This window comes from Homarus americanus, unplaced genomic scaffold (genome assembly GCF_018991925.1).
Source record: "Homarus americanus isolate GMGI-L3 unplaced genomic scaffold, GMGI_Hamer_2.0 scaffold11022, whole genome shotgun sequence".
NCBI classification, from domain to species: Eukaryota; Metazoa; Arthropoda; class Malacostraca; order Decapoda; family Nephropidae; genus Homarus; species Homarus americanus.
This window is the reverse complement of record NW_024737068.1, coordinates 6080738-6204900: the sequence shown is the minus strand read 5'-3', so window position 1 is coordinate 6204900 and position 124163 is coordinate 6080738. Positions and strand designations below refer to the sequence as shown.

Genomic DNA, 124163 nt, shown 5'->3' with positions numbered 1-124163 from the left:
ATCATTACTTCGTTTCAATTACGTATTTTCTGTGGTGTGTGTGTGAGGTGGGGAGGTTGTGTATGAGGCAGGGAGAGGTGTGTGTGGGGCAGGGGAGGGTGTGTGTGAGGGAGGTGTGTATGGGACAGGGAAGGTGTGTGTGGGGGCAGGGAGGTGTGTGTTTGGAAGGGAGGGGTGTGTGTGGGGAGGGAAGGTGTGTGGGGCAGGGAAGGTGTGTGTGAGGCGGGAGGGTGTGTGTGGGGTGGGGAGGGGGTGTGTATGGGGCAGGGAGAGGGGTGTGTGTGGGGCAGGGAGGGTGTGTGTGGGGAAGGTAGGGTGTGTGTGAGGGAGGGAGGTGTGTGTGAGCCAGGATGGTGTGTGTTTGGAAGGAGGTGTGTGTGTAAGGAAGGAAGGTGTGTGTGAGGCAGGGAAGGTGTGTGTGAGGCAGGGAGGGGTGTGTGTGAGGATTGGGGAGGGGGTGTGTATGAGGACAGGGAAGGTGTGTGTGGGGCAGGGGAAGGTGTGTGGGGCGCAGGGGATTGGTGTTGAGAGACAGGGAGAGTGTGTGTGTTTGGCAAGGGAAGGTGTGGGTGTGGCAGGGAGGTGTGTGTGAGGAGGGAGAGTGTGTGTGAGGCAGGGAAGGGATTGTGTGAATGGCAAGGGGAGGTGTATGTGGAGCAGGGAGGTGTGTGAGAGACAGGGAGAGAGTGTGTGTTTGGCAGGGAAGGTGTGGGTGTGAGCAGGGGAGGGTGTGGGTGAGGCAGGGAAGGTGTGTGTGTGGGGCAGGGGGAAGGTGTGTGTGTGGGGCAGGGAAGGTGTGTGAGAAGGGAGAAGGTGTGTGTGGAGGCAGGGAAGGTGTGTGTGGGGCAGGGAAGGTGTGTGTAAGGAAGGGAAGGTGTGTGTGGGGCAGGGAAGGCGTGTGTGGGCAGGGAAGGTATGTGTGAGGCAGGGAGGTGTGTGTTTGGGGAAGGGAGGGTGTGTGTGAGGAAGGGAAGAGGTGTCTGTGAGGCAGGGAGGGTTTGTATGGGGGCGGGGAAGGTTCTGTGTGGGGCAGGGAAGGTGTGTGTGAGGCGGGAGAGGGTGGTTGTGAGGCAGGGAAGGTGTGTGTGAGGCAGGGAAGGTGTGTGTGAGGCAAGCAAGGCGTATGTGAGGCAGGGAGGTGTATGTGAGGGAAGGTGTGTGTGAGAGACCAGGGAAGGGTGTGTGTGGGGCAGGGAGGGTGTGTGTGAGGGAAGGTGGGGTTTGTGTGAGGAAGGGAAGGTGTGTGTGAGCCAAGGAGGGGTGTGTGTGAGGGCAGGGGAGAGGGTGTGTGGGGCAGGGGAGGGTGTGGTGTGAGGTGGGAGGGTGTGTGTATGGGGACAGGGGAGGGTGTGTGTGTGGGGCAGGAGGAGGGTGTGTGTGAGGAAGGGAAGGTGTGTATGGGGCAGGGAAGGTGTGTGTGAGGCAGGGAGGTGTGTGGGGAAGGTAGGGTGTGTGGGGAGGGAGAGGTGTGTGTGAGCCAAGGATGGTGTGTGTTTGGAAGGGAGGTGTGTGTGTAAGGGAGAGGAAGGTGTGTGTGAGGCAGGGAAGGTGTGTGAGGCAGGGAGGTGTGTGTGGGGTAGGGAGGGTTTGTATGTGGGAGGCAGAGGTGTGTGTGGGAGCAGGGAGAGGGGGGTGTGTGTGAGGCAGGGAGGGTGTGTGTGGGGATGGTGGGGTGTGTGGGGAAGGGGAAGGTGTGTGTGAGGGAAGGGAAGGGTGTGTGTGTGAGGGCAGGGAGGGTTTGGTGAGGCAGGGGAAGGTGTGTTAGAGGCAGGGAGGGTGTGTTAGAGGCAGGGAAGGTGTGAAAGGCAGGGATGGCATGTGTGTGGGGCAGGAAGGTGTGTGTGTGGGGAGCCAGAGAAGGTGTGTGTGAGGCAGGAGGGTGTGTATGAGGCAGGGGAGGGGTGTGTGGGGCAGGGAATGGAATGTGTGTGGGGTGGGGCAGGGGGTGTGTGTGTGAGGCAGGGAAGGTGTGTGTAGGCAGGGAGGCTGTGTTGGGAAGGGTAGGCGTGTGTGGGGGCAGGAGTCGTTGTGTGAGACAGGGAGGTGTGTGAGGCAGGGAGGGTGTGTGTGGGGCAGGGAAGGTGTGTGTGTGGGGAGGGTGTGTGTGTGGGGAGGCAGGGAAGGTGTGTGTGAGGCAGGGAGGCATTGTGTTAGGAGGTAGGCGTGTGTGGGCAGGGAGGCGCGTTGTGTGAGGCAGGGAAGGTGTGTGTGAGGCAGGGAAGGTGTGTGTGAGGCAGGGAAGGCGTGTGTGTGAGGCAAGATATTGTTTGTTAGTTCATGACGACACATTTTTCATTATTCAAAAAACATTTTTGTTACCGGTTGCCTAACATTTGTTTATGTACAAGTGAAGCAGATGGTGTGTCGTCAGATACCTCTTTCTTGATCTTGTACCCAACTCATCTGGTGACTTAAATTTTTGGGTTCGTTTTGTATTTTGTTTAATATTTGTAATATTTATCTTCAGTGATATTGTAGTGTAACACTGATTATCAAGTACAGGTATTACCTTTAGTGAATATTATTTACACAAAATATGGTATAAAAATTTTGGTACTAAGTATAAAATGAAAGGACAATAATTGTCAAACTTTATTTTTTACCAAAACCCGCAAGACATACCACTTTAACTCGCCAAGAGTTTTGTACATACAAAATGATTGTCTCTTCACCACCCAAGTGTTACCCACTCTCTTGACACGAACACTTTAGTACAAATTATACAAAAGTATTATATAACATCTCTGAGGACAAAAATTACGTCTACGTCCAGTACAAGACAGTTTTTATATATCAAAACTTGTGTGCTGTTGACATCATACTGAACTCTCCCTCTTGCCCAACAGCGGCGTGCTGGGCGTGTCCTCCTCACACCCAGACTGGCTACACCCGCTACCTAACGATGTTCGCTTCCTTCTAGAGTTCTGGTACTCTACAGGAGGCGGAGGAAGGCTGCCTTCAATTCCTGGAAAAGGGAATTGATGGGGATTGATCGTAGAAGAATGACATTTTTCCTTAGGAGGACGAGATGTGTGCCGTGGTAGAGTTGATGAGCAGTGAACTTGAATGTTTGAATGTAATCGTTCACCGCCGTATTTGTCGGAGTCATAAGGCAGAGTGAAGCTAGAATGGTCCCCTGACTTCAAGGAAGTTGTTGAGGGCGACGTCGTCACACCACCGTAATGCGCACTGGCCTAGAGAGAGACAAAGATGGAAGATCCATAAGTACTGTTCACTGGGTTGATTTCAATTGATATCTGAATTTACCATTAGTAAAAAAAAAGATTATCAGACTGAGATTCAGATACAACACCCGTATTAAAAAAAAATAGAGAGCGAGAGTACTCACTGCTGCAGGGACGAGGGCAGGGACAGGAGCGTACTTATAGCGGTCGGGTGGCAGAAGGATGGCTGCAGCGGGTTCAGGGTCGGGGGGGCGGCACCCCTCCTGCAGGGGGATCACGTCAGGGTCAGCGTCGCTCTCAGACTCCACCTGGTGGGTTGAAGAAGAAGACACACGATCTGAGATTATTTTCAAATAAATACCAGTTTGACTAATGATCAAAAAGCTTAATTCTCTTCATTCAGGACAAACACATATGTAAAATTCATCTACATAGCATATTTACATGCGTACACAAAGTTGGCAAAATTCTAAGCAAATGCCCCTAAGTTTCTGTACAAAAAAAAGCTAGAAGTAAAGCAAACCAATTGATTTCTTCTTGAATCCCGGTGATATAATTATAAAGCATTTTGACACCCCATCGTCTGTAAATACTTTTAACAAGTATTAAACAAGGGGATGGCTACTTTTCCGGGTCTTAGTTCATAATTGCAAGAGGCCCGAGTACGTGAAGCCAGTGTATAAGCTAAATGGCCTTCAAAACACATACTGCAGCCAAATTGGTTGCCTTACACATGAGCAGTGAAAGGCAAATGTACGATATAGAATACAAATCTGGTGATGGAACAAGGCAAAACATTAACATGATTTCACTGACACCTCTTAATGAATCTCCAAAGGCAGGGTCGACCTACCATCAGTGGTGCTACTGACGAAAGTGTTACTGTAGATCATAATTATGTGACAACAGACAGGAACTAACCAGACTTGATTTAACGAAAGGTTGTACTTCAGATTAGAGTAGTTAATTCGGCTCTATTTGTTTCATAATATTGCCCCAGTCTCCATAAATAATGGTGACGAGGTGGCGACCCTTTCTGTTGAAACTGAATAGAAAATTGGGATGGTTGTCGGCCCCGAACCCTTTGCAGCCGTTCAGCCATACCGCATGAACTTGGTTGCCGTGGCATCTGGTTCGTGGGGCGACGATGTTGGTAGGGGCCCGTTGTTGTGTCTGTCCTAGGTGTGCAGGGCCGAAAAAACGGGCGATCCTCTCTGTCCCGCGAGGCACTAGGTTTAACCCTATTGTACCTCTGCCTTGGGATCGGGAGGTTGACCGCGAAGGTGACTCGAAGGACCCCCTGCAGAAGCGAGGGGTCCAGATGGGCAAATACTTCGCGTCGAAGGTTTATGCGTGCCGCGCCTTTTCCGTAGTCTCCCGTACCACCGGTTGAATGGATAGTCACGTGGACTCTCAGTAGGGCTAGGTTGTCTACACAGCCTCTTAGTCCACCGGTGGAGTACCGTCGTGGACAAGTTGTCGCAGCCTGCGAAGCCACTGTGGCAGCTGTGGCATTACTGCCTGAGCAGAGAGTCGTGCGGCGGAAGCCATACTCATCTGCTACGTTCTTCTTACAGGGAAGATTGGGAGGCTTTCAGGTTGAACTTTGGGAGCAGAGAGAAATCCAGCTGGTGTGGCACCGACACTCACTGCAGATCTCTTGCAATAAATGACAAATGCAAACGATTGTGCCATGAATGTGGGTGAATCTTTATGCGTAGTAGCTCGAACCCACCAATTTTCTAGTCCCTCGCACAATCGGTTCCAGGGATAGTATAGATGTCATAGGGGTTCCCACTTCACCTCCTAGGAGTAAGCTTTGAAGATTTCAAAGCACAGGTACAATAGCTCCGCCCAAGTCATTAAAATATACAATTAGATCAAACAAATGATTGTTGACTTCAGCCTGATCGTAATTAAGCTGTTGATCATTGACATTATTCAGCAATTACTTTAGGTGTGTGATCCTTTGGCTACTCACTTACTTAATTCTCCTGGTGACTAATTAACCGGTTTGTGTTTTCCCATGCCTTGCTTTATCTACTTATCATTCGCCTGTTTACAAGTTACTATGATTTCCTATTGTTATTCTGATCATGGAGACAATTCCGCTGTGATATTTCCAATAATTAATTACATCTGCCACGTACCTGTTCTCAGTAATAATATTAACCCCCAACTCCCAGACAACCTTACCTGTATATCTCTCTCGAGGCAACTGGCGTGGTGTGTGATGACGGGAGACTTGTGGTGTTGTGGGGAGTCTTCGGGCTCAGTATCCTGGGTGGGGGTGTCATGCTGGGGGGAGTGGTGACGAGGGTGCCGCGTGCGGAAAGTGATGAGGAGGATGAGGACGATGATGATCAGGATGAGCCCTGCCCCGACCCCCAGGGCTGCAGGGATGAGCGAGGGCATGGCCAGCACGCTTAGGTATTTATTATTGGCGTCACTACCGCTTACGCCGCCGATGACGCTGCCTATGCCTCCCCCGTTCTTGCCGCCGTCACGGACCTCAGCTTCCGAGGGTCCATCTGTCGGTTGGTAATAGTTACGAGGTGACAGGTTTCTGGCAAAGTAAATGAATTGATGATTCACACAAAGTATATGTACAAATAACAAGGACTTATTGCTTAATTTCATGTTATTATACTAAGACTCCATTTTGCGGGCAGTGTAAGATACCCTATTCTCTAAAGAAAGGCCGAGAAGTACATGCAGCCAATGGTTGGCATCTCTTGTGGCATGGAAGAGGCAGCCAGTGGCACCTCTTCTGGCAAGGAAGAGGCAGCCAGTGGCACCTCTTCTGACAAGGAAGAGGCAGCCAGTGGCACCTCTTCTGGCAAGGAAGAGGCAGCCAGTGGCACCTCTTCTGGCAAGAAAGAGGCAGCCAGTGGCACCACTTCTGGCAAGGAAGAGGCAGCCAGTGGCACCTCTTCTGGCAAGGAAGAGGCAGCCAGTGGCATCTCTTCTGGCAAGGAAGAGGCAGCCAGTGGCACCTCTTCTGGCAAGGAAGAGGCAGCCAGTGGCACCTCTTCTGACAAGGAAGAGGCAGCCAGTGGCACCTCTTCTGACAAGGAAGAGGCAGCCAGTGGCACCTCTTCTGGCAAGGAAGAGGCAGCCAGTGGCACCTCTTCTGGCAAGGAAGAGGCAGCCAGTGGCACCTCTTCTGGCAAGGAAGAGGCAGCCAGTGGCACCTCTTCTGGCATGGAAGAGGCAGCCAGTGGCACCTCTTCTGGCATGGAAGAGGCAGCCAGTGGCACCTCTTCTGACAAGGAAGAGGCAGCCAGTGGCACCTCAACTAGCAAGGAAGAGGCAGCCAGTGGCACCTCTTCTGACAAGGAAGAGGCAGCCAGTGGCACCTCATCTAGCAAGGAAGAGGCAGCCAGTGGCACCTCTTCTCGCATGGAAGAGGCAGCCAGTGGCACCTCTTCTAACAAGGAAGAGGCAGCCAGTGGCACCTCATCTAGCATGTAAGAGGCAGCCAGTGGCACCTCTTCTGACAAGGAAGAGGCAGCCAGTGGCACCTCTTCTGGCATGGAAGAGGCAGCCAGTGGCACCTCTTCTGGCATGGAAGAGGCAGCCAGTGGCACCTCTTCTGACAAGGAAAAGGGCAGCCAGTGGCACCTCTTCTGACAAAGGAAGAGGCAGCCAGTGGCACCACTTCCCCGACAGGGAAGAGGCAGCCAGTGGCACCTCTTCTGGCATGGAAGAAGCATGCAGTGGCACCTCTTCTGACAAAGGAAGAAGAGGCAACAAGGAAGAGGCAGCCAGTGGCACCTCTTCTGGCAAGGAAGAGGCAGCCAGTGGCACCTCTTCTGGCATGGAAGAGGCAGCCAGTGGCACCTCTTCTGGCATGGAAGAGGCAGCCAGTGGCACCTCTTCTGGCATGGAAGAAGCAGCCAGTGGCACCTCTTCTGGCAAGGAAGAGGCAGCCAGTGGCACCTCTTCTGGCAAGGAAGAGGCAGCCAGTGGCACCTCATCTAGCAAGGAAGAGGCAGCCAGTGGCACCTCTTCTGGCAAGGAAGAGGCAGCCAGTGGCACCTCTTCTGGCATGGAAGAGGTAGCCAGTGGCACCTCTTCTGGCATGGAAGAGGCAGCCAGTGGCACCTCTTCTGGCATGGGATAGGCAAAGTCTCCTCTACAATCTCTGATAAATTCCTAGTGACATTATGGTCTTGTCTTCATCTCACCCTGTACGCAACCATCACCTTTTCGTGTTTTTTCTTTTCGTCCTTTCCATCTTAGGGCTGGTTAACTCGCCATGAGGGTTGGCCGACTCATGAGTCTGATAGACATTGTATGGGGTCAATTTCTTTTACAGTGCTGGGCGATTTCTTTACTCTCAGGTCAGTAGATTCACGGTCTAACTTAAAGACTCACTGTGAGGGGTTGGCAGACTCACCATGGGGTTGGTATATGGAACCGTTGGCGCCCGTGCTGAAGACAGTCACGTGGGCGGGGGTGCTGAAGCCCTTATCGTTGAAGGAGGATATCACCAAATCATATTTCTGTCCTGTCTGCAGACCCTCCACCTGGGAAGTACAATTTATATTAATAATAGAAATGTTAGGAAAAATTACATTAGGAGGTTCTGTTAATCGAAATAGATAAGTTGAAGAAATACAAAACTTTACCCGTTTGTTCCTTAAATCTATGTAATCCTGAAACATTGGTGGAAAAGGTAAAGAAGGCGTGTCCAGCCCTTTGAGAAACATACAGAGTTAGGTATAAGTACCAAGACAAGCACCAGAATGGCTCACTTGATGAAGAAGAACAGTACTAATTACGTATTATTATCATGCATAAACATATGGAAGTCGAATGGTTCTGTAAAGTGGATTTCCCGATTCCTCAGCGGTCAGGATCGACACCAGATGATAGCTACATGTGGTAAGTTCCTTAACCCGTTCGAAGCCGATCCAGTCAACTTTCTTATCTTTTAGTGACGGTAAAGGAGAACTTAACTATTCAATAGGACTCCTGGTCAAACATGAAATCCTTGTTTAGGAAGTAACCGAGTTATCTTGACCCAAAAATTTCAAAAGTTAACTCTGCCAATAAGCTCGTGGCCGTGATTGTCAGTGATAGAAAATGGATTTTACTGATGCATTACCTGCAGTATAAAACAACGATCAGCGTCGGCTGTATGCAGACTATGTGAAAACTGAGCGACATCATCCGAGAGAAACGACGGGGAATGCCAAGTAGAAGTGTACTACTGCTCCTACACGACAATGTAGTGACCCACAAAACCCGTTTCACAAAGATGTCTATTCACGACTGTGGTTTCGATCAACTCAGCCATCCTCCCTATAACCAGATGAGACCCCCAAGACTGTCTTTCGTTTCAGAACCTGATAAGGGGCTGAAGGAGGCTACTGAGACATGGTTTGAGGAAAAGCAATAAGACTGGCATAGTGAGTTTGAAAGGCATGTGAAGTAAGTGTACTGAAGTCGGGGAAATCTATGTTGAAAAATATAAATCAAGTTGTGGTTTTCCCTTCTAGCTATGTACCAGTGAGAGTCTGTCTGTCTCCCATACAAGTACCAGTGTATCTGAGGAAAATATTGGTGATAAATCAAGGAGCGTGAAAGGCTCACTGGGTGTGGAGATGACGGGGCGTGAGAATCACTGGGTGAAAGGATCGTGGTTTGTGAAAAAGTGACCCGTGAAAGGGTCACGGGTTGTGAAAGGATGTGAACAAGGATCAAGACTACCGGCAGACTCCCGAGTATTGTGTAAACGAATGTTAGTTACACTCAAGTGGCAGGAGACTGACTGGTCTATACAACAGAATTTACGAGAGGTATATTACCCCTATTGAACAGAAGAACGACGAGAGCATTGTTCCTTGTCCCGGATGCATTTCCTTGTTCTCTGTCTTTCGCGAATAACTTTAGAAGAAATTCTTTGTTCTTCTGCCCCTCTTTTACGATACTCTATCTTCTCCTGGAGGATTTCCTTTGTGTGCTTGATTGCTTGCGCTTCCGCCTCTGTAAGAACATCAGGCAGCTCCTTCCAGATGTCCTCACTTTTCCTTTCTTCCCCAACCATATACTCCTTCAGCTGGTCTGACAACAACATCCAAGTTTTTCTCAGTTTCAACTTCTTATATGATAGCATTAACATTAATTTTTCCCTTGCATAGTTGACCTTGTTTTATGGAATGACTTAATTTAACCGACATTTTTATATAGAGACTTAAGGGAGGAAGCCTGGCATACTCACAGGCGTTATTAGGTTATCTATTACTTTGAAACGGTGAAAAGATTTGGGTAAAAATACAAACTCGCTGTGGCAGCCAACAACAATATTTAAAATTACATTGAAATTCTTCCAAAATTGACAGAACAGCAATTTCAAAATGTTCTCCTTCATTTACTCCACCACATCAACATTCCTCGTGGCAACATTGTCTCTGAGCTTACTGTAGTATTAGTAAAAAGGGGTAAGGGGGGTACGGACATCATGCAAGGTCAACGAATCATAATTCCAAATTCCTTTGTCTCGCGGGATGCAGCCAATAATATCCCCCCTCATGAAGTAAACATATACCACAATACCTCATCATTACCTCATATTTTCCCCTTCTCTTTCATTTGTCATTCGCCTCAAACACGGAGTAACAATACCTTAACATATGCTTTTTTCTCTGGTAAGGTGTAAACGTGTTGACATTCCTGACCAATTTAATCTCATCCTACCCAACTATAGCAACGGAATGTGGACTGTTATTTCTGCTGTGGGTTAACGTAAGGTTCTGAAGATGATTATCCCGACACATTCCCCTATTATCTACCCGAGAGTTAAGAGCGGCGGACAAACACACGCTCATTGGTATATTTCTTACGTGTAAACAGACAAAACATACAGACTTCCAAATTAATTCTGGTTTATCTACTAACTTCTTGGTGCTGTGCGTCATGATGAAAGTTTCTCAGTTAATTCTTTCTTGTTCACATATTTATTTATTGTTATTTGCACATTCTCGTTATTTTAGTCTATGTTTAATTACATTTAGATAATTATTGTGTCGTGTGTGTTATCAGGGGAGTTGATATACATAAATCACAAACATGAAAACTTGGATATTTCGTTTTTTTTTATGCCATATTCAATTCTTAGAAGGTTCCACACTGCTCTAAATCACCTCTGGTACAACTGTGAACTCTTTCCTTAGTCTCGGTATTCCCACAGTGAGTGTTGTGACGAGCAGTGCCCCACCACCACCCACCCTTCATCGACCCACGAAGACATCATGGAGGGTCCATGACTTTTCTGTTGAAATTCAATTCTGCTGAACCTTTGTCTACCCAAATTCATTTATATCTCACAATAAAAACTGTGTGGAACTCCTAACTCATGTGTGTTTTGTGCTTCAAATATCACCCATCTCTGGCAAGGGGATGCTTCTGTCTCATCTCTCCCTGCGCCTTTTTAATGTGTTTGAAGAATCAACAATGTTAGTATGTAATAAATCCACCAGCAAGGAAAATGAATAAAAACTTTATGTACAGAGCAACAGGGAGATACCCAGCCTTTAGTTCCAAGTTAACAATAGAACAACTCACTAAGAATGCTGGTGAGGAAGAGGTGAGGTTGAGGACGTGTTGGCCATCTTGGAGTCTCGCCTGCAGGAAAAACTGTTGGGTGAGGCCGCCGCTGCCCCCCGCCACACACTTCACCCTGACGGAGGTGCGGGTCCTGCTTCCTATCGTACAATTACTTGGCGGGTCCGGCTTACCTGAAGAAGATCGGGATCAATTAGGCGAGAAGACTGGGACCAATTAAGCGAGGGGATTAATGGAAACAGGTTATCGGAGGAGTTACACAGGGAAGACCTTCGGTAAAAGTAGCGATTTTTATAGGGATCTTTGTGTATAGGAGAAACCATAGTAGAAGGATCCGAGACTTTCTGGGGAAGTAATTACAGAAAATAACACTTATCTGTTGTCAGAAAAGTTTAAGGAACATGAAATTATTGTGGTCTTGGAAATACAAGTACAGTCGGCGGAATATGTTCGTCGAGACCCAACCTTCTCTTATCACTCCTCGTCTCCCCTTACCTTTACATTATTAACAGGTCGGTTGTCCTTCTCTATACTTGTTGGGTTCTGAGGCTTTATTTGTCCGACTATACAATATTATTATGTAGGATATGATGAAGTATATTTCCAATAATATCGAAGAAACTCTAACGCTTACACTCATATATCAAAGCTTAGAAAACTTCTCCACTTTTCGTCACTGCCCAACAATATGCGGACAAGGAACTAGGAGGAGAAAATGTTGGCTTTGCCCAAGAGAAAATAAATATGAGAGGGTTAGTAATGGCAGCCGAAAACCTTTGAAGTGGAGGACCATAGTCGCCAATCGTGAGACATGAGGTTGGCTCCTTGATTGGCTGAGTGGCATTAATTACATCAACTGGGCGTTTCGTTTATGTGAGGAATGTTTCGGTGCTTACCAACACAGCGCCTCCTCCCATCTTATTGGTCCAGCGGATGCAGTGTTTCTCCCTAACTTTAACTGGATGTCAAAAACACTACAAACATTGTCTGAATGAAATAAAAGATTCCATTTATTGGTAAGACTTTTTGTCGAAGGATTTTATTAGGGAGGCGTTTCTATACTTAACATTACCCAAAAAATAGTATTTTGAATTATTTTCTCTGGTTGTATTGTCAGAAGAGAATAAATGAACAGATATATAGATAACAGAAAGATCTCCCAACCTGACTATCTCCTCGTAACGAATAATCCTTAGGCCGAGACTCATTATATTAGTTATGATTTACATAGTAGGAATACCTTAGAGCTCATCCTTAATGCAGTATAAATATAAACCACATGAAGACAAAACAGTTCAAATTCTGACTATATAGACCAATAAAATGGCATGAAGTATGTTATGATATTTTAAGGTCTCATCTCTCAAAACAAATAAAAGTTTTATCAACAACTTCAAAGGCCTGTGGAGAAGACTAATACATAAATTATCGTGGTATTAATATATCTTACCGCCTTAGCCTCATAGTTGTCCACACGACCACTACCCGGTACAGTATTTGGTTTACAAGGTACAGCTACAACAAAACCTGTATTACTTTAGTGTTCTGTTAGTCTGAGGAGCTTGTGAGTGCCTTACCTGCGGGCACAATGTGGAAGACGCAAGGCTCCCTCTGAGTACCGATCTCGTTGGACGCCCAGCACAGCAGCGTACCATAGTCCAGGGAGGTCATGGGAGTGTACGTAATGACGCTGTGGCTGCTGGAGGAGGTGAAACGCCCTTTTGGGACGTCGATGGTATCCGCTGTGTTATTAAACGTCCATTGGAAGGTTGCCTGCAGTGGGTTGGCCTGCACGGAGCACGTGACCTCGGCGTCTTCGTCGCGACTCACAGCGTAGCTTGTGACCTGCCCAGGTGAGCACACGGGGGCGTCTGGTGCCAGAGAAATACACCTATTTTGTCGAATTTGTTGTGTTTTAGATGAACCATTATGGCTTTGTAATATAGTAATATCTTAGACTTTGTGTTTATTGGAAACCTTGATTAGTAGTACTTGAAATGGACAGTAATTTGTAAACTATTGTGGTTACCAGGGAATTATGGCAAGCATACTTCAAAAATATTAAATAGAAGTTATTAGTAACAGCGTATTATGCCAAATAATAACTCAAATTGATGAAAAGACCACTTGTAGGGCAGCATGTAGGCATTATTGACTACCCGGGGAGTGGCAGAGAGCGTGTATAGCTTCCCTGTACAGTGGGAAAGATGATTAACATACATGTAACAATTATAGAGGATAACTATATTAGACAAATATTTTCAGTATGCCACGGCAGTTATATATTATGATAAATGAGGAAATTATAGCCAAGAACGTGCTAAGGTAATTTAATACTGTGTTCAGAAAATGAGGAAGATGTATACAGTAGATCAAGTAACTGCATTAAAAAATATGAGTGAATCTGTTACTTGATGGGAAAAATGAGGAATTATTCCAAATGTATGTAAGAAATTGTTTAATGCTGTTCAAAATTAATTCAAGGAGATAGACGGATATGTTTGGGTATTTAAAGGAGACTAAGTAATTACAAAGTATTTCGCATAATCAGAACAATTACAAAGTTCATTCGAGTTACTGAGCAACACACTCAGTCTTACCTCGAGATACTCACATTTAACATCGAGCCTGAGTGTGTTAGAGCTGCCATCGCCGACCACATTATGTGCATGACAGGAGTAGCGACCCGCCTGAGCCCTCACCACCCCCTGCAGCACCAAACTCTGGTTACTGATGATCACGCCAGCTGACACGTTAGGGACCAGTATCTCATTCTGCAGTAAGTGGCAACACGAATCAAAAGTTGGAGATATATTCCCTGTAAATGTAAACAATGTAAATACCTATTAGTGTGATATGGATCATGCTCCCAACTAGTGGTGATCTAATAAACTGATGGAGGTGGTTATACTCACCTGCCCAACTCGCGGAAGGGGTAGTGAGCTTTATTTTAACATTTTAGAGTGAGTGTTCTGGTCCTTTCAGGTTTCAATGGAACTTCTGCCACACTAGTAGAATTTACGTCATAATTACAGCTACGAAAACTAAAATGGAGGCACAACAAACCCCTACCACCACAGTAATTACCACCACTACGTTTACACAGCCTCTACTACCACCACCACCACACAACAACCACCACAGCTACACAACCATACAACTACCACAAAAATTACACAACCACCACTACAGTCAAACAGCCGTCACCACCACCAATCACACAGCCACCACCACCACCACAGTCACACAGCCACCACAACCATCACACGACCACCACCACCATAGTCACACAGCCACCACCAGTCACACGACCACCACCACCAGTCACACGACCACCACCACCAGTCACACGGCTACCACCACCACCAGTCACACGGCTACCACCGCCACCAGTCACACAGCCGCCGCCACCACCACAGTCACCACCACAGCTACTACAGGTGACTCACATTGTGCCGCCAGGAGACGTGGGACACCTTCGGATTGGCCTGAATGGAACACTCGAAGTAAACGTCATCACCTTCCTTGATGTTACCAGAGTCCAGCGACGAACCGAAGCTGGCAGTCGCATTAGGCAGGTCTGTGTGAGGGAAAGACGTTCTCAGAAGACGTATTTAGACGTTTAAAAGGCGCCAGGAAGATAATCTAAGTAATAAAGGACATGATTATGGGAGAAGTACGAGAAAAATTGTATTTCTTGCATGATAACACTCGTCTTATATACTGTACATATGGCTATCCTTAAATTAATGTAATTCTTGTAAGATTTATCATATATTGATGGCAAATGTGAGGGTGTTAAGTAATCCTTGATGCCTAAGCTGATAGCATTATCTGTTTGATGCAGAAGAAAGGTGGTAGAGTATGAAGAAATGTTCGTGGTAAGAAACGAAAGAAAAATTAAGCTAACCAATTTTGGAAGCTGCCTCAGCTGTGAGCAAAATGAAAAATGATAAGAGCTGTTAGGTTAATCAGCTTCCAGCAGAATTTCCAACATAAATGGGCTGGTATTAAATATTTGAATACAATATGTGACTTTATATATAAGGAGGAAGACTGTGATTAAAAAAGATATTTCCAGTATTATATATAAAAAAAAAAAATCTTACAGTGCACCCAATTTAGGATAATTAGTTTATCAAGTTATACTGGTAAAATTTTACTCAACATAATTTTATATAGAATAAAAGCTAGAATAGACACTGAGTTATCTGAAGATTAAATTGGATTAGAAAGAAAGGATGAACTAGGGGAGTCATCTTTGTTTGGTGAATTTTAAATGACAAGGCTTTAGAGGGTCAAAGAAACTTGAATATGTATATTGTTGACTTTTAAATAATAGTGTTGATAGGATAAACAAATAGAATCATAGATACAGTGCACAATAAAATTAATTGTATTGTATGTTGAAGACTACAGTGCACAGTGGAATTAGTTAAGTGTGTATTGTGAGGGTACACTGTACTGGATAGCGACATTTACTTATGATGTATTGTGAATGGTATAATTTACAACATAGTTACTTATTGTGCATTGTGGGGGTTTAGAGTGCTAAGTATGTGCTACCAAAGTTAAAAGTGCAAAATAGGGTTACTTGCACTCTATTATGGGAGTTACAGTGTACAATAAAATTATTTACAGTGAAGTTTGAAGGACATAGTGCAGGATAGGATTATTATTACAGTTATTGATGGCGTGTCACTGTATATGAAAACTTATAGTGAGTAGTTAGGGCTTCGGTGCACAGTCATATTACTTACAATGTACAGTACTGTAAGCGTTGCAGTGTACAATTGAATTATTTTCACTGTATTGTGAAGGTTTAGAGCACAGTTTAATTACTTTCAGTATACTTGGAGGTTACAGAGCACAGGTGAACTACTTACAGTATACAGTGAGGTTCCAGAAGTCTTCCATGGTAGCGTTGACGGCCCGGGTCTCCGCCACACACCTCAGGAAGGAACCATGGTCTTCTGGCCTCGGCGTGAAGACTAAAGTACTGGTGGTGACGTTACCATCCGCGGAGGTCTGCAGGAAGGGGTGATTGTGGCGTTAGGTGATGGTGTAGCCGGGTAGTATTACATGGTGTGGAGGGTTATGTGGTGTGGTAGTGTACTATTAGATGGTGTGGAGGGTTATATGGTGTGGTAGTGTACTATTAGATGGTGTGGAGGGTTATGTGGTGTGGTAGTGTACTATTAGATGGTGTGGAGGGTTATATGGTGTGGTAGTGTACTATTAGATGGTGTGGAGGGTTATGTGGTGTGGTAGTGTACTATTAGATGGTGTGGAGGGTTATGTGGTGTGGTAGTGTACTATTAGATGGTGTGGAGGGTTATGTGGTGTGGTAGTGTACTATTAGATGGTGTGGAGGGTTATGTGGTGGTATGTGGTGGTACTATTAGATGGTGTGGAGGGTTATATGGTGTGGTAGTGTACTATTAGATGGTGTGGAGGGTTATGTGGTGTGGTAGTGGTACTATGTGGTGTGGTACTATTAGATGGTGTGGAGGGTTATGTGGTGTGGTAGTGTACTATTAGGTGTGGAGGGTTATATGGTGTGGTAGTACTATTAGATGGTGTGGAGGGTTATATGGTGTGGTAGTGTACTATGGAGATGGTGTGGGAGGGTTATATGGTGTGGGTAGTGTACTAGATGGTGTGGAGGGTTATGTGGTGTGGTAGTGTACTATTAGATGGTGGGAGGGTTATATGGTGTGGTAGTGTACTATTAGATGGTGTGGAGGGTTATGGTGTGGTAGTGTACTATTAGATGGTGTGGAGGGTTATATGGTGTGGTAGTGTACTATTACATGGTGTGGAGGGTTATATGGTGTGGTGTGGAGGGATGTGGTGTGGAGAGGGTTATGTGGTGTGGTAGTGTACTATTAGATGGTGTGGAGGGTTATATGGTGTGGTAGTGTACTATTAGATGGTGTGGAGGGTTATGTGGTGTGTGGTAGTGTACTATTAGATGGTGTGGAGGGTTATGTGGTGTGGTAGTGTACTATTATGGTTAGATGTGTGTTATGTGGTGTGGTAGTGTACTATGGTGTAGATGTGTGTGGGATGGTGTTATGTGGTGTGGTAGTGTACTATTAGATGGTGTGGAGGGTTATGATGGTGTGGAGGGCTATGTGGTGTGGTAGTGTACTATTAGATGGTGTGGAGGGTTATATGGTGTGGTAGTGTACTATTAGATGGTGTGGAGGGTGGTGTGGTAGTGTACTATTAGATGGTGTGGAGGGTTATGTGTGTGGTAGTGTACTATTACATGGTGTGGAGGGTTATGTGTGTGGTAGTGTACTATTAGATGGTGTGGAGGGTTTATGTGGTGGTACTATTACATGGTGTGGAGGGTTATGAGGTAGAGGGTACTATTACATGTGTGTGGAGGGTTATGAGGTAGTGTGGCAGGGTACTATTACATGGTGTGGAGGGTTATGTGGTAGTGTGGCAGGGTACTATTACATGGCGTGGAGGGTTATGAGGTAGTGTGGCAGGGTACTATTACATGGTGTGGAGGGTTATGAGGTAGTGTGGCAGGGTACTATTACATGGTGTGGAGGGTTATGAGGTAGTGTGGCAGGGTACTATTACATGGTGTGGAGGGTTATGAGGTAGTGTGGCAGGGTACTATTACATGGTGTGGAGGGTTATGAGGTAGTGTGGCAGGGTACTATTACATGGTGTGGAGGGTTATGAGGTAGTGTGGCAGGGTACTATTACATGGTGTGGAGGGTTATGAGGTAGTGTGGCTGGATAATATTACATGGGTAATACCTCAGTAGATGGCTAACACCATTAGTTGTTCGATTTCGTTATTTGTTTCCACAGATATACTTGGGATGGTAAGTTATAAAAACGATACAACTTTCTATTTGATTAATTATATGTAGAACAATTAATTTATTTTTATTTTTAGTTTTTCTCTATTACGACCATAAACCACATGTAATAAGCAGGGTGTGAAGGGTTCAGGAAATTATGAGGTAAAACACGGTGAAAAGCTGATCATATGTCACTAAAATGATATCTCTACGTGCTTTGTAGGCGAAGAAATTATTTACCATAAATATTCCTCCACAAAAATCTGTTGTCGGCGGCGCGTGTTGTCGTCTGCTGTTTGTTTACTTTCGGTCCCAGCGTTCCCTCACGACCACAAAAAATGTAAAATAACAATTTGACGCTTCAACAAAGTTACTTTCATTAAAACCAGACATAAAAATAAGTACTTTCTACTAAATATGGCAGGGGGGGGTCCTGGAGGCGGAGCCCCCCTATGAAGTTAGGTAAGGTTAGGTAAGGTTCTTTGGTTGGTTAGGTCAGGTTCTATTAGGTTCTGTGCATTGTTGTATCGTTTTTATTATTTATCATCATCCAAAAAGCATTTGTTAAAAAAATTAATAAAATCAAACAAGCCATCTCCTCTAGGATTACGATACACATAATAACAAAACCGAACAAAATAACCAACATAAAACAGGAACACTGAAATGCCGAAAAGCTGCCCCACAACACTGGCTTGCCAAACTGATAATGAGCTATCCATACTAACAATCAACATTAACAGTAAGAAGGTGAAGTCCACTTGGCTTGGGGAGGTGGAAGACTAGCGATGACATCCATGGAGCCTCGAGGGGTGGATGACGGTAGCGGTGAGGTTCATTTAGCTTGGGAGACGAGGACCACTTGGCCTTCAGGGATAGGTGGAAGCAGCGGTGAAGGCCACTGAATTGGAACGATAGCTGGAGACAACAGTGGGGTAGGGTGTGAACCAGCCAGCACGAGTCACTCATCCAACCTTAGGACGTCTCTCTCTGTCCGGCCCGGCCGAGGTGAACTACTACCAACCAAACGAAACGAAACCCCGAATCCAATTGAACAGTACCGAAATGTACGGAAGATCACACGACTCAAACAAGGCGGGGTGCGCGTGAATACAGTACGCCTAAATCCTTACAGGGGGTTATGTGTAACTGGGAACAAGTTTATGGTGCGGAGGGTTTATGTGTTATGACAGGGTACTATGAATGCGAAGTGGTTCCCAATCGCTAATACCTCTTGTTAAAAATCTTGTGTCAAAACTGGTCAACACTAGTCATAGTCTCACGAATCAATCGAATAAATTTCTATATACCCTAAAGACAGTCTTGTCGACTCGTGTACTGTCCCCATAAACCATGAAGACTAAAAACACAGACAAGAGCTCCACATTGACAGCTGAGTCTTTTCCTGCGTTCAATTATACTTTCTTGTTACAATCGTACCCGAGTTGATCACCGACCTTTGTCAAGACAAGTTGTCCCCCGGTTAGCTATCGGGTTTACGTGAAATTAACTGTGTAGCCATGTCTTCTGTTCTCGGTGTAGAATAGCTCTTTGTCTCCTTGAGGGTGTAACTGAGACAAGCGGAGTGGAATGTGATGCTGGGGAAGAGGCTGGGAGAGTCTAGTATAGTAGTATTTTTCTCCTGAACTGTGGAAACTGATCATAAATGATATAACACTGAACCAGCTAAGTGCACTAACTTTTTTTTTCTTCTGGAGGACAAAAAAAGTAAGATGGACCCAGATTATGGCAAGGTAGCATCATTATTTGGGGATTCATAAGTAAGGTATTTGGGTCGTGTCCTCTGTAACAGTGACGGAGGAAACAGGCTGAGGGTGTGTTTTCCAGGAGCTGGAGTGAGAGACTTGGCAGACAGACTGGCCAATATCATGTCTGGCAAGGGGAACAGAGTCATTATCTGCCTCAGTGCAGGAGGAACTTCATCGACAGCTGGGACAGATTCCATGGCGGAAGCGATCTGTATGCAAGGACTGGGGTCTATATGTCTAGGGCAGGGGTGCATCTGTTTAGGGACGGGGTACATCTGTCTAGGGACGGGGTACATCTGTCTAGGGCAGGGGTACATCTGTCTAGGGCAGGGGTACATCTGTCTAGGGACGGGGCGGCAGCTCACACGAAGGAGTAGTTCCTAGGTTGTCATGATCTTGAAATTGGTAGATGATAAAGGTATGGGAATGTGTAACACAATAACACAGTAACAATGGTGAAAAAATTAGCCAGAGATGTATGTAAAGGTAGGAGTCGTTCTGAGGGAAAACTTAAAAGTGCTGTACCAAAAATCAGAAATAATTTAGTTATAGCTGAACGAAAGTAGAGTAGACTTAATAACACGGGTAGTATATAAACTATTAAATTCTGTTATATAGGAAGGGAAACTTAGTAAGAGATGAAGGAACTGGACCATCAATTGCATTACATTATAGAGAACTTCAAAACTAAATAAGTAGACAACCCTGAATGGGAATTAAGAATCTGAGAATTTCTTGCGATTTGTTCAAGTTTTATCATCAAGGAATTTATTGATGAAAGAATAATTCACTCAATTTAATTTCATTAAATAGAAAAAAAAAGTTTCGTTGATGATATGAGTGAGTTACGAGGGAAAGGTTATAAATAAGTCATACCTGAAATAACTTAGATAAACTTAGAGAAAATTCCATTAGAGTCCCAGATTGTTTTAAAGAACATATTATTAATGTATTAAAGGAGCGTTAAGGGAGATAGTGCGGTCGAGGTTAAGTGAAGATGGTGGCCTCAACTCTCAGCCGCAAAATATCTTGAAAATATTTAGAGAAGGTTGAGGAAGTTAATCCCGAGCATCAATAATCTTCCATGTAAAGATAAATTAAGGAAACCGACTTATTAGCCACTTGAGAGTCATAGAGTGAAGAGATATATGATTTAATTACAGAAACGAAAGATTGGGTTAAATAAAGGTGATATAAATGAGATACTTAAACTATTAAATCAAGAAAACTCATAAAAAATTAAATTAAAGGATTTTGGTTTTAGGAACGTAATGGGGTGCAAATTAGTTCAGAGGTGGAGTTGTGAGATGAACAAGTTACCAAATACATCACTTAGGTAATTACCTTGGGAAGTTTCAATCCAGGCTGGAGGGCAGATTTATGAGTGATAATGATTGGGTGGAGATAGGAGCCGCTCGCCCTCCATCCTCCAATAGGCCTAGCACAGTTTGTTTTATTTTTACGCACTTAAAATACGTTCTTAAAAGGGGATAATTGGAAGTAAATATAGTTTCTGGAGGATGAGGTGCAACGAGTCGTGATGGGAGAATAGTTATATGTTCACTCCAGTCTGTATATTGTCATCAAACAATCTGGAACTCCCACGACGAAGCCAATTTAGCCAAGCCATCTGCCTAGTCCAGTATAGAAGTGGTCTTGAAAGTTCTGTTTTCGTACAAAAGTTTTGGTGAAGCCAAACATCCTGAATTATTGGGAAAAGACGGTAAATTCTGGTCTTGATATATATCGGGTTGAAGGAGTTGGTTATGTATGGCAACGATTCAATTTGATAGTTATGTAGTTATGACGGCAAGTTATTAAGATAGTGGACAGGTAAACACACTATATCAAGGAAAACAGATTTCAAAGTATAAGTCCACTAAAGTAACCTAAAAGACAGTTTTGTTCCCCAAATACTGTTGTCTGTCTTGTAGGGTGGGGGGATAACCGGGTTGACGGTGAAACAGTACAGTAAATCAGGATATGTATATCGGATGTTGGTACGGGAGTCTTGCCGAACTTCCTCTTATGGGATACTAACGAGCATACACCCAATGTTCCCTGCTCGGAGGATATTGCGTGCTTCCCTCTTCTTTGTGGTAGAGCATGAGAGAACCCATAAGGGTGGACTAGGCTGAATTGTTTAATGAGAACAATGACGTAGCTAAATAAAGGCATGTAGAGTGTCGTAAAGATCAGTTTGAAACCCGTACGAAAAAGACTGAGATACACACTCTAACACAGCGCCCACAACTGTCTCTAACACCGAGGGCTGGCTGGCTGCGAGGGTCCTTAAACCACGCTAAGCATCCCGGAGGAAAGATTAAGGACACTTAAGTATTGTTTGTGAACAGGAAAGAAAACTTAGTGCTCTCGTTATTGTTCTCGTTAAGTTAAAACATGTTGTTTGGTTGTTTCTCTTGCAGCTCCAACATTCTGGGGCTTAATTACTAAACCCGATCAATATACGTTGCTATATAATGGAACATATTAGTGGTTCTGTTACCTAGTGATTATGATAGCAATTAAGTTAATACTGCAAACCCCGCACAGGCCAGGAGGGGTGTAAGTTGCCCTGTGCTGCCTCGAGAGGTGATTGTTAATCTTAGTGAAAGTTTAGGTATCGTAGCGGTGCACGTTCTTGTCTTGAGTTTCAAACAGTCCGTGAAGCCAAGGCATTTTCCAACGTCGGTGGTTCCCAGGAGGAGAGAGAGAGAGAGAAAGAGGAAGCTTTCGTTTTCAGCAGAGATCTAGACACTTCCGCTAGCAGTAAGGGTTGGATGCCAGTTCTCGTGCCATGAAGTTAATGAATTTAAAATGATACTTGAAGAATAAAGGCATTTGGTGTGTTGTTTCCTACAGAGGCTGATATAGGGATAATAATAAAAGGAGTTAACTATGGAAATGTATTGACGAAGAACGTGAGCCTTGGCAAGGTATTGTGGTTTCAGAGAGTTATTTCCACGTCTTTTTGGTGGAAAGTATGCTCCAAGGGTTGTGTGGTTCAAGGGTCAATATGGGTGACACACACATTCACAGACAGAAAGAATCGAACACAATACTCTGCCCACAGTTGCAGGTATAATAAGAGTTTCTGTTGGTATCTGTAGATAATAATAGTTTTTGACGTTAAATAAAACTGGTGTAATCACTTTCAGAATATTTGTGAAAAATATGAATGCGATTCTAAATTTCTTTTTATACTGGAAATGCAAGGTTTTAACGTTTATTGAAGGCTTACCAGTTAATACACTCGTGTGGCTGCACCCCAACACTGTAAGGTGTGGTGGAGTGGAGGGTTTGGTGCTCCTAGGGTGGGGTGCCGAGTTGTGGTGTGGTGTGGTGTGGTGTGGTGTGGTGTGGCGTGGTGTGGTGTGGTGTGGTGCTGTGTGGAGAGTTAGGAGGTGGTGTGATAGGGTATCTAAAAATTTACGATGATACATTTCTGGGTGGAGGTACAAAATAACAACAGTGTTTAATATTTGAATAATTTAAGGAATAAGTAGTAACACCGCGATTAAAAGGTTTACTTTTAGAGTAAGTTTCCAATTAATCTAGATGATCACATTCATGCAAATAGAAACAAAACTTACGAAACTTTCAGAAGCATGGAAATTACTCATCAAGTTTATATTTAGATTTTCTGCAGAAAGTGTAAATAAACTAAATGTGGGAAATAAGAGTTGGTACAATTCCTTCGCTTTTCTTGAGTTGGGTGAATGATTTAACCATTATTATTTATTTCTTCAGATAGTGGAAGTGGTATTATTTCAGAATTAAGAGCTCAAAAACAAGCTGCACTAAATCAGCTAACTACAAACCTCTGATGGAATCATCATCTTTACTGAAGGTATTTGAATCTTACTTGCTGGAAATTTTACAATGTTGTCTTATAATTTTCCATCCAGGTTTTATTTGTTTATTTTGATGCTATGATTTACAACAACTGATACGATAACAAGCGTTGTTTTGTAATATACAGTATATAAAACCCAGTGTACCAACCCGTATGTATGTTTCCAGTAAGCAACCAGTATTATTAATTTCATATTATACAGCACCGTTTTCATATCTATTACCTACGTCAGTTACATCATTGTACTTAACATAGTTCCGATATAACTGTTTATTTAATCAGAATATTGTTGCACTATACGCCTACAATATTGTACTAAATGAGAATTTACTGTAGCTGACCCAGACCAGAGCCACAGCTGTAAGAATGTGGCCATTATAGAATCGTGTTTCAGCTTCCAGCGGTCAACACGCACGAGGACCACCTGCTGTTTGGGTGAGTGAAGGTTCTGTAAAGGGAACTCTTTTGTATAGTGATTCCCCTGAATATATTGTTTAATTGAATGAACATCCCATTAATCTTCTAGGAAAAATTATTACAATTTGTTCACATGTTCAATAAATACATAAAATAATGTATCTTTTCTTATCCATAATTCTCAAATCTATAAATATTCCAGTGTACAGTCAGTAGTCTAATTTGCTTTTGTAATGCTAGAAGGAAGAGAAGGGGGCGGATATACTGCTCACACCCTGTCCTAAGGGTCACGGATTTATATCAGGGGTAACCTCAATCTACCCAACTATAAATGTGCACTAGACAACAGTGAGGGGAGTGAAGACGTTAAGTGCTATACCTCCTTGTGTGATAAAGGTTTAGTATACAATTATGTTACATTTATTCTGTCCCTAATCGACCGTCAGTCTTAAAGGACCTTCGTTTCAAGAAGACAGGAGAGAAGTTTCAGTTTCCACCACATCTTCAGACTCTATGAGGTCAATGGATCTTAGGCTGAGAAATAGGGTCAGGAGGATACAGAATCAGGGGCTAGAGTAGGGACCTAGATGTGTCTGGGTTATGAAGGAGTTGGTTTAGTAGGACTTTGTATGATAGAACTGTTCGCAGGAAAATGGCTTAGAAATAAATATATTAACTACAGCTTTTATTTCTACTTGAGGGGAGGACTTTTGTTACAGAGAGTACGGGGTCTTGAACAGCTTCTCATTAGGGATTTAAAGTTGGTGTACGAACAGGGGGTATGAGTCTGGTAGCATGTGTTGCTCTGCTCAATAAATGAAAGTGTGTTGGATTTATGTCCAGAACACCGAAAAAATGTCCTCGTATATTGAGTCAGTGGGGGCCATAGTTCTGTTCTGTAACCAGGCAGTGTGGAGGGAACTGAACATTACTGCTACTACTACTACAACTACTACTACTACTACTACTACTACTACTGCTTAGTTTTCCACGTTACAATCATAAATCAGGCCTTGAAGAGTTTATGCTACAAGCCATTCTGAGAAGAAATTTAAAGGGGTTTCATTATATGCCGAGTGTTGTAGCATGATTTGTGGTTAGCGCTTGTGAAGGGATAAGACTTGGTGAAGCAGTCGCAGGAAGGCTGAAGAACAATAAATAATTCTCTTAAATTATGTTTCTTCTTAATAATTTATTTTCATACCCATAACTATATAAGTAATTTACAAAAGGATATATCTATAAACTTGTTCTAGTGTAATTTCTCATATAATCTACTATTTTCTGTGGCTGCTGATGAGTAATTAAAAAACCTATTGTATTATACAATCTCCCGTATTATTACACTATTAAATTAACACTTTCATAGCGATGGAATTTTTATGTATATGTATACATCATGTAACATGTGTGAAAATGCGATTTAAAATAAATTTGGTGGCAATTTGTGTAAAGTAACTGATATTAGGTAAGCGTTAATGAAGATGAAATATACTGCGTGGAATAAATTTTCTGAGAGTGGTGGAGTATCCCAGAAATTAAAATGTTTTCCCCTTATTATGATTCAGAACCATGACCATATCTTAGGCTATAGATAAAAATGTATATTGTTCTCTTATATTATTTATCATTTCACCACTTATCAGCTTGCTAGCCTTTCGGGTGGTTGATCTGTTCTTGTTATTTCCTTATGAACTTAATTATCCAGTGTTAGTTATCTCACACCACCAAAACAGACCCCATTTTTTTTTTTCAAATTATCGTTGGAAATAGATTCTATAATAAGTTCCACACTACAAACTGTAAGGACCAGGGAGCTGTTACTTACCTGGACAGTAAGTTGTTTCCTTATGGTGACACAGCTGGAGGGTCAGCCCATGATGTGCTCAACACGGTTTAGAGACACATATTGGTAGCCGCTCTCTCTTTTCAGAAAAAATAAGGAAATTTTCGTAGTTATATATAGATATATAACGTTTCCCCTTTCCCAGGCAGACAAACTTTTGTTCACATGAATAATTTTACTGTCACGTTTGTTTTTACACTCACGTATGTCAGAGTTTTTTTTGTGAAACGGTGTCAGTTGCGGCAGTGTAAATTACACACTAATACAACAATATACGCTTTTGTAACATACTGTATATATACACCTACCACACCTACCACGTACTGGGTGTGAAACCTTTGGCTTCAGGATCAATATCTCACTCAGTTTGTATCTTTACAGTCAAACACATCGAGTGCTTCTGGAACCTAGCTACCACCTACCTAAGCACCTACCAGGAGAAACTATCACATACCGTGTCTATGGCCCCGGCGATTCTCTTGTCAGCGTTATACCACGTGATGGTGGGTGGGGGCCGGGATCCACGCACCTCACACACCACCTGGTACTCTCGGCCTGCCGTCAGCGGTAACTTTGGAGTCCGTACCACTACCGATAATGCCGGTACTGTAAGGATGAGATGTCATGGATGAGAATGGTACTGGGTGAGTGGTGGTACTGGCAACAGATATATTAAACGTGAATCATTAAATGGACACTAAAGCAAACCCACAAATTATAATTCCTGTTCTTGTTTAGTGAGGAAACTAGTGTAAACAACTTGGCACTACACCACTGACATACTCAACACCAGCTTGCATGAGGAAGATAGACCCAGGAACACACGATAGAGTCCTACTGGTGATTATAGATATACGAAGACAGATTGCCGTATATATGACACAGTGACAACATAACTTTACTAAATGTTTGTAGGTGTGGCTGAGGTTCTGTACCTGTGGAGGAGGAAAATGACATTATCTGAAGAAGAAAGGTGTGAAGGGAGGGGAGAGGAAATTACATTAAAGAAGTATGAAGAAAGATGGAAAATGGGATGACGAACAAAAAAATAAATCACATTATCTGGGTCATTTTTGTGGTGTTGAGACGCGTGTTGGTGGTGTAGCTGTGTTGGTGATGGTGTTGGTGGTGCAGCTGTGTTGGTGATGGTGTTGGTGGTGCAGCTGTGTTGGTGATGGTATTAGTGGTGCAGCTGTGTTAGTGATGGTGTTGTTGGTGATGGTGTTGCAGCTGTGTTGGTGATGGTGTAGGTAGCGCAGCTGTGTTAATGTTGGAAGTCGTATTTTTTCCCCTAACTTTATTTCCATTCTTAACATATCCAAACAATTCTTTGGGGTTTTGTCATTAAGTTCACAGTTACAAAATATTCACATTTTCTTTGTGTCTTTTTCTAAGTGATGTTGTCTGTATACCTGTCTTCATTACCCTCTGTGGTCTTGTATATCTTGCAGTGTCTCTCCTTTGCTGTTCTCAAATGGCCTGAGTTGAGTAAGCGAAAGGACTAACTATAAGATAATGGTATGACAATAAAGGTAAGTAAGACGTAGAATAACAACAACAGGCGGAAGGAAACGACCGAGTTCTAACATTTAAGAGAAAAATTTTACAGGAAAGACACATGAAACGAGAAAAAAAGAACTCAAATAGAAAAATCAATACAGTGTAGAAATAGATTAACTTTTTTTTTACTCTATTAAATAAGTCAAATATACCGAGAAAAAAATATAAAACTCGTATTTTTACTTGGAAGTTGACCACGAAGACAGAAAGTCGTATACAGAGATGGAGGTGTCAAGAATAGCACATAGAGTCACCCGAGTGGACAGGCTAAAAATGGAACACATTCAGAGAAAATTGAGAGTTGAGTCGATGTGTTGGAATATATACAAGGAAGCCAACCATAATGCTACGGACATCTGGAGAGAATGGGAGATGTATTATGGATGGAGACCGAGGGTAGGAGAACCTATTGGAGGGCCAGGCTGTGATGGAAGGAGACCATTGAGAAGGCCATGGCGGTAAGAGTACCGAGGTATAGGGTGGGCTGAGGGAGATGGGATTTACCAAGACAGGCTAGAGTGAAGGTGTCTTTTTGGGCTGGGGAACTGACAAGCCTTAGAGCCTAATTGGAGGGTGAAAGAGTATGGCCGATTTCACTTATGATGGATGATAAACTCAGTGGTCTATGATGTTGTTGGATGATAAACTCAGTGGTCTATAATTTTGATGGATGATAAACTCCGTGGTCTATAATGTTAATGAATGATAAACCCCGTGGTCTATAATTTTGGTGAATGATAAACCCTGTGGTCTATAATTTGGTGGATGATAAACCCCGTAGTCTATAATTTTGATGGATGATAAACTCAGCTCTGTATAATGTATTTCTTTTATTTCCTCTTCTCATCAGTCTCATCAATTAATACCCTACTTTTGTTTAGCTCAGCCTACATTACACATGACTCTACTCGCTGTATCTAGACGCTCGTAAAAAAACAGTACTGTATTGTCTCTCTCGTGGTGACCTAACTGGAAGACTGTGGCAGGCGGTCTTCACACATGACAAAAACAAATATTATAATCCTCAGCTGAAATACTCTGTCACCGGCTTTCGAGGGATGGCTTTTCACTGCACCACCACTAATATTATGTAATGTTATACACTTTTTACACAACAACATTGACTAAAAACTACTTTTGTAAACTAATTACTACACAAATAAGCTTAATGTTAACATGTGATGAATGGTGTGTGTTGTGATGATTTAATTTTGTGATGGGTGTGGTGGTACAGTATAATGCTGGTAGTATAATGGTGATGGTACAGTATAATGATGATGGTCCTATTATGGTGATGGAGACACTGTAGGAAACTGTAGTTAAAAGGATGGGAAGCGTACGTTGAGGAGGGTGTTGTGATGTGTGTGTGTGTGTGTGTGTATCTGTGTGTGTATATGTGTGTATCTGTGCCTGTGTGTCTGTCTGTATGTCATATGTCTTATATTAGTATGTGAATATTTATATGAACACCAACTTGATCATAATCTTATATTAGTTTTTAGTGACACCACACTACCAGGTTACCATTCTTAACGCCTAACAGTATATATATATATATATATATATGTACTTACGGTTCATATCGACCATCACCACTACAGACGTGGGTAGTGTCAGGTTGTTATTGGAGGCTTCACAAGTCAGCAATAATTTCAAGTCATTTCTGGTAAGAGGTCCTAACGTAAGCGTATTGTAAGGTTCTCTCGTCAAGTGTTGTAAGGACTCCGAACTCCGTGTTGTTGAGGTTTGATTTACTATAGTTTGTATAGTGGGTCCCGAGGAGTTGGTTGTTGTGTTGGATACAGGTGGTGGCGCTGCCGTCGTATTGACTCTATCCTGGGACTCCATGTGGCTGTCAAGAAGGTGAGTGTCCTCGAACCACACCACTGATGGCCTCGGGACACCTGTCACAGAAGACAAATACAGACACACATGAATAGGAGTTCAGCTACCAGGTTCGGACAACGGTTAGTGTGACAAGCAACACATCTGCCAGTTATCATGACTGTCTATATATGAGCTGTGTATCAACAAACATCACAGAAGGCTAACGAGATGCACATGATGAGAAGCTACAGTAACTTCTTGGACATTGAAACACAAAGGCCCAGCGCCCTCATAATTAATGTGCCACCTGAAGGTGTGAATATTGTATTTTTATAGAGTACTTCTATATCTTAATAGTTACACACATACACACATACACACTAAATGGCTAATTTAAGAGAATACTTAACTTAAACTAACCTCTTAACCGCACTTAACCTAACCTTTAAGCCTAACAATCTGCTAGGGGCGTGTGGATACAGTGTGCTGTACAGCCTTCGGTACACAAGGGGGTTGAGTGGCCGGCACGGCAATCGACGACATTCACTTCTCTAAATGTACAGTAGTGTTAAGCGCCCATTGACAGCTGGGTGAAATGGGGGTGCCCAAAGAGATAAGGATTATATATAACGCAATCCGCTCGTCCTATTCACTAAGTATCTCCCCACCATCTAGGGAAATTATGATACGAGTTATACACAAAATAATGTGTGGGTTGTGGACGGGGTGTCATATCTTAACTCATCCCAGCAATGATCACAAGTCTTTCTCGTATATATGTTATAGGTTGGTTATTCATATCTAATATTTATGTTTACGCCAGTGGAAATACATCTTATTGTGTTAGTCCCACGTAGACTAACATGTTAAACCCAACTAAGAAATATCGTAAGATCATTAGATTTGGAAAGGAAGGTAGTTGTGGTTGGTTTATTTGTCTGTCATCATAAGGGTTTATTCATATGCATTGGATGGCCTGGGAGCCTTCTACCGGGTACCCTCACCAGGGCAGTGTGTGGGCTTAAACAAAAGCCTTAATTTCAACTTGTTTTAGATAGAACAGTTTTGTTCCCTCAAAAATAATTATTACCCGTATTACCTCATCGTCATTTACCCTTAACTTATAATTATGTACGGTAAAAGTGTTAAGAAGGTGCACCGCCTTATTGGTGATCGAGTCTTTCATAATACAACGCTGGTATGGTGTCGGAGGAAAGAAGCAACGGGTGTGAATTGGCTTTTGTTTGACCACATCCGGGTCTAAAGCTGAGAGACCAACAGAACGAACGAACAAGACATCCTAATAACCTTAAGACATTCTTGTTAGGTTTGTTTACCCCTCGTAGACTCGACTCATTCGTACATAGATGGAAAGTTGTCGTTTTTATGGTTATTTGATAATTGGATACAACTGTTCCGAGGCTGTATTGTGGCAGTAACAGCATTTACATATAGAATAGAAATTGTTTGTTGCTGCTGGATACGTATAAATAATATCACAATAAAAAAAAATGGATATCTAAATTCTCATTTCGTTAGGGTTGTTGAGTTGACTTATCTTGACGTAACCTAACCTACAAGACAAAAGTCTTGAATTTTTGTATTCCATCAAAAGTTTATGGATGTGGAGACACTGAAAAAGTATTAATTTCTACACAAGTAACATAAGAACTCAAAGGTTAACTGCGGAGTTTCATTTCCTGTCGAGTTAAACTTTTATTTTTCGGTTTCCCTTTTTTTTTATTTACACCAAATTTGTATTTTATATATTCAAGCCTTTATCTTTTATTCTCCATTGGACACATAAACACCATACAACCATTTCATTTGATATACATGCAAACTCATTATTTATTCTCTTTTTTTTCTATTGTAATTTAATCAATTTTTCACTTACTATCAAAATGAGGTGATTATATAAGATACAGGTGTAAGAGTGTTTTAGGAATTGCAAGATACACGACAGATTTTGCCCTTTGCTAAAATGCAGGAAACAGCTGACATAATATAAAACTCGGTTACGTATGACAGCATCTATGTATATTTTTGTATTAAATATATAGATAAATTATCATACATTAAACATAAAAGACGTCCCTCTTCCTTCAGCCCTGCCTCTGTTAGCGTTTCTCACTAGACCCCTGTTTCCGGAGCTGTCAGGTCGCTATGCACTTGAGAGAGTGGATTAAACTGTGCAGAACTTCCAGACAAAAGAGTTTAGGGGAGTTTTTACAAAGTGTGGGATGAGGTTTTCTTGTTCATTTATTCCCATGTGTGAACCCTTAGTCACTGTGTTCCCATGTTTGAACCCCAAGTTACTGTGCTCCCATGTTTGAACCCCAAGTCACTGTGTTCCCATGTTTGAACCCCCGAGTCATTGTGCTCCCATGTTTGAACCCTTAGTCACTGTGCTCCCATGTTTGAACCCCAAGTTACTGTGCTCCCATGTTTGAACCCTTAGTCACTGTGTTCCCATGTTTGAACCTTTAGTCACTGTGCTCCCATGTTTGAACCCCGATGTTTTAACCCCAAGTCACTGTGCTCCCATGTTTGAACCCTTAGTCACTGTGTTCCCATGTTTGAACCCCATGTGGTCCCATGTTTGAACCCTGTCATTGTGCTCCCATATTTGAACCCCAAGCTCCCATGTTTGAACCCCAAGTCACTGTGTTCCCATGTTTGAACCCCAAGTTACTGTGCTCCCATGTTTGAACCCCAGTCATTGTGCTCCCATGTTTGAACCCTTAGTCACTGTGCTCCCATGTTTGAACCCTTAGTCACTGTGCTCCCATGTTTGAACCCCAAGTTACTGTGCTCCCATGTTTGAACCCCAAGTCACTGTGTTCCCATGTTTGAACCCCAAGTCACTGTGTTCCCATGTTTGAACCCCGAGTCATTGTGCTCCCATGTTTGAACCCTTAGTCACTGTGCTCCCATGTTTGAACCCTCAGTCACTGTGCTCCCATGTTTGAGCCCTTAGTCACTGTGTTCCCATGTTTGAACCCCAAGTTACTGTGCTCCCATGTTTTAACCCCAAGTCATTGTGCTCCCATGTTTGAACCCCAAGTTACTGTGCTCCCATGTTTGAACCCCCTAGTCCAGGGGTGTCAAACTCATGGCCCGCGGGCCAAATGTAACCCGTGGGATGGTCAGGTGTGGCCCGCGGGATGATGGTCAAATTTATCATCCCGTGAAATTATGAAAAAAATAGATATAATCATGTTTATTTAGTAAAATGAATTTTACAAACTTAAGATCAGACAAACTCAAATGAGGTATTCCTGGCAAGCCAGGTAAGGCAATGTGTGAAGCTGTAAACTTCAATCCTGCAAATATGTGATATAGCGCTTGTGTTGGCCCTGAAGAGGGTAACTAAAATAAGAATTGGCCCTCGAAAGGTTTTAAGTTTGACACTACTGCCCTAGTCAGTGCTCCCAGTTCATTTGTTGTGAGTATAACTTCCGGTGTAGGTCCTTGTAGCCAGTCCTCCTGAAACCCATAGTGGTACGTCACCTACAGGAAGTATTTGCAGTCCTCCTAAGGCCTAAGTCATACTGATTCATGTTCCTGGTGGCAGAGTCTTTCATTACTTCGTCGCCAGCAGAAGTACATGGCCACGGTAACAACAGCCCACTCACCCTCTGTTTACTATTCACTGTTTCCTCATAGTGATATTTTACTTTTTTTTCTTATTTCCTCCGCCACATCTTTCTGGTATTTTTCTATGTGGTCGATCCGTTTCCTGCATTCCTCTCAGTGACTGGTTTCAGCGGAAGTTTTTCCATTCTTAGTTGAAAATTGGGGCTTGTCAAAAAGAATGTTTGATTAACTGCAACACGTGGTTGAATTCTCTTCTGTTTTGTTATCATGGCTATGTCACTACATCACTTCTGAAGGGTTTTGTATTATATATTCAGGACTTCTGGAAATTCCTCACTTTAATTATCCTGATCACATATGGCTTTTCACATTTGTCTTACGAAATAAACTTTGTGTTCGATTCTTCTTTTAGAATTTTCAGTAAAAATATATTTATTTATTTGGTGTTATTACGTATAAGTAAAATCTATTACCCAGTGTCACTTTGAGTAAAAATAAAAATTTATCAAATAGTTTGTGGTCTTAGTGCTTAAGCTTAACGAATTTAACGGAAATATTAAAGTGCAGCAGGAGAAAATATGACAACAGCGAGTCTGATATAAACAAGTTGTTATCGGCTTCAGGCACAGGTAGGTCACTTACCGCCGTGAGCGATGCAAGTGAGCACCAACATGTTGCCTTCCTGGTAGGGACCCGCAACACTGGTCACCGACAGCTTCTCGCCTTTTATGCCGCCTATCACGACACTCACGCTCTCAGGGGGAACTGTGAACAGAGATTTGACATATTATTGCATGTGTTATGAGAGCTGGTAAGAGGTTGTGTGCAGCGTATGAGACTGGAGACTTGGTACTCTTCTTGCTGTGTGGGAGACGAGGAGAGTCAAGTTGTGGGTATATGACTCTTGGGTGTGAGGAGTGAGAGTGGCCGATTATTTGCTATTTAGGAACAAAAGGTTGTGACAATATACCTTTTAGAGGAGAGATTTAGGTGACGTCATTGATTATGTGAAGGTTAACTGATGGTAACTCGGATGGTTTTCTTCAGGTCTTTGTTACCCACTGCATCACCAATCCTACCGGGCTTGGTAGCATGACGTCAGACTGGGAACGTTTTTGCATGTTCCCGTGCTGTACTGGACATAGCCATGGGAGAATTGCCTCAATCAACCTTAGTAACTCAGAAACCATAATTATGGTCTACTGATGTGGGTTTTTTTCAAACCATTACATACTTTGATTCATCGCCTTATCAAACCAAGGTGATTGTGAAAAATGGGGAATTATTTGAAAATAATTAGATTACGTATGATATATACACTGAGCCTTCCATTATCTAAAGGAAAAACCTGTGGGTAGTTACCCATTGGCTGAGAGATATGACCATTTGTTACTAAAATATTGACAATTGAAAGTGGGTCCCTGAATAGGTCTGGGTACAGCACAGTGGTGTCGCTCTCGAGAATAATTTTGTTATTTATTTATTTTTTATTTTTTGGGTCAGATCTCGATGTCGGTTTCAATCTCAGGTGCTTAAGGTCTCGGTCTGGGTCTCACGGTTTTGCTCGAGACTTTCGACACCATAATTTATTTAGCAATTTTCAGTATACAGTATATACTGTATATATATATATATATATATATATATATATATATATATATATATATATATATATATATATATATATATATATATATATATATATATATATATATATATATATATCGCATGACAGAGGTTCAAGACATTTATTCAGTTTTCCAGAATATGAACATTTACAGTATTGTCCTCGAATGAAGACTATTCCTATAGTCTTACAAACAGTGGCAGAATAATCTCGGTACCCTCGTGTAATGTGGAAGTTTAATTGCGAATCGCATTTCAGTGTCAGAGAGAATTGGTTTGCAATTACTTAAGGATCTTATGTAGTTACAGGAAAGCTGCTATCAATGTATTATTCCTGACAAGATACAGCACACACCTTAATATTAACGTTAATTTATTCGTGTATAAGGTTTAATTTACACTTTTTTATTCTATACATAAAGGAAGACAAGAATCATCCACTTGAATCAAATATGTGACCTTGATAAAGTAATAGGAATCATTAAAGGAATATATATATATGTATATATATATATATATATATATATATATATATATATATATATATATATATATATATATATATATATATATATATATATATATATATATATATATATATATATATATATATATATGTCTGCCTAAAACAAGTTCTTCAGCACATTGAGAGTTAAACCTGAGGGACGATATGACCCACGTTACAGTTTATCTTCAGTATAAACCGTAATTCATTATGGAAGGATGAAGAGATACGCCACCAATGCGAATATAATTGTAGGCCAGTGGTCACCTGACGTACAGTGCCCGGCAGGTGTCACTCACTGTGGCAACGGTGGAATGAGATGGATGGATTAACCCGATCTCACCTACTAAGCTGGAATTGAGTAATTTTGATGGATTGGGAGAGGAACAGAGGCCGAGCTTGAAAAATATACAATATATCTTTAGGTACAAGTGGACGGTATGAGGAGTGAGACTTATCAGCACGATTATATTACTGAGGATACAAAGGATTGTAATTATGTAAATGAAATCTAATCTTTACTTAACATACTAGATTATATCAGGCATTCATATTTGATCACATTATGAAGACAGTGTAGCTAAAACTTGCCATTCTGTCACTTGTGGAAATGTACCGAAAAACCGAACATGGTAAAGTGAGAGGAAAGCGAGCTGTCATGTGTGGCAGAAGTCTGACAGTTCAACACAATACATCTAGACTTTCGGATTTTTACAGCATGCATACAAAGTACTGTTAAAATAATGAATATGGTAAAAACAATAAAAACAACCATTGAATTAGTTGAGAACAGCCGTTAGCGACACACCTAGTATTTCAGTCTGAATATTTTAATCTGAGATAAGTATGACCTACAGTAAGAAGTAGGAGTAAGAAGCATATATCCTGATCGTGGTGTTTGGTTACATGAAGTGAGTTTTTCAAAAGACTTTAGTTCCCACGCATAATAAAATACTTCATTTGGAAAAGAGTTATAAGAAATATAATGATGTTTCCAAAAGTCATTGAAGATAACTCTGGATGAACAACTTTGGGGAAATACTTTAGTTCACTTACTTAAATTATTGTCAGTATTTGTCTTCGTAGTTGATCATAGCTGACCATATTAATTTATCAGTTTCTAGTTAACTGGTGAATCATTATCGTTAAGCCAGTTATAATGAGTTTGAGTTTGAGGTATTATGATAACTAATATGCTGTATCTCTATAACCATAATTTAAAAAAGCTGTTTTGTTGACTTTTACAATATATTCACAACTTATCTTCAGGCAGCACGTCTAATATATGCCAATTACATGAAAAATAGTAGTTATAGCTTATTAAGAAAAATAGTAGTTATAGCTTATTAAGTTATACAATCAATGTAGGATTTTAGTAGAATTTGAATATGTATTTGTTTGTTGTTATCAAGAACTTTGGGTGGCAGATTTATCACAAGCGCTGTACTGACTTTAGTGCTGATCCAATGCCTCACCTTGACTGATTGTAGGTATAACATGTGTGGAGTCCAAGGCCATAACTGGCAGTCCTAGCTATGAGGAGTGCATAAGGCTGAGAGAAGGCTGTTGTTGACGGGCCAGTTGCTCACCCTTAATGCGGTCGTAGAATAGCTAAGGAGGTGATGCTGCTCTGTGCACTGCGACATAGCCAGCCACTCTACCTACAGTCAGTCACTCTCCATCCATCTCAGAATGACTGTTTTATCCATCATATCGCTAATACGTGTCAGACGAAATACAGATTTGATTTACAAAAAAAAAAAACGCAAGCGGCGACTTTATCAGGAGTTAGTTTGCCATAGCGACCATCACGAAGGACCTTAAGAACATTAAAACATAGACAAGAGTTTCTGAGTAGGCACCCACACACGCATACCCTCCCCCCCCCCTCACACACACGTGACCATGTTCATATTTATTTTGGAGATTGCTACAATAAATTTTGTGCTAAAAGAAACAGCAGTTCATGATAGATTTCGCTAAAATCGGTTGGAAACGTATTAACACCAATTTTTTAATATATTCTCATTACTTATAAAAACAACAATGTCGGTTATATTTAGGGAGGAAAATTTCTTTATATTTTCATTTCACGTTTTATGAATGATAAGATTAAATAAACGAACTCTTTGACAATTCAATTAAAAACATTCCAGAATCAGAAAAATCTTTACCCAATGCATACACAATGAAAGGCTTGTTAGTGTAGAAGCGGTACCACGAGCTGTGATGTTAATCGAGAAACACAGCCAAAATAGTGTGTTGCTGGCCGCTGTGGTGGGGAAGTGAGCCTCAGTTCGGGGTGTTGCAGAGGAAGGAACCCAGAAAGCCCCGAGTCCAACATCTAGTTCAATTTACGGGGATCATATTTCGTATCTACAGCCGCACAGTCCGGTAGCTCTGAATAATTTTGGATAATAAAGATTCTTAAAGTTTATTTTTTGTTTTACTAGTCGAGCTAAAGAGAAAACATAGAGGAGTGAGGTAAGTCTGTAGCATATACTGTCCATATTATCAGGTTGCAATACATATAGAAAGCGACAAACACTTACTGGGCATGGCTTGTTCTGTGTTGCAGTTATACAGGGTGATTTACTCGCCGGCAGCTAACTAAAGTCATAGGTTTTCCAAAATACATTTCTCACCATCATTGAATTTAAGACAAACATTCACCAGGAGATTAAAGCCACTGAAGAGAACATGTTACAATGAACAGTCACTAATATGGCTATCGATTCATAGACAAAGGTTATATTAACAACACTCAGGGTGAATCAAACCTGTAGCGGGATTGCATGTTTTTTAAGAAGCGATAAAAGTCACCGAATTTTTACGATTCCAAGGTCAATAAAATATGTATTGATTACATAGGAACTGGCCTTGATTCGTCACCTTTGACCCTGAGCCACTGTGACTTCTTGACCTTTCTCCATAATTCAGGTAGTTTTTTCTCGGCCTGCACATATTAAACCATCCTGCCGAATTCGTAAAGATCGGTAAGCTTGTTTTATTTTATTTATATTTTGTTTAAGATGCCTCTTACAGAGAATGACAGGTACACACATAGGAATAAGACAATCACACATACAGTACATCAAAGCGAAAAAAAAAACAATCGCATTTCTCTTCAGGCGGAGGTCAAGTAATTCCCAGATACGTCTTCGCACCAAGAAATGTCGGCGTGTTTCCAAAAAAATAAAACAATATATTTTAATGTCGGGGAATAGAGAAAAATCTGCCGTTTTCTTTCGTGCCTCAAAGGATAGATGGAAAAAGAATAGCCATAATTTTCACCGATAAAAAGAATCCGACGTGAGGGTCATTAAAATCATTTATTACCCAGTGTCTTTGGGATAAAGTAGTTTAATGGGTAAATACATAAATTCAAGAGTCTAATAACGTGAAATCGCCAATATACTACAATTTACACTAAGGCAATACAGCTAAATAAACTTGAGACAATTCTAATACCTTCTCAACATCACCCCTTTTTTCACCTCCTATTTTTATACATTTCGTGCTACTCCAGTAGAACTTTTACCCTTCTCTTTGTACCCTTCATCCCCCCTCTCTCCTCCACGTCACCTCCCCATCCCATCACACCCTTCCTCCACACCTCCACACATAACTCTATCTGACCCAACTCCCCCTCGCCCAAGTCCATCACAGCTCTCTCTCTCTCTCTCTCTCTCTCTCTCTCTCTCTCTCTCTCTCTCAGCCACCACTTACAATGTATGTATCTATACCTGATGACAGTATTGTATGGTGATTGATCCTCCACGGGTTAATAAGGACACAGCTGATAACAGGACTTTTGAAACTTCGATCAACAACATACATTATGAGGGTTATTTTGCGATTTTTGTGTGGATATCAAGTAAAGCGATCCCCCTTTAGTGAAATTTATGTTCGTACAATAATCCATATCATATGAGGTTCTGTATTTCTTAGCTTCCGTGGCTTCCTCGTCACCATAATATTTGTTTATCTTCTATTTAAATACTTCTCGTTAAGTGTTTATATGTAAGTGTTATCTGGGTTTATTTTTCTCTTTAGTTAACAAAACCATAGACCAAAATTTATGGGGTTGGGTCACTTGGCTTTCGTATATATTGGAAAAATGTGTAGCATATGGGAATTCCGCCCATAAGTCCACCAACAGATGGAGATCAGGTCTGTTCTCCATTCAACATTTAGGAATGACTTTGATTGTTCACGTTGTGTTGTGTGTGGTGGCTGTTGTAACCCAATTTAGAAGTCTTGTAAATCTCCCACATCTTTACTTTTTATTATCACTGTCATCCCTTGGTGTAGGGCCATTCAAAATGAAGAATCCTAGTCAAGAGGCTGGAGAATTAACTTGGTATTGGTAGATAGGAACATAAACTTGTCGCAGTCTTTGTAAGGGTCGTTAAGCAGTTGAAGACTGGTCACGGGCGTCGTGTAGGAGAATAGAGTTGTAAGACAGGTTTTGCTCCTGTACTGTAAACGCAGTCCAGCACCATCTCCGAAACAGTGCTGCACAACCATCCACACTCTTCTGTTGTTGTGTCAGGTAATTTAATCACAGAATTATTTATAAAAGTAATTCAACGTTTACAATCACCAGCAGCTTTATACTAGTCAAACGGGCCTTTCTAAACTTAAAGCCTTGAATATAGGCATCGTGAGGAAAGTCCGGTTAGAAGCAACTAAACTCCAACACTAATTAGAACTGTTACGCATCATGACCAGTACATTGGTTGATAATGGTAATGGTAGTGCATTTATCATTGCCAGGAAGCGTGCGATGGATGCAGCTTAGCACCAGACTGCATAGGCAGAGAAAGCTGAATTTCAAGCAGGTTCACCTACAGACTACAGACTGAAAACATGGACTTGTGGTTTGAATCGTTCACACAGAAGCGTAATCCCTCTACAGCAGTGAAAGTTCTTGCAGTTCACCTCCTAGTTCAACAGTTTCTAGGTGTATTCCTGCCCTGTCCCCTTCAATAGTGTATACAGTATATCATCTGGGATTAATGATGTATCGCAAATTTGGCGAAATATGAACAAGATGAACGAACACAGAGAATATAAGAAAACCAAATTTGATAGGATACAACAGGCATTGTTACTATATGTTGAGAAACACAGGCGCCGAATTATTGAACTGTCACGCTCGCTGACCAGGAAACATGTCAAGGAAATTTATCGCTTGTTACCAGGGAATAGTGGAGAAAACTTGGTTGGATCTGAGGGATGGCTGATCATTATTGAGAGGCATCCAAGAGAACACGTAGGCTTCTGAAGCGGTCCACATTCTGCTGCGGGTTCTTCCTCATCTTGACTGAGCATCAGATGTTCTTATTCTTGACTTGCTACATAATTTTTCAAGTTCTTCGTAACTCATCACAGACTGCATTTCGAACTTGTTTAATTATATATATATATATATATATATATATATATATATATATATATATATATATATATATATATATATATATATATATATATATATATATATATATATATATATATAAGATAATTTAGAATTCAAATTACAGCAATATATTTACAATTCACCAATGTTGTTTAACACAGTGGTTAAGGAGTAAACGTCCTGTAGAAAAATATTACACTGCTGTGGCTGCAGTTAGGTGTGGCTGAAGGCAGGTGTGTCTAAAGGTAGGTGTGGCTGAAGGCAGGTGTGTCTAAAGGTAGGTGTGGCTGAAGGTAGGTGTGTCTAAAGGTAGGTGTAGCTGACTGCAGGTGTAACAACCCGATGAAGTAAAAATCGTTACAACAAACTATCAATTACCCATAAAACATTCTCTGGTGGTGTTCACTGTGAAGCAAATGATTAATAATATGAATGGAGGTTTTTATCTTATAATTAACCAAATCATTATAGTCATTCAATTAGAAAATAATAATAAAAAAGATACGTGTCATTAAACCATTTAACAATTCAACAGATTCTTTTTGTGATGCCTTTGATCAGAAATTAAAGATCAAATAATGAGAGCAAATATTGGATCTACAATTAAACACAGTGAAAAGCAAAACAAAAATATGAATATAAAAATAAGAAAGAAAATTAAATGACTAATTATGAAATACAAGCAGAATATATTACCTGCAGACACTTATCACTCCACATACACACACAGACATGACCTAATGATATAATCAGCGTTAGTCTGGCGCGCTTATAGAATTGAGACAGTTGTAGTCCATGTGAGCCAATGAAACCTGTTTAGTACCTTGTTTCTCCGATTTTGTCACCACAGTATCTTCAGTAGTCTTAGTAGTGTTAACCCCATTCCCATTCACCTCACACTACTGTCGTCCAAGAGCTTCTGATCAGTCCAGGAGTCCTTATACCTCTTTAACTCAACCAATGACTCCCTCTGTACACAAATACTCCCACAATAACGCCGCGAACCAGGACTGAACTCAGACCACCGTGCTGATTCCCGTTTTCTGATGAAGCAGTTGTTGGTAAATTATGTAGTGTTATTCCAGTTAACCTTATGAACATGATCCGAGTGCCACTACCCAATGCTTAGGTAAATTATTCAGCAGTTCCCGTCCATGAGTATAATCCAACTACATCACTCTACCCCAGATCTCCAGGAACTGTACCAAGGATTAAACTTCCTCCACACAAGAATGAACAATTTCCCAAACCGAAGTCTCCTTATTTAAGAATTTATACTGAAGGAAGGATGAGACTTGTGCAGTTCAATTGGAAACTACAAACCCAACTGATTTCCCTGGAGTAGTTTAAACCGTGGTATCACTCGGCTTAATGCCTGAGCAGATTAGTTCTAAAACACCTGAGTGAGGTTCACAAATATCCCCAGATAAAGAACAAACCTTTTCTATAGTTACAATACTTATTTTATGATTAATGTATTGTCCATTTTTAACACTTTGTTCTATGATCCTTTAAGTTACATTAGGTTGATCAAACATTATCGATTACGAACAATAGTGATCTTACTCACACACACACACACACACACACACACACACACACACACACACACACACACACACACACACACACACACACACACACACACACACACACACACACAGACAAGTGCAGCTGTGGGCCAGTGTCAGGTGCGGCACATCAGAGGTCGGCCTGAGTTACGACAATATCCTGAACTACGGTGTGGCGACTACACTGTCATGACCTGGGACATGCTAGAGATTGTAAACGTTATGGCATACATGACTGGAAATAAATGCCTTTAATGTCTGAATATAAAAATATATTTACTATACAAAAGTAATAGTTTGGCTGACGTACCTACAACAGTAAGGTTAACTCTGGTAGTTTTGGTGGGCTGCAGCTTGAAATCGACGCGGCAGGTGTAGAGGCCCTGGTCGTTGAGGGTGAGAGAGGACACACGGAGCAGCGCCGGTGAAGTTGACACCTCCAGCTCTGCTCTTGACCCCAGCATCTGTTCATCTGACCAGTGCCTCTCCTTCCCACGTCCCAGCCACCGTTCATCTAACCTGAAGATGTAAAGTTAAGAATGTCACATTATCAGATTATCTTTCTCATATGAAACATTCATCGTTACAAGTGACCTCATTAATGGATCTTACCCATACACTACAGTTACCCAGCACAGTATTGGTTAGTTGTCATATCAGTGTATTTTACCCTTCCCCTGTCTGCCTCCTCTTGTCCAACCTGCCAACTTAAAATTAATGGTATCAGACTAGTGTATATTTTCACTCACCACTCTTGTCCAAACTGATCTAACAAAACAGTAAATAAAATGAGTTAGATCTTGAACGAAATATATGAGGGACCAACAGTGTTCTTGACTTGGTTCAACGAGATAAGAAGATAATAAGGTCTACACTGTTACAATCCCACTCAAGTAACTCAGAACCACCATTAACAATCTTCAAACTGATTTTACTGTGACTGATGACTCTCAGAACATTACATTCACGGTGGAAGTTATAGTTTTAACCGGTGTGTCTTTATCTTAGCATGATCTTTACTTAACCTTTGGAGAAAATCAGAGGTCGACCCTGCACATTGTTCTCTGCTCGATTGTTCTACATCACTGACACCGTTTTCTTAAGGCTATTTCAATTCGCCATAGTCTCAAAAATTTAGGGACCATCGCCTATGATAATATGTTTAACTTAGATGCTACACTTAATTTTTATTTCATAAATCAGATAAGATTATACATTCATCTGTATATAGATTTATTAGTAAATATTTACATTCTAAATTCATAGCCAAATTATTCATATATTCAGCTGGATAATAAACTATTTGTAGGTGAGTCAGCAGGAGTGACGTGTGGCGACCAGCTGGCCTTCGTTAATTTATTCAATATATATTTCATTTGCAGAGATCATAAAACCTAATATACTATTTGGTATTTTGCATCTTATATATATAATTTTTCTTCTTATATCTGTCAAAATACATTCAATTTATATCATAAGTTCTAATAATAGCAACGACAGACGATAGAGTACATACCTGTTGCTTATATAACAAACGGAGTCCAGCTTATGAGACGTGAGGTCAATGTTAATTCCGAAATAGTCCACCGCGAATTAACTATTGAATCCTATTTACATTTCGTCATTTCAATTCGAAGGCAACAGCAAGTGAGCCATAGCAACAAACAAACCTCATATCATGGAAATAAATTTCTGATGATTATGAAGTCGTCTGCTAGTCACTTGTTGCGCGCCTAGTGTGTACCTTAGTTCTAGTTAATGAGGTTAAGGACATAGATGACTACCTTAGTTCTATTTACTAAGTTAAGGAAATAATAAGTCATCTTTTTTATGTATTACAACTAATGAGACTAGTGCAAATGATCTCACAATCTGTTTAATTTCGACGTTTTATCAGTACTCACCCGCACCTCCCTACCAAATCTTAGCTCTCTTGAAAACTGTGGAAATGCATCCTACCCGCGGCTAGAGGGTTGTGGTTCCCTATTAGACATCATTTGGTATTATATATTATTTTCTCCCTGTAAACACACCTTATTTTGTTATGCAGACGGGGTGAGAATTTTGCATAAGTAGCTTCACAGAGAGAGCATTGGCTTGGCGCTGCTGATATCGCAACCTGTATGCGTTTCTTATTTACATTTTTGTTATGGACAGTGTTGTTACTCCCAGCAGTGGAACATAGAACTCCACTTCAACAAACATGACTTTATAAAATACTTAACAGCTACAAAAAGTATAAAAATAAGTCATTACTTGGATATTTTCTTTATTCGGACATATATCAATAAACTGTTGAAAAGCTTGTGGATGTTTGGGATAAATACCTCCTCGTTAAGGGTAAAATATGTTCTCGTCATGACATTTTTGCGAGATTAATAACGATTGACAAACCAAAATATGGAGAGAATTATGGGTTCAATGCAAAGAGAAAAAAAAAACCGGGAAAACTGTTTACATAAAGCGGAGTTAGTTTACGTGAGGGTTAATGGCGGGGAAAATAACCCCCGCAAATCAATACTGCGTCCAGGACTATCAATAAGATAGATCAAGCGTCATATTACAATTACAGTAAAATATAATAAATAAAAAATCCAAAAAAAATCGGGATAGTCATTAATACGGAGAAGAGCACGACAAAACTCGGTCATCATCCGGGGGCAGTTGTCCGGGGTAGAGGAATACTAAGCTGGAATTTAATATCAAGTCATATACAATATTAATTCTGCATTGAAAACCAAGAGTAGTGGGAATTGTACCATCTAGTAATAGGAACCTAAGTACAGAGTTATTTTGATTGTGTGATGGAGTGGAACTTTCTGTCCCTCAAGGCTCCTGCCGATTGATCCGTATTTATTCCGAGACATTTCGACATTATTATCACTTGAAAACCTAGTCCTTCCAATGTAGTTCTGTCTCTTTGTTCGACCTACGCTTTCTCTGTGTTTAATTGTTAAGCACTGGATAATGTTAACTGATAGAAAGTGTTTGAGATTCCATTCAAAACAAACTATTTCGTGCATTTTGTGATGTTATGATCACAGATACAATATAATGAACTTCACGTAAAAAAAAATATTAATTATGTTTTTCGTATATACAAATCAATTTACTGCATCAGACCTTAACGTATTCAGCTAGACAGATTGTGTACTAACTCAAACAGCTACGAATACTATTACACAACGACACAAACATCGTACTGTACTGTGTTGATATGTAGGTCATTTTTATCCATTTTTATCCATATAACTTCCCCAACACAAGGCAGTACAATCACGAGGATGTGCATGGGACGGAAGGTCGATGTTAAGACGAAAATAATGAAGATAAACTACAAAAGTTTAAAACCAGAGTAAGGCAAGAGGCAAGAAGACGACACTTGACGAGAATATTATAACTTTGGGCCCAACACACACACTCCCTCCACTGTTTCACTCCTCCCGGAAATTCCTCGTCATATTAAAAAATGATTTAGTGCCTGCCGTTTCTTAGGACTACAGTATGTTGTCTATTAAGTATCAAAACACACACACATCTTCAAAGTCAAGTAATGTCTGTTTCTAAGCGACAAGTTTCATGTATTTCTACCTATTGAAACCAGTAGGTAATTGGTAATCAGATGTACTGTAGTATTCATCCAGCTCAACTCACCTTCCCACGCTTCCAGTCTTCCCAGAAATCATTAATTCATCTGAAGGTGACAACAGGAGGGAAATGCAAATGAGTTCCAAGAAAACATGAATTAGGAGAACACGTGGGAGCATCTAGTATTGCATTACATCTAAGTGAACTAAACGAAGGTATAATTGTCCAGCAGCAGAAGAGTAGTGAAGTGATATAATACTAAGAGCCAGTGAACTAGAGAAACCATAATGACTTGGTATTTTAACTGTATCATTATGTTTATTAATGTTTCGCCTCAAGATTTTCCTCCACATATTGATCAATCGGTCACTGGAGTAAGCTGCTGCTGGTCGATGTAAAATTCGTTCTTTTTTATATTTTTTTACAACAAAACCAGAGAGTTTGTTTTTTATATTTGTGTTTTACTCTCAGGTTTAAGAGTATTTTAATTTAATCGATAGTATCATTGTTAAGACCTAAGGGAAATAAACAGGAACAAAATATTCATACTTCTCCCAATAGTCTTGCTTGCCCATGACAGTTCACGGTGTTATAGAGATTTTAAGCTGATGATGTATGATCGAATTGCATTTTTTTTACACTCTGAGAGAAACAAAGTCTGAAGTCGACATACAAGTGTTGGTCTATTTTATATTCAAAGATTCAAAAACGTTTATAATGAATTGTCTAATATGAATCACTATGTACAGTCCCCTTCACTAGTGCGTTTACAGATGGTCAAACCTAGGGTGACCTACCTGGACATGGGCGTGGTGAGGGAGTCTTATCTATATATATGGGCGTGGTGAGGGAGTCTTATCTATAGATGGGCGTGGTGAGGGGGTCTTACCTGTAAATGGGTGTGGTGAGGGGGTCTTACCTGTAGATGGGCGTGGTGAGGGGGTCTTACCTGTAAATGGGTGTGGTGAGGGGGTCTTACCTGTAGATGGGCGTGGTGAGGGGGTCTTACCTGTAGATGGGCGTGGTGAGAGGGTCCCTGAACCACAGCAGTAGATATATGGAGTCGTCTGGAGGATGAGACACTTCACAGGGCAGTGACACCGACCCTCCCCACACTCCCGTCACTGCCATCACCGGAACTGTCGAAAATAGTACCATTAATAGCAAACTGTTGAATAATTGTGATATTATTAGTAAACTGGATCCCTACACACTCCTTGTCAACGCTTCCATCACCCTGTCAACACACCAGTCAGCCCACTCCGTGTCAACCATTTACCCTGTCAACACACCACTCAGCCCTGTCAATACTCACTCCGCATAATTCCCCTACCTGGATGAGCTTTACAGTGCTATATTATAATTTTGGGGTATTTTATCTTATTTCTGTTGTGTTATATGACAATTTATCACTTCACAATGCAGAAATATTGATAATACTCGGACCTCACCCTAGTGCTAATACTAGTATATATACATTAAGAAAATTCCTAAAATCTACCATAAACATGAGAATCTCCAAGCTGTTATGAGGAACCACTAACAGCCAGATTCTCAGAGGTACAGTTGTGGATAAAAATAATTCGGCAGAGAAGGAGTGTAAGTTGCGTCTGCCTCATAATTAAAAAAAAAATGTGGTGTGGAAAGAAAATCACAGAATTTTCATCGCCACTTCTGTAACGTTGTCGAGTCTCTACCTACCCCTACCCTGCCTCCATCCTTCCTTCCTCCCTCCTTGCCGAATTCCTTTTGTCCACAACTGTATAACACTAAAAAACAGGAAGTGTGTGTGTGTGTGTCAGGTAGAATCACCCGTGTTTACTGCCACACCTTTATACCTATACTCGTGAAAGGTAAACAATGTAATGGAGTGGGTGGTGACTCCTGTACTGACTGATAGCCTCGATTTGTGTAGCTTATGGAATTAATCAAGAGAGTTTAGCTTCGAAACTCTCAGGAGGTCAAGACATCTGCTACGTATAAGATGATAACACGTGTATGTGTTACAACCAATACACAGGTTACCATTAATATTAATAACTGGATAAATAAAATCAAGGAGTAGTGTTCCATTTGACTCGAGTTTTGATCTTGTTACAAACACGACCAGTTACAGTGGAAACCAATACTGGGACAAGTCTATAATTTTCTAGGCCAACAATAAGCAGAGGAACTCGCTTAAGTTAAGAGGTTAACTGGGTGAGTTAATCAGGCAAGTAATTTAGCCTAATTGGTCTCATGGCTCTGGGTTTTTTAATTTTCTTAAATATGCTAATGAGTCTCTTGAGGACACGTTCTCTCTTAAATTCTCGAAAATCTACGAGAATAACACAGACAGTCAAAGTCAGGACCGGATAAATGTTCTCCCTTAATGAAGCCTTGACCGTTTGTTAGTCTCCCACCCACTAGTCTATTAATTAATCTGCTGATTTCTTGTTAGTTATTCACAAAATTATGTTGTTATTCTGAATGGGATTACAAATTAATCTTGAAATATGTGAACAACATCCCTACGATTCACAACTAATCATTATACATCGTGTTTTCAATGTTGTGTCCATTTATTCTTCTTTACTTCCCAGCTACATATAACACTACCGGTAACAGGACACATTTAAGCTTACCTGCGGCCATGGGAGAGGGAGGGGGAAGGGGGAGGGGATAAAACGCCATCATAGACCAGATTGGAATGACCGGACACAACTGCCACCCTGACACGAATTATAAACGAGAGAGAGAGAGAGAGAGAGATGGGGGAGGGGTTGTAGGACGAGGAGGGGAGGGGATTGATGTCGCCGCAGGAAGTACCAGAATTAGTTGATGAAATTTCAGTTCATTTATGGCGTACTACTCTGGTTAGGTTCATCACTCCCAAGTAGAAAACTCTGGGTTATCTTTATCTTTCACCACAAATTCTGGCAGATATAAACTAAATCAAAGACTATGAAAACAGAAACAAAATTAGAACAAAAACTAACTAGAGTTGCACAAGACGTAAAGCTTAACACCGTCTCCCCAAAAACATCTATTAGCTCAAAAAAAAAGAATAAATCAAATATGACAGAGAGACCAGGACAAACCAAATATACAGTACTGTCACCTTTAATGTACTGTACAGGAACCCAACGAGACAGAAGATGAAAGACGTCCACGACACTAACAGTACAAAAGTGGCCAAGGAAATTAGCATTCAGGCTGAGGTACTGGAGTTATAAAGACCGACTGAGAGAACAAGAGGCTTAATCAACGATGAACTAAAGAAACTTGTGGTGACATTATCGGGACGTTTAAGATGACACAAAAAAACATTCCTAAAATTGAGCAAAAATAAAGACAATACCAAATATGGTGACGTTGTTCAAGACATGTAAACAAACCAAGCAGGGTAAAAAATGGTTTTTTGAGGGTGATGGGTGATGGGGTCTGGTAATAGAGGGTAATGGGGTGATGGGGTCTGATAAATGAGGGTGATGGGGAATTATATTAGTGAGAGAGAGAGCGAGTCGAGTAATGGGTGAGGTAATGGGGTGGTAGTGGGGTGTGATGGAGCATGGAAGATAATGGAGTTAGGAATCTAGATTATGGGTAGTGATTAATTCTGGAGGGAAGGGAGGGAGTGAGGCAGAGATGAAAGGAGGGAGGTAGGGAGGGAGGGAGGGAGGGAGGGAGGGAGGGAGGGAGAGTGTGGTGGTGTGATGTGGTAGGTGGAGAGTATAGTAGAGTGTTGGAATCCAAGTTAACTGCAAATAGAATTCAGTTACGCAACATGCAGACTATTACGTGAAATGGAATACCCAGTCGTTCATGGTGCCCCTTATACTGTGTGAAAACCGTCAGTAATGAGTTTGATCACATTGTAATATAATCAGAAATACCTGTAATACCTTATACAATAAATGCCTTTGATAGGTATAATAAAAAAATATGATATAGCTAATAATGTAATATAAATTTACTCTTATGTAATATTTACGATTTACACTTCTTGAAGCCTTACCAACGGCGTAATTCTGTTTAATTTCTTCATATGGATTTGTCTTCCATTAGTTTGAAACATGTACTACGAAAGAAGGTTTTACTATATACAGTACATCGTGTCTGTGTGTCCGTCTGTCTATATGGGAAGTGGATACAGGAAGATGTGTCTTTTGATATTAAGGACTTGTAGCAGATGGGTCTATTTTTGCCTAAAAGAACCACATCTTACCAGTTTCCCTCATCAATTATCATATGTCCAAAGAATTAATATTTTTTTGGTTGATTTCCAGGATTTCAGTCGTTGCTGTAGCCAAATTTAGTGCTTCTACAGTTGTTTTTCCATTAGTGTGACTTATTTTGAGCATCTCATTTCAAGAGTCTCTAACCTCCTTCTGATGTCTGGTGAAAATTGTTGTTGTTGATTTGCTTTCCTGGCCGTCGACAACTTGGTGAGAGTGTCAACGCCTCTAACCCATTCACCAGTATTGACCATATACAGTCCCACAGAAGCCATTTTCTCATGCTTAGGTTATAATCTTCTTTTGACATTTTATCTTTAATTATCAAATGCCACTTTTCTTTGACCTATTCTTGTTTAAATTTCTCTTTTTTATCGACCATAATAAATGGTTACTTTTCAAAGACGCAAAAAAATTCATCTCTTTAAGTTCACTGTTGCTTATTGTGATTTTATAGCGACCGATACTTTCGCCTTTACATCCTTAAATGATATGCTCGTATATATTTCCACACAATTCGTAAAATATGCAGACCGGTGTGTATCTAAATGGGTTTATGAAATATTACTACATGGTCTTTGGTGTGAGGGCCCCATGAGAGAGCCACGATGCTTTCAAAGACGAATAGATATTGGAAGTTAAAGCGAATAAGGCAGTTCTTTTAGCACTTAGTAGCTCAATAGAAGCACTCCTGACATCCTTGTAGTGGGTAAAAGATTCGATTCCCCCTGATGGAGTTTAGATTGTTATAATGATGTGCACGAAATATATATATATATATATATATATATATATATATATATATATATATATATATATATATATATATATATATATATATATATATATATATATATATATATATATATATATATGTGTGTGTGTGTGTGTGTGTACACACACACACACATGCGTTACAGACAACAAAGTAATTTTCTGCAAAATTGCTGAGAAACACCTTGCCACTTGCCTTTTCAGTAAGATGGAGCAACACACACACACACACACACACTGCACCGTCTTACTAGCTGCCTTGCGGCAATGGTGACCTGGAGATAGTCTTCTCTGACACAGAACCGACAATATATAGCCAACCGGCTCCTCGATCTAACACCACCTGATTCTGGCTCTTGGGCGTCTTAAATCCCAATGAATATGCAAAAAAACGAACAAAATTTGAACAGTACAAGAAATGAAAAGCATCATTATGCAAGAGAGCCACGTAATGTCCGAGGACATTAGGGTGCGTGAAGATCATGGCATAAGACGGTCTATCGCTGGATGAAACAATTTATCAGATATAAATTATTACGCCAATTAGTCATTAAAATCCACAAAAATGAAAGAAGTAATTACAAGTCGTTCAGTAAATTGTGATTGTGTCAAAAACAGCGAGTTCCTTCAGCTACAATATTTTTTTTATCAATTCTGAAGAAAATCGTAAAGTGGTAGTGTTTTGGTTCACTCAATAAATCACCTTTTTCTCCGTGGAATTACACCGCTTAACAGTAATATGGAATATGTATTATTTTTCTCATTCGTCTATGATTTATTTTATGCAGCTTGTTTACACTATTGCCAGGTAAACATGCCTGCGATAATTGAGAAAAATAATATAAAAAAAGTTTTCAGATTTCGGACTGGCGATTTTTGAGTTTTGTTCCCGTGCCCCGCGATGGCAGGAACAACACGTACTCTCCATCCGTCACGCTGATGACTACCGCTGTGTGGATGATCCTAACAACAACATGTGGATTTACACTCAAGTTCCTGCATACAATAGGCATGCAATACTGTACACCTAGCATCTCACACGTCCCTAATATTCTTTTATGGCCAATAGACGTCTTTTGGGAAAGAAAATATTTTAATCAATGTTTATAAAGATCACCAGTGATTTTAGTTAAAAATGAATTTATAGTTGTTGACATAGTAGCAAGTCGAAACTTACAGTACGTCAATACTCGTAATTCAGAAACTATTATGAAATTATTCAATGCAGAAAAGAAGACCAAGAAAGACTAGACGAGTGCCACCTATGTTGTGTACTGTCCCTGTAAAGGGATGAACTAATTGTATTTTATAAATCTATGTAATATCCTTGATTTAGAATATATTAATAGAAAAATTCTGTAGCAGGAACACACAAGGAATTTTTGACGAAGCTTATCCATTTTTATCAACAGTGGTTTCCTCCTCTTTATATATATATATATATATATATATATATATATATATATATATATATATATATATATATATATATATATATATATATATATATATATATATATATATATATATATATATATATATATATGCAAGTACGGTGTAATCAAGACCCACAAGCCCAATAACCCAGCAAGACCCATCATAAGCTCAGTTGGGTCAATCTCTTATAAACTATCTAAATGGTTAGTTTCTTTACTAAATCCCCTAGTTGGCAACATTTCTAACTCCAATATCAAGAATAATATGGATCTGGTTGATAAACTCAATAACTTACACATTAATCATGATTTTAAACTGGTCAGCTTTGATGTAACGTCACTCTTTACAAAGGTCCCAGTTGATGATTTACTAGAGTTCCTCATAGATTCCCTGGATAACATTTCACTGCCCGTCTCGAAAGACGACTTCATCGAACTCATCAAACTATGTATTAAGGATTGCAAATTCGAATTCAATGGGGAATATTATGCTCAAAAATTTGGTATGGCAATGGGTAATCCACTCTCACCTGTATTAAGCAACCTATATATGGAATTCTTTGAAAAGAAACTATTAAGTAATATTTTACCACCCTCAGCAGTCTGGTTTAGATATGTTGATGATGTATTATGTCTCTGGCCATGTAATGAGGACCTAAAAGCTTTCCTACCACAACTTAACAACTTAGCCCCCTCGATCAAATTCACTGTAGAATTAGAGCAAGACTGTAAATTGCCATTCCTAGACTGTCTGATACACAGAATAGGTAACACTTTTAAGTTCAGTATTTATAGAAAACCAACTAATGTGTGTTCATACATTCATTATTATTCTGCCCACCATAATAAAGTCAAACAGTCAGTATTTTCAACAATGTTTTTACGTGCTTTGAGAATTTGCAGTCCGGAATTCATCGATGAGGAATACAAATATATATATAATATTGGCTCAAACCTTAAATACCCTAGATCTTTCATAGACAAATGCTTAAACATTACTAAGAAAACTTTTTATAGAACTGACCCCAAGCCCACCCATGACCATAAGAATATCTTAATATTACCATTTCACAAAAATTTCTCACACATTCCTGCACAGCTAAAAACCTGGAACGTCAATGTGGCATTTAAAAACTCATGCACTGTTAAACAAATGTTAATCAAGAACTCCCCCAACAACACAATTGGTTGCATTTATAAAGTTCCTTGCAAGGAATGTAATATGTTTTACTTAGGCCAGACAGGTAAAGATCTTGCAACTAGAATTAAACAACACAAATACAGTGTTAGGACAGGCCAGGAATCCAATGCTCTGTTTGTTCATTTGAGGGATAACAAGCATTGCATTGACTGGGATAATGCCTCCTCAATATTACCATGTAAGTCAATTGACAGTAGGAACATCATAGAATCTAGTCTTATTAAACATACCGAAGCATTCAACATGAATTTGAGTAACGGCATGTACAAGCTGGACAATTTTGTAATTAAGAAGATTTGTGATCAGGTGAGAAGGCCGGGTCACTTGACCATCTGACCTGACCACCAACCGTTGTGTGCTATTTAAAGATTAGTAGGGTCATTACCTAATACCTGACCATTGTGGACCTGGTCTCACCCTCCTCTGTATATATACACCTTGATTTGTATTACTCTCTCTAGTCTGTACTCACCCCTGAAGATGTGAATTACACGAAAGCGCTTGGGAACTTCGTGTTTTCTTCTTTCCTTGTGGTTATCAGCATATATATATATATATATATATATATATATATATATATATATATATATATATATATATATATATATATATATATATATATATATATATATATATATGATACAGGTTATACTAACGCGGTCTTCGTTTCCTTGTCATAAACTTCCATTTATAAACTAGGGTTTTAAGAAATCTTGATTATATTATATAATTCTCAATGTTAAATCACGGTAGATTACACATTATGTCAAAACATACTAGAATTGTCACATTAATTTCATGGCTGGAATAGGTCATGTAGATCTTAATTAAACATAGAACTTAAGAATACACTGGTATTAATGTAGTACGACTTCCATCTTCCACACATACCTCTAAGGAAAAAAAAAAGAATCCTTTAACGTCACCCAAGGCCTTTCTGGTGTAAACCTTAAGATTCATACTTTTGTTAAATTTTCACGTGTGTGTGGCTTCACTGGCAAAAATTCAGTGAGAGGAGTCAAGATTGTCTTACCCTCAGAGAAGATGAAAGGAGATGGGTTTCCCTAATTTCCCCCCAGAGAAGATGAAAGTGGATGGATTTCCCTAATTTCCCCTCAAGATGATGAAAGGGGGTGGGGGTGGGGGGTGAGTTTCCCTAATTTCCCAACCCATCAATCCTTACTTCTCCGCTTGCCAGCTCTCACCTGTCCAGACGAAGCCAAATGCCAATTTCATGGGTGAGAAACTCCTTGAATATTGGGAATTAAAACTTTGGTATATCTTGAAGTCTTGATAATACCATAAAATTAGACCTAAGTAAGATACAACTTCCAGTGTCGTGTCTGGAAGCAATCACTAATGGTTAAATTATTTGAAAAGAGATTCTATGACTTCTTATGAATTTTGTGGGGGCCGATTTTAGTTAGCCAACAGAACCACTGGTAAGTTAACCTAACCAAAACTATCATTATGTTTAGACTAGGTTCAGCCGGTGTTTATCTGAAAATAAATCAAATTGTACTGTTCGTGCTACTTTTCCAACATAGCAGATGACAGGCATTTTCATATGTGTATAATGCTGACAGTAAATAAGATAAACAAATGCTTTCATATCACAGACACTGAAGTTTATCACTCTTATATATGTATGTAATTCCGATTTCCTGCGTCAAAAAATAAACCACACAATAACTGAGTGACGGTGACATCAAACACTGGACAATCAGTATGCGGCTCACGTACTGGCTGTAGTTACAATATTTCCCTGGCGGATTGATTGACTGACTGACAAACTAACTGACTAACTGACAGACGAATTACCAGAAACTTCCTCCAACCTGTGTGGCAAACGCAGCCAATTGAAAAAAAAAATACTGTATTTCTATTTTGTCTAGAGTTAATTCCCTTGTGATGGCAGATATTAAAAATTTCTTTGTTTTTCACAGCGACATTCAAGCAATATTGAAGAAAGTGTCATTGTAAGAGTGAGGTTAAGATCTCTCATTCTCCGCCTACAGCTATGGATGTTTACTTGAGGTTTACTGATATTCGTCTCAACATCACTTTTTTTTTTCATTTCTGATCTGTACCACTTTGTATTTTATAATATTTATCGTTTCCTTGTGTGTGTCCTGTGCTTTTTTCACACCACACCCACAATCACTCCACACCCACAATCACACACCCACAATCACACCACACCCACAATCACACCACACCCACAATCACACCACACCCCACAATCACACCACACCCACAATCACACCACACCCACAATCACACCACACTCACAATCACACCACACCCACAATCACTCCACACCCACAATCACCCACACCCACAATCACACCACACCCACAATCACACCACACCCACAATCACACCACACCCACAATCACACTACACCCACAATCACACCACACCCACAATCACACCACACTCACAATCACACCACACCCACAATCACACCACACCCACAATCACTCCACACCCACAATCACTCCATACCCAGTTTTCTTGACATCAACTTCACTGTCTCCTCCTCCTACTCTTCCTCCTCCTCTTCCTCCTCCTCTTCTCTCTCCTCCTCCCTCCTCCCACACCGAATAACCACTAGACTCCTCTGCAACTTCAAAAACAAAACTGCTTAATGAAAATAGATGAATTTAAGCTTTGATTTTTTTTCTTTTCTGATCTCAATATGAATTCATCTTTATCTTACAGTTTTATTGTAATGTAGACTTCCTTAACGTTCTAGTACCTTCTGTGTCTGTCTATCTGTCTGTCTGTTTTTCTCTGTCTGTCTGTCTGTCTGTCTGTCTGTCTGTTTGTATGCATGTATGTCTGTTTATCTATCTGTCTGTCCATCTGTCTCTCTTTCTGTTTGTCTGTCTATCTCTCTTTCTGTCTGTCTGTCTGTCTCGCTTTCTGTCTGTCTGTCTGTCTCTCTTTCTGTCTGTCTGTCTGTCTCGCTTTCTGTCTGTCTGTCTGTCTCTCTGTCTGTCTGTCTGCTCGCTTTCTGTCTGTCTGTCTCTCTGTCTGTCTGTCTGCTCGCTTTCTGTCTGTCTGTATGTCTGTTTCTCTCCCCTCTATCTTCAGGTTCTATTTCCTGGTTTTCTTACCCTCTTGCATATCTCTTCCGATCTTCTTCCCTTTCCTCTTGCCTTCTACCCCATTTTGCTCCTTCCTCCTCCTTCCCCCTTTCCCCCTTCCGTCTATATTGGTCATTTTCTATTCTTTCTCCCTTCATGCATTTTTTTTCTCCAATTCTTCCCTCCTTCTTCCCCTTCCTATCATTTACTCCTTCAATTACTTTTTTTTTCTCGTAAACTTTCCTTGTAAATTCTCCCAAACTTTTCCTTTTATTTTTTTTTCTCTTGCTTTATTTTATGTTCCTTCCTCCTGATATTCCTTCCTTTGTCTTCTATCCTTATCTATCTTTTCACTGTAAATATCAATCCTTTCTTTTATCTGTTATTTCTCTTCACTTCCTTCATGTCTTATCTCCTTGCATTCTCTATATTTCTTTATATTTTAATCTTTCCTTCTCTTTTTCACTATGTCATGTTCCTTTTATTTTGTGTTTCGTAATTTTTTAATTCTGTTTAAAATTGTTCTCTCTTTTATTTTCTTGTTAACCAATCAATTTAGCCTCTTTCTTCACCTTGCTGTTTCACTTCGTTATTCTTCTTTCGTTTATCTTCCTACTTTATCTCTCTCTGTCTCTCTCCTACCATCACACTATTAATCTTTCATCTCCCTCTTTATATTTCCTCCCCTTCCTCTCTTCTTTCTTCTATTTCTTCTTCACTTCCCTTGCCGTTTCCGCGTCTTCCTCCCAGTAAATCAGTCGTCATGAAATTAATGGAACTTACATGAGTCTAGACGTTTTAGATGTTGTTGATTGAACGTAAGATTCAGCATGTACAGTGAAACCACCTCCACATAACGGACTCATAACCCCATGTAATTATCTAACAAACCCTTGATATAACGGATTTTCATTTCTATATAGTTCGTTAGATGGCGGATTCATTTCTAACAAACCCTCGATATAGCGGATTTTCTTATTCATGTGGTTCTTTAAATAGAGGGTTTACTGTATGAAGGTGTTTAATTAACCTGGGTGATGTAAGGAGTATAATTAACCTGGGTAATGTAAGGTGTTTAATTAACCTGGGTAATGTAAGGTGCTTAATTAACCAAAAGGATATAAGTAATTAATAATTTTGTTTGGTCTATAAAAGTGAACATTCTTTTTTTATCATATATTTTGGTCATATATGGAGGCCACATGAGTTTAAACCAGTCATTATGTAGGAAAGATATGATTTGAGAGGCTTTAGCTGTAGAGACAACATTAAAGGATATTGAGTTTATTATAAGGTGTTTACCAATACAGTATTTAGATGTGATTTGATAGTTAGAATTGAACAAAGAAAGTTGTATGTTGTTTTTGTTTATCTTTTGTTTATTTTTAGTTGTTTAGTTTTTAAGTTTCCCAAATTCTATTTCTTGGAACTATAAAAAGGCATTAGTTTTTATAGTGGCTAGATAGCGTGTTGTAAAGAGGGAAGTTCTGAAAGTAAAAAATAATTCGATAGTTTAAGTTGTCTCTACTTGGAAAGAAAATGGATAAACGGTGCATGAGGCGGAATCACTAGCTAATTATTCTGAATGAGTTTACTTAAGAACACGATTATAGATGATAGTGTATGGTAGACATATTTTGAAATTACAATGCCCTCAAATATATTATGTATACAATAACAGAATACGATATAGGCTTTTAAAACGTTAGAAGATTGGAACTGATTCTTGATAAATTTGCATTGTCTACAAGATGGCATTTTAAAATTAAGTTAAAAAGTCAGTAGATTTCAGCAGCTTTTGCTTATAGTTACAATATCTGTTTTAGAAACTGTACTCATAAAGTTTGTGAATAGTTTGTGGAATAGTTTAAGATAGTCCTTCACGATAGGCAAATATACGTCCATTTGTTCCATGGTAAAGTGAATGCATCCATCCCAGTTCATCCCTCTGGAGGGATGAGAGCCACCGATAGAGTCTGTGTTTTCATTGTAAATAATAAATCCGTAACGTGGCTTTTACATCATATATTCGTACAGTCTACTCGAAAGTGATAAAACAATAAATCTGAATAATATACTGAAAAATTACCTATGATATTTTTCGTTACGGGAAAAGTTTTTGATGATTCTTACTTTTTTTCGTTGGTTCATGCCATCGAAGTTAATAAAGTTGACCAACATTGTCTGAGGGGAAAAGTCATGTTTACAATAAAATCATCGACACTTTCTTAACTGTTTACCTTTACGTGAATCTTCTTCTGACGAGTAAGACCCCCCCCAGCCTGAGGTTGATGAGTCTACCTACACTCATATAGTTGGAATGTTTCATCCATACGACCTTCAAAGATATGTTCATTTGCAGAGTAAAGGATCTCCCGAGGTGTTACGGAAATAATTGTGTATCTTGTGTTCACCTTATAATTATTTTCATATTGCTTGCCTGACACTCATTTCATTAAGTAAGATTATCTGCTTAGAAACACATAAAAGGGTTATTTATTTGTCTTGCGTAAATGAATAAATCTGACCCCTATTTTCCAGGAACTTATGTTGACAATTTTGATTGGATTTTCCCAGTGCATCATGAAGGTCATCTTTGACAAGTAACTTATGTTTTGCTCACTTCTACAGGCCTTCCTCTTCGAATGACCTGTGAGTATTGAATCGGCGAGGAAAACGAGATAAAAAAAATCCTTCCTTAAACTTTCAGAAGTTATCTACAAGTATTCTGGATATCTTCGTAAAAAGACTTTGTGCAATCTTGACTTTGAGAGGAAGAACACAAAAGTTATAGGAATTCGTCTCAGCCTGAATGCAAAGGGAAGCGTTGAAGTTCCCTGTTTATGGAAATGCGCCAACACATATCACAGAGATCTATGAGAGCGGTGTAAAACCTCCTCTAAACGCCCACCTCTGGTCTTCCGAGGATTTCATCTAAAACTTTTAAAGCGTAATATAAACATCGATTCACCTTAGGTCGACGCTTTACCCTTCGACCTTTAGACATATTTATTCAGGTCGTCTCTCTCTCTCTCTCTCTGATATTTTTCCTCAACCAAAAAAAAAAAAATCTTTAGAAACTTTCAAATTTCTGTAATTGGAATAAAACGATGACACGTTCCTTTCACTTTCCAAGGAAGAATTATTTTAGTATATAAGGTCGAAAATTCTATTGACCAAGAGTTGGGACATCTGGTTGACCTGCCTCCTCTGGGGACATTGTCAGTCACAAGGCAGAAAACGCTATTAGAAACTTCTCGGATGATTTTTATGACCTTTGATTCCATTTTATGAACTTTCCATCTATATCAAACAAAAATCCTTTGTCCCTCAGATCCCTTCAGAAATGACTTTAGAATGGTTCAGTTTCACACCACGGAGGAGAACTAGACGAGGTTGAAGTGTGATCGTAAAACTTGGGAATACTAGAAGGTGTTGGGAAATAAGGAGAAGGTACCGGATGTTTAACCCCTCCAAACTTAAAATAGATAATAACATCGTTGGCACAAATAAGAGTTACACATCCGTCTTTATTTCTGTCAGAAATTAGAGATGGGAATAACTTACGAGAGACCAATTTATCCAGTTATAAAAAGTTTAGGACGAATCAATTAATATCGTCCTTCTCACCCTTAACCCTGACTGAAGACTAAAATATCCTACAGTAAGGGTCAGAAACGTGATCACTCTAAGCAAACACAAAAAGGAGTTAGAGGCCTTCGTTACGTGGTGCTACAGGTGAATGCCGAGGATGAACTATATTAATAAAAAATAAATTGAAGGAATACTAATATTGGGTGAATTAAAGGGGTAGAAACTGGAAACTTAGAGAATAAAAAAAGAAGATACTTTGGTCAAATAATTGAGGATGATGGGATAATGTTACTAATCCTAAAGGGTAAAATAGCAGGAAGGAGAGCCAGGGAAGGATGGAAGAGACTGAGATGGATACATTAAATTGAATAATAATAATAAGAAGAAGAATAGTGTCAGGATAATTTTTAGCCACCTGTATATAGTTAGGGTGAAATTTTGTACTGAGGAAAGAGCTCCTATATATGTTAGTAAACTTTAGCTCCCCCCGCCCCTCCCTTTCTCCAGGATATCCGGCATCGTCCCAATGCTAATGAGAACATCATTTACCCGTAGGTTATGTTTCCTGAGCTGAGTATTACTTACGAAGACACTGACCACTAACACGAACAAACTATAAGACTGATGATGAACACAAGGATGAACACCGAGAACTCACCTCTTAAGAGTTTGGCCACTTGTAGTTTAGTTTATATAAATCCTTATTCCAGATTTCCACTTTTAACGAGTCAAGTGTTGATTGTTCACTCAAGGGTTCAAGCTGGTATATATTTTTAAGTCTTATCGAATGACAAAAAATTAAAATGAACATTGAAAAGATAGCATATGTCCTAAGTGTTTCTCAGAATATTTAACATCACAATATTTGTTTTATAGTTTTAGTTTTAACATTAGATTAATAACAACAGAGAAAGCTATAAAACGTAGGGGTGCATTTGCTGGAGTTAAATGTGACATTGTATTCGACATTATATTATTTAGATATTTCCATCGTTCCTCTAAGCTCTGTCAGTGAGAGCAAAAAGAAACACATCATTACCATAACAATAGGCAGCCATAAAAGTGTTTCTGTCATGACAACTCGGCCCCTAACAACAACAAGACAACATGAACAAAATACAAGAAAATAGCAACACAAAATAACAAAATTATAACAAAAATAATAAAAACAAACGAAAAACAAAAAAACATAAGCCTGATTCTTGTGTCCAAAATATCGTAAAAGTGCAGACAGAGTTTCCGGGAGCGACAGAGCTTGCTGGACACCGACGCCTAAAATCTTGCACTGGGTTCATTCCTTATAAATCCTTCCCGGTCCCTCTGTGAGTGAATTCTGGCTACGTTTCTGGTCATCAGCCTTTTCAACTCACTGGCTAAGCAATGGACTAGAACACCAATGGAAGAGGATTTTTGTCCTTCCCCACAAGGAAAAAATATTACAATAAAAAAAAATATATAAGCCCATAAAATCACTCAACTGAAAATAAAGTTAGGAATTTAATATTAGGGTTGGCCCGCTGTGGTCTTACGTCTACAATAACCTCAGAAAAAAAAACTGTAGAATTATTCTCTCGGTTAAACAGCAATAAGTTACGTTTGTGGCCAGTCGTCTACACAGAGACTAGCCAATAGGGGGTCAAATCCGAGATCAATGTCCGCTATATTTCATGCCATTAATCACGAATTCCATTAAACTCACGATAATGTCGCTATTGAGGTGTGACGGCTACTCTTACATCCCTGTGACTATTATCTGTACCGACAATGTAACTATTATCTCTCCTCTTTTGCTAATGGTAATTTAATGACTCTTAATCACACTTCTAATGGGCTCAGACGACGCCACCATCTGGCCTCTGATTGGCTGTTCATCTTCTGTTACATAATGGTAGAATGGCACGAGAGAAACTGTGGTGTTAATTTATCGTCTATATAGTGCTATTTTCACACACACACACACACACACACACACACACACACACACACACACACACACACACGTTCTTCATAAAGGGAAACGTGGAGATTAATTGGACTTTTTCATGGGCTATTTATTCCATGATGTTATTTAGTTTTCAGCTTTGTGATTTCATGGATATCTCTCTCTCTCTCTCTCTCTCTCTCTCTCTCTCTCTCTCTCTCTCTCTCTCTCTCTCTCTCGTGACAGAAAGGAGTAAAGTGTAAGCACTCGTTCTCAGTGATGTACAACTAGGCCGTGAGACTGCGAAAGGAGCAGCTGTGTTGTGAATGTATACCAGTGTACCCAGCTAAAGTGTTCCCAGCTAAAGTGTACCCAGCTAAAGTGTACCCAGCTAAAGTATACCCAGCTAAAGTGTACCCAGCTAAAGTATAACCAGCTAAAGTGTACTCAGTTAAAATCTCAGTGATCATGGTGTTTCAGGGCACTTCCTCCCCTTTCAGGAAGAATACATATACTGTAGGGAAAGCACATGTCCCTGGCTGAGGTGAACATAAGAGCAGAGGGTAAAATACTGACTCAGACATCAACAGATACATCAGGTACACCCGACAGTTAAAAAAACAAAACAAATGAAGCGAGGCACTGAAAGCTATTCGATGTACTTTATAGAATGAAATTGGGCATTATGGGTATCAACTGCCTCCAACAAAAAGTTCAGGAACAAATAAAACTAAACAGTAATCATATCTTTATCAATTAAGGACAAAGACATCACCCATGCAAGATACGTTCGGGTTCCTTCTTCATAAGACTTACCAATGGAATATTTAAATCCAAAATTATCTTATATTCTAGAGCAAGGTGAAGGATCCAGCAGGTATAACCGCCATGTATATGTGGTTAGTATACAAACATAAAGTTAATTAGATGAAGGACACACACAGTTCTGTAACAACCTAATGAACTTACAAGAAAAAAAATACACTTTTAAGATGGGAAACCTTGGTAATCTATCCGTGGAAAAATGTGGTGTAAGTGGAATGAGAGAGCTACTTAAGATATCACTGAATGGGTAGTGCAATTTGTTCTTAGTTAAGTAAAAGTGCTCGCCCACTTCAGTACCGGCGACAGTAATGGACTACTGTGTGGGTAATGTATACATATATTTTTCTTTCAGATAAGAAATATTCATGAAGGCTAACAAGAAACAAACATAAATCTTGAAGGTTTAGGAATAACTTTAGCTTAATTCAAAATCAAATTAAAGAGACAGATTTAACACAGTCAGAGATATTAAGGATTTTCAGTTACTTAATACTAACGTAAGTGTAAGAAAATATATTAGGGAAGTTAAAATTGTGAAACGGGATCCTAATACATTTAAACTTACTTAAAACTCAGTGAAGAAAATGATAGATGTGATCCAAAAAAAACAAGTATATAAGGTAATAGTTATTATGGATATATTATAGACTGGAAAATAAACCAATAAGCATAATAAACATGTTTTCTTCACACTAGCCGTATAATTTTAAGCTGATTTACACAGAAGACAAGTAAGGATATGACTGAGGAATAAAAAAGAACTGAAGATGCCTTTGAAGAAAATCTGACGCTCTTTCAGACAGAGTAACTTTTTTAATCAAGTTCAGAAAAAACTGGAAGAACACTAAGTAAAAGGTGAGTACTGGGAGGACAATAAATAGGGAGATAAAAGAAGCAATGAGTAATATTGTGCAATAATTCTGAAACTGTTATCATGCATCCTATAAAGAAGACTTAAAAGGGAAGACCAATTAACCTTGTATTAATATTTTATCAACACAAACAACAGACAAATTTCAGACGTAACAACAGAGCTGAAAATTATCTACAAGTTGCCGAGGAAGGAAGTGTAGGAGAGAACAGTGAATATGAATTACCATTATGTTTACGGTTCATTGAATATGAAAAGGCTTTTGATTCAGGAAGGATAATGTCTGCTATAAATGGTTTAAGGAACAAAGGTGATAATAAATCTATCTTCATTTTATTAGTATCTGGGTTATCCGGTGTTGCCCCCCCCCCCTTACCTGTCCTAATTTAGACGTTCGTGAGCATTCTCTGGGCTAGTTATAAGCGACCACCCAGGTTTACTCAAGATACATGCTATATACACTATGCTGCATCAAAATAAACTTTAAAAACGTTATTACTGCATACATATCTTTCTATTTCAAATGTCGAAGATGGGACAATTTAGTTAGCCTGGGGCGGCCCTGTCCCTTTATGGGTCATCTTTCTTTCGTGGATGTGAAGCGAAAAGAGGAACCACTGTAATGAGATAACAGTAAAATTCTATGAGACTGACTGGCTGGTCCAGCAACCATTATAGTTTGAGGGCTTAATTTGGCCATACAAGAGTGGAATTCCTGTTTTATCTCTTTTGAAATTCTTATGTCTCAATGGGCGTGGGCGAGATATAGGAAATATAATACAGTAACTTTAAATCTAATACGGCTCAAGTCTTCTTGTGTAGATTAAAACGCAATGTTTACATAATCCATGATTTATAAATTGCTTTCAATTCCCTGAGTGATTTTTAACTTCTATAAAAAGTTTTCACTCTGAGAAAATAACATAATTTAATGTCAGTAAAAACATTCTTGCAGGTCGACTCTTTCTCTTCCTATAAATTTGCATACTCTAAACTAAAGAAAAAAATTCTTCTTCTGACTTTTCTCACCGTCTATTGGCAGCTTCTCCTCAGAGGAAATTAGACCAGACAGCTTCCTCAGCACCTCTCTGCTGGATGATGAGCCCCTGTGACCTGCCAAGATTATATTTGCTGGAGATCATAGACGAGGGGGAAAAAAAAGACCTCACGCCACTATGCCCTGTGATGGTATTTTGTGGTTTTCTTGTTTGGATATTGTCAGTCAACAGACGAATAGGAAATTAATTAAATTTTATACGAAGAGAAATATGATACAAAGTTATAAAAATACTATATAAGTGCTCAGGACAATTTAAAGGGAAATTTACATAAAAGTCATCTGAAAAAGCCTCACCTAACCTGAGCCAACCACAACACCTCAACACTATCACAAGAGCTAGTTTTCGTTATAATGTGTTAATGTTTCAGGAACTATTGTATCTGAAGTTTGTTTCACTAAGGTGGAGGTGGAAAAGAGAGATATATAAAGAGAACAAACAGAAGAAACAAAAGATAAATAGTATATGAGTATAAGTCGACGTTCTTTGGGTTTTTTTACGTATTCTATTGTCTTATTCGTCATGAATGGTCATTTGGTGAATCACTTTAATCTCCACCTCACTCTCTTTTTCTCTGTTAAACTTTCTCTTTCTCTTTCCCCTTATATGTCTTCATTTTCATAATTTCCCTCTCTTCTTAATCGTTTTCTTCCTCTATATACTTTCCTCATTCTCTTTCAGTTATCTTTTATTTCCCCTTTTCAATTTTTTCATTCACTTCTCTATCTATATGTTTGTTATTGTTCATCATTTGGTTTCCTTCTTATCTGCTTTGAATCAATTCACACTTGAACTATTTATAACCTTTTGTAATCCACGTCTATTATGGGTCACCGGCTTGACAGATTGGTAAAGTATTCAGAAACGAGAGAAATAATAATATAAATGTTTCGAAAATTAGAGTGTACTTTTTTCCCAAATGTATTCAACAGCGACTTATCCTTCCAGGTATTATTTAACAACACTCTCATAACATAGCAAGTATTAGGAAGGGAGACATTCTCTTTAAATTCTCTGTCTATATCAACGCTTGAAGTAGACGAAAATCACGTATCATGAATATCATCTTCCGCTGAATAGTTATTTACTTTGATGGAGTATTTACGTTTTGTATGGTAAATTTTTGTTGCATCTATAGCATTATAAAGGAAAGGGACTATATTATTTTACAAAGAAATCGACTTCAAATCTGCTGAATGTTTTGAATAATGAATTAGTGATCATAGAAATACAATGCCCTTAATTCAGTGGACTCATGATATTTTTGGTCAATACTTGTGTGGACAGTTATATTATTCATCTTTTTTTTTTCTTAAAGACATTAAACTCTGGGTAATAATAGTTAAAGTTGGACTGTTTCAGGATTATACTACTCTACCAACCACATCATTGTTTGCCGCAAGTTTGTAGAGAAGCTTAGTGTCATGCCTATAACATTCACTTGCCTACACTAACACCTGGTACAGTGGCTAGCGTATTTTGTGAGATGTGGCAACTCTGTGTTTGTTTACGTTGTATTAAAACTCCCGAATGGCCCTAAGGAACTTCGTAATAGTAGCCAGACGAATGAAGCGAGATAAATTTTCCACAGAGTTGCCACATCTCATAAGACGCGCCAGTCGATGTACCAGGTGTAAGTGGAGACGACTGTACTGAATGTTCCCGTGCCTCCAGTTCCCTATCGTCACCATCCTTAGCGGCGTAGAAGATTACCTGTTATTATGAGAGAGATAATAACACGTAACATCATCAGAAACTGCTCTTATATTTTACAGAATAATTTTCTTTAAAGGTCACATCACAGAACACAATATAAAAAAATAGAGAAATGAAACACACAGTTGTTATTAAGGAACTACATTAAGACTATTAGTCTCTAGTATTCTTGCTCTCTCCCTTTGTTTGTCTTTGTCTTTCACGCTTTCTCTATTTATCTCACCCTCATTATCTTTCTATCAAAGAAACACTTGCATAAAAAAAAAGAAATTTAACACCCAAGCAATTGTTTAATGGTACGAAATAAATGAAGGTGTTTTTCCTTGGATTTTAACGTGATCACAGCCTACACACACACACACACACACACACACACACACACGTAATTAAAAATCGCCGTCCTAATTATTCCTATTAAACTATCCAACTTAAACCCATCAGAGCCTTTAACAACTAATGTAAGAATTATTTTTTAATCATCGCTATATTTATGATAAATTAATAATGCTCAGTTATCTTCGCTGTAACAAAAGGATCAAATCCTTCATCCAGGCGATTAGTTTGTGTCCACAGTATAGTTTTACATGTAAAATATATATTATGAATACAAAACATTTCAATTATACACACATTAAGCGTTTTCTATTTTTTTTAACAGAGTTTCTATATCATTAATCATATCGTGATTTAGTAGCGTAAAATACAATAACTATGGAAAGAAGTGTATATATGGTAAAACATTTCTTCTTGTAATATGTCTTTCGTTATCTTAATCAGATTTTACTAAAGTTAAACTACCGCACCAATGTCCTAGTTGTTAGGTTCCTTCAATTAATACTGATGCTATTTACTTTTTATTTGCTATTAAATTTACCGTTATAATTTGTCCTATTTACACACTGTCTCTAATCTTCAATAAATAATTAGGCCAATACTGAAATTCGAGCTTTGTCAGCAGTTACTCTTAAAACGTTTCCTTGTCTCTGTTCCCCAAGCGTTAACAGTGTTGGTGACAGTATTGACAGTTTGACAGGTGCCATGATAAATGTTACCATTTTACCACACGCCACTCCCGGTGTTGTGCCAGCGGTGTGTTGCTGTTTTCGTCATTTCTGTTACGCCATTCTTTTCTGAGCTAGTCTGACAGGTTTGTTCTAAAGAATATTATTAATTATTATCATCCGTTGTTTAAAATTTATTCCGTTCTCAATATTTCGTTCTTATTGGTTTTAATTCTTACACTGGGTTCGTCTTATTCACAACTGAAGTGACGTTGTGTTGACAAATTGTACCGTTCTCTCACACTCCCTTTAGCTATGGTCTTGCTTTTATCACCCAAACTTCTTAGTAAATTACCCATCTCAGTCCTCCTACAGCTACCATCATCACATTCACCACACTAATAAACACATCACCACAAAAGTAACCACACCACCACCAATACATCAACCACCATCGTACCATAAGGCAGAACTGACTCATTTTGGTATAAGGATGTTAATGGATTTGATATAGGTTCTATTAGTAAGTAAAAATAAATAGCCAAAAGAGTTGTAGAGGCAATTAAAAACATGAATCAATAAATAACTTCCACAATTACCACGTCAATAACCACAATCACATGAAACAACACTTGAATGAATCCCGCATAAAATCAGACAGCAAAATAGATATGAAAGAATGTTGGGTTTGCAGGACACTCAGTATTTTAGTCAGTGATTTCACGAGACAGACCGCTGTTTGTGGGGGTTATATAGTATCCTGACCAAGAGAAATTCGCCAGACAAAGATTTTTCTGGCTGAAGAATTGAGAGACAGGGGCAGGGGAAAGAGTCTGATAAGAGTGAGAGAGAGCAGAATGATGGGGAGGGGGAAAGTGGAGAGTGAGCAGAGGAGAGTAGAAATTGAAAATGAGAAAGGCGGAAAGAGAAGGAAAAGCTGTGAAAAGGGAAATGTAGAGAGAGCGAATTTTGTTTTTACTCTAAGATAAAGACGACGTATGGCCTCAGCCAAGGTGACTTACCTATATAATGAAGATAAACTTATTGAGTCCACCATGAACAAAGAAAGGTGAATATATATATAACTTATTTGCGCAGTAAAAGGTGAGTATCTGACCTACAATTAAAGAGCTGTAAATTGAAGATGAATGGGTCAGGCAGTTCCATAAACGAGACGAGAACAAAGATGTACGAATGATGATGATGATGATGATGATGATGATAATGATGATGATCAAAACAAAATACAAATAACATGGATAGTAAAGATAAGATTGATATGAGCAGTAAGTTGGGGTGAAAGGAAGGAGGGTGGTGGATTGAACGACGTTACCACTGAACAACAGAAATAGCGACAGAAAAGAGGTAAATGAGATGACATTATCTGACATAAGAGGAAAGCACTGAGGATGTAAGAGGCTGGTTGTCCACGAGGTGAATAGTTTTAGAATGCATTTTGTTCAACAGCGAGGAGAAGGTAATGTGAAGCTCCACCCTCACTCATGACAGTAATAATTCATGTGAGTGTTGACGTGACTGTTGTTAAGAGTAAGTTATACGATAATAGCCACTGTGGTTGAGCCTGAAGAAGGACATTACGTTTTCTAACACAGATTAATGTTTGAGTCAATAGAGATCATCGCTTATTATAAACCCAAGGATATTAACATTTATTGCCTGGTATAATAGGGTGTTACTTGATGAAGGTGAAGGCTGGGTATAATTATATTTCCATGAGTTAAATGTTATTGTTTTTTGTGATATTAACTTAAGGTTATTTTCACTCCACTTGACACACGGACTGGTATACTTGAGCAGTGTTCCGGAAGACTTGATCAGAAATGGGTACTAATGGGACATAATAAAACTGTTGTACAAGTAAATGAGTGTAGGTCGCTGAATGGAACGGATAGATCATTGATAGAGAGAAAAAGATGGCAAGGGATGGAACTGAGGTTTAGGGCACTGCAGTATTGATGGGAATGTAGTCAACTGTGAGCCATCTGCAACTAAACGACTGTGGGGACTGGAGAGAGAGAGAAAGAGAGAGAGAGAGAGAGAGAGAGAGAGAGAGAGAGAGAGAGAGAGAGAGAGAGAGAGAGAGAGAGAGATATATATATATATATATATATATATATATATATATATATATATATATATATATATATATTCAGGAAATTTAACTGTCGAGGAGATCAAAGTACGAAAGCTTGGCAAAGAGATCTCAATGGTAGAATTTCTCAAAAGCTTTGGGTATATCAAAAGCAACAAGATTCTAAAGGAAAGTCGTGGCCAAGGATGGATGCTAACTATAAATGAATAAAATAATCCCCTTGACACTGAAAATTTCTCGCACTCATCGTGTTTATGTGTCTTGTTCTATCCCTCTCTAACAGCAAAGATGAATTTTTCCTCTTAGTTAAAGGCAAACGCGTCTCACCGACTCCATCAAAGTAACGCCTTCTGGTGAGACAGCTGACGTGGGCATCTTACGAATAATATATCTAAGGAGAAGCCTTATTAGTTCCTCCTCTTGCCTCTTTTCAAAAGTGAAATTTTAAGGTGAATAGACGGCCGACCTTATATGCTTCAAGATATACATAAAATATTTCACCGTGTCTAATCATACGGAGAAATCTTGTCCTATTGTGGGCTTGATTAAAAAAACAAAATATCCCTCTCTTTTTACAGTGGCGACCGTTATTAATAAGCAAGTCATAAATGTCTCACAGTCTAATTTTATATGATAATATTGAAATAATCTGAGGTGCCTAATCTTCATGTGATCCTCTTTTATATCCTATAATTAAAGCCCTGAGAGCTACGACCTTGATCCCCGCACTAAAGTGGAAGTGTCAAATGAGATCCACAAACAGCAAAACTTTTATTTTCCAAAGTTTTGTTTGCGGGAAGTTTAATGGTCAGCCTTTGGAAGCTTCCCACGCTGCCTGCTGCCTGAGTGTTGCAGCTGCGACAATGTTGGCTGGGAAGTGTCAGGGGCCACTGCTGTTTATTGTATCGTGAGGTCAGAGTCTTGGCGAAAAATACATGATTCTAGAGTTTCTGTTGGTTGACTTTCTCAGCCAAAAGAAGTTAAGTGGTTGTTCCTCGGTTCATGGCACTATAACTTAGGAAGATGAACAAGGTCGTAATGTGAGATTACAGGTCATAAGTTACTGTAGTTTTATAAGTGATATGGTCGGCTGTGTAAAGATTCTGAATGACATCCGTATTTGTTGAATTAATTGTTATTATTATGAAAATTTATATTGTACGGTAGTTTAAGTAATTCTTTCTTTGGGGATGAATTTCCTCTGTGGGAGAATGAACGATGAAATATTCAAGGGTTAATTTCGCGCCGTTTGGACGTAAACATCAGAAGAATGTATCTAATTATTATACAACATTTATGGTAATTTTTTTTAAAGAACTTATACCCTATTAAAAATAAATAAATAAAAAACACTGTATACTTTTCACTCAGATAACATATTCAACACAGGTAAGTTTACACGTACAACTGATGGACTACAGTAGTTATCACTTATATAACACTGAAGATGATGTTATCTCCGGTAACACTTCATCAGTATTGTCAGATATATTTGTTTGTATTTATCTCACTGTATTGTCTATCTGATGGCCCTCAAGCTTGGTAGTCTCATCCACAGTCACACAAAATGCTGTATACCTAAGATTTGCATAATACCATTGGCAGGGATACTTGTATGCTTTCCCAGTTTTGTACCAACACCTCATCAACTCTTTGCACATACTTAGACCATGTGGCAGTTTTCATATACTGGTTGCCACATTCCTGCCTCTCACCTCCAGCCGCAGACTATTGAACTTGGCAGCATTGGGTTTGTAACAGTGTCTTAACCCTTGATGTGTCCTGCTTAGTTGACAGTTACTCAAATGATGGACAAGAGCTGCTTTATGAGGGTATATATTGTCAACCTTCCTTGATCTCCAAGAAACAGTTCGTTCTGGGGTATGTTGACCTTAAGCTGATCACCGATTTTATCATACATGAGGATGATAAGTGGCTGTAAGAATGACATAATAATGCCATTTAGTGTGTACGGTCCCTCTGACATAGCGTGAGGTCGGCCGTCTCATCACTGTGGAAACAACGTTGTGCTGGTAACAATAGTTTCTACTCTCACATAATGGTGACACGGATAAAGTCTCTCTCTCTCTCTCTCTAGTTCAGACTCGGGTATTCTTTGATCACACACACTCAAATTCGCGATAGATGCACAACCCTGAGTTAGGAATCTTGGAACGATTTGTTTTAGTATTGTTGAGCTGTTTGATGTTTTATCCACACGTTGAATGTCAAGTTTCTAACACAAGGTTTCTACTGTTTTTCCTTCTTGGTGACGATTCATTATACATTTTAATGTTTACACTATCGACTCGTAATTACTCCCTGAGAATAATAGATTTATTTCGGGATAAATTTAGTTTCATGTGTAATTAATTTATTAATTATAAGCCTTTATGAGTATTGGTAATGTAATTAATTTTTCTGACTACCGGTAACGTAAACCTGCAGTTATGTTGGATAGTAAACACATTAATGTTTTTGTCAGACTCGCGAAAAGGTTGTCCGCTAATACCTGCACAGTACATTATAACTGCTAGATGATTGACTTTCCCTACAATTATGATTTGTGATGTTTCATAAATACAAGACAATAGGGCGAGTCTTCACATTATGGAGTAATTATGGATTATGGATTGCGGGAGCCTTTAACACTTCATAAAGCAAAGTGAACACAACCACAAACAGCTATACAAACATGTCCATATTGATGACGGAACGAGTACAGGTGGAGGTACTATGTGTAAACAGAGGCACATAGATGCACAGTTTGCCACTAAAAAGAAAAAAAAAGTACACACCAAGAGCGAGAAAGTAGTCAAGGGTACTTGTCAATAGAGTTTCTGGAAGCAGATTAATGCATGCCTCAGGGATACAGTTTGGGAACATTTTTAGTATTCTTCAAAAATCAAAGGGCCTTCTAAATGTCCTTAGTCAGAAATTTTACCTGCCCTAAGAAAATTTAATCAGCTTTCAGCCTGGTAGCCCTGGATAAGTAGTTCATCCCCCACTCTTGCAGAAGGACTAGGACACAGTTAATTTTCTATACAAGGTGAAATTTTAGCGAACCGGAATATTCAGACATGCCCTAAGGTAGGTTTTACATGGTAAGATCTGCAATGGAACATTAGCATTTCAAAAGCTGATTACTCTTCCCAGGAGAAGGAGATGATTTCTAAGCTTCAGGGATCTTGTATGAATATGTTGGGCAAATTTCACCTCACCTCTTCAATCCTTTCATTAAAGTGGCAGCCTTTTGAGTCAAGAGATCTTGTGGTCCAATCAGTAGTTTCATGTAAGGTTCAGGAATAATTGAATCTTTTTTTCATCATAGCTTGAAAGATGTCCTTCTGTGGTGAACTCCGTACACAGATTTGTCAGTAATGTCATGGCTGTGTTATTCAGGGACTGGTGTTTACATTTTGCATGTTTTCTCTGGCCATTTTTCTCTGGTAGTCATTCCACAGGTTGGCATACGAGTATATACTACAAAACAGCCTTAAAGGTCTCACATGCTTGGATCATGTCCTATGTCTGAGTAGCTTTGGGAAGTCTTTGACAGGTTATTTACCAATTTAAAGCTTCATACATAGTCAACATCATAGATAAACATTAAGTAAGATTTAAAAATAATACTGACTCAACTTAATATCATATAACTGATAAAAAAATAAATTCTGGAAGAACATAAGTACAAAATGTAAAATACACTTGAAACATACCAGATGCATATAGGCGTTTAGGGCCTTATTGTGCTGAGTGTGATGGAAATGTCGTTTATAATGCATTACAAACAGGGGTTTAAATAGGTGCCTAACTAGCTAATACTAGCAGATGCACTTCATTATTTTTTGTTTTGATTTCCTTTGAAAATATACAGCAAGATCTGTCATTCTAATGTTTTTCAAGCTACCTCTTGTGGATGATGAAACCTGGAGTCCAATATACGTAATCTCAGTGAGGGGTCAAAAACTTTTATCTTATAGAAACCTTGTCCAATCCTCCAAGACAGAGCAGAACTCTTAAAATATATCTTTCTTTCAATAAAAATAACAAATTCTTACGAAATCAACAAATCAAATTACATTCTTGTATAACTTTTTTCACTTCTCTTATTAACGAGATAAAGAGCATTGAAAACCTGGTCGTGTGTGGTGTTGTTTTCCTATCCGTTAAGAAAGTTTGCATTATTTTCTCTTATTCTTTTAATTCTTTAAGTTTCAGAGCATATTAATGTGTATTTTATTCTCTTCAAGGTAGATATGCAAAGAAATTACTTAACCCTTTAGTGATGTAACAAGGTCATGATTTCACTGTTTTTTTTGTGCCTTACTTTAGTGATATTTTCTTCCATCAAATATAATACTTGTTGGTGATTTGCATTGTCTTATAACATCATTCCTTGTCTTCTTCTTCTCAAGCTCTTTTCAACAACATCTTCAACTCACATCACCTCAGTCTTCAACATCCATCATCTCCCACCTCAATACCCACTCTCTCTCTCTCTTCATCTTCTTCCTCTCCATCGTCCCGTCTCTCTCTATCTATCCATTATTCATCATCTTCCTCGGCATTTTCTTTTTTTCTTCATTATCCATTACCTCCATTTCCGTGTCCATTAACAACCAACTTTATCTATTTTTCTCCATCATCTCCCATTGCAACTTACATTTCCTCTCTCTCTCTCTCTCTCTCTCTCTCTCTCTCTCTCTCTCCAACACACACACACACACACACACCACAACCACAACGCCCTCCCTAATTAACCATCCATATTTTTTCAACCTATTAATCTGATTCTCCTTTTTACCCGTTATCTCGCTGCGCTTGACTTTTACAGTTCCCTATTGATGTATTCAAAATATGTTATCAAGAATATTTTCATCATGAAAATAATTGAAATCAGTCATGAATTCAATGGAAGTTTAAAAATAATGGACACAGGAAATAAACATCAAACGAATTAATTTCAATAATAATAATTACAAATGTAGCGTAACTGGTATTTAGTAAGATGTCAATGGTGGTTCTCTAATCGATATCCAGAGTGAGATAGAAACCCATATATTGTTACAAATGACAAAGTTGTGTATAAATATATATAAACAGCTACGCCATCAAACAACTTTTTTTTAATATTATTTTTTTTATTAAACTAAATATTAAATGAATTAGTTTATCCTAGATTGTGTTTATTTACGAAAGACCGAATTATTGCTTTACGTGTTTTTGTTATATATTTTTATGAAGCTTCTGTTTTATGTGAAAGGCCACCCAACTAAATCATTTAAGGCTATAATGTTAAAATTTGGTTAAGGCCAGATACACCAGCTTTTAATGCCAGTAAAAACGTGCATCAGGCTACAACACTGCAACTACCAATTTATATTTTACCAAACTTAATATCTAAGCCGCCTAAAGATTATATATATTTTTTTATTGATGAAGATTGAAAAAAAAGTTTGGAAATAGTAGGGAAAATTAAGTATTGCCATCATATCCAGTTTAATTTGATTACTGAGTGATGATGACTAAACATGGATAAAGTTATTAACGGTGAGGTAAAAAGACACACAGACAGACAGACAGACAGACAGACAGACAGACAGACAGACAGAGGGGGGGGGTTAGACAGGTTTCTTGTTACTATTTTTCTTCATTATGTCAGTTGGTAAGATGACATAGTTGCCTACACAAGACTACAATACATCACCAAAGCCCCATAGAGAACATGTTAGAAATTAGATCTTGTTGTCTGAGGATGAGATACACGTGTTAACCTGCTTTAGAGGCTGAAGATTGGTGGTAGGTATATAAAGTTATAGACTGTAAGTAATCATAGTGTTATCACGAGTATGAAGGTGTATGTAATGATTGGTGACGATAGTTAATGTGGCTGTATGTTCCAGATAACATGAGCTTCCGCAGCAACCTTTCTCCAGGAGTGCGAGTCAAAGGACTATGTTTTATCTTTAAACACAACAAATTACAGTAGTCAAAACACCAGTCAATACAGTGTATAACTCTCACTGTGAAATAAACATCCGGAAAATCGGCTGACGACTCAAAGTGTCCCACCTTCCCCGCGGACAGCATTGGTTTACGTATAATATTCTATAATGTTTATACGATAACATTTCCCTCACATGTAGACAATATACTTTGTCTTTGTTGATCCACCTGTCGACCTACAGTCTAGCAGTTCTTTTACACTTCCCTGGCCCCACAGTTGAGACAGCCATTAGCAAACTACACCACAGCACTCTCCAAGTAGGACCTTTTGTGCTCAACTCTTGCTGGCAATCCCATCTAAACTTGTAAAAATTTGAAAAATAAAGTTTCACCACTAGTGTCTTGAAGTTTCTTGCGCTGTTATTCTTTAATTAGATCCGTTCATCTTCATTTATCCTGGTGGTAGACATTTAGAGTTTGTGTAGAGTTAAATTATACTGTAAGTTAATGCACCTAAACAATACACATACTAATCAGAGGAAGCTGTGTCACCCTTTCCTCGTGAACGGTACAGAACAGAAAACATGGTTGGAGCTTCACTATAATATTTAAAGATTAGATATACACAAACAAAACGGTAACAACAAAAACAATAAATAATAATAATAAAGAAAAAATATGAATAATATTTGTATTATTATTACAAAAATGTTAACGAACTATGGACTCATAAAGTATCGATCACCGTCACCCAAACCAAAACAATAAACACAGCCGCTGGACCATCACGACCCATAACACCTGTGAGAGTTGAGGTGATGGGTGGATGAATGACGCAGATGTGGTGTAATGGATGGATGAGTAAAAACAGAGGGTGCATGGGTTGGGTGAGTAACGGAGAGATGAAGTGAATGTTGGAAGTGTGAAGATAAGACACACAAGGTCAGGTATTATAGAGTACATATTATGAGGCTAATATAATAATGTTTAAATTTCCGCAAAACTAGAAGAGACATTATCTGCTGACAAAATAGAAAAGAAAATGAATAGATAATACAACAGTAGAAAAACAACATGACAACCTTTACACGAGCACACAGTACACCTCCCTCCACCCCACATGATGTGCTTGAGGCTGTTGCTGACCAAAATCCCGTAATTGATTATTTTTGTGTGTGAGTGTGTGTGTGCGAGTTTCAACCCTTGTAAAATGGTTGGAAAATACAATACAAGTTTATTTATGTCACTGCTTGGGGGTTGTGGTGAGTCATCTGTGTACCAAATTCCATGTGTAGTAAATTGGTTGAACGTTGGGGTAAAATAAACCTTAAATCCGATATTTTGTTTTTCTGACAACTTTTTCCCCCCTTCATATAACAGTGAGTCCTGACGGTCAGTTTGAGGCAATGAGGATACAGCACACTGGATAGTAAGTCTTTGGTATACATAGAGGCACCACAATCGTTTGTCTTCACTCCTTCAACTGCAAAGACAGGTGTCCATTCACAAATAGTTGGACTAGGAGTACCCGGGCACGAACCAGCAACCTTTAGGACAAATGCGAGTGTTTTTACCCACTCGGCCACTCTTATTAATCATAGTAAAATGAAAAAAATCCTAGGGTACCCATGTATCTCTCTAGGGTTGTAGCATGGGAATCATTGTACTGAGTCCCTGGTATATTAACTGAAGTATGGCAGAATTATGGTTTGAAGTCGAAAATTTTAGTTTTGTGACCTTTAACCTCTGTTAGTTAGTGAAGAGCACAAAAAATTATCGTTATCCCACGTATATTGGTTAAATCACGGTAGGGTGAGCTAAATCACCCAATTTAGTTTTTTTTTGGTAGCGTTTATTCATTAAGCAATTACTAAAAGCAGAATATCTCTTTCCTAATAATCACTATGTGAGGTCGATAAAAAAGGATATTTGTGCAAAGTTCCATTTCAATTATTTGAATATCACCGAGAAGCAGCTCAAAATATACTGTGACTTTTTGAGGTGGTTGACCCTTGTTGAATCCATACTCCCCCCTCCCCCCCACCACACCCCCACCCCCCCAAAAAAACATTACTATATAGAAAATACGTTTGGCTGTATTGTAAAAAGATATTATGATGTTAAAGTTCACAGTGATTGGACTACAAGTGAATTAGTGATGATTGTTTTCGAGAAGTAAATAAGAAACGCTGAAAAATTACACTTGTCTTTCCATTGGACGAAACATAACAAAGATCATATTGCATAAAGTTAATGAAGTGTTCGGCGTAATATTTGTCCTTATCCTCCGAGACAGGCCGTCATTAGTGCTGAACAACCAGTGTCAGACTCGCCCCAGCTAAGCGAACAAAAGTGGTTGAATGTAGCTGCCAATAATTCTGACACTGCATTTACTTGTTCCTAGAAATGGTTTCTCAGTCGTGTAAATTTTCAAAATGTTGTATTAATTTTATAGAACTTGAAGTGTTATTAATTACAAGAGACTGATTCCGTAACCTAAACAGTTTATGCAAATTAGGAGAAATGTAATGATTTTATTTATTTTGGGGGTAAACATCTGTGTAGTCACTAAACATCCACTCAATGTAATCAAATCACATTTAAAGAGGAAACGTTTCTTAATATGAAGAGGAAATCTTAAGCCTGAACAAAAACGACCAAGAAATATATATAAACCTGGGTGATTATTTACATGAAAAACATCGTTCATTCTTTATCACATACAGTTGTGGTTGCCTGTCAGATCCCAGAATCTTGGTCTCGACTTCAAAGAGAGCTCATCTATCTGGTTAATGGATATTCCTCTGATTAGAAGGAGGAGTATTGTCGAGGTCCTCCTCCACAGGGACCACGATACCAACACCCTAAGACTTCATCAGCCACAGGAACTTCTTTGGGTTGTTAGTGTAATTAAAAGTGGATTCTTCCCTTGCAGTACCTCACGTTGCTGTACAGTACTTGGGTACATAAATATAGCATATATGAATGACACTGCAAGAACAACCTCATTAGATGAATTACCGTAAAAATAATATATTTGAATACTACTGTATATGGAGATTGTGAGTACCAGGTAATAAACAGTCAGGTAATTGTGAACGCAAGAGTAAGGTAACTTCTGATATTCTTTGACCTCGCTTTTATAGGGTCAAAGGATTAAGAAGGTATAGGTGAGGAAGGTGAAGCAGAAAGGTGTTCAGTGAAACTATAAGAATTGTTGTTTAGTGATTACAGATACATCCTTGTTTAAGTTAAGTCTTAGCTTTGGCCAGGAGGATACAATACTCTACAAGTGTGTTCTACTTGTTAGCTACAGTAGTGGTCTTGCTTGGATACATCGATACTAACAAAGCCAATAGTGCCTCATCTGTCTGTGTCAACATGGTATCAAGGAGAGCGTACAGCATCTACTTTCACTGATTAAAATTAAAGGTACGTCCTTCACGTCACTAAATGAGGCGTTTGAATTTTTGTGTTTGGATTTTTGTTTATAGAAAATCTGTTGAATGAGTGTATATGTCTCACAGATTTAGTGTCGGAAGTGAAAACCTGAATTATATTCACGAGTCAAGACTTCTTTAATAACGAGCTAAACGAACCAACGAAACCTAATCTAAACTCATGCTGTTATATTTGTTAAACTAAGAAAGGTTGGAGAGTCAAGTGGGCCTGGTTAGTTCATTATGCTGGCTTTAAATAATGTACAGTACATGAAACCTCAGCTTCAATGACGGGGCGTATTTTACGATGGTAAAAAAACAAAAACAAAAACAAAAACGTAACTTAGAAGTTCCAACACCAGATCCGTAAATCACAAGAACATTCCAGCAACAAAGAGTTTCGTAAAGAATATCCTAAACAAAAAAACTAATCAAGTAACGCGAGGAAATTAAATACTCTCTGTAAATATTCTGGTTTGTTTTGTTTACTTTTTTAGAAAGACGACGCCAATCACAGCCAAATGTCACCGGTCAATAGTGGGTCCGCAATGATTGTACTATTTTCTGAAAGAGGGACGATTTAAGCGATGTTCATCATTTACGTGAAAAACTGCGTCCAAACCTCATTTTTTTTTAAATTAAAGTAAATTGGTTACCTGAACATTATATATAATCGAAATTATTCGTTGAAATATCCCATACAGTATAAGAAATGTTGAAATACCTACATCAACTGAAAACATAACATGTGTGTGTGTGTGTGTGTGTGTGTGTGTGTATTCCTCCCAAAATCAAAGAATTAAAGGAAGTAAAGATGGTTCTGTCCGTCAGTTGAATCCATTATATAGTGTGTTCATTAAACGCCATGACCGCCATCAATTTTAATGCTCTTTTTATGACTGTTTTTTTATGGAATCTGAGTGGCTATGATGGGATGTCATTGTACCCACCTTATTTACTATTACGATTTGGTATATAATTCAGTCGTATTATTATGGAGCTTCGTTAAAAATAAATTAAATTAATGAACAAAATTATATCTCTATTTGATTTCTGACCCGGGGAAATTAAAGTGATGGAGGTGTTTTTAAAATAAGTTGAACAATACAGAGAATTTAAGAAAACAAGATGATAAATATTCGTGAATATAACTCATTGTTTACCCCCATGGAGGAGCTCTCTGGTGGGGTGGCCTTGGATGATGCGTGCCCTCTGTAGAGAGTTGATTCGTGTTCCCTACAGTGGTTCATGCATAGTCACTTGGCAAATAATAGGACTTAATTAAAGGTTTTGTAATCTTCCTGTACTAAGTGATATTCTGTAACGTGTTGTGTGTATTAGTGATATTATTTTGTGTCGATTTTTTAACCTCATTTATGATTTTGTTTAAAATAAATTTCTCCTTCAACTAATCAACAAAAGTACAAAGTAGAGGAATCTTATTTGTTATCGTTTCTCTGTGGCTTCTTCAATATTTAATTAATAACAAAAGTGATTAGCTAACTCATTAAGGGTCTTTATGAAGTCTTACACTCTTGAGAGGACAGTGGAGAGGGTTTATCTTTGGCTAAACATGATTTCGATAAAAGAGTTAAATAAGTAAAATCTTGCCTTCTCTTCAGTAACATCAATACAACTCATTAGCTAAACACCAAGGTTGCGTTCACTTGACAGGGATGAAAAGGTGTATTGACCTCATTTCAACCTTAGGAAACCAACATATAAGTAAATGAGGATAATTACTACCTAGAAATTTGTAAGTGCTTTACTTTTGTGTGTGTGTGTGTGTGTGTGTGTGTGTGTGTGTGTGTGTGTGTGTGTGTGTGTGTGTGTGTGTGTGTGTGTGTGTGAAAGTTTGAGGCAGATTATGTGTTGCTGGGTTATTGTACACGACAGAGGAGCAGATATCGTTTAAAACTTAGGGTAAACAATTTAAGGTGCAGCGTTAAGATAATTTCCTTTTTGCTGCTGCCTTTAGACTAAACTTTGTGTGGAATATTGGCTAAAGTTTAAGTCTCCACAAGAAACTATGACTCATTTATCCAGTCAAATACAAAACAACACATGATAATAAATCGTATGTTGGATGAAATAAATGGTAACTTTACAAAAAAACAATGGAATAACACTCAAAATACTATTGGTAAAGTTTGCAGTAATGTCGTTGTGGAATCTAATGAATAATGATATTGCGTACATACTACGGGGTTATTTTTTGTTTTTCCTGTTTACTGGTGAGGCAGCAGTGCGGGTCTTGTCTTGTCTTGTCTTGTCTTGGTATTAGTTTAGATGCGGCAGTGTCCGGGGAAAAAAAAAGTTACATAATAGAGGTTAAGGAAAAAAGTCACAATTTTAGCTATGAAAAAAGTAACAAAATAAAAAGTAACTTGTTAACAAATAAATAAAATTCGCTTTGGTCAGGTTTATAACTATTTTCCTGCGACTTTCTTCCCGTGACTTTTTTTTCCTACATTCGGTTGAGGATTTGACCTTAATGGTGTGACTTCTGAGGCAACGTATACAGTAACTGGCGGAGGGGAGGGAGGGGGGGGGGCTGTTGATAGATTAGTACTTGGAAACATAACATATCACTTGGATGACAATGCTTATGACGTCATGATGATAGCTAGGCCAAAGCTCCTCGATATTTATGCAATCAGGAATATAAATGATAGCGGCTAATTCAATACTACTCGGTCTGTCGGACGATACAGCTAAATACATAACTAATAATACTAACACAATTACTGAAATATGTGAGTTCAAGATTTTATTAAATTTTGGGGGCAGTATTGATAGTACATACGTCTTAAAAATCAGGTAATAATTGTGATATTTTGAAGAGAAGTATAAAGCCGATCAGTGAACGTTGGAAAATATATCTGAACATTATAATTCCTGCCATTAAATTATGACCTTTCTTATCACACTAACTTTCTATTTTCGAGGTTATTCTTATTAATCCATCAAAACCTTATACTGTGTATATATATATATATATATATATATATATATATATATATATATATATATATATATATATATATATATATATATATATATATATATATATAAACCCGCAATTATTTTTTGAAAAGAAATATACACACTCGGTAAATTACAGCATCTGGAGACCCTCAAATTACTGTGACCGAACTTATGTATTGGGGATTCTTTTTTTTTAATATATTTACTTTTCATATCTGTGTACGCGTGTGAATTACCTTAACAACCCAGTTCCCTCATTAACCATTACCGAAACCCATGGCTGGTGATTCATAATAAAGGAAGAGTAAAAAGTTATACCTGGGAAGGAGCAGCACTGTTAAAAGTCATTAGTGTTGATTGTTGGTTACCTGATGATGGTGGTCCGCTGTATCCCAGGTTTTGTGTGTGTAATAATGATAATAATAATTAACGGTTTATTGAAAGAGCTTGGCAGCCAGAAGGCTGAAAATATACAGTTACATATTTGGGGAATGGGTTACGAATTACAAATAATATACAAGTAACATAAGTAACACAAATAAGACATATAATAACTTAGATGGGGATCAGCTCAAACTACAGTTCATTTCAGCATAGTGACAGTGTAAGGAGCAGTGTTTACCGGGAGTGAATACACTGATTTATTACATGTTATTGATAATTTTTACAATGGTTGGGACTGGGCTGTTCTTATAGCGATCAGTTCGTGCACGTATGGGCTGGATGCGGTTGTGGTGTCGAACAGCAATTCTCGGACAGGGGATCTCAGGTGGTAGTAGGAGCCGGTGTCGGGGATGGTGTAGAAGCTTCTTACCAAATTTGCAGATGAGGTCGTGGTGATGGTCAGTGAGAGTCGAAAGGGTCAGTGTGTTGAGCGCTTCTTGATATGTGGAGTAGGAAGGGGAGAGAATAATCTTGCATGCCCTCTTTTGCACTTTTTCTAGGTGTTTACGTTGTGTGGCATTTAGGGAGGAAGACCAGGTGGGGGAGGCATAGGTGAGCTTGGGAAGTATGAATGTTGTGTATACACTGAGGAGCTCGTGTGCAGGAACTCCGAGGGACTTGAGTCGGCGGAGCAGGTGGAGACGGAAACTGGAGGCTTTGACAACTTCACTGACGTGTGGTTTCCAATTTAGTTTGTTGTCTATGGTGACGCCGAGGAGCTTCGTGGAATCTACAACCTGGAGTGTGTTCGGACCTAGGGTAATGGAAGGAGGTGGGACAATGTCGGAGGAGAGGTTGATGTGCATAACCATGGTCTTGGTATGGTTGATGGTGACATGGTTGTTGGTGGCCCAGTTTTGGAGACTGTTCAATAAATCCTGAAGGGCGGTATAGTTGGGAGCAGAATTGTTGACGCTGATCCCAATGGTGGAGTCGTCGACATATTTCCAGCGAGCAGGGGTTTCTCTTAGGGCATCATTGATGAGCATAAGGAAGCAGAGTGGTCCCATCTTGGTGCCTTGGGGGACGCCACAGGTGAGTGACTGAAAGGTGGAGACAGCCCCTCGGAAGCGTACAGCTTGGCGTCGGTCACTGAGGAAGTCTGTAAGCCATGGTATGAGACTTCTCCGAAGCCCGAGGTCAATAGCTTTGTTTATGATTATATTGTGGTCGACTAGGTCGAACGCTTTAGTGAAATCAATGAAGGCGACAGCTACAGACGTTTTTCGTTTCTCGAGATGGCGGTATATGTAATCGAGAAAGCTGACAAGACAGTGAGTGGTGGAGGAAGTTTTCATGTTGCCAAATTGCTGAGGGTCTACGACTCCTGCAATATCAGCATAAGCCCAGTCAAACACAAAACTTTCTTGCCATGATTAGCAGGTTGGGGTGACAGGGCTCGGGGAAGCTACTTAAGGATCAGGGCCAGCGATTCTGGGCACTGGTGATACATAAGAGGTCTTCCAGAAATAAAGGCATCTGGGCTGACTAGAGAAGTAATTGATGGCGGAGTGAGGCTTATAAGCTCCGGGGAGAACTCCTTGAAGAGTTTCATTGGTAAGTCAATGGGGTGGTAGAGTTGCTTCAGAATTCTTAGTTTGTCCAGGCGTTTTGCTACGTCAAATTCTTTCTACTAAGTCAGTGGAAGGGGGCTGGTAGGTAAGCAGGAGAGTGGTTGTGTTTGAGCCGTGGAGCGTCTGGCATATAGTAGCGAAATGGTTATTTGTTTGCTCAGCTGCGTCAACATTATGAGATGGCTACGAAGGAGGGGTGTCATATTGTTTAGTCCACAGAGTTCTTAAGCTTACCATACCATTGACTGATGTTATCTGCTTCAGGTGTTGTAATTTCTGTTTCGGGTAGTGGACTTCTTTGCGCGTATTTCGCGGATGACTCCTTGCTGGTGAAGTGACTCGTAGCGGATGTGGTCATTGAGATGAAAGGCTCTGGTCTCTCAGTTGCATAAGTCTTTGATCCGAGGTGATCCAGGGCAAGTCAGCTGGGTGAGATCTGACGACTTTCGGGGAAGAAGTGGTGGTGAGCTCGTGGTGGTGTTGGTATAATTTATCCATTTGCTTCCACCGCTATCCACGCTAAGTACTTCCAGTCCAGGATGGTGAACAATCCACTGCCCAAAGAGGCGCACTGCAGAGTCAAAGTAATCGGCTTGTAGGTCTTGATGTAGGCCCCCAGACGCTTGAGTGGGAGGGCAGCTGGGGACCAGAGCACTGATAAGTGTGTGCTACAATCTGATAGGAGGCATGGTTGAGGTGGTTGGCACTGGTCCGCTAAGTCAGTTAAGACAAGGTCAAGGGTAAGCTTGAACTGTGTGTGGGGAAGGTCACAACTTGTGATAGTGATAGCTGAACCTGGGATATCAGTGGTAAAATACTCATTTAAATCCCCACATAATACTAACTTGGCACATGGGTACCTAACCTGAGGTGGTCTGGAGGTGGTGATGAGATGATTGATAAGAGTGTTCTGGTGGGTGATCGAGGCGTGATGGCATGCCACACAAGATTATAATGGAAGCAGTGTTAGTGGGTGGGCCTGGAGCACACACGCACTCCATACTGCTTCCACATCTGGGACTTGAACATCCAGGCGTGACGGGCGTAGGTCATCTTGACAGAAGAGGTTACCTTCCGGCGCTCTTTTGTGAACGAAGGTGATGAAAGAGTTGATATCTCAATATGACACGTTTCAGGTACACCGTCGTTTCTATATGGCAACGACGTTTCGCGGGGCGGTTGGACTTGACTGGAAGCGTATAGTGCCTGTCGAACTTGTTAGCTAGGAAGTGACGCGGAGCAGCAGTAGAAGAAGGGAGATCATACCATATCCGCGGGAACTTCAGTGTGATGGTATGGTCTGTCAAGGTGGGTTTTCTCCGGTTTCTAGTGGAGGTTCGGGTCTAATGGGCTTGTGCATGACGGCTTCGCTCAGCGGCCCGCCCGTGAATATTTTCAGTGACTGGAGAAGCGCGATAACACTGCCATCAGGGATAACCGTTCCACGCTTAGATGGCAAGGGCCAGAGGCGTCGGGAGGTGATTGGTACATCGGCTGGAAATCTGTTGTGGGCGGACGGAAGTGTTTTGTCACTAGCGTACTTCGAGGGACACTACACTGCAGATATCTGTTAATATTTGTCAGTCGTAAAGACCGTATCTTTGTCCCTGGTGCTTGGGGTCGCCGACAGTTTCACGATATATGTAAACACCGCGGTGGTCCTTGTCACTGGCACTCCTTTAAAGGACTGATAAAGTGCCCACTGTCTGATTCTTTTCCTTTGGGGTGCACTATCGAGCACTGGGTATGGCAAATCACTTACTTGCACTGATGGCTAGAATGTTTTGCCGAGAAAGTTCCTTAAGTGCACTATAGAAACATTGCCTGTAATCAATCGTCTACTAATCACTAGAATGTTTTGCTGAATCGGATCCTGGTGTAGTAAGGCTGGTGAAGGGGCATAGCAGGGGAGGGCAGGGCCAAACAGACTCGGCCTGGCTGCTAAAATGAGAGTGCCTTCTGGCACGTCTTTATCTCACTGTGTGGTGTGTGTGTGTGTGTGTGTGTGTGTGTGTGTGTGTGTGTGAGAGAGAGAGAGAGATGGAAGAGAAGAGACGAATCCAGGCATCGTTAAAGCCCTCCTGAATTACGATGGCAGTACTGTTCTCCCCTAGGTAGCTATACTGACCTTTCTCCCATACCTACGAGGTGTCCCGCATCTCCCTTCATTATATCCCGCTTGTAATTAAATTTTTTCCCGCATTGAAACATTGAAATTCCTGGTATTCCCATCACAACAACTTTTTCCACGTTTAATTATAAATTTTTACCTGGTTCATTCTTTCACTGTTTCAATAATAATATCTTCACTTACTGAGTTCTGATTTACGCTCATATAAGTATCTATAATGGAGGCAGTAATTTTTGTTAGTATTAAAAGATGATACACGAATGGAGGTCAACAGGAAATTGTATAAGACTCTCAAAAAAAAATATATATATATCCGCCTTAAGTAAAATTGTACAGGTAGATTGTAAAGTTTAAGTTCATCTATTTATATTTTGTGATTAATGTTTTCGTGTATATCTTTATTTATCTTGTCTCATGTATAATATCTTTACTACTCATAAATATACAGTATAGAGAGTTTTGTTTCTACTGGACTTGGTAATGATATTGTTAGTTATTCTGTGGTAGTGAGTGATTAACTTATATATAAAGACTCAATCCGTCTGTTTAAAATAAATGGTTGAAAAAAAAATAAAAAACCTAAGGGTGGTGACACGAGTTTACACTTGACTCAGGCACTATTTTAGTTCAGCTGCCCTTAGGCCTCTTTTACACGAGCGATTTTTTTTTTGTTGCGCGACGGAAAAAAAGAAAAATCTCGTGTGAAAGGCGCCTCACTGTTCTCCTATCTGGCTCCTCGTGTGTGAATAATCTTTTGTATGCACTAGAGCTGTGAGCGTGAGGAAGTGATCTGTTTAGTGAGGAATTACAAGTCTCCCGTTAACCCTGTGGTGGTAGACACTTCTGTAGCACATAATGGGAAAACCTCTCATCACCTGTTAATTACCTCCATTACCTCATAAAGCAGCAGGAGGGATGTTAAGTGAACTCGGGTAATAAAACTGTTCTTTATCACTGTTAAGTTTTCAAATAGACAGTAAAGTAACTAAATGCAATTAAACATGTATGAATCTCTTATCCCTCAAAGTAACACTTTGACAATATTAGTTTTGGTCAATATTTCTGTGCTAAGTTGTTCAGTTATTTTATCTTAATATAAGTATGGGATAATATACGTCACGTTCTCCTAACCTAATCTAACCTAACCTAATCAATAATACGTAAACATAATGCTACAATAATTTACGTTCATTTACCATAGGCCACAGTAACAACCTCAATATATATGCTTATTCACTATAGGTCAGATCCAGTAATTTTAAAGCTTTAGTATGTTATGTCTCAGCTTTTAGACACTTAACTCATTCAAGCTGTAACGTAAATAAGTGACAAATCCTCTAAAGGCCTCGTTAAATAGATTGATCTTTCTTAATTTATAGTTGTTGATGACAAGTGAAATAACTAACTTAGTCTATGTACTTGAAGACCTCAGGTGATGAAGTTCAGAGAAGCATGATAGCGTCCACATCAAATCTCGCCACCAGGAAAACAATATAATTAGACTCTTTTTTTTATATTTTTCAGTTATCATATAAACATAACTGCTTTGATTAATTACCCTCATAATTAGACTGTAAAGAAAACACAAGTAATTTCTTAATTAAATAATATCCTCTATTGTTAATAAAAAAAGTATTCTCGACATTTTCATTGTTTATTTAACTATCAAAGTTCTACAGTGGAAGCCAAGATCCAGTAAATAATGAAAATTTATTTATCTTTTAGGTTATTACAATAATGCAGGGAATTACGCTAAGATGATCAGTGCATGAAATATATCTTTACTACGAACTCATTACAGAAACAGACACGCGGATATACAGTAAGTAATTAGCTAATCATTCATATTATATAAACACTGGGGTTATTTTCAGTATGACTCGCTTTTTAATTTATTTTTGGTTTTGCTTCAACAAGATTCACTTATCTAATTTTGACTTAGTTTTATGAGCCTTCATTTCTTTAATTTTTATTATCATTACGTTTTGATATTTTTTTGTCTTTTTTTTGTGTATTCATACTCTGTGGGGAGAACTTGCGTTACCCAGGTGCTGAAAAAAATTTAAAATCATCCTAAATACAATGTCGATCTAAGCGCCTTTAATATTGTCTCATTCGCGGGTGTTGACACAAAACAGATGATGTACAAAGTCAACTATAACTTAATTAGTCAATCTAGACAGTTTCTCGAACGATTGCACGTGAGGGGAACTTTACAGACAAACAGCAACAGCTTTGATTAATGCCCAGGTAAGTAAGTTTGCCAGGACACCTTCATCGTTACCTGATTTATTTCCTCTTTCATGGAAATAAGCAAGGACGTATTTTTTTTCCAAACACTTCAAATATTATGGATATAATTTGCTCCCGTGATTTGAAATGCCTTCACGTCGATACAAGGTAGATTAACAAGGTAGATTAACTGAGGGTGGGTGGTGGGGTGAGGGGTAGTGGGTGGGGGGTAGTGGGTGGGGGGTAGGGGGTGGGGGGTAGTGGATGGGGGATGGGGTGGAGGGTAGTAGGTGGGGGAGGGGGTGAGGGTATGAGTTAAACTGCTTCCCTTCATTTAATGTATTAGTCTGTACTTATAATGTATATAAATATCCCCAAATGTCATCAAGCATTTCCCGTTGTTGATACTGGTCAGGTTTATCAATATATCAATGCATTTAACTTTACCCAGAGGAGGAGGGGAACTCTTTTATTAATCCGGTGATCACACAATGCAAAAGCCTCAGTGTGAGAATGTTACTCGAACGTTAATCTTCAAAATGTACAGTTAAAGAGAGTGGAATAAAGGACGAATTTACGCTGACTGAACATACTAGGGAGTCACCATTTAGGGGATGACATACAGGAAGAAGAAAACATCAACATCAGCCAATAAGCTCATCAAACAACACTAAGATCGATCATTTTCACCTCGGTCATGAGTCAATATATAATGATTTGACTAAGCAGTGTCAAAAACGTCCGTCATAAAGGGTCCAAGGTTACCTCACTCACTCCCTATTTACTCTTCGTCACTGTTATCCATTTGAACATAGAATCAATTTATAATAAAGTTCAGTTCTTGAGGGAGAGACGAAGCACCAACTGTATTCTTAACCCCGTGAAGAAAACCCATTAACTTGATCCGTGGCTTCGTCAGACTCGCGTAACAACAGAACAGTGATGAAGGAACAGAATCTTTGACAATATAAATTGGGCCAAGAGTAAAAGCTGTCTACATATAAATTTGAAATCGATTTGTACATAATATTTACGTAGTAATTTTAGTACGTATACACTGTGCTGTATACAACCTCTTCATGGTAGGTCTTCAGGAGTAGGGAGCCCATCCTCACTTTTTTAACTTTCCCAGAAAATACAACGAGTGAAACACTGAGGAAAAAAAGTCTTGAAAACAGTAATTATCGGCTGGATGGTGCAGGGCTGTGTTGTGGGGTCTGCCTGACACAGATTAAGGCCTTGGTGATGGAGCTGCTGCCAGCTGGCCGAGAGAGAGTGGACAGTGTGGGGACGGAAAGAGAGACGAGTGAAAGAGGAGAGCATGGAAGAGAGGCGAGGAATGGAAAGCAGTTATCTGGGTAAGATAAGATGAATAATGCATAGAAACTTTTGTGCTATTATTTTCTTTCCTTACACTCACGCTTTAGTCTTTGTTTGAGAGAGAGATCGTTGTGAGGGTCAGGGGAGTAAACGTCCTTGACAGCTACTCGTGTGTGTGCTTATAACAGACCGGCGTTATTGGACCCTGGCACAGTACGTGTTCAAGATCGTGTTTCTATTAACACGGACATGATTTTAGGAACGAATTTTCATAAACTTTTTCATTTGTTTCTTGATATAATTTTTGGGATATGATTATATGTTTCATAATATACTTTTCTATTTTTTCTAACATTATAACGCAAAGGCCCTAAGATGAATGTAAACTGTTTCTCTCGTACAAAAAACTGATTAAGGCAAATAAATGTATGTTTAACAACTTTAAACCAAGTAAAAAGTTTCATTCAACAGATGCCTTTAATTTATAAAGATTGTAATAAATACCAAGAAATTTTCACTAACTCCCGTAGTGCATGGCATCGTGTTTCCAATTAGTAGGCAATATTTGTCTGGTAATCTCAATGTGTCTGGTGTACTATGATAATAAGTTATCTTAAATGAAGAAGAAGAAGAAGAAGAAGAAGAAGAAGAAGAAGAAGAAGAAGAAGAAGAAGAAGAAGAAGAAGAAGAAGAAGAAGAAGAAGAAGAAGAAGAAGAAGAAGAAGAAGAAGAAGAAGAAGAATGGTAGCCGTGTAGTTACAGCACTTACTGTACCTGCTTCATCCCAAATGCACCCTAATACACCCAGCTGTGACCGGGTACCTCTAAGTATATAGTTGGGACAGTGAAGGACGGTCAAACACTGCTTCTTTACGGACAGAAAAAGATCCACAGTATGTTGTATCCACGCTGCTCTTAACAGGTCGTCAAAACTCTGAAACCAATTTACATTTTTAATTTATAGTAATCGTTATAAATTATCAGGGTATGAATGTTGATTAAAGAGATATGATAAATGATTTAGTCATTTTACACAGTCTGAGATGAAGCCTCGAGTAATTAACCCATCACAAACAGCGACAAGAAGAGATCTCAAATACTGCACCCGCTAATTAAAGTGGTTCTTCCCAGCTAAGTTTCTTAATTTTCTTGGTTACGTCTTGCATTTAATGATGATGTGTTTATCATATCCGAAAAAAAGTTAGGATTCGTGCCTGGTTAGCACATCTTTCCAACAGATATTTTTCAAGATACAAAAACTTCAGAAACAACAACTAACGTTCCGTAAAGGCGTGGGAACAGTTCCTTCAGATATGCGGACTTCTGGTTTATATTTCCGCTCAACAGTAATGTATGTGTGTGTGTGTGTGTGTGTGTGTGTGTGTGTGTGTGTGTGTGTGTGTGTGTGTGTGTAAACATAAACCTTTTTGCCCACGTCATTCTCCAATATAAGTGGAACATAATTATATAAAGGGCTTGATCATTCATTGTTTATATGAGGTTTACGTTAAATCAACCTCAATGACTATGGAAAATTATGCTGATATTTATAATATTTCCTGAAACTGCTTCAATATTATTCTAATATAAGAACAGCACTACCGAATGTAAATATTGTATGTATCTGGATTGCCTTTATCAGCTTTAGCCCTTCACTACTGGGACGCCAATTTTGATATTTTATTTGGCTATCATCAGACGATTATATTCAGCTCAGAGAGGACTTCCTACTAGTTACCCTAGATTCATTCTCAGGCGCTGTGGAAATGGCTCTTCGTCTTGTACCTCTATGGAAACTGTTTACAAGTGTCTGTGTGATAGTGAGAAGGAAGACCAACACTGTGTTGCCTCGTGAGAACTAGCATACAATACATACTTATGGTAATGACATCATCAAGGGGAACCTGACCACCGCAAGCTGCACAGCACATAGGGAATTGGAGATTTACAGACCCGACAACAAATGAACAAACACTAATACACTGCCGCCTTTGTAGGATGGTAAACAGTTGGTGTGGGATTACAAATTTACACCTGTTCTCCACCTTCGCATCTACAGTACATTATCTCTCCTATAGCACGGTTGGATCATAGAGTGAGGATCAAGGGAAAATCAGATGGGAACAAACTACAGGAGCCTCAGCCATGAACTCTGTATCGTTCCAACAAGGTCAGAGCCTTTGAGAAGCTAAGACATCAAAGGTCTGGAGTTTCTGAATGATCTGGGCTCCAAACTTAGTGAAATCTCTGGAAGCTCAAGGACATTATGTTAAAGCACCCCAGCATAGTGATCCATAGAGGGGGAAAACCTGCTGCATACTAGACTTGTATACCTTACCTGAGGAGCTTCAGGCTGTTTTAAACAGCGATATTCAAGGTTAAAAGTCAGCAACTTGTAACCTTTGCCACGACAAGTACCTACACGTGTAATATATTCAGGGTAAATAAAAGGCAAAATAAACCATAATAACAAAATCCTGGGGATGGTACAAAAGGACAACAGTTCAGGGAAATGACCTAAGTTTCTGTGATCGATCCATACTCCTTTCACTACGGCGCTGAATCTCTTAAACCAAACTTTTATTTTACGGCGGGGGGGGGTATGGTTCAATAATCTTAGTTGTAGTATATAACTAATTGAATGTCGGTTGTAATTATTCCATTAAGTATACATGGACTTTGAAGAACAAGAATCATACTTTAAACTGTAGTGATAAACTTAGGCTGTGGATGACTATATCAAATGGCTTTACATCGGGACATGCATAGGAAATGATGTTAAATTTTACCTGTATCTCGTGAAAGTAGGATTACGTTAAAGATGTGTAATGTAGTCATGGCTGATAAATATTTACATTAATAGAGCAGGAGAGAAGTGAAGGAAAGAGTGATGGAGAAGGGTGCAAGTTTAATTGACTAGGATGGAGGGTGCATATATGAGACGAGTCAGCTGCTGTTTGCTTATAACAATACTCCAGTGTAAGAAATAAAATAAAAATGATTGTAAATGATGGTGACTATGTTTAAAATAATGTGTATTACGAGGAAGGTAAATGTAGATGTGAACAAAAGGGATGACAGTAAGTAGTGAAGAGAGACAAAGGGATATTAACTTTAGTAAATGTGTCAACAGAAAGATAAATAAAATAAAAATCACAGTCACTGGTGGGGAAAAAATACACTAAAAATCGAATGGAAAGTAAAAATTGTTTTAAGAGAGGCAATGTGAGGAAGCATAGTGGAATACTTGAACTGACATTATTCATTGATAGTGGAGTGCTGACCATTGGAGCAGGAGAAAGAAGAAAATTCGAAACACCAACAAATGATGTGTGTGAGTAATGGGGTGAAGAAGACATGAAGACTAAAAAGCTTGGAAATAAGATGAGAGAGAGGAAGGATAGCCAGACAGAGAACTGACTAGGGTATGCTTGCGAGGTATGTACAAAATTAATAGAAGACATATATCAGAAGTAGATTGTATAGAGAGAGAGAGAGAGAGAGAGAGAGAGAGAGATGGAAAAGACGACGCTTGGGAAGAGGAGAAGAGCGCGGGTATGAACATCCAAGTAGCGGTGTGCTTGATCGAGCTGAAAGCATAACATCGAGTAGTTTTTATAGGACGAAGTGCTGCTTAGGAATAATATTTGGATATGTATTAAACACGAAAAAAAGGAGATCTCGGACCTCTTTGTTGAAGGGATTATAAATATCAGAAAACTTGTGTTACGTGAGTTAAAGAAATAACTACAGTCAATGAAATGAGGTTTAAAGTTTTCTCTTCACCAGGAAAGAAAATCTAGAAAATCATTATTTGTTGATTATTAAGTATATATTATCAATGTTATTTTCATGCTGTATTGATGATATATAACTGATACTTACTTAATACCCTAAATTTATATCTATCAAACTATACAAATGACTTCACTGGAAAAGAAATATGTAACTTTTCGTAACCCTATTTAGTTAAAGTTTGGTTATGATCAAAAGTGCATTTTAAGTGAAATAAGAGTCAATCTTTCCACGAATGTCTCTTAACCACGGAGTTATAACAGTAATAACAAAAAGTTATACTTACATGAAAAACCGTGCGTTAAGCTTTAAGAATTCATCAGGCTATTGTCCTTAATTATAGCCCACTACACATACACACACATATATACCCACAGAGCACAATTTAAACTAATCACTTTAATAAAGAACGTTAAGGCTACAATAGTCTCTTTGATAAGCCAGTGTGCCAGTGAGGAATAATGGAATTGCACTGAGATTAACCTCACAAGCCTGACTTAGCTTATTCTAACTTAAACTTAATTAAAAATAATCAATTTAATTTTCATCACACATGAAAAGTGTAATAAAAATAGCTTATCCTAAGCTACTAAATAACTATGCTGCTATCTAGAGCATAATCGGCAAATTTTACCTGTGATAAGACAAATAATATGATAAGACCAGGCATTAGGAGGTGCTGTGAATTTTCTGTTGAGTTCCAGTTCCTGAGTTAGAGCTTTAATGAGTCACACTGAATTCTCAAAGTCCAAGAGGTCCAACTTCAAACGCCAAGAGTCTCATTTTTTTTTTTACTTTACACGTGACCTTTAGTGATGACCCTGGCAGAGGTTATATACCTTCTGCTTTTCAGGTAGAACACCAGAGAAGCAGAATGTCAGAACTTATTATTGCAACAATCTGCAAGCCTAGACACACTGAACATAAGTTTATGATGGCCTAGTCTGGGCTGTCCTTGGTCACATAGACTTACGTTTTGTCATTGTTTGTATAATGACTTTCTTTGTACAGTGTTTTCTACCTGTATTACTTATGTACCTGCAGTGTCTATGCAAAGGCTGAATCAATGTGAACTTACAGAAGAATTTTACTGAATATCTGTCTAATTATCTACTACACATTCCTTACCAGTGGCCTCTGTCAATGTGATAAATGTCGTACTTAACCTTCCAAAAAACTCTCAAGTATTTGTTGTTCCAGAATTGTTGCTTCATGAAACGTTGAAAACAGACCAATTAAGTAATGAACTCTCAAAATAAGACCTCGTATACACTTAACAATTAAATGTTTATTTGGTGTCTGGTTAAGCAAGTCCTTCACACTGATATGTTGTAATGGACGAACACGACGCTACCAAACAGTAAAGCAAGAGGAGACATGCAGTGATTGATCTTGAGTCAAATGTTTCGTGACAAACCTTGCCTAACAAGACCTGCCTCATCACAAGAAGCAGTGCCAACATGTAAACCTCATTCAATTTAACTCAGACCCAGAGTTCATGTTAACCTCACACGATCTACCTGGCCTTGTTTGTGACATAGAGAGCAGTCAACAGCCCTTTGTTTTCAGCTTAACCGTTTAGATGTGAGTATAACTCTTATGACAGTTCTCTACTAGAATGATCGTATCTTCAGAGAGTATTTACATGTTTGGATGGGTATATTTTTTACCTTGGATGAAAATTTCGCAGTGTTGGATCTCAGGTCCCCAATACCAATACATTATACAGTAAATGTTCCCCGCTTCCTGCCAGACACACGGGGTTTACCTCCGATGCATCTCGGCTTAAAATCGTACATTAAGGACTCCAATACCTGGGTACCTAAATACCATGGACGAATCAAATGAAGTACCTTTTCACAGTTTTAAAAAGGAGGTCATAATAATAATAAATTTACCACAAAAGGAAATTGTTGGCAGAATTTTAACACTTACATAACAAAGCACACTGTAAAAGCCTTTTATATTAAAAAAAAATCATTTGCATATTAGGAAATTGCAAATGGAAGCACTTAAAATATTATTCACTATAATCACAATCCCAGTCAAGATTAAGGTTTATTATGAATGAAATCCACCAACTGGCAACTCATAACAAGCTATCCAACTACAAGGCATCACCTGGAGTGTTTGTGAGCCACGAGAGTTTGTCAGCCACGAGTGTTTATGAGCCACCTGGGTTTGTGAACCATGACTGTTTGTGAACCATGAATGTTTGTGAGACACGAGTGTTTGTGAACCATTAGTGTTTGTGAACCATGAGTGTTTTTGAACCATGAGTGTTTGTGAACCATGAGTGTTTGTGAACAATGAGTGCTTGTGAGCCATGGGTGTTTGTGAACCATGAATGTTTGTGAGCCATGAATGTTTGTCAGCCATGAGTGTTTGTAAGCCACGAGTGTTTGTGAGCCTTGACTGTTTGTGAACCACGACTGTTTGTGGGCCATGAGTGTTTGTGAGCCATGAGTGTTTGTGAATCACGAGTGCTTGTGAACCACAAGTGTTTGTGAGCCATGACTGTTTGTGAATCACGAGTGCTTGTGAACCACAAGTGTTTGTGAGCCATGAGAGTTTGTGAACCATGAGTGTTTGTGGGCCATAAGTGTTTGTAAACCACAAGTGTTTGTGAACCACGAGTGTTTGTGAATTACGAGTGCTTGTGAACTACAAGTGTTTGTGAGCCGTGAGTGTTTGTGAACCACGAGTGTTTGTGAACTACGGTTGTTTGTGAACCACGAGAGTTTGGGACACACGAGTGCTTATGAGCCACAAGTGTTTGTGACCCACGAGTGTTTGTGAACCACGAGTGTTTATGAGCCACGAGTGTTTATGAGCACAGGTGTTTGTGAACCACGAGTGTTTGTGAACGACATCAGTTTGTTAACCACGAGTGTTTGTGAACCACGAGTGTTCATGAGCCACAGGTGTTTGTGACCCACGGGTGTTTGTGAACAACGAATGTTTGTTACCCACGAGTGTTTATGAGCCACAGGTGTTCGTGACCCACGAATGTTTGTGAACGACATCAGTTTGTGAACCACGAGTGTTTGTTAACCACGAGTGTTTGTGACCTACGAGTGTTTGTGATCTCTGAATAATCATACTATTCCTTTTATATAGCCTATACAATATTATAGAATTGGCTGCAGGTCGCAAAAGTATATTTAATGGAGAAAAAAGGTAATTTCCGGGACTTGTAAAATCTAATAGTGTAGCGAAATATCTATACACACATTGTCAAATTGATAGATAGTCTTGGCTCCTTGACTTATGGTCTTACTTGGCTCAGAGTTTCCTGTTAATATCTCATCGATAACTCCCCAAGCTCGTGAAGCCATCTTCGTTGCACGGCGTTCCTACATCTTAATAATCTGTTCATTTAACATTACGGCAGCAGGAGTGACTCTGTTAGGAGAAGACTGAGTACGTTCACAAAATAAAACCCGCTTTATAGATAATAGGCAATGGAAAGGGATGTGTTTTGATCTTAGCATATGGAAGAGGAAGATTGCTCACACCTATTGATGAACAGAGCTCACTAGGGACAGTCTGAGTGATTTTGATGGTATTCAGTTCAATGAGCCAAATTTGGGAAGCAGATTGCATAACAAGACTAATTACAAAATTCTCTCCGCCAGTGTAAACAATTCATTAATTGTTTTTTGGACACTGGATTGCAGCAGATATTTTAATCTTGGTTTGGTCTAACAACATAATGCAACCTGTATTAATTTCTGCACTGGTTGAATACAGCGATAAATTATCAACATGGTTTCAGTGGTTACTGACACCTAGCCTAACCCGACCTGGAGACGTACTGTTGCCTTATACGATAGCGACATGACCTTATAAAAGGATTTCATGTGCTTCCGATTAATTATTGAATAAAGTAAATACAACTAGAAATAGAGAGGCAATTTACATACTTCCACAATTATTCCAACATTACATACCTCAGTAAATACAAAACCTATGTTGACTGACTGCTTTAGAGAATAAATAAAACATGGTGGATACTTTCCTCGGAGTGATATAAAGTACAATGTTCATTACTGAATTTCAAAGTAATTCCAAACATAAATAGTGTAGCTTTTATTTTGAAAAACCAATGCAGCTAAGTACATACGAATTAAATTTCCGTAAGAAATGGATTTTTGTTCAAACTGAAGCTATTTAACAGTTTTATTTCTATAATAAGATAATTTATTTTTCTTGTAACATAAATTAATGTGTACTGTACGTATCTATAATTTTATGCATGAACTTTATGAACGAGTTTCAACATAACATAGTTCACCTTACTGATATAACGTAGGCTATTGAGTTCAACAGAAGCCAACCTATGTACTGTACAGTACAGTAATAGGTAAATCTCATACACATTAAATGACACATTTTAAAGGTTTCAGTTGCCAAATAAGATAACAAATATATTCCCAATATATTCCATACAAAAGCTAATTAAATCTTCATCCACACAAACAGTATATATATATATATATATATATATATATATATATATATATATATATATATATATATATATATATATATATATATATATATATATATATATATATATATATATATATATATATATATATATATATATATATATATATATATATATATATATATATATATATATATATATATATATATATATATATATAATATACTGTGTGTGTGTGTGTGTGAAAAATAATGACACATATTTACTCTGACTATACTGAATTTCCTACTAATGTTGATGTCTATGATACCAAAGCTATTTTTCACAATTACAGACATTTATATGAATGTGTATTAATACTACGGGGCATCCTTACAGTTGAAATGTTGTGTTACACGAATTTTGTTCAATAAACACAATAAAGTTTCAGACACTACTATGTGGTCAGCAAAATAATGTTGCCACTTGCTACTATGTGGTAACACTTACAGGAAAAATAAGAATGTCATAATTTATGAAGGACGCGTTAAGCGAGTAGTTATCATACGCTTGGCAGCACACTGCAAGTTAATGGGAAACAATTTTCTCAATGAGTTAGTTGATCAGAGAAGCGTTCATGAGTTGCTGTAGCGGCCGAGGAAAAATACAGGTAGGAACATCACCTGCTATTACTCTTATAGAGTTCAGTGTTCATATACACACATGGGAGTCATTACTGTAAACTTTCAATCCATGTAAGAACTTCCTGTCATCCTTGTTGAACTATAACTACATAAATTATAGTAAAGAGGAGTATAACATCCTCTTACGAGTCAGGTCAGAGTAAGTAATGATTATAGATATGGTAACCTGTCTGTCAGCGACCGAGACTCAACTTACACCAAAAATTACAAACAATTATAAAAGTTTTTCAACATAATACATCGATTGTCCTATTGGGAACGTTACAACATAAAGTAATATGCTAACTTTAATTAACACACATTAAGTTCAGGGATAATATTCTCACCCAAATGTTACCTCTCTATACATCATGATTTTCAACACTATTTTGAAAGCCTCAGGAAGGAAAACAAATAAATGTTCACCTGAGAAGATGTCTCGGTACTTACTTTTCTTTATCTCAACACCGCTGGTAACGGTGAGGACATTGGAGAGGGTGAGAGTGAGGGCCAGGCACCACATCCTTCAGGAGGGCAGCAGAGGATGGCCTTTGGGACGCGACCTCCCAGAGTGGATGTCCTTCAACACACACAATCACTCCACTTTTGTTGACTGCTGTTACTTCACTTCCTTACTTGTATTTATTCACTAAACAATTTCAATATATATTTTTTTCTTCAATATTCTTTATTTTTCCACTTGTTGTTATTTTTCTTCACTTGTATAACAAGTTTTACAGGTTGCATATTTTCCTGAATGTAATACTAATATCTGTCATGTCCACTGTCCTTGTTCACACAAATAAAAATAATGATATATATATATATCTTGATAAAATCACACGGGAAAAGGGAAACAACGGAGCACCTTAGCTTTCGTCTTTATTCAAGACATCTTCAGAGGCAACAGCAAAGCTAAGGTGCTCCGTTGTTTCCCTTTTCCCGTGTGATTTTATCAAGATTTATCTTATCCACGTTTTCATTGTGGATCTACATGAAATATATATATATATATATATATATATAATGTATATTGAAGAAAAAACATTATATAAGTTCTTTCGTGAGTACAGATACGGCGAAAAAGGCAACTTTTACTAAAATGTTTGCGCTTTTACTTAAAATTTCTAAAGCTCATTATAAATTATTTCTCGTGTAAAAATATTTTTACACAAAAACCTAAATTCACAATAAGGACAGAGTAAGATTCTGCTAATGACGTTAATAAATGTAATTGCAAATCTCATTTTGATGGTTGAATATTAATGAGTTCGGAAATATACTTTGGTTTACGGAAATACTGTATATTGAGCTTAATAGGTTTCATAAAATTTGAGCATTGTTTAATATAAATAAATAAATATTAATAAATTAATATATATATATATATATATATATATATATATATATATATATATATATATATATATATATATATATGTGTGTGTGTGTGTGTGTGTGTGTGTGTGTGTGTGTGTGTGTGTGTGTGTGTGTGTGTGTTCCTTCCATATAAGTGTAATATAGTATTGCCAGAATACACATGACTAACACATACTGAATTATAATATTTACCCTTAGTGTGTGTACAGTCCAAATGTTAATATGACATCGTAAAAGATCTTAATATTTGTTTAAGAATTTTAACATACTTGACTAAACAACAGACTGGTTCGTACCTCTCTTTGAAAGTTCCTGTTTTCTGTTAAAGAGAGAGAAAAATCATTGCAAAGAAGTAAACAATAATTTTCTATCATAAAGTACAACTTAGCTCCTCTGTTATAGAGTAAATGAAACTGATGTTAACTTAATAAGAATAAAAGGGTCATCTATCAATGCTCAGAACATCTCTCAAGACAGATGTCACACCTCCAAGAAACACATCACTGATCTCACCTCAATCTCTTTACAAGACTAATTTCCAATTCGTATAATAGTAGATCCATTAAATAAGTCGTTTCCAAACCACTAGTAATAGAAGAATGGATTATCCTTTAATATTGAATGTTTTAGTAAATCTCATCTTCCAGTGGTCTGCGACACTCACTGGGAGAGGAGGAGGAGGAAGAGAGAGAGAGGGAGCGAGTGAACGAAGACGCGTGTACACCACCCGTTTACCAGAGCCAGACTGAACCCGCAGTTCTCACACACCCTCACCCAACCCTGACTGCCACGTCTCGACTGCCGAGTTTTATTCATTATGAAGCCTCTCTAAGTACATAACGAGTACGAAAAGTTTTTTATTTGTATTTTTACCCTTTAAATATAATTATATTCAGAAATTTGTTGAAGAATAATTCAAGAATGAGACTCAAGGATGAATAATTGTTGTTGACGGAAGAATGTTTATTTCCGATATGTCTAACTGGGTTAACTCTGCCATGTGACTGTACTTCTGCAATTCTTTTTGTTGAGGGACAAGAAGGGGGAAGGAAGTAGTAAGAGCGATGAGGCACCTTAGACATACCTGCTGCAAGATCGAAAAAAAATACCTTCTTTATACTGCAGAATTAAAATACATATTAGTTAAATATTTTCAAAGATAAACACGATTCATTGAGAGAGGTTTCAAGTATATGCAGAGTCCTGACTCCTTCGTCAAGTGTACTCAGTAAAAGACGATATACATTTCGACTGAGTGAGTATTTTGTGTGTGTGTGTGTGTGTGTGTGTGTGTGTGTAACGCCTTTCATTAAATGTGTATATCCGTGCTTAAATATATATTAGTATATACGTGATAAATATGCGGTGATTTTATATTATTTTCACCCTATGAAGCAAAGAGGACATCACTGCTACTCGTCAAGATTACACTGTTTACTCTGCCCAGCACTTGTTCACTCGAGTGGCGTCAAAACAAGCAACGTGTAGAATGGTGTTCGTTTTTAGTTTTTCAAGTTATGAATTTTGTCCACTGCTTCGATAATTTTAAGAAGAAGAAATATTACAATAACCTGTAATAGCATAATGAGTCAACTTATTCACATTTAAGTTCTTGTGTTCAGGTTTTACGTATTACTGTCATCAGGCTCTTAGTTTCGTGCGTCTGTCTGTTGTAGTGTTTGTTGTCCGGGTGAGCTTAATGGTTCGTGTACCAGAACAAGCAGAGAGCCGCACTCCCACCTTCTTCACTGAGCTGTTAATTGCGAAATCAATATTGCGCTGCGGCAACTGCTTGTGTATTGGCTGATGTGACCAGCATTAATGTCCTGATATGTATTGTATTAATTTGACAATTTGAATGTTTGTTTTAATTATGGTTGCGATAAAATATTTCAATAAACTGTATTTACGGTTTTAACACTGTATCAGTCTTGTTGTACTAGTTTGGAAAAGTAATTTGAGTTGATCTTTTTTGTCCAGGGGAAGGAAGCCGATTCCATGATTAATTACCCCTTTATTCTTAATGAATCATCCTTCACGGGTCCAATTATTTGTATAGCAGGAATCTGAGAATCTGCGGTCTGCAGGTGTGACTCTAGACAACCTCCTGCTTGGGTATCGAACTCGGGTCCTAGTATGAGATATGAGCATGCTACCGCTGTGTCAATGATATGATTTAAGGCTTTTGAGTGGTAATCTAGGAGTTGTGTAATAGTTATGAATTTCTTGAATGTTACATAATTTATATATTCTATTGGTTAGGATAAGTGGATTGAGCTAAATAAAACATTTTAATAGAATAGACTTAAGAGCGCTGCTTTATATTCAGAAGAGAAAAAATAGTCTTAACCACTCAATAGATTCGAATGTCAGTGGACGAAGAACAGAGAACATGCGGATGGAATACTAAGATATTAAGAGAAGAAAAGGTGAGAGAGCGAGAGAGAGAGAGAGAGAGAGTTAAGGAAACAAGCACAAATATGACCACTGACAGACACAGATAGTGTTCATCAAATTTCACTATGCATATCACTATGGTCAGTGAGCGTAGTGACAGCGTTTGTGGGTGTCAGCGAGCTGCCCTCAAACCTCCATGTTTGCACACAATTAATGGGTGGAGGGCAGGGGGTGAGTGGCAAGGGGTAGGGGACGCTTCGGTTGGACCCATCTACTCAGCTAACCAAAAGGCATCGATCTAACATTAATGTATCCTAATCGGGTTCTGGTACGTTGAGTCCTCGGGAGAGTAACATGATGCCTTCTACCTCCGTGATGCGGTAGTATACACATTAGTTCTTAATGACCGTGCATTGGAAACCATACCTTCACGGTCTGTATACACTGTATACCTGCGTGTCTAGAAACATGCTGAACTGTATTCCCAAATTGTCGATTTTACTAAATAATAATAATAATGATGATGATGATGATGATGATGATGATGATGATGATGGTGATGGTGATGGTGATGGTGATGGTGATGGTGATGGTGATGGTGGTGGTGGTGGTGGTGGTGGTGGTGGTGGTGGTGGTGGTGATAATTATTATTATTATTATTATTATTATTATTATTAGTAGTAGTAGTAGTAGTAGTAGTAGTAGTAGTAGTAGCTTTCCTTAGCTGCCTTACACTCACCCGCTTACAGCTGGGTTATGAAAAGATTTTTCTCCTCACGGATGATGGGTGAAGCCAGCCACTTCCCGCCATCACATGTAACGGGATTACCTCGACTTATGTTGTGCTGCTGGCGAGAAGCAACCAGTAAAGCTTGTTGAGGAAACATAGTAATACCGGGACTTCAGGTCTCTCATGATCCATTTTTTCTCTCCCAGCTTAACAGGTTGTCCCAGTCCCTCATGATTAAAGAATGGTGGCAGTTTACCCACATAAACAATGCTCTTTTACCCAAATGAATCGCGCCAATAGACGACAAAATGTCACATGTCGTCGCGGGTGTGGAGAGAAACACACACACCTTAACAGAGACGGCGCTTTAGGGCTAACACAGTAGAGGAAATTGTTTACATTGCTTAACCTGCGATCATCACCTCTAGTAATATCCTTATAGGGAAATTTAATGTCCTTTACTGTTGGCGATGTCAGCTTTAAAATAGTTGAAGAGCCATAGCCACTGAAGAGTATCTAGAACCTTCTTGTTGATGCTCAGCTGTTTCAAGTTATACCTGAACCAAAAACAGTAATAAAAAAAATTATCTCGTCATTGTATTTGATTTTTTTTTCCAGTTCACGTCGGTAGTAGTAAGAGTCAATCAATGTACTTTGCTAATCTAGTAAATGTAATGCTATGCATAGTTTCGGTTTTATACAATTATCCTCAATGTATCAGAGATCCTAAGTCAGTGGTCAGTTGAATTAGGTGTTCGGTCATATCCACAAAATTGTTTTGTATTTTATGAGCGATCAGTAATTTCTACAACAACAGACTTCAATGATGTCCTTCCTATAGTATTGACAAGTACAGTACATTACTAACTATTGCACTAATGGTCAGTGTTAGCGGTGGCCTCATTTATGCTAGGTTAATGGAATAAGGAAGAGGGGGAAGAGAAAGGGAAGACAAGGGAAATGTACAAGTGCATCATGGAAAATGTAATAATATAGCAGTTTAATAAAGACAATAGGGGAGCAAGTCATAACTGTAACTACTAAGACTCGAGGATCATTAAGAGATTGAGAGTAATTTGGCGAGCACTTGTTGACTCGTAATGCCTGTACAGACAATCACTGAGGCAGTACTTTACCTGAAGGTGATTTAAGCATTGAAGATATTAAAGGAGGGGTTAGTAAAGAAGATATTAATAGACTCTACGATCATCAAGAAAAAGACAATTAATTACAGCGACACAAATAGTAATGTTCTCTGATGTTATACAGTTTCGTTGCATTATCACTCGATCATCACACATTCCTTACCAGAATGACGTCGTAGGAATGCAATGTATTCACGTAGAGGCGACCATCTGTGTAAGTTCCAACCGATAAACAATCATCTACAGTATTCACCTACGATAACAAGAGAGCCATACAAGAACTCACAATAGAAGAATGCACTGAGGTCCTTAAGTGGGCTAAGCCGAATGAAAAGAATAATTGGGGTTATATGACTGTTTTCGTTGGGGTAAAATACGCAAAATATGTGTTGTTTTTTTGTATAAATTATAGAAAGTATGTTGTGGTGCCAGATATCTTTGGGCTAGTACTGAAAACTCTGCAAAAAATATATCACTATGTATTTTAAATTGATATCTTCACATAATTTATATATATATATATATATATATATATATATATATATATATATATATATATATATATATATATATATATATATATATATATATATATATATATATATATTATTTTTTTTTTTTACAGCAGAACAGGATTAATGATGGAAAGAAGAATTGAACAAGCGAATGTATAGGGCGGGGAGAGAGGGGTATATAGGACAAGGAAAGAGAGAGGTGTATTGGCAAGGAGAGAGAGAGAGAGAGAGAGATGTGCATGCGACAGGCTGGGGGGAGCCATGATATTTGAATAATTAATTGCTATTTAATGTATAATTTTTCTTAGAAATAAATGAAGATATTACTGAAAATGACCAAGATTAAGTGACATTACTTGAAGTATCTGTAATATGAATAATTAAAGGATTATGATAGATTAATAATTGAAAAAAAATCTTAGCTCATTACACTCCTCATGGCGACGAGGCTCTCCTACAGGTGTGTGAGGTAATTAACATCAGCTTTAGTCTTGACAATATAAGGAAACTCTGTGACTATTGAACCTGGCTTATGGTGATTAAACCCAATTAAAAGGAATTACTACACTAGTTAAGGTTGTGACAGCTGGCGAGACAAACAAACGCTACTGATGGACTACCTGACGACAAACACACCAGTGTCGAACTACCAAATGACCGACGAATGCTGTTGAGAAACTATCACAAAACAAGCAAACATTTACTGATGAATTACCAAACGACAAACACACACCAATAATGTACAACCAAACTACAAACACACACACTGCACGACAACTATCCCTTAACAAACACAACAAATGAAGTATCACAAAACAAATGAACGCTGCAGACGAAAGACAAATTTTACCTTGAGTTAATGAGACAACAGATGCTCTTAAATCACAAAACGCCGGAGGAGCTTCGACTACTAAGACACCAGGATATAATTTTAACACGAATTCTTCCTCGGAGAAGTTAATGGATCACTAAGAATTTAATATCGGAAACATATGACGGCGTTGATCATATTGTTCTTCCTCTCCTCCTTCTCTCTCACTCCTACTCTCCCCCTCCTGAGGTAAGTCTATCCTGCCTATTCCCCACCATCACTGACTCCATCATGTCTATCTCCCGCCACGGCTGGATCCATCTTGTTTGTATCCTTGCGCTGAGTCCACCCTTACTCCTCCCCTCCCGCTACCTGCTAAAAATCCCTCTCTCACTCCCTCTCCATCCTCATTACCTCCCATTTATCACCCTAGTATCATCTCTGCCCCTTCCTTTCCCCTCTCCCTCCTCCCCTTCCTCTGCTAAGTTTCCCCTGAAGAAACTCCTCCTTGACAGAAAATTTAATTAAAAATTCTCTCCTAAATATTTGCATACCAGAGATGTGAAGAAGTCCAGGTAGGTAAGGCTGACCTAACTTAACCTAACCTGACCTACTGTGTTCTTGGGTTAGCTGTATTTCACTAGCTCATGGTATGTCAGTCTCTGCTACAGTGGCACATCCATTACACTAATTACTAAGTTGCATGTCATTCGTCTGTGTATTTTACTGCCATTGTTTACCTGAGTGATGTGTCAGTAATCAGCTGCCACAGTGCCAGCCTTCTGCTTTGTATCATATTTACATTACCTTTTCTAGATTGAGGTTAGGTTGTTACTCTTCAACGTGGCGTCATGCAGTGTCATACTAAGATAATGTTTTGTTGTCACTCCTCCAATCGGTGTCATTATCTATCTTGTGTCTGATACTAAATTATCAGTCGTCAGTTATGTGTCATATTTATGTTATCATCTGATCTTAATGTCAAATTTTCATACCCGCAGCAAAATGTGATGCAAGTGTTAAGTGATATAATTTTATTTCCCCAAGTATACGACAAGTTGGATTTATATGTCAAAATGTTATTGCCTCAACAGAACGCCATGTTAGTGTCATGATTTTATATTCTATTTGTCCACCAGAAGCCATAGTTATCGTCCTTCCCTCCCACCAAAGTTTATTGTCTTTGTGAGTTGTCATCATGTAACCTTCCCTTAGTAATAAGATAGGATCAAACAACATAATGAAATAGTAAACTTCTGCAACGTCGTGACACCATCGTTATGTGTGTCGTCTCGCAACATAACGTCGGTCTTGTAATGTGTGTCATGTCACAGTACAACTTCATCATTAACATAATTTATCTTTTTTACTATTTACGAGGGTTACTTAGAATGAAAATTTAAAGCACGTTTTAGTCTACACCAGAGGATCATTTAATCTCTGTACACCGTTCATAGTTAGCAATGATGAATTGTTATGAACTTTCAAGTCGATCAAAGGCCAAGTAACAAATGTTTACTGTCTGGCTTGTAAAACTAAAACAGAAACGTCACAATATAATCTAATATGTCTTACAGAAGTTATTGTGTGGTTCAAGAAATTCTTCCATTATAGATCTTGCAACTTGACAAATCGCCTGCCCACCCATGTCGTGTTTGCTAGTAAGTTATCGAACTGGATATCGAAGTAGAGTAATTGTTCACACACCATACTCACCCGACTCTGTTCCTTGTCACTATTCTGAGGCAGCCATAGTGAATCTAACACACAATAATACCATGAAATACCATAAGAAGGGATTGCAAGAGTGGGTTAAGCTGTAAGATTGATAGATTGTGAATGAAAGGGAGTAACCATTACTTTGAAGAATCGTAAATTAATTATCATGGCGCAACTTTTAGCATCTTCCCGCATCAAAGCTTCCCTTGTAACAAACAAATGTTCGTAGACTAAGTGATCTCAATAACACAGTACCACCTTATGTTCATATTTTCCCTACAACACGACAGTATCACACACTAGAACAACCACCCGGAACACCGAGGCCTCCCATCATTAGCGTTCACAACAGCATTATATCTTTCAGCACAATGATGGCAATGACGTCCTTTAACATTTTCGTGTCTTCATTGATCAGGGATTTTGTATTATCATGTAAGATCTGTGGGAAACATTATCACTTTTTAGTATTTTTGAGGATTACGTCATATTGTAACAAAAGGTAAAATGAAATTCCCCAAGAAATTAGAGGATGGTTGTTTTTTCACCACAACACCGCGTCCTGCCACAATTTTGAGATCCTGTCACAATGTATCTTCCTACCACAACAGTGTTTCCTGCCACATAATGTTGACCTGCTTCAACATAGTGCTGTGCTACATAATAACAGCGTAACATGTCACAACATTAAATTCTTACCACAATATAACATTCTGAGAAGGCATAAAGTTCAAATCACAATGTAATATCTTGTGACAATGTTTAGATCCTGTCACAATAAAACATTTTCTCTTAACACTGCATCTCGCCACAACACAGCTTCCAGGCGCAGCCTTGCCTCCTACCACTACATAGCATCTTACTACAATATAGCATGTTGTCGTGGTATAGTAACTTAGCACAGCATGTGTCCGGCCTTTACATATTACCATGCCACAGTATAAACTCTTACCAGGATATAGTGTCCTGCCCAACATAGCTTCTTGCCAGACATACTAGGATTTCACGGTCTACTACCTTCCCCAACATAGCACCTTAGCACAACATAAGTTATTGCCACAATATAGTATTTTGCCCAACATAACACCTAAAGACACAATAACTTAACGCCACAATATAGAATTTCACCTAACATAGCACCACGCCACAACATTCTGTGACGCCACAGCATATCATCTTGCCCTAATACAGTGTGGTGCTACAGCATAGCATGGTGCCACAACACGGTGTGATGCTATAACATAGTATACTTGCACCGACCTTAGTTGATGACACAATATTGTCCTGTTATTACACAATATCCGACCATATCATAGCCCCAGGGCACAACATAGCATCCTATCATAAAATAGCTTGGTACCAAACAGTAGTGTGGTGCCACAACATAACAAGATGACACAGCAGAGTGTCTCCAGCTTGGGTGACGAACAGAGGGTGTTTGTAGCCTCAGTAGGAGACGACACAATATCAGGGCCTCCTGGGCGTGTGGCTCAAGTAAACAGCAATGTTTCTCGTCTCCTGTGTGGCAAAGCCTTGTGTAATGTTAACTCGCCAACACGGCGTAACACCTTTCAGCATTTCCCCTCAGTTGTAAATGAAGCTTGGAAAATGTATACACTATTTTTCATTCAGCTTTCATAAAAAAACATGACACAGACATTTTCTCTTTCCCTCTTAGCACCACGTGTTGGAGGCGGCCATTGGCAATGACTTGGTTGTGTGTTGGACCATTCAGTGGTGGCGATGTGGTAAAACTGCAGGTGGTGTCTCACCCCGGACATCAATCACACTTTACCTGTCAATCCAGTACCAAAACTACTGACTACCATTTCCATTTTTTTTCTAAACTCAAGTTGAATTTCATTGTAACATCAGGTAGACATAAACCAGATTCATGTGAGCTTCAAAAGTTCATTCATGTCCTAAAAAAGACATTAACTTCCACGTACACAATTAGGACTCTAGCCTGTATATTTCCTCCAGGTTCGTACCTGAGACAGAAAGGTTAACTTTCCATCATATTTTCCCTCTAACTTCGTTTTCGATTCTCTGATCTTCAGTAACAATATTTTTTTTAAGTGATTTTTCGGAAGTATATATTTTTGTCTTGAATTTTCAACCAGCTTGAAATTTTGTATGTTGGGAAGTTTGAAAATCTTCTAAATAAACCACGCCTTATCTTGGTATTTTTTTCCACTCTTTATAAAAATTGATCAAAGCTTTCTATTTATCAATATGAGACAGAGTCTGCAGAAACAGATATACCTAAGTGTGCCGCTTCCCTCTAATGTTATCTTACAGAATCCAAAGACTTTGCAGATCATTGTTTTTCCGTGTGTTCAGTGTTCATAACACGGATTTGCACTTATTCACACATACTAGGACCAAAATCTATCAAAAGATTCCCCAAATTTTAAGCTGATCCCTCAACCTCCTGCCACTATACCAGTACAGTCATAAGCCCTACTTTCTAGCCCACCCTGGCCGGAGGGAGAGTTGAATACAGCGGTCTTTCTGAACAATGGGCGACGGCTCACCGTGACAACACACGAACGACCACACAACCCAACAAATTATGAGACGTTCGAACACCAATCAACACTGGGTGGCTTTACACATAACCGTTGCCTTTTCACACAACATTTCAATGAATAAATAATATGAACAACAGTCCATATTGGAAATTACAATTTTACTGATACTCTGACAGAGACGAACCAGCTTCAGTATAAATGAAGCAAACTTTGGAACGTCGCCATAACCATGAGAGTGGAGCATTACGTGCTGAATTGTGAAAATAATGAATGGTGTTTGTTGTATTAACAATGTATAACTTTATTTTGGTTGTTTCAAGGTTGTAATTTATAACATTACCTGTAGAGTTTTACACAAGAGTTGCCACAGCTCGCTGCAATAGTTGAATCTTTTTATTGCTCTTCCCTTCACTCTATATCACCTATAATCTCGTATATACTTGCATATACATAATATATGTCAAATATACACCCAGCACTAAATAACTTGGGAGGCCTCAGGGTGGACCACTCCTTGCCCAGCCGTAGCCGCTTCTGCCTCGTTCATGAAATGTCTAACTGTAAACTAAGGAATTTGTCATAAGGGATCCTAAGAACTTGGCCGAATATAAATGATAATGATGAGTTGCATTAACTTAACCAATGGAGGGCTTTAACGGGCGGTAAACCAAGTGAGTAACTTAATCACGTTTACGACGTATAACCTAACTAACGGGGGGCGAAGCCCCCTGTTGATTAGGTTACACATCTTATTGTTTCGACGGTAAGCCGTCGTTCACAAAGACAGTTGGACTCAACTCTCCCTCTGAACCAAATTTTGATTTCTAATACACTGGAAAATTCAGACTACAAACTTTAGCCGAGGTTAGAATTTTCTCTAAAAAATAACATTGTTACTGTTGTACTGTTTTTACTCCTTTCAAGGTATGACGCGAAGAAACTTTTTTGTTGTTTTGCAAGATAAATATGTGCGCATCTATCTGCCAGTGTAGAGTTGCATCTACCAGCTATATAGTGTACAGTTGTAAATGTCTGCCAGGAGGTAACACTCAGGGTCACCAGCTGTAAGAGACCTTAATGATAGTCTCTCGCTCAGACTGCACATTAGATCATCACCGAGATGATGGCAGGGTCGTGAACGTTCGCCAGAATGACCTAAAAGTTTAACAAAATATGACCAATTATGGCCGCAGGTTCTCGATGTTGGCCTCAGTGTAACTTTCCTTAAGAGAAAAGTTAACATAGGTAAAGCCAGTTGACTGTTGACGCATTTACAAAATTTTGGGCGGCCATTTTCACACATGATATTAATAAAGTTCAGCAACTCTCCGAGTTGAGTTAGTGATTTCAACATCACCTGATGTGAAATATCTTACACCTCTGAATAATAAAGATAAAAAAGCTGGTAACCCTAACAAAGGAACAGCCTGATCTCTCTCTCCACTTATATTCTTCAAAGAAAATGTCAATATTATCATCAAAATCTGAAGTAATAAGTTAGCAATTTTACAATATTTTGCTTCATCTCTATTTGATAAAAACTAAATTCGTTATGAATGACTAAAAGGTTTTGAAACTATGTGGAGTATGAGGTGGGTGGCTGGCCAGCGTGCAGAATGTGAAGTATGACTTTGAACCCTCCACTCTCGGCTCCCTCGTGGTAATGAACAGGGGAATTTGAATCTGATAGGGAGAGTTAATATCCAAATAATATAACAATCTCAGTTATTGTGAATGCATTTAACTTTTCTGCTGATTTCCAATAGCGTATGTGACATTTTAATAAAGTGTAATTTCGTTTTGTGTTTTATAATACAGCCAAAGGTAACTGATCATGCATTAAAAATTTTCCTCAATGGTTTTCTTGAGCTCCTGATAAATGTAAACATTATTCAGCGTCATATTGAGGAAAGATTAATTGAATTTAATAAATATATATATATAATAAAGCATAACATAGAGCTTATCGTGAAAGGGAAGGAAAGAAAAAGAGTCATTATAATTTAAAAATATAACTTCCCAGGGAGACTCGGCTTAGTTACTTGACACGGAGTTAAATTTATCCTCGTGTGGGATCTTATAACGAATAACTAAATGTGAACTTTTGTGGGATGAGTTTCTAATTCTCCGTCACAACACCAGAGGGAGTTAAAAATATATCATTGAAATGTTTTGAATATAAACTCTTAAATTATCTTCGTAAGCCTGAGCAGAAATAATCCAATTCCCTATTTTCCCCAACTCTCTAACACTCCACATCCCTCCCTTACTCGCTGACTCTCTACTCCTTTGCTCTCCTACTCTCATGTTTTTTTGTTATTTTACATCATTCTAGTTCTTTGTATCTCCGTGTTTAACCTCCTCATCCTGGCCTCATTCCCTGTCCATGCCTCCAACCTCTTATATCTTGCTTTGTTCCCTGGCCCTCTGACCCGGCACATAACCCCACCCCTATCCTCCCCGGCCCTGTGTCCCCCTTGTTGTGTGGCTGCCCTCTTCCCCTTGCATCAGCTTAGCTTCCTTGCCTTACGTCAAGTATGTTTATTATCACATCAAAGAGTTAACTTTCCTGGATGCCTTGCGTAAGTAGCAAAAAACTACCGTAGCAAGTAGCGATAAGGCGTACACCCTCTGCTCCTTGTAGCTTAACTTCCTAATTAGATCCACTTCAAGTATCAGGAATTTCCAAACTAGGTAACACAGCTACTTAAGAAGCAAGGGATATTGTGAACCACCATAGCTAAGAATATTTTTTTTTATCGATCGCCATGTAAGAGCAACGCAACGAGACTAAAGATGTACTGGGCTGTACTTGTAAATACTTTTAACATAATTATCATGTGTACAGTGTGTTACGCTTGAAGGATCAGCTGCATATATGCCCAGATTACACTTTTTGGCCATCATTATGAATAGTTTTCCATATTTTGGGGAAGAAAGACAGGAATGTTATTTTCAACAACGGAAGTCTATTAAGATATCTACATCTTCGTTAACAAACAAGCGTCTGTAAAAGAATTTTACTAAAATTTAAGAAAGGACTGATACTGTGGACCAAAGCGTGGGATATGAAAGACTATAATAAACCTAAGAGGCTTAAAGACAATGGATCTGGCTGTGGCATTTCCGCGAGTGTGAGTGTGAAAGAGGCCTCAGGCTGACGTCTATTGTCCCACATACTTCAGTGTTCCATTATATACTTTCTTCTCCCCCCCCCTCCCCCCCCCTATACTGGCACACCCCGATGACCTTACAGTGCCACCGGAGGCTCTCAACACTCTTGTGAAGTAGAGGCGTGAAGTGTTGCTGCCGACGTAATTATCCTGAAAATTACCGACACTCTCCCGCAGTACATTATTGTGATGGAAGTTGTGGCCATACATAAATGTCACGAGAGCCCACATATTGAAATTGCTCAAGACATACTGGAACAACTGCTCGTGTCTTGCAAGCATTTACAGATAATCGGTGTAGGTGTCACTCAGTAAGGAGGAAGAAGAATCAGTACATTATATTAGCTGGTGTTTGATAACCTGTGTTCAGAACATAGAGATGAAGGAACTTGCGGTAGGCCTATTTATCCAGGCGAGGTAGATGGTTCACAACAATGGCTTGATCCCTGCAACATCCAAGGATACACACACACACACTCACACACACATGGAGAATATAACATGAGATATATATGTATGTATGTATGTATGTATGTATGTATGTATGTATGTATGTATGTATGTATGTATGTATGTATGTATGTATGTATGTATGTATGTATGTATGTGTGTGTGTGTGTGTGTGTGTGTGTGTGTGTGTGTGTGTGTGTGTGTGACCTTGGGTGTTACAGGGATCAAACTTACTTATTTACAGTTTATTACTTATGTTAAAAAAAAATATTGAAAAGGTTTATTTAGCCAGAAAAATATACAGATACAGAGTGGATAATCACAACAATATTGATCTGGCTGGGCCAATTGAAAACCTGAGCTCTCTTAGTGGTACCCTGAGCCCTCATTAGGTTATATTACAACAATAAACAGAATTTATTGCCAAGGTGAAAATTACTGCAGGTGAATCTTGTTTAGTTGTGTGTACGTCCAGTAAATTTTCTTATATGACCCACTCGCATATTTTAGTCTGTTAAAGGGATGAGAGAGGCTATTGCAGTTGGGTTATGTAAGTGAATCAGTACCTTATGACTAGCGCCTAAATATGTGTCTTTTAAAAGGATATAGATCTCCGTTATATGTGCTGGACAACTTATGATCAAAAGAAGTCGGTCACGGGAATTATGCACACAGAATAAGGTTAAATTACGCCAAACTGGGTCACTAATTGTAATGGGAGGCTTTGAACAAGGTCATTTAGTGTGGTTAAATTTACTGTCATTCGTTTCCTAACGCCCTTAACTCATAAGACATAAAGGCAAGCATGAACTTAGCATGCTTCCCTGTTGGGCGCTGTAAAACGCTTCTGCGCTTTACCTTACACAGGGATGTAGGGGAGTGCCCAATAAAAAAAAAAAAAAAAAAAATCTAACAAATATTTATTCCTCTTATTGTCTATATTTGTATAGGTTATGAGTGCTGGTGTCTGTCTGTCCGTTTATTCTTGTTAAATGTGGTTTCGATTTAAGAACTTTATATGGGCACAATGGATTGATTTCAGTTTTGGTGTTAGTATATTTATATGACCTGATATTGTTGCGTGTTTTACTAGTCAATATAATTTTAAAACTGCAATTACTTTAGCAAGTCTGGAGGAGGAAGAATTTTTGCTAATTATTCTAGTTTTCTTCGTTGCCTGTCCTACTCCTCTTAAAGGTGTACTCTCTCTCTCTCTCTCTCTCTCTCTCTCTCTCTCTCTCTCTCTCTCGTGGATACAATACAGAATTCACACATGAAAGTAAAAGTGGGGAAGGTCAGCCAAACCGACATCCTCTCAGGCAGTCACTCAACATAATCTGTGAGTTGATGTGCATTGGACAGTCAGCTTGCCAACCAACCAGAATAAGTGATCATGTCCGTCACCCACTTCCGCTTTACCATCTGCTGTGGTATAACCAAACTTTAGCTTGACTGGTAGTACTGGTAGCATGTGTTACCTGGCAAACAGTGTAAGATGTGTTCACTTTTCTGGGGCGTGGTAATACGTACAATGAATAGCTAATATGAACTGCCCCCTTCACTAGCGCGTTTACAGGAGCTCGTCAGGTTTTATACAGTGTGGTAGCTCTGTGTTTGTTTACACTCGACAGAAAGAAACTCGCAATAGTAAACACACTATGAAATCAAATTAATAGAATGCTAAAATAAATATATCAATGATAATGATTTGTGGAATGTTTACATGACAAACCCCTGTAAATGCACTAATGAAGGGGACTGTACATATTATTGTTTATTTGCGGTAAAGTGAAATTACATGTTGATTCCGTTGTCTTTCTCACTCTCATTATCGGTTGGAATATGTATCGAATTATAGTCACCAATCATGTTGAGACAAAATGATGTTCAGCCAATAGTTTCATGTGCACAATTATAGATAATTAAAAAATATGTATTCTTATTTTCTAACATTCATAAATATTTGTTTTTTATTAATACACCAATGTGGGATGACTTTAAAATATGTGTTTATAAAATACTCTTTTGTCAATGTTATAAATAATTTCAGGGGTAAAATGTGTTTTAATGCCTCACAATAATGTTCTTTTCCACGAAATATTATACTTCTTGGTGCTCACTCATAATAATAATAATAATAATAATAATAATAATAATATTATTATTATTATTATTATTATTATTATTATTATTATTATTATTATTATTATTATTATTATTATTATTATTATTATTATTATTATTATTATTATTAATTATTATTAATTATTATTAATTATTATTAATTATTAATATTATTATTATTATTATTATTATTATTATTATTATTATTATTATTATTATTATTATTATTATTATTATTATTGAATGATACGCTCTGTATGCACCTGATCACATATCAAATTTTAACGTAAGCCACAATAATGTAAGTACAAGTATTTTCATGTTCCTTTCTCCTTGAGTACTGCTGTAAACAATATTACCACAACAGTTTCATCAACAGCCGAATAATATAATGTCAGTCAAAGAAATCTTATACTCACTATCAATGAATTTCGTAGTCTAAGAACACCTCTGCGTCTTTCCCTATTCTAAGGTAGTGAGAAGTAAGGATGTATTTAGTATCTCTGGAACTCATGAAAAAGAAAATAGTTGGAATCACGAATTTTGGATAAAAAAAATTTTTTTGGGGGGGGGGCTTTTAATGAGTGATAAATTTCGAGGACATTTTCATAGAATTTGCTGAACTATACTCTGTTTCACTGGACCAATGACTGCTAATTAAAGATAAAATTAAATATAATTACCTGTTGAACTCATCAGTTCATTACAGTCTACTCAACCATGCTATTGCTATCTAGTCATCAGGAAACAGTCAGCATGAATCACTCAACTGTCTGCCAAAGAGCCACATAACTCCTACTTCATCGTAAAGGAATCACAAACGCCCACAAACATCACCACCACTCAGCTAGCAACGACCACCGCACCCATTTTCAGTTAGGAACATAGAACAACACTCACTTTATCCTCGAATCATCAAAGATGGCTCTTAGTCCAACCGATGTCTAGTCAACCACACAGTCAACTCACAACCAAAACACACTACCACACAACCACACAGCGAAAACACACTGCCACCACATAGTCGACCACAGCGGCAGCATCAAGCACCACAGATCTAAAGAAAAAAAACGCTCTTTCCTAAAAGCCTGTCAGGATAGACCAACAGGAATGCGTCCCGAGCCAACAAGAACTTCCGTAGAAAGATATCACGAACTGATACAAAGAGCATTACAGAGCCAAGTGAAGTATTTACAAGCACTAATTGTCATGCATTTTACCAGAACCAGCGATGATTGTTTACTAAGTCAACATAACACAAATGATGACAGTTAGCCGGCCACGTCGTGAGACATTTAATAGAGCTGTGATGTAGAATCTAAAATATGTCACCGAATTTATGCAAGAATTTTATACAGAAAGAAAGAACATTGCTGAATTTGTGCAAGGGTTTTGAGGCGAAAAACGAATTTGACATTCTGCAATCCTTTTATTGTTAGAAAAACATTTGGTTGACTTTGTGGAATACTTCACCTGCTGCAGAACGTAGTGACTGGCTTTGTGCAATTGTTTGGGTGCTAATGCAATTTAAAGTCGAGTGTAAACTATGGTCTTCCTGTAGGTCACTTTAGGCTTCGGTTTACTGCAAGAAAAACGTGTGGTAGAATTAGTTAATGGCTTAGAATTTTAGATTAAGAACTTCTTAGGTTATATGTTTATAACAGTCTTCCGACAAAAAAAGAAGAAAAAAGATGGGCTGACTAACTGAAGGTTTTACTGAAGAAACGCTTAGGTGACTTTATGCAGAGGCATCCTTATCGAACTACTTGACGGAGCAATAGAGAGGCCTTAAAGCTCGGGAAAAATTATATAAGAATTTGAAGAATAAAAATGATAACGTGAAGCTTAAAAATACAGGATCATCAGTCTATGGTAAGAAGATGTAACTATAATATGTCCGTGATATAAGGAGTTCTGGTAGGAATAGGTTCTGCAGAGTGGATCCAACCTTAAGCTCTCCACCCTCGGAAAGAGGGACGATACCAGCCTGCATGTTTGGCCACAAACCACTCACAAATAACTCTATGACTCAGTGGAGGTGTAAAGATTTCCTAAATATTATATCACATTTCAAGCGCTTTATCGTGTTCCATTAATTCCACCGACTAATCCTTATGGGTGATTAAAAGTTACTTTGTTTCTCGATCGAATTTGTTGCCATATTATTCGTGGCTGCGTCAAGTGGTGAAGGTTGCGTAAGGTGTGTCCAAGTGGTCGACAACAAGACACTTTTCTTACTCTACAAATGCGGTTTCTTTAGTTTTTATATATCATTTCACTCACCCCCGGAGTGTGAGAAGCAGTCGACCCTCACCACCGAGGTCCAGCTGTTTTATTCTTTTCTGAGGCATAACGACCCAGTGTCCTCATGACATACAGTATTTTCATGCAAATGTAAATTCCAGGAAAACAAACAGAAGTCTGTACCCTGTATTTCCATCCAGGCTAGACCGTGGGACCAGACACACTTAATAAACATCGTGTCTCACCGTAACACCGTAGAGATCAAATATCCCAAATTTGTTTCTTTTTTTGTATTGCACATGGTTGTAGCCTCTGAAGATGTCTTGAATAAAGACAAAAGCTAAGGTGCTCCATTGTTTCCCTTTTCCCTGTGTGTGTCCGCACGAGAATCTCGGAAACTACTTTACCGATCTGTAGTGATGATGGATGGTGTTATATGTAGTGATGATGGATGGTGTTATATGTAGTGTTGATGGATGATGTTATATGTAGTGATGATGGATGTTGTTATATGTAGTGATGATGGGTGGTGTTATATGTAGTGATGATGGATGGTGTTATATGTAGTGATGATGGATGGTGTTACATGTAGTAGTGGTGGTGACGGTGGTAGTGATAGTGGTATTACCTTCACTACATACTAAGCTTCAATAATGCCTATTAGCTTCACTCCATATTATGCTTCAATTAAGCCAATTACCTTCACTACATACTATGCTTCAATTACGCCTATTAGCTTCACTACATACAATGCTTCAATTAAGCTTGTTTTTCTTCACTACGTTCTATGTTGCAATTTAACCCATTATCTTCACTCCATACTATGCTTCAATTACGCCTATTAGCTTCACTACATACTATGCTTCAATTAAGCTTGTTTTTCTTCACTACGTTCTATGTTTCAATTTAACCCATTATCTTCACTCCATACTATGCTTCAATTACGCCTATTACCTTCACTACATACTAAGCTTCAATTACGCCTATTAGCTTCACTACATACGATGCTTCAATTAAGCTTGCTATCGTCACTATGTACTGTTTCAATTAACTTTCTTAGTTTCACCATCATCTACGATTCAACTAAACCTCCCATCTTCACTACCTTCTATGTTTCAGTTAAGTCTATTAACTTCACTACCTTTTATGTTTCAGTTAAGTCTATTAACTTCACTACCTCCTATGTTTCAGTTAAGTCTATTAACTTCACTACCTTTTATGCTTCACTTAAGTTTGTAACGTAACTATTTTCTATGTTTTAATTAAGCATGTTATCTTTACTACCTTCTACACTTCACTAGGAAGCATTAACATCTGTTCTACTACTACAGTGTCTTATCTACAGCTGAAGATCTCTCAGTTACTCCAGGTGCTGTACTTCCTGTCAACACACTGGGCACCAGTACCTCAACAATAAGTAAAACTTAGATTCCAACCTAATTATACTTAGCCTACCGGTAATAAATATCCCTAAATGCGACAATGGAAAAAGTATCTGTATTAAAGTTTGTAAGCGTATTATAGTTAAAATGAACCCTAAATATATAATTTTTTCATTTGTGATAGTCTGCCTAATGGCAGGCTGGATAACTTAAGAGAAACGCCAATTAGAAAATTATCTTCAACAAATACATAAACAAATTTAGATCATCAGTAAAGATAACGAAAAATAATTAAGTTTTTTTAACTTATTCGTAAATTACATAAAACAAAAAATTTTTGGGTGGGTTAAAGAAAAACGGTTAAAGGCAGAAAACTTTCTCCCTCTGCCCAAAATTTCCGCTGGTAGTTATGAATGGATCCCCGTGGTAAGGGATCTCATCCATATCAACCAAATGGAGGGCCAAATACTCCTCCTACAGGAAGCCCTCAAAGAAGATGGGGTGACCCCAGAGCCTGAACCGCCCCTCCCTTGGGTAACTTCCAGCACGGGAGGTCTCCTCCTATGGGGGGTAATGGTTTTATTTGCTTTATGGATAAGTGGGTATCTCAACAAGACCTGCGGGAAGCAAGAGCAGACCAGCGGATCTACCCTGTTGTTAAACCTCACCGGCTGGGAGGAGGAGGAGGAGATCAGCGGATCACCCCTGGTGCCAAACCTCACCGGCTGGGAGGAAAAGGAGACCAGCGGATCTCCCCTGTTGCCAAGCCTCACCGGAGGGGAGGAGGAGGAGATCAGCGGATCACCCCTGTTGCCAAGCCTCACCGGCGGGGAGGAGGAGGAGATCAGCGGATCACCCCTGGTGCCAAACCTCACCGGCGGGGAGGAGGAGGAGATCAGCGGATCACCCCTGTTGCCAAGCCTCACCGGAGGGGAGGAGGAGGAGATCAGCGGATCACCCCTGTTGCCAAGCCTCACCGGCGGGGAGGAAAAGAGGGTCAGTGGACCTCCAGAATCTGAGCTACTACCGCTCTGGCGACGGGGAGAAGTAGGAGGGGGAGATAAGCAAATCTCCCGTCGGCTCACTCCCCTGTGGCGACAAAAAGAAGGAGAAGCAGGAGTAGGGGGAGGGGGCGATAAGCAAACTTCCCGTCGGCTCACTCTCTGGCGACAAAAGGAAGGAGGCTGCAGGAGGGGGAGATAAGCAAATCTCCCGTCGGCTCACTCCCCTGTGGCGACAAAAAGAAGGAGAAGCAGGAGTAGGGGGAGGGGGCGATAAGCAAATCTCCCGTCGGCTCACTCCCCTGTGGCGACAAAAGGAAGGAGAAGCAGGAGTAGGGGGAGGGGGCGATAAGCAAATCTCCCGTCGGCTCACTCCCCTGTGGCGACGGGGAGGAGAAGGTCAGCTGATCTCCCCTGTTGTCACTCCTTACCGGCGGGGAGGAGAAGGTCAGCTGATATTCCCCGATTCCAAATCTTACCGACGGAGAGGAGGAGGAGGAGGAGGAGGCTAGCTGATCTCCCGTGGTGCCAAACCTCACTGGCGTGGGAGGAGGAGGAGGAGGTTAGCTGATCTCCTGGTGCCAAACTCTCACTGGCGGGGGGAGGAGGAGGCGGAGGCTAGCTGATCTCCTGTGTTAAGCAAACCTCACCGGCGGGGAGGAGGAGGAGGTGTTGAAGGCTGATCTCCTGTGTTGCCAAACCTCACTGGCGGGGAGGAGAGGCAGCTGATCTCCTGTGGTGCCAAACCTCACTGGCGGGAAGGGAAGGCCAACATCCTGCTACCAAACCTCACTCGCCGGTGGGGAGGAGGAGGCTAGGCTGATCTCCTGTGGTGCCAAACCTCACCGTCGGGGAGGAGGAGGAGGTTAGCTGATCTCCCGTGTTGCCAAACCTCACCGGCGGGGAGGAGGTGAAGGTCAGCTGATCTCCCGTGTTGCCAAACCTCACCGCGGGGAGGAGGAGACCAGCTGATCTCCCTTGCTGCCAAACCTCACCGGCGGGGAGGAGGTGAAGGTCAGCTGATCTCCCGTGTTGCCAAACCTCACCGCGGGGAGGAGGAGACCAGCTGATCTCCCTTGCTGCCAAACCTCTCCGGCGGGGAGGAAAAGGGGTTCAGTGGATCTTCAAATTCTGAGCTACCACCTCTCTGGCGACTGCATACCGAGGCAGACAAGTGCCAACGCCGGAAAGACGCTGCCGCCGCCCCTCCCTCATCTAGTGATCACTACAGAAATATTCTTACGACTCTGTATGTGGGTCAACTCACTTAACCCACTTGGCAAAAATTAAAAAATTAAATATATCGTTCACAGATTAAGCTTTTGGCACCAAAGATATATATTTTTCTTATTTGATTAAATGTTTTTGACTAGATTAAAACATCGGTCAAGCTTGGACTACTAATTATGATTATTTGGTTAATTGTTGATTCTTCACAGCGTGTTTATATTTTTTTACCTCATACACTGATCAACGATACTTTTCAACCAGTAAACACCCTCGCTATCTCTCGACTCCATGCCAACCTTTTCTCTCGTGTTCCCCTCTCCTACACAACTGGGATGTCAAAATCCTTTTGTGAGCCAGCCGGGGCACAGGGGAAACAATTGACATGGTTCAGGACTCTGCTACACGATTTTCAAATCATTCAGTGGAGGGAAAATTGTCGAAAACAATGTTTGGGGAAAACGTGAACTCTTCCATGACTGCTCGATGTTTGGTTCTTGTTACCTTTCATATGAAACTTAATGAACTACGGTGAAGTTTTTCTAAGTCATTAGGGTTTGTATTAGTTTAATATAACTACAATACATGCAGTGAAAGCCTATGAATACCCGATATTAGCTCAAACTATTAGAAATGGAAAAAATAATTACCTATGACACGGATGACAAGAAAATATATTCATAGCTATTTGTGCACATTAATACTGAATAAATTAAGTTTACCAACAAGAAGAGAAGTGTGCTTTTATTATTCTAATAGCAGCAGCCGGTAAGTTTCAATGTCTTATATAATCGAGGTGGTGCTAATGGAGCTGGGGTTCGATGGTTTCTCCAGGTGCTGTATCACTCAGCTGGTGCTAGTGGAGGACTATAATGTATGCCCAGGTGGTGAGTCTCCCAGCTGGTGCTAGTGGAGGACTATAATGTATGCCCAGGTGGTGAGTCTCCCAGCTGGTGCTAATGGAGGACTATAATGTATGCCCAGGTGGTGAGTCTCCCAGCTGGTGCTAATGGAGGACTATAATGTATGCCCAGGTGGTGAGTCTCCCAGCTGGTGCTAATGGAGGACTATAATGTATGCCCAGGTGGTGAGTCTCCCAGCTGGTGCTAATGGAGGACTATAATGTATGCCCAGGTGGTGAGTCTCCCAGCTGGTGCTAATGGAGGACTATAATGTATGCCCAGGTGGTGAGTCTCCCAGCTGGTGCTAATGGAGGACTATAATGTATGCCCAGGTGGTGAGTCTCCCAGCTGGTGCTAATGGAGGACTATAACGTATGTTCCGGTGGTGAGTCTCCCAGTTGGTGTTAATGGGGTTCAAATGAAGGCTTAAGATGTGTTTATAAGCACATATGTTTTTCGGTAAGATACAGCTGTGTTACGAATTTACTCAAGCGTATCCGTTTTCTTTCGGTCCGCTGAGCCTCTCCCCTGAGCCTCTCCCGTCGTCATTTGTGTAAGTAGAATCCCGACACGCTCAGGAGGTGCTTAAAGTGCTTACCTCCTAAAAGTAAACATAAACAATTTTGCATAGTTTCTAATTTTTCCATGTAAATATTGATAACATGTTTTGTCAACTGTTTATTCATGTTCCCTTCTCTCTCTCTCTCTCTCTACAACGGACGAAGTATTTTGACAACCCTACCGAGACAACAGAAGTCTTAGTGCTCATTTTGAAATTCATCGGATCCATATGTAAATATACTTTTTTTGATGATGTGTTCTGTGATGGAGATAATTATGTGTTGTGGACTCCAGTACGAGCATATTTGCCATTATTTTTCGTTATTCTGCTTATAAATGACTGTTTATAAGGTCGTGATATTTTAACTGAATATGAACTATTGACATGTATGAGCGAGATATGTTCAAGGCTTTTGTGCTATTGTGGGAACTGCAAGGCTGTGTTCAGAATAAAGCTGCAGTTTGCTGCTTTTTTCACGGTGAAGTGGCTAACTTTATCCAGCGTGTGTTTGTGTTTACAATTGCGAACTGTAGACATCAGAGTTGTTAATGCAGTGGGTCCATATTTTATAAGCATTACATTATATATGTTTTGTTTTTTTGCCAATATTTGTTACGTTACATGAGCACGAAATAAAAGTCCCATATACTGTACGTACTTCAAACTAGCAAGATAATTAATATTTATTTTACCTTAATTGCTGCATATAATCCTCCACTGCCGATAGCTTCATCACAAACCCTCTCTCTGTTGCCGTCCTCGTTATCTGACTGCGTAGTCTATTGTTTTTGTAAAGTATTGACTTTCAGGTTGGAGCGCCTACCACTTACCCCAATAACTTAGTGAAAACAACAAGAGCAGCATTGATAAATAGACAAAATATTATTGGAATGAAATTTACTTTGGGTTCATCTCAGAGGTCAAAAGTTCCCTACGGTTCAAATAAGTTGACAAACACGTTAATGGTTGTCAAGTGATTTAAGAATAAGGTGACCTTTGATCTCTGAACTAACCTCACAATGACTCTCGTTTCAATACTCCGCTGGAGTAGTCTCTTGACTTTCAAAGGCTCCTACCTCTCATTTAGTGCTCAGGAAAGCTTAGATTTTCCGAATTTATAGAAAAGGAAAGTTATAGGGTTACCTTTATGTAAAGGTACAACAGGAGAGCCGGAAATATAAATTGGACCGGGCCGAAATTTGGACAGACTTTAGAATAACAAGATCATGCTGGAGTGGACTAGTAAGACTGGAATGATCAGAAAGATTAGTCAAAATGAAATGGTGTGCTTCCGTTAAGGGTGGGGGAATTGAGCATATTTTACTTTATTTTACCGATCCCTGTTGTTTAGTATGGTCTGTTGTTTACCACATCATCGTCAACAAGGATGTGCAAGCCTAACATACAGTGTCACGACTTCCTACGTATTTGAGCTGAAAACAAACTGCAAGGCTTCCCATTTCCGTGCACCACTATTAGGACCATACACCAGGCACACGCGAGCACCCATACCTGAAGAGTGTACACTACTCTTTCTGTCCAGCTGCAATATCTGTCAGACTCTACAGCACAACTGTTGAGACTGAACGAGTTTTTGTCGTTGTAATGTAAACCAAAAAACAAAAAAGTCCATTATATTGCGGAGAATAATGTAGCTTGTTTTGGGGGTCAATGTTGCGGGTCCAAGTAATGATCAATTGAATGAGATAAATATGTATATAGATTGTCACTGTGAACATCGGTATTCATTATATTTCCTTTATTACGTAATTTGGAATTATTAGATTACGACATTGTCCTTGTATCCGGCTGGCTAAAAGCTTCAGTACTAAGGACCCGACTGATATAACAGCCATGGGAATACTTAATTGAATGTGTACTAC

The 124163-nt window shown here is 39.1% G+C and overlaps 1 protein-coding gene across 2 annotated transcripts; it reads right to left on the bottom strand.

Annotated features, from left to right (window-relative positions):
* Positions 1 to 2579: 2579 nt before the first annotated feature.
* Positions 2580 to 100091, bottom strand: LOC121872924 (hemicentin-2-like). Of its 2 annotated transcripts, none has more exons than XM_042376053.1 (16): positions 99661 to 100091; positions 98435 to 98773; positions 46187 to 46316; positions 41900 to 42108; positions 33105 to 33227; positions 28610 to 28939; positions 25930 to 26081; positions 15644 to 15785; positions 14207 to 14337; positions 13372 to 13531; positions 12335 to 12628; positions 10758 to 10930; positions 7588 to 7717; positions 5382 to 5716; positions 3350 to 3493; positions 2580 to 3194 (listed from the first exon to the last, which is right to left on the bottom strand). In XM_042376053.1, exons 2-16 carry the CDS (start codon positions 98505 to 98507, stop codon positions 2817 to 2819), a joined length of 2904 nt encoding a protein of 967 aa, XP_042231987.1. In that variant the 5' UTR covers positions 98508 to 98773; positions 99661 to 100091; the 3' UTR covers positions 2580 to 2816. The 2 variants fall into 2 exon arrangements, with proteins under 2 accessions (XP_042231987.1, XP_042231988.1); XM_042376054.1 differs by having other exon boundaries at positions 99878 to 100091.
* Between the last annotated feature and the right edge of the window lie 24072 nt (positions 100092 to 124163).

Excerpts from the sequence above, each read along its gene's own strand:
- LOC121872924 (XM_042376053.1), bottom strand. The coding sequence starts at position 98,507 with ATGTGGTGCCTGGCCCTCACTCTCACCCTCTCCAATGTCCTCACCGTT. Across the intron at positions 46,317-98,434 it reads CGGTGTTGAGATAAAGAAAA|TTCCGGTGATGGCAGTGACG; the intron begins GTAAGTACCGAG and ends TATTTTCGACAG. Across the intron at positions 42,109-46,186 it reads CTCACCACGCCCATCTACAG|GTTAGATGAACGGTGGCTGG; the intron begins GTAAGACCCCCT and ends TTACATCTTCAG.